This window comes from Micrasema longulum, unplaced genomic scaffold (assembly GCF_059751315.1).
Source record: "Micrasema longulum isolate JH-2025_06_02 unplaced genomic scaffold, ASM5975131v1 h1tg001892l, whole genome shotgun sequence".
NCBI lineage: Eukaryota > Metazoa > Arthropoda > Insecta > Trichoptera > Brachycentridae > Micrasema > Micrasema longulum.
This window is the reverse complement of record NW_028279066.1, coordinates 2,610-146,573: the sequence shown is the minus strand read 5'-3', so window position 1 is coordinate 146,573 and position 143,964 is coordinate 2,610. Positions and strand designations below refer to the sequence as shown.

Below are 143,964 nucleotides of genomic sequence, written 5' to 3'. Positions count from 1 at the left end.
TCATGCAAGGGATACAGAACAATCTCCTTGGTATCAGCACAGGTTTTGAGTGGATTCATGCCACTCGATCTGAGGATCAGGGAGCTTGCAGAAGCATATGAGGTGAAGAGGAGCCTCACCTTGCAAGACTTGCCGCAGGACAGATTTTACCAGGGAGTGGGAGACTATTTCTCACTTCCTCATCCGGCGGAGCGCTATCCTATAGATCACGGCTACGATGATCAGGTTCTCCTGGGACGGCGCGGAAAGAGCTGAGGATCTACACGGACGGCAGTCTCTTGGACGGCAAAGTGGGTGCAGCTTTTGTACCTTACGATGGCATCAGAGAGCTGCCGTCGAGAAAGTTGAAACTCGGCAATTTTTGCTCCGTGTTTCAGGCAGAACTCTTTGCGATCAAAGAAGCCTTGGTCTATGTTTTGAAGAAGCCACCAAACAGATGGAAGAAAATATCGATCCTGACAGATTGCAAATCTGGAGTCCATGCAATAACTGACCGAAATTCGGTCAACCCTATTGTAATGGACATAAGAACAGATATCCAGAATCTACGATGCAGACACCAGGACGTGTACATCGGCTGGATACGAGGACACTGCGGAATCCTTAGCAACGAAAAAGCTGACGAAAAGGCTCGGGAGGCTACGCTTAAGAAAACAGCCCCCGATTTTGCCGATTTTCCGCTCAGTTTTGCCAAAAGAAAAATAAGAAGCAGGACCCTTCAACTCTGGAACGATCGCTATTTGAGTGAGACAACCGGAAGTGTTACTAAAATGTTTTTCCCTACAATTTTTCATGCCTATGATTTCAGAAAATGCAAAATGCTGGCTACGAGCTCACCCAGATGCTTACGGGTCATGGTGGCTTCATGAGCTACCTGCATCGCTTCAAGCTCTCAGAGATCGACAGCTGCCATGCGACGATGAAACTCCTCAAGATGTCCCTTACCTGTTGATGCATTGCCCCTTTTTCAGCTTTCAAAGACAACAGCTGGAGGCGCGATGCATAGGCCTGGGTGAAGATCTATGCGACATCCCATCGGTGATAGGTAATAAAGAACTCACACGAGAGGTAGTATCATACATGATAAATATAGCGCAGGAAATTGGTAAAATAAACCAAAGTAGGGAACAAAATGCCGAACACTCCTCTAGTGGAACGGAAGGCCTGTTGACTACTGCCAACAGGCCGGCTTCTCCTGAAGAGTTTTAAGTGGTTTCCTCTCCACGTGAGCAAATGCTGAGAAGTTCCTTATTAGCCCACATTAATATATCCCTCCTGATCCCAATAGTTTAGACAAATTTTAAGATATTTAATAGCAGAAAAATCCACTTTTTGAAATATAAACCTTGTAAATTATAAGCAAGGTAAATAATAAAGCAACTCCCATATAAAAAAAAAAAAGTGGGGCTACAGCGCGTTGTGGGCCCTGGCCTCCTCTAGAATTTGTCTCCATTCGTCCCTGCACCCCGCGGCTCTTCTCCAGTTCGTCAGGCCAATCGCTCTAATATCACTTTCCACATTTTCCAGCCATCTTAATTTTGGAATGCCTCTGTTTCGTCTGCCTTCTAAAGTGGTGTAAATAATCTTTTTTGGAGCGCGGTTATCATTCATTCTGTGCACATGGCTCAACCATTGTAATCTTCTTATTTTGATGAATTGTGCAATGTTGGAATCGCCAAACAGTGCCGCTAATTCATGATTAAACCGTCTCTTCCAGACTCCGTTTTGTTTGACAGCACCAAATATGTTCCTTAATATTTTTCTTTCGAATACTAATACCATATTTTCATCTCTTTTGGTCATAACCCAGCATTCAGCACCATATGCAATGACCGGTCTGAGGAGAGTTTTGTAAATAATGGTCTTGGTTTTTCTAGGGAGCAATTTGGATCCCAGATGTTTGAACAAACCATAATAACATATGTTTGCTACTAATAGCCGTGCTCTAATTTCGGTACTATAATTGTTATCATTAGTCATTTCAGTACCTAAATATTTAAAGGAATTGACATTGTCTATGTAGAGTGACCCAACGTCGATTTCCAGTTGTACATAGTTTATTTGTGACATTCTTGTAAACATATATATCTAGTCTTAGATTTATTTATTTTAAAACCTATGTCATTTGCAGCCATTTCAAGCTTTAAGACAACATATTTTAGTTCCGGGACAGTTCTGGAGATTAAGTCTAGGTCATCTACATAGGCTAATATCTGAGTGGTCTTTCTAAAAATAGTTCCTTTTGTTTCTACTTCTGCATCTCTTATGGATTTTTAAAGAGTAATATTAAACAACAGGCATGCCAGTGCATTACCTTGCCTTAGACCATTATACGTCTGGAATGGATCTGACTTGCTGTTTTGAACCTTCACCAAGCATTTATTAACCACAACATTACAATAAATTCCTAATATTTCCTTCCTTTCGTCAATTTTCATACCTTGCATTGTCGTGATTATAAACAAGCAAATTTACATTACCAAATTTAAGCAACCTTGCCTCATGAAAAACCTTAACTTACTCGTATCAGAAGAAAAAGTTACGAATGAAATTTATTGAAAATAATGTCGTATACATCAAATCTCCAAAATATAAAAATCTTATTTTTCCTTGGTCTCCAAACTTTTAAATTGCGTGTTCTCAAAATGATGGTTTCTGGATTTGAGACTTTCGACTGAACGACTATTAAATTGACAATATTGCAGTAGGGGATGCAATGAATACATTGAAAGTCTTTTTTTATTTGAGCGATTTGATTGTAAATAAATAGTAAATTTACTCTCAATTGAGAGTGAATATGCTTAACTGAAGAAATACAGTAGTCTTTATGAACAGTTTCTGGAAAAGGATGAACGCTTTCATTGTCTATGTACTATAAGTTTTTCAAGATGCCCCATTCCATATATATTATTTTGTCCTATATTTAATAAAAGTCTATTCATTTATGCATATTGTATATACTCGTATCATTTTATATAAAAAAACAACTCTTTTGAAAAAAAAAAAATTATTTCACAATGATTCAAACAAAATTCCCAGACAAACTTCACTTTGCTACCATAACTTAGTCCCTGAAGAATAAAGTTTATAAGCTTGAAGGGATAAAATATAAAGTTAAAATAATTTTAAAATTTTTTTTAATTAATCTAAATAACTATAAAAGTATGCTAATAATAGTAAAAATATAGACAAAAGTTTCTTCGTCAACGCCTTTATCCGACGAAATTCCACGCAAGCGTTTTAGTTGGGAAATTCGAATTGAATGAAAATCATTCAGCGCATCACAAATCTAGAGAATCCGGAATGAGTAGCGGGAAACGATTAATTCAGAATAGGTTGTTTGAGCTGTGCGATCAAGAACGAAATACATTCCATGGACATTCGATATACCTATCGAAGTATACTGATGGTATTCAAGATATGCACAATACGTGTCTGCAACAGATGGACGTAATGGGAATACAACATATTTTTCATTTACTAAGACTTTTTTTTTGAGCAGTTAAGAGGAAGGTGTGAACGGAAAATATTGTTTATTTTATTTCATGATTAAAATAATTTTAAGATATCAGAAGACGAATTACGCGAATAGTTTTATTCGGATTGCGAGCGAAATAAAAAGTTGTTTTATAGAAAATTATCGTTGTACAACGATTTGCAAAATATTTATATTTCTGTGGATATCGGTCATCGGTTTCGTTCTCTGTATATTTTTTCACTTGTATTACTGTTAATATCCCCAACAAAAAAAAATACATACTAATATCGAATATAAACTTATCATGACCATCAGGACAAATTATATTAGATATTTGATTGAAATTTCAATAATAATTATAATTATTATTTAAATGACAATAATTTTTTTGTATGAAAAAAAAAAATCTTTTTCAGTAGTTTATTACGTTTTTTCTTGTATATTTTAAGCTCTTTGCCTTACTCCACATCCTACAATATCCTAACGCAAATATTAGATGGTATATTTTTACCCTTTTATTATATCTATATGCCTATAAGAACTTTCTTATCTTATCCTTATCTCTAAACAGTTTTATAATCGGTATGAACAAACGTTGATCATTGACAAGTCTGGTTTTGGTTAGGTGAAACATATTGCTAATTTCAATATGTCCGCTCCAAAATATTTTTAAAAACTCAAAAAATAAATATGGACAGTAAAGGTCGTATGACCACTCACAATGTTTTTTTGTCTATCGTTAAGAACAACTAATAAAATAATTTAAGTCATTTTTAGTATTTGGTCACCAGAAAATATTAGAAGTATATAGGGTTGACACGCAGAGTAATAATTCTCTAGATAAGCCCCTAGGCTCTGTTGCATAGAACAAAGCTTTTCAAATTTTTGGTTTGGTTTTAGTTTGGTTTTTAGTTTGACAACAAACGTGTGATGGACGGTTTCGGTTAGCGCTTGTAATTCTCAACGCAAGTACTTACGGCCTGTTACATTGCTATGATCTGTAGCTAACTTTGTGATCAATAATCATAGAATGGTTTATCTCCGTATGAGCGACTTAATTAGGTTATTACTCTAAGGGTTATAAGCTCTCCTATTTTATCTAGAAAAAACATTAAAATAATTAAAGCGCTTTACCTGTCTAGCGAATGCCGAATCAGAATAAACGATGTTTCGGATATTGGTTTTGAGTCACCACCGGAGTTCGACAAGGCCGTGTTTTTGCACCATTCTTATTCATAATCCTTTTGAATTTAATCTTAAGAAAGTCAACCCCACCACCAGATCGAGGAATATTCATATTCTACTCCTCCCAGAACCTCATCCTAGAGTATGCGGATGATGCGGTCATTATTGAGGACCCAGTAAGGCCTTCGAGTCATTGTTGATAGGCTGAACAAGTACTTCGCATGCAGGGGTTAGAAAATAAATGTTAAAAAAAACAATGATATGCGTAACATTTTGTGCGTAGATGCCCAAAATCACCTGACTTTTAGGCCAAGTCATCCAAAGAAATGTGAGTTTTAAATACCTGGAAGTGTATGTAACGGAAAATGGCGGCCTTCAAACAAATCTGATATTTCAGCTAGAATTAGCAGGCAATCCGAATGGCTGAGCCTTTATTACGGATGCCTCCCGAGAGCTATAAAAAGCATCAGGTTCACGCGGAACTGGACGTCCGCGGTGCATAATTCGTCGGCAGTTCACGTCTGCACTAAGAGACGCAAACCTTGAATAGAAGAACACGCAGAAGTAAGCCGTAGTCCATCATATAACATGAATAAAGTGAGTACTTTTACTTATGATTTGGTACCTACTTTAAACCTAGTAAGGTATTCATTTATTGAGTAAAAGCACTAGACAATAAATTATTTATTACTTTTTAGAATATTTTATAACATTTTTATCAGTATCTTTTTTTAAATGCTGTCTTTATTTTTACATCCAGATAGAGTTTCAAAACGGTATTCTTGTCAGGGTTTATAAATATAATCTCTTATAATAAAGGCCTGAAGTTTCGGTAGGCATGTCAAAATAATGGCAATAGTGAAAAAAACCTTCGTTTTAACAATTTCTGAAACTAAACAATTCTTATCTCCACTTTTAAAATGCGGAACAATGAATCTTTTTTTATTGGCTTGAAACAGTATTGAGGTAACAAATAGATAACCAAGAGGCAACTTAAACAAAAAATTGAAATAATATACATTTAGCATTCCTGAGAAGAACGTTTATAGTTTTAAAATAATTCAAAAATATGATTGTCGTCGATATCCCTACCAACTCTTTCAAATAAGAATTTGATTACTTAACTATTGGAGTGATTAATGTATATTTTAATAAAATAAACAAAACAAATTTGTTTTCAACCACTATTTTTATTTCCACCTGCCGGTTTTTTATATATATATATATATATATATAAATATTATGTTTCGGATCCTGGGGAGAAATTATTACTCCTGATGGTACAAACTTTTTAAAATTTTGTTTATAATATCATCATTATTGAAAAAGTGCACGCAGTGTATCTTGATCATGTGCTTCGGGAAATAAAGTGTCTAACGCTGCAGGTGCCAGTCCTGAGACTGTAATTTGTTTTTAATTCCAATTTAGTTATGATATATTTAAATTTTTAGTACGCACTAAATTTTAATGTAGATATATTTTATTATTATATATGTTAAGTTTTTTTGTTTAATAGTTCTTAATTTAAATTCTTACTGATTTTTGTGCGTGCCACACCAGAGTATTGTTACTCTGATGGGTACTAATAGCATAGTATATAAAGATAGCACAAGAGCTATAATCTCTCTCTATTTCGTTTTTTCTCGAAATCTTTGGTCGTCACGGAGCGCGCTGTACTTTAAAATAAATTGTATACAGTCCACCATTATAAAGATTTTTTATTTAGTAAAGATCACCGCCATATTTATTGAATTGGCTACAACCACCAGCAAACATTTTTCCAATATATTTGGTTGAAAAATTTTTTGGCGCATAGCTAGAGACCAACCCGGGGGGCGTCTAAATTTCCGTCAGTCACGGTTATTATCGTAAATTTCACTATCTTATTTTACCTTTTTGTATTTCTTCATATAAATTTATCTTCTGACAATAATACCATATAAACCAATTCAGTGCGATGCCGGAAGGCAATCACTGTTTTACAATTAACAAATTCCGACATTTGGAATTCTCAGAATTAAAATGACGCCATGTTGTCTCAAATTCTTATCTGCATATTGCATCGAAGGATTATTTGATTTTGTAAATAGATAGATCAGTACTTTCTTTAAAATGAACTAAAGTCGTCTTAAAAACAAGGGTTTAACTCAATATACTTAAGACTATTAATCGATGAAATATTAATTACAATATCCCATTTCGAGCACTGCCCCAAGAAGGGAAGTGTCGCTTTGTTATGCCGGGTGTATTAATACACTCGTGGCGAACCACGGCGGAATGCGACCCCAAAAATAGGTTGACATCGAATCACCTCATATATAATTCCAAAATATTCCTGAGAAATGTATTAACTTAGGCGCCGTTAGCTGGCGCCTGTAGAAATGCTTCTCCTTTTTCAACAAGACGGCGCCACGGCGGACAAGACGAACGGTGACGCTGCGTGCTCACAATAAGACTCAGGGTTCCCAACAATTTACGACATTGCGCAGAGCGATACATTTACTCGAGTTGATATCACACTTGGATTTAAATTAGTGATGCACGTGACCGATTAATAAAAATAATCGAACGACTCATAACCGATTTTTTATCAACAATATTTTGAGGATCAATTTATTATTGATTTGGTAAACACTTTACATACAAGTATATTTAATTATAATAATTAAAAATACTTTATAGTTTTATTCCACTTTTATTTATAATTGTTTTTATTTTTTTTTACCAGTGAACGGGTTTCGTCGTGACCGACATCGTCAGACTGGTGGGAGACTAAACAAATTTCTATGTTATATACAAGTGCAAGCAGGAGTTGTATATCATGATCTGATGATTTGATTTGTAAATCATGATTTGATGAAAACTATAAAGTATTTTTATTATTATAATTAAAATGCAGTTCCACCAAGAAATGTCAGTAGAAAAACTCAATATATTAAGTATATTTAAGCTTATCAATGAAACTTCTTGGTTTAGTTTGACTTATTATTATTTTGACCAATGAGCGCTTTCGCCTAAGTAGGCATCTTCAAGACTGGATCAAGATGCCTACTTAAGCGAAAGCGCTCGTTGGTCAAAATAATAAAAAGTAAAACTAAACCAAGAAGATTCTTGGATGAGTTTATTTATAATTAAAACTAATTATTAATGTCGTCATAAAATTTTCTTTTTCATACAACTTTTTCTCTGTTTTTGATAGGTATTATTATTATCCTATCTTTTTCTGAAATTAATGTATCAAATATTTTTGTGTACCAGATATTATATTATTATCTTTTATATACTTACTGTAAACTAATTTTTATTATTTGTTTTTAACAATAATTTGTCAATACCTTTTTTTTTATACGTACAAGTATATGTATATAAATATTTTTATTTGTTTAAATTCTTTACGAGTTATTTACAATTCGCTTTTTAATTCAATTACTTTTCTTATATGCATATATTTTTTTTTTTTACTATGTAAAGTTTCACTTTTTATTTTGCATGGCAGTATGCTTTTTATTGTTTCTACATGTATACAAAAAAGCGTTGTTTATTTTTGAAATTATTAATTACTATGTTTGTACTTACCTGTATATTTTTTGTAAATGCCCTTTGAGCGTATTGTAAAACTAAATAAAATAAAAATAATCATTAACTATGAAGTTTTATCAGGAAATATCAACAAAAAACATCAATATTACTTTACATACATGTACATTTTATCCTCTTCTTAGCTACCTAAACTGTTGAAAAATTAATACTAGGTGTATGGACATTTTCTTGGTATATTAATATAAATAGACTTTTGTTTACAAAAACAAAAATTGACTAAAGGTCTACACTATACTACGAAGAGAGGGAGGAGAATGGAAGAAAATAAGAAGGAGAAAGAAAAAACTCAAACATTCAGATAGTGACATTTTAATCTTGATTTAAATGTGAATAAATGGGCGTCTCTGAAATTAGTGGGTAGATTATTTCACAATCGAGCAGCTACTACGGAGAAAGAGGAGACTAAAAAAGTTTGCTCAAAAAGAGTATGTACGAACCTTTGTAGACAAGGTAGGATCTTACTCCTTGGGGAGTTATTAACTTTAAAATTTATTGCTACAGAGAGGAGGAAATATTCCTTGGTTTCTGTTTCTCTCTCCTTCCAAACTGATTATCTGACTCCACATTCCTAACCCTTTAATATGTATGACAAAATGTAAATAATATATGCAAGTCTTATCTCCCAATTAAAAAAAACAGCTGTTATTTTTAATTCTTGAGTATCAATGTATTACAATATTTTGAGTTTGTCCCAATGTTTGAAGACAAAAGACAAGATTACACCATTAAAATCAACAAATGGAAGAATTGAAGAAATATGGATGTTTAAACATAGGCAAAATGGTGAATGTTATACAGTGTTTAAAGTGGCCATTTAAACCAGACAACGACAGGTCATAAGGCCTGTAAATGCGTATACTTCCATATGCCCTTCTCATTAATGTTCTCCATCTCTGTTGTAATTTGTTTATCAGTGAATTATTAATTTGATATTATCATCAACATCATTATTTCCTTTCCGCACTTAATGGTACATAGGACACTGCATCGGTACACCGATCGCAGCGTATCTTGATCATTTTTGTTACATAAAGGCAAGATGATCAGTTTTACGCTTCAGGTACCAATTCAGGGACTATGAGATAATATTTTGTGAAAACACTCTTTTATTTCAATATTTCATATCAACCATGTCGGGAATTGAACCCGAAACTTCGTGCATGGTAGACTAACGCGTTGACCATTACACCACGGGGCTAACCTTTTATATTGAAGACGATTTAATTTTATTTTCTACATAAAATTGAAAATAAACGTTACCTTTCAATTGTAATACGGGCCCTGAAAATTGTATATTCGAAATAGTTTTTTGTCTTTATCTTGCATAAAGCCACTTACCTGATGTTAAAAATATATTGATATTATGATAAACTATGAATATATTATAAATTATGTGTTGATTTGGACATATATAGAGAATGAACAGTGAAAAAACGGCTCAGATGATTAATGATGGGATTGATTATATAATTAGTCAAATCAGTATAATCTGGACCATATAATTCGTGTAATCCAAAAATGTGGAATTCAATATGGACTTATATAATAGTTCCTCAAAAAATGTAATAAAAAATATCAAAACATATTTCACAAAGGTAGGCAAAAAACTCAAAGAGTTAAAACTTTTGATACTAAAGTTTTACCATTTTGTCAGATGGTTCACTTCACTTGGAATTTCCTCAGTTGTGGTAAAAATACACGGATATGTAAAAAACCAACTAGTACTTCAAGTGTGGTTGGCGGTCGCGTTAACCACTATGCTACGAGGCGGACTTATCTCCACTCGATTTCCTCCGGGATTTTTACCTGAGAGTGGCCATCGAGTCTTAAGCGCTCGTCCAGGGTTATGGTTTTATTTCAAAAACAAAATTGTATTATTCATCCCCCTGGACACGGTAAAATAAAATGAAGGACTTTTTCAGGATCCCTTTTGTCAAATTTAGTAATTTTTCAGGAGAGACAATTATCTTACGGATTATGGGTTTTAAGGGAATAACTAGCTAAGCTTCAGTTTTAGAAGCTCGTCAGCAGGTTGAAAGGAGAAAATATTGAAGCAAGTTATAAAAATCATTTAGACAAATGGAGAGAATAAAAAAAATTCACTGGATTTTTTCTCGGTAATCGTACCTGCGTCTTCAGCTTTACAAGCCGTTTAACCAACGGCACCCGTGTAAAGATCAGATCGTTTTTGGCTGTCTCGTCGTAAAAGTATAAATAAAATAAATATGAAAACCTCTTGAATCTGCTTAAAAATCGATTGTAAAAATAATTTTAAAAAAGCCCTCTAGGTACCCCAGCGTCAAGTTGTTCGAGGAATGCGATATAATATAAGGAAATTATTTAGATAAAAAATAATTATCTTTAAGAAATCAAATTATTCGACCAAATCCCAAAAGGAACACTTCCACACTACCAGAAGTCAAATTAAAGGATGGGTCATGGAGTCTACCACAAACTCTGAATTTGGGCAAAGAAATTGCAGGTTTCTGGGCCCCAAAATATTCAATATGTTACCCGAACATTGCAAAACCATGACTCGAATCCAATTAAATTTGTAATAAAATGGTAACTGGATTTTAGGTACAGAAAAATCAAAAAATTTACTAAAAAACATTCTAAAATAATGAATGGTAAATATATTGTATAACTTAATAATAAATTAGCTATTAGGTAGTCATGTTATTGTTTATCTTTGCATAAAAATGTCTGCCTTAAAACAGGTTGTATCTAGTTAGGCAGATTAGACATAATCCAGAGAAATCTATTACCTATGTATGTATGTAGTAGATAAAAAAATTGTAATTTTTGTTAATAAACTATTATTATTTTAATTATTATATGATCCAACAAGAGAGTGGACATGGAATGATGATGATATCCAACTTACACATTCATGGTGGATAATGGTAAGTGCTATCCATTAATGAATGGGAAAAGGTGGGTTCAACCAAAACGCATGGTTATAGACCCCTTTCAATGTTTCGGTCCATTTACACCTATCTGTGGGTTACGTCACACCGGCACTGTATACTTTTTTGTCCCTGTACTTGCACCTTAAGCGTATGACTGATCACCATACCTTAATGTGACAGATGATCAATATACGTGGCATTTGGTGTACCAATACACTATTTAATTCACCACAGGGTGTAGATGGGAACATGCTAATACTTAATAAATGCTCAAAAATATTAGCTGTTATATCTTAAACCATAATTTAATTCAATTACTAATTTGTAATGTTTTAATATCAGTATCTGAAAACTCCCATTTTTAATAAAATTACGCATGAAGTACCACTACCAAGTTGCACGCACTATCCAGCCCATTTGCAAACGACACGACCACCACCGAGACACAAATTAACAAAACAAACTGTAGGGAAATATCTGTAAATATAATGTTTTTTTAACTGTTTTAAAGCAATAAAGGTCTATGAAATACTTTCCAATTTGCTAATTATTAGTACGAGTAGCATAAAAAAAAACAATTTAATTTGTAACTTTGAATTCCCGTAAAAACGGTAATTCCATTGGCCACGCCTCTAATACGTCACTATTCATGTTTATTTGTTCCAGCCCAATCAAATTTGTTTAGAACATTATCACGAATCTTGACGTCACAACTACCAAGGCCAAACATGTTGCGTTTTTCTAGCAAGTATTTTTATTAAATTTATTTTTCATACATAAATTTCATTTAACTATGAAAACATTTCTCCAAAATATCCATATTGATTTTGGCTGCCAAATATAACTAATTATTCTAAATCAATCCATTTCATATATTTTTATCGTACTTCCTTTGTAAAACAGAAATTCCAAAGATGGCAACTAATACAAATTAGGAGTCCGCTGTATCCATGTTTAACCACAAAAAATCAATTTCACCCCCTAAGTAGTCATTCAGATTAACAAATTGCAACAGGGATGGAGAACATTTTAGAGAATGGAATATAGAAGTCTAGGTATGTATGGGCTAATAAACTGTCATTGGCTGGTCATAAGCCCTGGTAATACCAAGACTTCTGTATTCCCTTTTCTAAAATCTTCTCCATCCCTGTTGTAATTTGTTAAAAAAAAACAAATTTTAAGTTGTTCATTGGTTATCATACCTTCATGTAACAAAAATAATCAAGATACGATGCGGTGGTGTACCAATACTATGCCCTATGCACTATTAGGTTCGGAGAGTGAATACATGATAACGAATATTTTTTTGTTTTAATATTATAATTATTCACTAGAAAAAAAACGACGTTTTTTATACATAGCGGACCCGACAGCGTTTTCCTGACCGAGCGTTGGCTTGCCGCTATTAGCTTGTTGAACAAACTTTTTTCGTAAATAAAGACACACGTTGTTTGTTTTGAACTTTTTTGAGCTATTTATATATTCGTAATAAGGATTAATTTTATCTGCTTATGCAATTGGCTAAGAGGCTTCGTTGTGGTCAAATCAAAATTGTGTAATAATCACTGCTCTAGTGCCACAATCTAGGGAGAAAATATATTAATGGAGAAAAGTCAGACTGCGCTTTACCCTGAGCTCTCTAAAATAATGACATTCAATAATAGTCCAATGCTAATTTAGTCATTCTTTAACCGCCAGATAGGTTTTGACGTGACCTTGACATTGAATTCGAAACCAAAAGAAATTAATAAAAAAATGACTGTGTTGCAAAAGCATGCAGAAACTGTCCGTTTAAAAGGAAAAAGTCTTTTCATTAATGCGTTGGTACCTAGATACTTGTGTATGATTGAATTCCTAAACTGAAAATTATTAATATTCAAATATTGAATTTAAGTAGGTACCTAGGTAATAGTTTATCGTTGAATACCAAAACATAAAATAATTGATTTTTAAATATAGAATTCTTCTTTCAAATGTCAAACTCTGCTCTACTTACCGACAGTGGTGCATTTTGTGTGAGATTCGGTTTTTCTAAAATGTATCAAATATTTACAATAGTGCAATAATAAAATTGTTAATCTTAATGACTCCCAAAGGGGGTGAAATCCAGTTTTTAGTCCACAAACATTTGGACAAACTCAAATATTGTAATTGATATTATGTATTCTCACAAAAATATTTGTTTATTTATTTATGTTCCGTCCCAAATGAGTTTTTTTATAGCTCCTGAAAGTATAATATGTTGAACATTTATTATATGTACGATTAATTAGCATTATTGACAAAATCGAGAGAGGAGCTCTGCGTTGGTTTGGACATGTAGAGCGAATGGACAGCGAAAGAACGGCTAAAAATATTTACGATGGATGCAGAAATAAAGGAAGACCAAGAAAGACATGGCTTGACGAAATCCAACAAATACTTGAAGATGGACATGTTAAAAGACGGATTAATAGGCGCGCGTGCACCAAATATTTCAACTTTGGTGGTCATTTTCAACGAGTTGTAAATAACTCACAATTAAAAAATGGAAATCAAGTTGGGGTAGAGTGGGGTTCGAACCTCGGATTTCTGATCAACACTTACAACGGGACAACCATCCGACTCATTTTACACATTATCAATGTAGATAAATAATTTATCGTAAATGTTATTCGATTATTTTAGAATATCAATGAAATCAAAATACAAAATAGTTGTGTGAACTATAAATTCAAAACGGGCTTGATCCAAATAGTACGTGTAAAATATTAAAATAAATAGTAAAGGGAATAACTGTATCAATTAGTGGTTAAAAACAAATTTGTTTTATTTATTTTATTATATGGAATAACTGTATTTATCTACCTAATCAAGAAACCGTCTTTCTAGGGGCCGGAGGAATAGACATATCCCGTTTTATTACTTAAAAGCTTATATCAAGTATATAAAAAAACGAAAAATATAAAATGAAGAAGTTCAGCGGTTTTATTTTAAAAAATGCCTTTCAATAGATTACTTAGCCAAAAAAGTTATGTAATTTTAAAATTACTCTGCCTGTGACGACACAGGTCTAGTCGGAGAATTTTGATGGATGGTGAGTTGCTTTTCCGGAAAGTTTAAATCTATCACAACACTCTAAGACTGGTTGATTCTTAAGAACTTTGTGACGTAGTTTAAAGTAGTTAATTTTTATTCATTTTTTCGTACGTTTTCGAGAAAATTCGGCGTTCAATTAAATGCTCAAATTTTTATCGCGTGTAAGAAAATATTTTGTATCCATTTACCCATAGCACTAAACTTTTTTATTGCCGAGCAAGAATAAATTAATAAAACATCATACATCTAAACAGTAAAAATGGTTGAAACGTTCTTATTAAAAAAAATTAGAGCAATATCACAACTCTCTTAGAGATAGTTTGCCAAATCAGATCACCGAGAATAACTCCCCTGAATCACTTAAAAGGGACTAGAATGATAAGATAAAAGAAGCAGTTGGCAGAGCTGTAGAGTGTTGGAAATAGAGAGACAATCCAGGAACCCCTAATTTGATGATGAGTGTGAAAGATAGGTAGCTAGCTAAAATATACTCAGAAAATAGCACATGGAACGACCAACAATAATCAAAAGACAGGCTAATCAACAAGCAAGAAGAGAAAAAGATACACTTTTAGGATTTTATTTTCTTGAATAATTTTCTGCTAAAAATGGAACAAGACTTCGCTGATAATAACACCAAAGAAGCATATACAGGAGTAAATTTCTTTAAGAGGGGTTTCAAACCAAACACAGCAATATGCAAGGACTCTGATGGAACAATTGTATCTGATAAGAAACAGATTAATTTAGTGTAAAAAAAAACTACTTTCGTAGACTTCTTAACCCAATTGTGATCTGAGAAGCGAACCGCCCAACATCTCCACTGAATTAAATAATGAAAAACCAACAAACCCGCCAACGATGTCCGAATCAATGGTGGCACTAAAGAGTTACAAAAACCTGGTAAAGACAATTTACCAGCCGAGTTGTTCAAATGTGGAAATGGGCACCTAAGTAATTTACTACATAATTTGATCATAAAGATCTGGACTCTAGAGAAAATACCTGAAGAGATGCAAATAAATATAATAAAATGCGGTGATAAATTTAAATGCAAAAACCATAGAGGCATATCTCTTTTATGCACAGCATCCAAAATCTTCACCACAAAATTTAAAAAAAGAGTTAACTTGTAGGCAAAAAATATACTGGGCGTATATCAAGCAGATTTTCAAACTGGTATATCCACAACAAATCAACTATTTACCGATAGACAAATTTTGGCAAAATGCTGGAAGTTTGATAAAGACGTACATTATCTATTCATAAACTTCAACTTGCATATGACAGCATAGATTTAAAATTCATCTCTCTATTTCCAACACTCTACAGCTCTGCGAACTGCTTCTTTTATCTTGTACAGGTTTTCGTTATACCGAATGTGCCATTGATTATTTTCTCTTACTGGTCCGCATTTCAGCCATCTTCACTGTCAGTGTTAGCGCCTCACTTCAATATGTTTTTATGTGAACGTTACATGATTTTAACACTGGCAGCAAAAAAAAGTATGGTTTGTTTGCTGTTGTGCGTCTTCTTCTGATTTCTGCTGGATCTTTATTGTTTTCTGTTATACGGGAGCCCAGGTAGGTAAATTGCTCGACCACTTGGAAGGAGTAATTATCTTTATATTGGAGACAGACGTTTGCTTTGTGTAATACGTTTCTGCTCCGTGTCATCATTTTCGTATTCTCAATATTGATTTGCAGTCTCACATCTCGTGCAGCTGTTTCCAAGGGATCAAAGACCTATTTAATGGGTGTTATCGATCTCCCGACAATAATGATATCATCCGCATATCCGACAAGTTGGCTACTTTTATAACAAATATTGGAGCTAGCGTCTATCAGAGTTTTTCTTATGAAATGTTCGAGCACAATAAGAAAGATGGGGCCAGGCTATCTCCCTGTTTTAATCTCTGGGATACTGCAAATTCTTCCAATAGTTCTCCGTCTATTTTGACCTGACATATTGAGACTGACATGGTTGATTTAACAAGTCTAATCAGTTTTGGAGGGATTTGAATTTTTTGCGAGAAAACTTAAAATACAAACATAATTGGTTTAATTATATTACTTTTCATTCAAGATTTAGAAACGAAAATTAAGCCTTTTATAGGCTTAATAGATTTTGACTAGAAATTCACAACTTTAAAAAAAAGCGTCAATAACAAATTATATAATAATATATTTTAAAGGATTATTAATATAACTAAAAAATAGGAGGTTTAATTACCATTCATCATCTTGGAAAAAGCTCAATAGGTTTGTTCTGTAAGAACAATGACCTCCACAAAATATATCCGATACTATTGCCGAGTTTCTGGAGTCCCGGAGTATTTAAAACGGCATTACAAGTATACACTGTTCGTGAATTGTTGCTATAAAACGGTGACACCTGTCTGGTAATTCTTTCAGGCACCCTGAAGTTTATAGAGAGATAACAGTTCTGGGCAATCCTATGTTGAATTTACAATTTTGAATAAATTTAATGTCTATAATTTATCTTCTATCGTTAAGTTTAACAAATTTAAAGTTTTTAATAAAAAATCGTAATTTACAAATTGCTGATTTCATGTTTAAAATTTATGTAAGTACCTTTAGAATTCGTCATTCGAATTTTGGTGATAATTGTAGTAAGGAATCCAAATTGAAGAGTTGTATTTGAAATATTGATTAGGATATCCGCTGCAGCACGAAGGAGAATCAACAATATTAAAAACGAATAATTTGTTATTAAATTTACCATCGCCTGACAAAAACTGATATCTGATAACTGTCCAGTGATCGGTTATAACCCAAAAAGATTTTAAGCGCTGACAAGTTGGAGAAAAAAAAAGAAATGTAACCTCCCCTGAAGGGGAAGATTGCCAAGTATCAAGAAGAGCGTTTAAAGGCATTTTTGATTGAGAAATTCCTTCAGTTGGGAGTAAACCAGGGATGAACTAGCTGACAGGCGTCTTACGCTTAGATCAACTACGTCTTCGGCGAGAGCAAACAGCGCCCTAAATTCAATAAATGCATGGCATAGAATGCTCTCCCAGCAGAAATGCGAAGCTGTGAGAGTGAAGTGATGTTTCGGAAAAAAAATAAAAACCCACTTGTTCTCTAAGTCATTTGAATGTATCCGCAGCATGTGATAACAAAATAAATTGTTTTTCTTAAATTATAAATTTAAAAATTTCAATTAAATTTATTTATCCAGAGAATTATTTTGTAAAACGCCCAATTGTATTACGAAAATGGCGCCATATAAGTTCCATAATTCCACACAAGTCATGGTCAAAATATTTGTTTTTTCAAAGAAATAGATTTGTTTCAAACAAAATTGGAAATTCATTTATTTCTTTAAGCTAGTTAATATTTTGAAAAATTACGTATTCATTTACAATGAATTAAATTGCTGTGTACTTATTTACAACTAAAATATTATAACTATAAATACATACATTTTTTTAATCAATAAGTTTTCATTAGTTTTTCATCTTTCAGGCATTTCATTATAAAATTCTAATCCCATACAGATAAAGCTATTTTGTGTGTTTGTCTTTATCTTGCCTTATCTTGTTCATGTTTCTAGTTTTATAGTTATGTTTAATATATTTATTTTATTCTCTTCGGCATAAGATTATTAAATGCTTTATGCATAAATACATTCTATTTATAACGCTTGTACTTTTTTATATCTAAAGTACTATTCTTGTTGTGGCTAAAAGCTTTTTCTATAAAAAATCAGTATTATTTATCGTATTTTTAAACAAACGATGAACCCTAAGGGCATAATTACACTCGTACAACTAATTTTTCAATTTACTAATAAATTTAAAAAATAAAATAAAAAACAACAAATGTAATTCTATCTATTTTGTGTAATTCTAATTAATAATTAAAGATATATACGAGTATGTCTGTGAAATTATATCTACAAATTAGTACCTGCAAATTGTTTGTATCTTTGTTGAATTCCCTTAAATAATAATTTAAGTATAGTATATTTTCATTTCTCCAAATATTTATGAAGATTGTATTTGTAAGATTGAAGATTATTTTTTTACTATCTTATTCATTATTTATTCCTTTATTATTTAATGAACAAGCGTAATAAAATTTTATAAATATTTACTTATCTATAATATTAGTAGTCTTAAAATGATTGATTGTGTCTATCATGTATGGCCTGTTTCATACGTGTCGCGTTTATTCACTCGCTAAACGGTAAAATTAGGGTGAGTGGACACATATTTATTATTTTCCTTTTTGGTTTCATTAAATTATTTTCTGCTCGCGGGTGAAATTTTTGATAAAAGACATCGAGTGGAGATTAGTCAGCCTCGTAGCGTTTTTCTGCCTATTAATGAACGAAATTTTGAGAAAATGTCATCAATTCACTTATCAATTACAATTACACATGAGTCTTTAATCGTTTTGTAAAGCGCTCCGTCTTTCATCAGCAGACTGGTTGACATAACGCCGCCTCTCTCACTCGGACTGGTAGAATACACATGCATCCTAAATCGTTTTGTAAACGTCAAATATCATGTCAAATATTATTTATAAATAAATATTATATATTAAATAGTTATCCGTTAGTTATAACTGTGAACTGTGGTCATTTTACAAGGCATGTTTTAATTATTTGTTTCATATCTCGGTATCGTATTTGATGAAACACTTTCATTTAGTAATCATGTTGTATGCAAAAAAAATTTCATCGATATTATCAAACAAAATATTATTTTGTTCATTGGTTAGGAGGCAGTTAGATAATTCTTTTATTTTGTCACCTCTCTATGCTACTCATTGCAATAAAACTCCAGTTTAAATTTTTTCGGTTTATAAATTTTAAATTGCCTATATTATACCGCGAGAAAACTATAAACTTCTCTTTTATTCATTCAATTAACTTAAAATTAGTGATAGAATATAAAATCAATTTCAAAGTTAAAAACGTTTCACTATGAGTGATCTGCTGAACTTTCATATAATAAAATATAAACTATGATGAAAAATGACAATTTTAATTCATCAACTTTGAAATGACTCACGCACGGAAGGATCCGGGTTTGATTCTCGGTGAGAATACGAAAAATCTAAATGAGATTTTACTCAAGCCTGGGTATTCTGTGCTGTAATTCACCATTGATTTTGGGTCATCTGGCCTGTTGTGGTGTAATATTAGAAAATAAAATAATTGTAATAATAAAAATAAATTAGTTATTATTCATTATTCCATGTCCGCTTCCTAGTTGGAGCATACGGTGTCAACAAAGATCCTCCAAGCATTTAGGTCTGCTGCCAGCTCCTGTGCATCCACTCAAGTCAGGTTTGCATCCCGCAGCTCTGACACGAACTGCCAACAAACAGTCAGCAGTGGACGTCCAGGACGTCGAGAACCCGATGCCTTGTAAAGTAGGCAAGCGGCAAGCTCTCAAGAGGCATTTGCAGCACATGGCCAAGCCAACCGTATCGCCTCCGCTTGATGACAGTTTTCACTGGAGTTTGCTGCATCCGTTCTCTTATTACTTCATTTCTCACAAAGTCAAACCACCGCACACACGAGATTCTTCTCAAAACTCAGAATTTTGCTGCTTTGAGCCTTAGTGGGGTGCCACGATTCGCATCCGTTCTTCTTTTTACGGTTCCTCTCCTCGATGGAGGTTGAAAATCATCATTGCGATTCTTACTTTATTGGCAGCTGCCCTGAACAAGGACTGAGTGCTGCAATGGAACCAGTGGCGCAAGTTCTTAAGCCAAGAGATGCGCCTTCTACCTGCACTGCGTCTCCCTTCAATCCTTCCCTGTAAAAAATTATATTTTATACTTGTAAAATTTTATATTTTTCGCCTCTCATTACATGCCCAAAGTACTCAAGTTTTCTTTTCTTTATATTCTTTAGTACGTCTTTATCTATTTCCATCCGTCGGAGAACATCATCGTTTCGGACTCTATCCACCCAGGAGATTTTTAATATCCTCCTGTAGCACCACATTTCAAAGGCTTCGATCTTTTTTGAAGTGTTTTGGGTGAGTGTCCACGTTTAGACGCCGTAAAAAAGTACTGGGAAGACGTAACATCGAGTAATGCGCATTCGGAGGTCTAAATTAAAGTCTCTACTGCAAAGAAGGTCACGCATCCTGAAAAAGCAGTCTCGCGCCACCTCTATTCTGACTTTGATCTCTTGCGAGTGATCCCATTTATCATTCAGCCAGCATCCTAAATATTTATATTGATGAACTTGCTCAATAAACTGCGCTCCAAGTTTTAAAGTCATTGGAAAAGTTTGTGGCTTTTTTTCCGTACATTTATTCTTGGAAATATTCATCTCTAGCCCTTTATTCAAACTTGCCGTGTAAACTTTGTCCAATAATAGTTGCAGGCTTTCCATACTATCTGCTAGAAGGACAGTATCATCTGCGTATCGGATATTGTTTATAATTTGTCCATTTATGCTAATGCCGTTTGTTAGTTCATTTAGTGCATTTCTAAAAATTGCTTCCGAGTCCATATTAAAAGGGAGAGATGATAGAATCCGTAGATAAAAAAATAAATAGATGGCAGAAAAAGTAGCTTTTTAAGCAAACAGAAAAAATAAACAATTTGGTTTATTCGTTTCTAAGTGGATTGTCTATTTTGGGGACAAATAAATAGTTTTAGAAAATCTACGGAAAAAATGGAAATGTTTAATAATCGGTAAAATTTCGATGAAATTCAGTATTTTTTTTGCTTTACTTTGATTTGCAGCACAGAACACAGTACCGCGCGTGAGTCATGCGTCTTAACCACTACACCACGGAGGCCGCCAGGATATTGAATATATTATATCTGTTAATGTTATGTGGTTTTGGTAGCATTATTCTGAGTGACTGATAATTATTTTTGTTATTTTTCTTTTATAAAAAAATATGTTCTAATGATTAACACAAATACTTTAATTTTGGGGGCCATAAATAATTCACTATTTGAAAATGGGAACCAAGTTGTGGTAGAGCATAAAGTCAACCTTTATCCTGTGGAGATACAAGACATCAGATGCAGCATAATTTTTTGTTTGTCGGTTCATTTCATTTCCCAAATGGGTGAAATTTCACAGTGCCCGAGATCTTACAACTAAGGCCCGAAGAGCCGAATTTCCTAGCACGCAAGTCGGCGATAGCCGACTGTTGCCTGCTAGTTACAATATAGTTTTGATTAAAAGTTATTGTAATTTTATTTCGGCATGTTGGCCTCGCGGTATAGTAGTCAGCGCGTTTGCCTGCCATGCAAGCAGTCTAGAGTTTGATTCCCGACATAGTTGATCTGAAATATTTATTTAAAGGGAGTTTTCACTCTAGAATATTTTATACATTTAGTCGGCCTCATAGTGTAGTGGTCAGAGCGTTTGCCTACCACGCAAGAGGTCTAGGGTTCGTTTCCCGGCATGGTTGACATAAAATATTTATTTATAAATGAGTTTTTAAGCTTTTTAAGTTTTTAAGTAAGTAAGCTGCGATTTTTGAACCAATGTAGTGCCCTATGCACTTTTATGTGCAGAAAGAGAACGAAAGTGATTGTTTCTTGATAATTGACATAAGGGGCCATTTAATTCTAGGAAATTAGTATGGTCATAATGTTTAAAAATTATGAGGATATTATGAAAATGAACACAAAATATTACTTAAGTAAGTTGATATGGCAGATTGTTTTTAGTGTGATTATTTATTTTATTTTAGTTTATTTATTATGGTTCAAAAACAATTAATTTTTTTAAGGAATAATCCGCTAAGCCCCTATTTAAAGGCTTGTCAGCAGGTGTGATAGAAGGGTTATGGAAGATTATTTTTTTTAATCTTGGATATTTTTCATCCATTTGCACGGCAATCGAACCCGCGACGCCAGTTTCACAGTTGGCTATCTAACCAACCGCGCCACGGCGCCTGTCATACAACATTGGTGTAATAATCACAATATGTTATGTTTAGATATTGTTTATCAATTATATGTGAACACAACACGCACAAATAAGTAAAAAAAAGTTCATGTATTATTTTTATTAAATGTAGTAATTTTAGGAAAATGCACAGGAAAGAGCAATGTTCGACATTCATTTTCATGGAATCCAGATACCCCTCCCTTACGCCCCACACGCCCCTCCCCGCACTCGCCACTCGCCTCTCGCCACTCGCCACTCGCCACCAGCCACTCGCCACTAGCCCCGGTGCGCTCCGCTTCGCGGGTTCAGTAATTCAGTTCATACCGAGCAGCAGATAACGGTCGTCGCGAGTTCATTGAAAGGCACTGCCGCAAAAACGTGATTTCGATTAGAACTTTACGAAGAAACAAACCTGTGGTATAATAGCAATTTTGTAAAGTTTTTTCTGGTATTTCAATTGTGTAATGCTCTCGTGCGCTTCGTCCCAGTAAGAGTGCGGGATGCGCGCGCTCGTGCTGGCCGCGTGGCTGTGCTGCGTGGGCACGGCGCGCGGCGTCGTGCACTGCGCGCAGCGGCGCGAGGTCAGCCCGTGCAGCTGCCGCCTGCAGGAGGGCGGCCCGCCGCGCCAGCTCGTGCTGTCGTGCGAGCGCGTGGCGGGCTACGCGCGCGTGGCGGGCGCGCTCGCCGGCGTGTTCGCGCCCGGCACGCCCGTCACGCTGGCCGTGAAGCACTCGGACCTGGCGGACTTCTCCCAGCACCGCATCTCCGAGCTCGGCCTGACCGTCACCAATCTGCAGCTCAACAACGACAACATCAGGTACACCCGTTAACCTAACTTGCTCCTTCTCGAGAAGGATGATTCATGCTTCGGTGTTTATTTATTTACAGTGCTTTGTCGGCATAATACATACATATAAATTATTATAAAATAACATAAACCTAACACAGCACCAAATACGTACATAATATGATACATAATATAAATTTCTGAACAGGACAAGATGTAATGAGAAGAGTTATGAACACATAATTGTATTTGTGTTGTTAATATAATATTTTGCGTGTTTGGAATGTGGTGTGTTGAGTGTAAAATATAATATCCCACTTTCCTTCATTTATCCTCCACCACTCCTCATCAATTTCCTTCTTTTCCTTTTAACTATCTCTTTGTTTTGTCCACATTTCTTTTATTTTAATTCATCATCATCATCATTTCATGTCCGCTCCCTTGTTGGAGCATGTGATGTTCATGAAGATCCTCCAGTTAACTTTAACTTTTTTAATAACAGTTTATTCAATTTTTATATAGTTTAAACAACCGACGTCGCTTTTTAAAAAATAATGTGAATACATGTTACATGATAGCAAGTCCTATTATTTTTATTCATATATTTAATTATAGTTTCTATTTACATTCATTTGACCTGTAAATTAGAACCTATTCTTAATAATAATAAATACGGGGAGAGATCTTGAGAGGGTAGTACCCGTATTTTTATGATCTCTAACGTCATAATGTCTTACCAATATTAGGTATACTCGCCAACATGTACGCGCGTTCATTGTTTGAAATATAAGCATTATTATCGTATTGATGTATATTATTTACAAACTTCACAGAACACAAAATTCGGGGAACGAACATAAATAATGAATGCGTGTTTTATGAAGATTTTTACAATGGATTATTTTGTAAACTGCCGTTATCTACAAAGTAATGTAAAGTTGTAGTTCTTTAAATACCTTGAGGTACATTAATTGACTAATTAAAATGTTTTTTTTAGTACTATTTTGAACTTGAATAAAATTGGCTATATTGTTTAAACAAATCAAATACTAATTTTGAGTCCATTCATCGAGTATAAATATGAAAGTCATGATAATCTTTACACTCATTAAAAAAAACCCACGGTTAAAAGCAATTATTATGAAAAAAAAATACTCCTACGCATGTGATCACAATGAGTAACACAAATAAGTCTAATTAAGTAACTAGTGATTTTTTTAAAGTTCGCATATGAAAAATTTGGGAATTCTCGTTTTTTTCGATTCCATTGACATGTTTAAAATGTAACATAATGTACTTGTCTATTTTTATAAATAAAAAAACATTTTATACCCCATAACAATGCCAGACCGTACCTACCCTGCGAAAAGCTTACAGAGTGATATTTACAGTTACCAACACTACGCTGGTCATTTTTATAAATTAAAGAGAGACGTTGGTCTGCATTGCATAGCTAGCAAATATCATGCTTTTAATTATTTATTCATAAAGTTGTACAAAAAAAAATCAACTATTATTTAAAGCCATATATTTTTTTTAAATAGTTATTTATTCATATTTTCTGACGAGTCTGATGACACTCTATATAAATGTTTGTTTTTAACGAAAGCCATTGCCATCGATAGACTCAACATCCTTAATCTCTTTCGGCAACTCATTATCCCCGTACATCTTTAGGTCTTTATGTTTATGGTACAGATTGTTCTGAGTTTGTCAGGTTTACCGCTTTTATGACATTTTCAGAAACTGTATCTTATCATATATCGTAATCATGCTAAAATTGCTAGTACATTACAAATTAACAATTGAATGATAATAATAATACATTAGGTTTTTATTTATTTATTTTACAGTTGTAGTCTGTATGACTATGCGGGTTCTTTAACCCATTACGTCAAGCAAACTGTAAAAAAGGTAGAATATCTTTGCGAATGGCAAGTTAATGAGAAAAAAACAGATAGCTGTTAAACTGCAGTTAAGTACAAAAAATGGGTCAATATATTTTTTTTTTATTTGAAAATTTATTTATAAACCCTTACGGATTATTGAATTCATTTTACTTAAAATAATAAGTTGTTTAAAATAATATTTTTTACGTCTATTGAAAAGTTTGTTTGAGTCTTTTGTTTAGTTTTGTCTGGTAGTTTATTGTATAATTTCAGTCCCTGGTTCATTAGTCTTGATTGTCCTCGTCTTGTTTTAGAAAGTTGTATGTGGTATTTGTCTGATATTCTCGTATTATGTCCATGTTGACTACAATTTTTTACAAGTTCAGTTCTTCGTCTACAATTACATTAGTGGCTAATTTATGGATAAATTTTAATGATTCTAGTTGAAAGAGTTCAGTTATATTTAATTGCTTAGTTTGTTTAAAAAGTTCTCTAGTTGCAATTAAATAGGGAAGGTCATATACTAACTTTAATATTTAATTTTGTTGTCTTTGTAGTCTGTTTATGTCATTTTGATATCCTGCTCCCCATAGTAATTGCGTATAACATATTTTAGTTTATACATAGGCTTCATACATTGGAATTTTTTCCGTTTTTGTAACAAAATTTTTGATTTTTAAAAAAAGACTCGATAATGTCGCCACTTTGCTAATTAAATTGTTGATATAAATTGTCCATGTTAATTCTAAAGAAGTTCTAAAGAAGCCGTATTCGGCAAGTGAATTGCCCTTTTAATGGGTGAATTCTGACTTGCTTTCGAACGCCCTTCTGAGTGCGTAAAACAGTGCGTGAGATCTAGTATAGTTTTTGGGAACATACAAGCTGATCTCTTTCAGTATGTTTGGATTATATAAACTTCCAGAAATCAGTTTATTTAAATGTTTCCCAAGAAAAAAAAACGACAAGATTCGATGGTTTTGTAATCCAGTATTTCTACTAGAATCATACGTTTTCATGTAAAGGATCATTACCGACAAGCCATATACATTAGCTTAGTGAGTCCTGTGAAATATTTTTTTAAAAATATATATAATAAAAATGTAATATTATATGTAAATAATAAATAAATATAAATAATAATTTATAATATGGGGTGTTGAATACGCACTGACTTATCTGAAAAAAGAGTAATTGCTGTCTCGATACAGAGTTACCTAGTGAGGAAGGTAATTTAAAAAAAATATATTTTGAGAAAAAAAAATCGCGCTGAATGGTAAATGTACTCAGTGTGTAAAAAGCCAATGACAGGTCGTTAGCTCTGTAAATGCCTAGACTTCCATATTCTCTTTCGAAAACGTTTTTATGTATCCCTGTTATTCTTTAATATGGGTACCTTCATTATGAAATTCAGTGTTACTCAGAAAAAGTCATTGCAATTTTACGACTTTGAATGAATTGTTGTGGCTTTAAACAACCATCGTCAGTAATAGCAATGGTGGATTCCATTTCGTTTAAATTGCTTTTTACAACATAATGGCATACTAATGTGTAGTGTGTTCGTATATCCAGCATGTACATAATGTATGCATTATAAGTGCCCCGAATAACGAGGGTTTTACCTATCTGCACTCAATAAATGTGAACGAAAAGATGGTTATAAACTATGTTGGAATATTTTGATCTTTCGGAAACAATTGTTAATACCTAATCATTTCGGGGAACAGATTGTGTCCAATAAATTTAATCCCAGTAGGTGAAGAATTTGTTACGCTTTTTTCCTCAATCCAATTAAGTACATATTTGATATTGATTACAATAAATGGACAATGACCGTAAATAAATAAATATGTTCTTTCGGATTACCTATTGATAACTCATCCTAAGTCGAGGCCATCACAGTACCCACACAGATGTATTGCTTATATACAGAGTGTTACTTTTCTGTTCTAGTAATATTTTATTCTGAAATAAATACAAAACAACGTTGTTTTCAACCGCTCTTTTTTTCTACTTTTTTAAGAGCTTTAATTATAATGAATAACCAAAAGTTAACGCTTCAAATATAAAAGTTTTATATTTGATTCTAATTATTTTTATTAATATTAAAAAAAAACTTGTTATATGTCCAACTTTTGGTATAGTGGTTAGCGCGTTTGACTTTCGTGCATGTGGTTAATATTAAATATTTATTGAATGTGACTTGTCAGTGTTCTTGTTGGCAATGTTTCATCTTGTTATGGAAATATTTTTTACGTAATCTTAAGAACATTATATTTTCTGCATTTTTAATAATATTATAAAATCAAAAATAATTACTAAGGCTCGGACGGTTCCTAGCAATACGGTTTTTCCCAGTGCTGAGTCGTAGTAAATATATTAGACATTTATAATAATGTCTGTTTTCAATTAATTTTACTGCACTTAAAAGAAGAAAAAACAAAGAAATAAAGACTAATTGCAATTATAACTGTCTGCAACTTATTTTAATGAAAAGATTCATTTACCATAAAAAATTTCGTAGAATTCCGTCAGCACTTAAAGGAATAACCCTCAGATGAGAATTACCAAAGGGTTAATATGGAGGTAATATTCGAAGAAAATTTATGATTATTTAAAATAATTGTATGTTTACAAAATGTATTCATAAAATCATTGCTTACTTTATGGTTTTTATGTTTATAAATTGGTACTTGAAAGAATTTATTTAAATTTATTTTCTTTTTGTTATTTAAATCATTTATAGCATTAAAAAATGATTGGTGCATTAAATTTATAAATGGGAGTTTAATAATACTTTAAAAAATATTTTTACTATTGTAATTATATATTGAGTCTTAAACATGGTGAACGAAAGCATTTCAACTTTTCGACAAATTCGCGACGACTGCGAGACGCCCTATTTATAAATAAAAAGATAAATATATAAAAATCATAATGGCAATAAGATTTAGTTTTAATTACTAGTATGTAAAATCTTAAACTCTCTCTCTAAAAAGGCAATCCAAGTTTTATATTTTTTATATTATATTTTATATGCATACCTACATCAAAATACTTAATATTTTATTTACCATGACTCTGAATCGGGATTTACCTAGATTTACCCGAAACTGGAATTGAAACCGCAGCGTATCCGTTCCATATTAAAAAATAATAAAAAAATGTTTAATATTTCACTGTAACTCTCAAAAAATTAAACGAAGAAAAACTTGAAAAAAGTGTATTAAATAATTAGTTAAAATATCATCCTTTACTTGCGTGACGGACACTCTAACCCTGTCATAAATCATACCTGAAATATGGCCCATTTCACAAATCCAGTAGAAATAAATGGGTAGAAATTAAAAAGGAGTTTAAGAAAATAATCTAATCGAGATCTACAAAAAACAAATACTGTTTGTAAATATTCAAAAATAAACTTTTTCATACTAAACAAAACATATTTTCATTTTATTGTAAATGCATTCTCCTCAAATGCAACCCGGTAAATCGACGAATAAAACATTTATGCTACTTACTTCTTTTTTACCTTTAAGATTTCCACAAATACGCACAGTGCAAAGATCTATATTTCTCTGAAAACCGCACGTAAATCGGTTAAGCCGTTTAGGAGTTCGGTGACATCCCACGAAGAGAGGAATTATATATATAAAAATTACGAAGTTTTAAAAATATTTTTAATAGATTTTCGAGTGATCAGTAAATCCACATATTAGAATAACCAGCGACCGGCTTCAACGCTTTCGCAACCTTTTTTAAGACTACTAATGAATTAAGTAAAATAAAATTTTGTAATGATTTTTTTTAAATTTTTTTTATTAATGAATGGTATATTTTATTCATAAATGGTAGATGTTTTTTATTTACTCTATTCAAATCTACTTTTATACATCTAGTTAATGTTATCACTGTAACTCTCCAATAAAAGAAACTAACTCTTATTTATTTATTTATTATTTATTTATTTATTTACGGACAAAGTCCATTATAAACATTACAATTAAAAGAAATTTTTACAAAGGAATAAAAAAATATAAGGAACAGAAATAAGCAGCAAAGACAGATGATAGATTTTTTAGATTAAGTAAAAAGCATAGGCTAACTATACAGATTCTTTAGCTGATTTGTAAAGAAAGACATCCTTACACCATAATAATCAAGATCTTGATGATCGTTCACCCGCCTGATCATTCTGGGCAAAGGCGACTGTGCACCATAATTGGTCCTGTAGTGACCGAGGAAAAGCATTTCATTATTTCTTAGTCTACGGGTGGGAACGTTAAAAAGAATCTTTTGCAAAATTTCAGGGGCATCAATGAGACAGTTCATAATTTTATACATGCAGATTATATCTGCAATGCATCTGCGTTTTTCAAGACTTGATATGCTTAAAAACCTCTCCATATCAGAATATGAATAGTCTCCACTTTCCAATCCCATCTTCCATGCAATTTTTCTTATAAAACGATGTTGAACTGATTCAAGGCGCTTGATATGAACAGCATAATGAGGGGACCAGATTACAGATGCATATTCAAGAATAGGGCGAACTAAAGAGCAATAAAGTGTTTTAAGTGTAAGCATACTTTGGAAATCAGACGTAGTTCTATTAATAAAGCCTAAAATTTTTAAGGATCTGTTTACTATATTATCAAAGTGTTCCAGAAAAGTTAGTTTATTATCTAGGATCACTCCAAGATCTCTTATAGAGGTGACAATCGAAAGAACTTGGCCATTAAGTTTATAATAAAAAATAAAAGGATGTTTACATTTATGGTATGAAATAATTTTGCATTTATCGATGTTAAGTTCCATGTTATTAGTTTTGCACCAAGTATGAAATGCATTTATGTCTTCTTGGAGTCTGACACAGTCATCAATATTTTTAATTAGCTTAAGTATCTTGTTATCGTCAGCAAAAAGCCAGAATTTTGTAAAAGAAAAAACATTAGCAGCATCATTAACAAACAGATTAAATAGAAGAGGGGCCAAGTGGGCACCCTGTGGTACACCAGAAGTTACTCTTGCGCTTGGAGAGTGTCTTACACTGTTATTGTTATTTAATTATTAGAGTTTATATAATATTGAATATAAAAAAACATGTTTTTTTTTCTCACGTACTATATATAAAGAAAAACAGAAAATAATAATACAGTCATACTAATTAAAATCTTATGTAGTTTTTACACTTGTTAAACAAAATTCTTTATTTTTGCTTTGATTTTTTTTTATAGATATATTAGTTTTAATGGTGTTTAGTTGATTGGGGAGATTATTGTAACTTTTGAAGACAAAGCTATTTTGACCGTGACTTGAGTGGAATTTAGGGATTTTAATATTATTTTAGTATTTGAGTGACTTATTCAATTTAAATTCTTTTATTTTTTCTTGTTTATAAATTTGTAAAATGGAATTTGTTTATGTAATATTTTTATTTTATTTTTTAAATATCATAATAGAAATGGAGAATATACAAGAGAAGAGAATATGGAGGACTGGATTAAGTGGCTATTCGTAACGTTCACAACAATGTAACGATGTTATATTTAGAATAATTCAACATTTATTATTCTGTTTATGTTTGAATATTCATTATACTTAAATTTTTTCAGCTGTTGATTTTCCAAATTTAAAGAACTGAAACCTTTATCGACGCGACTGAGAATTTTTGACTAAAATTTCTTCTTTTTTAATACTTTTTTAGACCAGATTGTTTGATCAATGATATTTTGAGTTTGTACAAACTTTTGAAGACAAGGGATGAAATCGAGTTTTTCTCTACAAACAATTGGATAAATTAAAAATGTTTTCGTCTAAGGCGTATTTTTACGAAGTGTAAGTGGGTTTAACATATGCAATGTTATATTTATTAATTATAATATTATTGCTGTGGCTCTTCTTTTATCAGCTATGTAATTATTATCCTGCCGAACAATTTATTGTCAATTAGGAAGTCATATTTTTGCCTAATTGACAATCATGTTAAGTTTTGCAGGATAATCATTTTTGAACTGATAAAATAATTGTTAAAATAATATGTTATCACAATATTTCAGTTTGTCCAAATGTTCATAGACACTTAAACCAGCCAATGACAGTTCATAAGCCCTGTAAATGCCTTGACTTCCATATTCCCTTATTTAAGGTATTCTCCATCTCTGTTGTAATTTGTTAATATGTTATTCGTTATAATAGTTTTATATAAACTCATTAACCTATTTCGACATTGTAAAAGAGAAATTTAGACAAAAATAAAGAAATTCTATTAAAGATTTACGAAACCCAACAAAATATTTAAACAAGTCGTGAAACGAGCATTAACATTATTTATATTTGTATTTCAATTATTATTAGCATTGATTTTAATTGTTTTAGCATGAAAGTCTAATCATTAACATGGCTTACGACCTGTCATTGGTTGGTGAAGTGGCCACTTGGGAGAAAATCTTCCATGTCTACAAACATTTGGACATACTCAACACACTGTTGAATTAACTGGTTAAAGAAGAAGTATGCAAACTGGAAAAAAATGTTTTCAGGCGTTGCCTAGTAGGTGAAAGGAAAAGCGCGAAAAATATTTACATTTACAACTTTCAATATCGCTCTAACCCCCCCCCCCCCTAAAGCAGCAGATTTACCTAAAGACTACTGACCAATTTTTACTTAATGATGTATAAGGCACTGCGCTGGATTGTTGAGTGTATTACACATAATGCTTTTAAAGGTAGGAAAAAAGCAAAGTTATAAGACATGTACTCGTACTTCGCCAATCTTGAAGATGATGCAAAAGCGATGAAACCGGTCACTAGTTTTCCTAAATTTGTGTATTTAAGTATCACTCGTCTTTTATTTCTAAATAAATACAGTTAGAACAATTTTCATTCCTCCTCAGAACAGATTTCCCTTGTTGGGAGGACTCTTAAATGACTTTTGTATATTTAACATTTTTCAAACAGTATATAAAATAAACAAAAATATTTTTTTTTTTTAAACTGCCACCTAAATTCTTTTAAGCTATCAATTTGTTTATCTCAACTGTTTAACGTCTGAGTCCAGGCGAATAAAGAATACATTTCTTTGGGCAAAATAAAACAAGAACCTCCTCGTCGAGTTTTCGACTCAATTGCTACTCTCAGATAGAAATCCTGAAATCGAGTGGAGATTACTCCGCCTCATAAGTATGTGTATGTTTTCTCGCCATACCAATAGTATCGGGTTTGAATCCACGCAAGGTCGACTTAAAATATTTATTTTTTAAAAAATCCATCCACTATTTTATTTGTTTATTTAGTCTTAAAATTGTACATACATAATTATGAATGTTTTAATATTAACATAAATCTAATTATCTTTCAATTTAATAATATTTACAATCAATAAACAAAATACACTTTTTAATATGCTACAATACATTTATATTTGTTCAACTTATTTATTTTATTAACATAAACGACAAATCTGCCTTTTACAAAAATTCATATTACAAACATATTTGGCTCAATATATATATATATATATATATATATATTTTTTTAAATATAAATTTACTTTTACCCAAGATTTATAAAAAAAAAACCTAAAAATTAGACAAGATTTGTAAAAAAATAAACAAAAAAGAGTATAACATATTTAGTAGAAAGTTTAAACAATTTAAAAATAAATGTAAATTTTTTTAAAATTTATATACCTTAAGAATTTATTTTGGACTCTTAAGAGAATTTTGGTGATAATTGTTGTAAGGGGTTCATATTGTAGAGTTATATTAGTTAGTTATATTTTAATAATTGGACTTGCATAAGTTCTTGCTGTTTTTTCGTAGGTATATCCCATAAAATTATACCTAGTTCTGTGTTTTTGCTTGTATGCAAAATGGCAGCCTTATTTTATTTTTTTTCATGTTTCATATTCATTTTTTAGCCAATTTTATTCAACAAATTTTTTTTTTCGTTAACTTATGATTTTACAAATAAAAAGTATTTCATTCTTATAATTATATCAATAAACGTACATTTATAATTTTTATTTTTTTATCATAAATGTAATATTTGTGCATCTATTCTGTCCTAAAAAAAATTCGTAGCCATATTTTATAGAACAGTACGTTGTTTTTTCATCTTCAGTAGCCAAACTACTACTTCTGTAGCCCAACCAATATTATACTACTACTGTAATTTATATGGGGTACAACAATGGTAGTATAACATAAATTAACATTTGTGTTAACATAAATAATTGTGCCGTTCTTTTCCAAAGTAAAACAAAATAGTAAAACTGAAGAAATATCTTCTAAATACTTAATAGTGCCTGTCAATAAATAAATTTATAGAATATAAATTAAATAATGTAAAATAAGCATGTAAAATTTTAAAAAATGGCCCACTGAAAAGTCTTTGGACTTAGTGGGTACCAAATTGTTATACGTATTTTAAATTATTAAATAAACACTACTAAAAATATTTAATAAACAAGCAATACTGAAGTCTTTTAAAAGAAAACTTTCTGGTCTATAAGATATTGTATTTGCTTTTACGTTACATTGATTGCAATCCTTCAAAACGTTATTTCAAGTAGGCGAAAGTGATCATTTTTTGACACCTTATATTAGCGTTCAATCTTGGGAATACAGCTGCTAAAGCTGCTCGCAATATTTGCACAGTTTACGGTAAAGATTCTATGAATTATTGACTAATTTGTTGTATTTTTTTCCGTTGTTTTCTCCATTTGTACAATAAAGGACACAACGTATGCAAACACTCGATATATTTATGGTCCCTGAACTGGCCTAAGACGTATATCTTATTATCTTGCCTTCCTAAATATTACTAATGAAAGTTGACACCTTGATAGGACTGATAATGCAGTGTCCTACGCTCTGTTAGATACATTATATTTTTTTCACCATCGTTTAAAGCTCTCAAATAACAATTTGTGAATAAAAAATAAAATGTGCATATTTACCATTTTAGAACTATAATAAAGGTGGGTTTTAAGTTTTTTTCTAAAACACTACTTTATTACCACCGTTCCGCACTTCTTCTGGGAGAGCACTCCATGTCATGGGGCCTGCTACTGCAAATGCGGGTTTACCGAATTAAGTACGCTATTTCCTTACAGGTATAATTCAGGAGCTTGCGGTGAGGTTTTCGATTAGGAGGCAAGTCACTTTTTTTGATAAATATAAATATTTGCGTTCTTATGATTAACCTAAATATTTCACTTTGAGTGCCATTTACAACGAGTCGTAAAAAACTCATTATTTGAAAACGGAAATCAAGAAGGGTTAGAGTGTGATTCGCACCACGGATTTTCGAGCCGTGAGCTTCGGCACTAGGTACAGTCATCGATAAAATTGGTGCCTACTGCTAACACAGAAATTCAAATTAAATGATTTAAAATAAACTAAAACGCAATTTTAGGCCATAATTTCAGCATAAAAGAGTTAAATTTCATAGTTTAATATTAAAATGCTGTCGGGTCAACCGATTTAAGTGCTGAATTTGTTGTAAAGCAGTCACAATACATAGAAAATAAACCTTGGTGTGTTTGTTAAAATTGGTTCCACAGACACTAAAGATCTCTTTTTGCGTATCCGCGGACTTGTGAAATTAAGGCGCCGCCTTAAAGGCACTTAAACATTTACGCAATTCCATATTCCGGAATCAGACAGAGCCATGTATAGTCAATTTGTCTGTCACCCACAATCCAATTTTTCCGATTCTTACGGCAATAGCGTAGGTTAGTTCATTAGCTAGTCAGTAAACCGGAGGAAGCAAGTTCGATGGAGCAAACCACGGCCGTTTCCACCCCTAATTTTTAAAAACATTTTTGAGAAGGGAATATGGAAGTCTAGGCATTTACAGGACTTATGTGTAATGTGGCCACACGAACCACCCAATGACAGATCATAATCCCTGTATATGCTTAAACTTCCGTATTCAATTCTCAAACATGTTTCTTCTCTCTGTTGTAATAAATTTAGATAACTATTATTTTTAAATCTAAAATAAATCAATAAAATCTCTTATATATGTGTACAAATGTTGTAATAATATATATGTATATTAATTAATGTACAAACTACAAACGCTGATGGACGCCAAGTAGAAAAGAAACAGAGATAATATTAAAATAAATACATTTTTACACAGAGATACAGTAACGAATCGTGTGATACCATGTTCCCAAGAGTTTATAGTAATTAAATAATATATTAGTTGAAACATTCGATGTTATTCATTTACTTAACTTTAATAGCATTATTTACTAGATAACGGGTTCATAAATAATTGAAAAACAAATTACACGTATTTTAGTAAAAAAAATTTATTACTTGAGAGGAAACGTGGTCTTAGTACATACAAACATGTCCCGTATTTTCTCCATGGATTATGTTGCTAGAGCAATGTTTTTATTTTTTCTCACTAAAGATTACCTTTGGCGCGTCTCTATTGTTTTGCTTTTTTGATAAATTGTCACTTATGTGAGCTAGGACCATATAAAAACCCAACGCAGCCCCCAGTTTTATCTGCCGTCTTCGGACGTACGGAATAAAAATACGATAAATAATTTTGAAAAATGAAAAAAACGACAAAAAAAAATTCATTTTCATCATCATCATTATTCTCTTTCTGCGCCTAATGATGCAAAGGGCAATGCATTGGAACTCCAATTGCAGTGTATTTTGATCATTTTTGTTACATGAATGTAAGATGATCAGTCTTACGTTTCAGGTACCAGTCCAGGGACTATGAAATATTTTTTTGTAAAAACACCCTTTTGAATAAAGATTTCATGTCAATCACGTCGGGAATTGAACCCGAGACCTCTTGCATGGCAGGAAAACGAACTGACCACCACACCACGATACCAACTAAAGGAGGAAATTTCATTTGATACTCTTTCTAAAAAAAAACATCAAACCGGTTCAGTTTTGAGGTGCGGATGACGGGACAGCGCAGCGTCGATTTTGTCGATATCAGCTGGCCAAAATCAGTCCGTCGTACAGTCGCAATACATCGGGGACGCATCTGTGAGAAAATATACCGTAAGACAATGTTCAAATACCTATTTGTCAAAATTCGTACCTACCGATTTCTCCAACTCTTTCATTTGTTACAAAATTGGAAAATTGTTTTCAGGCGTTGCCTAGTAGGTGAATTGGGTCAGCCGGATGAATCTTGCCCGCGTGATAAAGGTTTAGTTAACCAGCCAATGACAGATCATAAGCCCTGTAAATGCCTAGACTCCCATATTCCCTTCTCAAAAATGTTTTCCCTCTCTGTTGCAACAAATTTAAATATAAATAACTTATTATTGAAAGCATAAGCCCTGTAAATGCATAGACTTTAATATTTCCAAATTATTCATTCGTCATTGTTCAGATATTTGTCTCCCATTTTAAAAATAATTTAATTATTTCCCTACCTTACAATGTCATCTTAAGGCACTGCAGGGTCTGCAAATCTTTTCTGAAGTATCCCATATCTCGAGGCCTCCATGCTTTCATTTGGAAATGTTTCGTTCCAACAGTGTCTGCTCTTGCTTCGAGTCCGTAAGTCATTATGAGTCTAAAGTATATTTAGACATAGAGGACATTGTGAGATGGAGTAAGCAGAAAAGGTGACTTTGGAGAATCCTAGTGAGGATTAACAAGGTCGGAATTAGGTCTTCCAGTCTTGACACAAAGTTACGTTTCGAGACGAAGATAAGACTCAGAGAACAAGTTTTGAGATTTCGAGACTGTTTGATACTAAATATTGGTATATTTTTCATTACCTCCTTCCATATACACTCTATCCCACCTGCTGACACGCCACAAAACTTTTTAAAAAATATATATAATAATTCTTATAAAAAAAAATGGTTCATGTAGTAAATGAATTACATCGTAGCATACTTTTAATGAAACTTTTTATTCAAATGAATACAAAACATACCTATTTATTGTGTATGCAGTTAATTGGTAGAATGAGGAAGGTCGGTGTCTTTTTTTATTTGCTAATAGAATATTAAACTAAGCCAAATGTTTTTTATTTTTATTTTTATATATCGTATTATAAGCGCTATGATTTTTTAAAGTTTTGTATTTCTGAATCCTTTTATTATGTAAAATTACTTTTTGCGGTACAGTTTTAAATTTAATATAATAATTATAATAATTAGATTGTAATATTAATTTTCTTAACAAAGATTTATTTTAAAAAATAGTTAAAACCCTAGATTTGTGTTTTATTGAATTATGAATAATGAAGTTATTTCACTCTTGTACATTAAAAAAAAAAAGTACAATTTAACCCTATTTATTTTGGATACCTTACCAAATTTTACAAAATAAACCAACCAATAATCTCTGCATCACCAAACATAATTCAAACTTGGAAAAAATAAAACAATCTAATATTATAAAATAAGTTTCTTCTTAAATCAACAACTAGAGCAGCCATTTTGCTCCAGATTCTAGCAGTGCCGCTTTAATCCAGCCTCAGCCCAATAAACAAATTGCAGTTTTGACCTGGTGAGTGTGGTTTTTGATTCAGATTCTTAGCGTTGCCTATTCTAGCACTAAAATTGGACAATTCTACATTCATTTTCATTATTCTATTATATTGTATGATATTGCATCCGTTACATTTTTTAATCAGTGTGTAAATTACGTGCTAGCAAGGCGTTCACTACCCTCTAAGGAGCGTTTAGAATCGTTCGAGAGTCTCGAATAGAAACCTTAATCGTAATGCACTAGACTTCGGAAGGTCGTCGACCACCAGGACGACCACCAGAGAGATGGAGAGAAAGTTGGACGTCACTGGATCAGGGGTGATATTCCAAACGCTATCGCGGCCGTAGAAAAAGATTTTATCTCGCGTATTTACATACGAAATATACGAATTAAAGGTGTTTTCTGCGGCCGAGAGAGCGGTTCAGAAAAGCTCCGCAGGGTTGATGTTCTGTCTTTTGTCAGATCAGATCACAAGATCTATAGAGAGAAGATGATCGGTCTTTGTTTTTTTATGTGTCTCCCAATAAAATCCTAAAAGTGTTAAATCCAGTACCTGTTGGCGAGGATTTAGGTACATAATTAAACGGTATAAAATTAAAATTAAAGAATTATATGTTTTAACAAGTACTTAATAAGATGTAGGTAATTGTCTAATATGCAACAATTAAAAATAACTAAGTGTCGATTGACATTGTAAAAATATAGAAATAGATATAAAAATTAAATACTGCATAAAAGTAGGTACATATGTACATAATTAAATGTGTTGGAAATATTTTAACAGGTTTAGGTATTAAATTTAAGTATTCAGTACGTATTAAATTAAATTTAAGTGTATTTAAGCAAAATTATTTAGCTAGTGATCTCAAAGATACTAATATTTTATGTTAAATCGTGTTAACTTTGCTAGAATTGGACTTGGTCGGTTCATATACAAATAAAATATCGATTAATTAATAATGCATCAAACAAAGTATTTGTTGTCGAAGACAGTATGCCTTTTCTATTAATTACTTCTGGGTACAATAATGCCATAAATATGAACAAAGGCAATGACCAATCGCCTCGAAGATAAGGTTTGACGATTAGTGTCTATTACTGTTTTTATTGACAACACAACACACAGTACCACTACAAATGCGACATCCTTATTCTTATCTCCAACGGACATTATCGGCCTAATGCCGGGAAACTAACATTTAAATAACAACATTTAATATTACAATGTATTGTCCTGGCAGACATGAGCCGCAAATATAATAAATAGTTACTAATAAATGCACAGGCAACCTTCGATAAGATGGCAACTAACATCGAGCGAGCGGAGACGATTCAGCCACCTAGGCCACGTACTGTAGTGAACTTTAACCACGCTTGTCTACTTTGCTTGACATCAGGGCCGCGATTAAAATGGGAAGTTAAGGACGACGTATCTTCACCATGACGGTATAGTTGAAGATAAATTCTCCCGAGCGATTACGAAGATACACTTCCGACCTCCCACCTTCAAGTTTTGGGTAGTTACATCGATATGAAACAAGGGGAAGCGTTCGCCACGGTACACATCTACGCACTAAAATGACATACCTTCATTAGAACGTCATAGTTTAAGATAAATTCTATCGAGTGAGTACAAAGATACACTACCGATCTCCCACGTTTTGAGTTAAGTACATCGGTATAAACCGACGGGTCTAGTACTGCACGGTACACAAATATATTCATTAAAAGTGACAAAAATTTTCTTTCGCCTAGCAGTTTCAGCTGTAACTATAATTTATTTAATCGTGCTGAGGTGGCCAGTTTTTTTCTTAAAATCCTATTTAAAATATGAGAGATAAATAAGTAAATTTTGAAGTCGAATTAATTCTGGCATAACTGTCAGTTTTGAAAAAGAATGACTAGATGCGCCGATAATGTGGCTAGCTTCTTCTATATTAATGTATACTCAAAAGTATCTATGCGCAATAATTTTGCCACTGTAAAAAATACATTTAGTTATTTTATTTTTTCCATTGGTTTTACTATCTTCCTTAGTGTACGTATCGATATGATAAAAGAGACAGCTTTGTAATCGCTCGGTAGATAAACACAGACGAAAGTTAAGCATACTGTATTGATAATTGTCAAAAGTCGTATAAAAATTATGTTCAAGCAAGCATTTTTTGCTTGAATTGTGATTTGTTAGTTTTTAATAATCGCCTTGAAGAGTCCACTTTTTATCACAGAGACCTAATTAAAATACAAATGGGAACTATTTTAAATTAAGAATGGAACGCGATTTTAGAGGTCATTCATTGGTTGGATTCGATCATATGACATCGAGATGACAAGTCGGTAGAATATACCGAAGTAGATAGAGATAGTACAGGAGTTAAGTATACCGTCTCAGTATGTACCGATGAATATAGTCTTTACAATCGCGGCCCAGGCTACGTATTCTTATAGGAAGTTTAAACGTATCTTCAATTTTATCTACAAAGTAAAATTAAATTTTTTGTACGAAAAATATAATATGTTAACAATATTTTTTTAAACGTGTTCAATTACTAATTTCCGACAAAGATACTCGTACTTTAAATGTTTATACAAATATAGCCACTTTTATACATAAATATCGATATTAGTTTATACATTCTCAGTATATACCGATAAAGATAGCCTTTCATAATCGCGTCCCAGGACCTCTATTTCTGGACATACATACAATCCTGACAGTTCATGGCTGAATGACAGGTCGCTTTCTCGGTGCGGAAGGACGAACATAAGTTGGACGCCGACTTGCCGAAACGCGATTATCTGCTACGTAAAGGTCAGGTGATCAGTCTTTTGCTTCAGGTACCAATCCGTGGACAATGAAATATTTCTGCATAATACCACCTTATAAACAAATATTTCTTGTTGACCCTTCCAGGAATTGAAACTTGAATCTCAAGCATAGTGAGTGAAGGCGTCAACCTTCAAACTACGACACTCGATTACCTTTACAGGATTTTTACCTGACAAAAAACACTATTCCAGGATTCGAATTGTATTTCACAATTCCGTATTCCAGTATTCACAATCCGCCCGAACAGAGACATGGAATAAAACACACAATGATTTTGCCAAAACTAATAAAATATTAATATTCTCTGATATTTATTAACTCAAATACTGCCTTGCGACATTTTACTGATTAAAAATAATAATAAAATTATTACAACTGATAACATAAAATGGTAATTCCATATAGATAAAGCGTTGTGTTGAAAAAAAATCACCGAACATACAAAGCTTATTTATGTCATTTGAAAGTGTAATCAGGTATCAATTATGTTAATATCGAAATGGTCCATTTATTGAAGTCAATTGCCTTAGCTGTCAATGAGAATATATATAACACTAAATCACCTTCTAGGAAACCTAGATACTTCCATATACTAATACTTAAAAGTAATTTTATTTTAACCTGCCCGCTCCTGTGATGTACTGGGCGATTAAACTGAGCTGGCGCGTTCGCAATACTTACACAGACGCATTAAAAATCTACAGGATGTTGGTATTAAATTTCAAACAAATGCACTATCTTTTTTTTTTCAAATCCGTGTTAGATTAGAAGGTTGTGTATATGAAAAAAAATACACTGGGATAATAAAATGTAATATTTTAATTTATTTTTAAACAAGCACATTTTTATTTATAATAATATTTTGTGTTCATAATTTTCGACGAACTTTATAGTAAAACGACTAGTTTTTTACCGCCATTTTTAAGAGATATTTTTTTGGGGAGCGACGCGTTATTAAATAAATGGATGATTTTTTTGACTGATTATTTTTTTCGCTCCAATCCAAAGGGGATTTAAAAAAAAAACACAGCACAATTGACTTTAATTTGAATATGATAGTTTTTTCAATAAATTTTCAGTACAATCAAAATATGTTTGTGTAAGTTTTGTGAGCGCGCCAGCACGAGATAATTGACCTATACATGATTAGATTAAACAAAAAAGTATATTGATAGGTCTAAGTTTTTAATCCATAGCTAAACATTGAATATATATTATTTTATTTTACTATTAAGAATCGCATCAAAATTTAAATGAACGCAGCAGCATCCTGTGTATATTTTATTACCATATCATTTGCAACTAACAAAGCAATAGTAGTCTACGTCACGCTCATAAGCGAGTCCGAGCGCGAGATGGACAGAGATTATTTTCACAGTGCGTATGTCGTGCGATGTTATACTATACGCTTATTCACAGATACGGCACAACGCGTCTTGCGAACGCGCCAGCTTTAAATAATCGACCAGTAATCCGGAGTTGTAAATTATACTGTGTTAATTGATTTATATCTTGGTAACTACTATGAATATGAGAAAGGACGTTTTTTTTGGAATTTTCAAGTAAACTTTATTTTATAAGAAAAAAATTACATCACATATTTAGGAATATTAGGTAATTTCAAATTAAATAGAATCAGAATCTCCGAAAACGACAACATTTCGAGTAACCTGAGACAAATATAATATAAAACATCTGTTTGAGAGAATGATATTTAATCTAATTGGATCCGTAAGCAAGACATATATAATTTCAATAAGATAAAAAGAGACAGTGATTATCAGGTGACTGTTTCCTAACCTCAGGTTTATTACACAGTGACTTTAGAGATTGTTTTCACACAGTATGTTAAAGGTTAAACGTTACGCTGTACACCTTAATACTTCATGGTACTTTTCTTAGATCCAACGTAATAACAAAATCGAATTGTCAGTCATGTAAATTGATATAATATTTCAACAAAGAAGGACAAATTTATGTCTGCTCGGATGAAGAATATAAATCTGTGTTTGAAATAGAAACAGTACAATAGACGAGGGTTTTTGACTCGATGGGTTCTCTAAGGTAAATATCCTGAAACCTAAAATTGGGTCAGAATATGTCCGTCTCACAGTGTTGTGGTTGGCTCGTTCGTCTACCCTGCATCAGGTCCTGGATTCGATCTTTCGTAGGGTGGATGTGAAATATTGGTTTCAAATATGTATCTACACTACAATAGTTTATTGTCCTTTAAATCGGCAGCTGAAGCGTTCGACTGATCATTTTACTTTCATGTTACAGGTGATCTTATTTCTCTGCATTTAAAATTCCAGTACAGTGTCCTATACTCCACTTAGTGCGAAAAGGAAAACGATGATAAAAATTTGTTGATTTTGATGAAGTAAGATGCGTTAGAATTCTCAAATTCTAAAACAAATTAAATAATGTTCTTTTAGCGTATTATTTTTCCAAAATTGAGCTTTACAAGTTATCCACAATAAAAAAAAATAACACAACCTGTACTGGGTGATAAGAATGGCGGAAAATACTCTATAATTCATATGTTAGAAAAATGTTTTTTGCGAGGAATTCAGTACTATGGCGAAAAGTAATTTCGCCTGAGTTCGATAGGGATCATGTTAGGATCTGTGTTAGAATTTTGCCGGTAGTGTCTTGATAATTTGATGTTCCTCTGTGATTTGTTATAGATACGTATTGTTTTTCTTTTTTTGATTGAGTGAATGTTGTATAGGGCAAATTAATCAAATGTTTCCTATATGTATTTGGGTTTCGTGTCGTTTGATTGATTTGTTTGTATTTCTACGTTCTTCTTCCTTTCCGATGCGGGATTTGGAGCGTGCGGACGCGGTCTCAATTTGGAACTTACACGGTATTCCTCCACTGTCATACTGGGAAGTTAGAAAAAGGTGATTGTGCTGACCATGTGTATTTGATTGATCACAAACTGACAATACTGCAGTGAGGGGTGCAGTGAAAGTTTTTAAAGTTTATTTGTTTTTTTATTTTAGCGGTTTGATTGTAAAGAAATATTAAATTTTCGCTTAAGTAGTTTTAAAAAGAAAATTATATTGATATGCGAAACTGAAGAAAGACTCAAGTTTTTATAAATCGTTTCGGGAAAGGGGTGCTTTCATTGTATAATTCATATGCTTCTTTAGAAGTAAAAACAAAATAACACAAGGACACATCAAAGACTAATTGATATACACAATCACAACTCGAGAAGATCACAACATTACCAAATACAAAGAACTAAAACAAAAACAGGTCAATCCTGACTTGTGAACAATGGACTAAAAATGAACACTGAATACTACAAAGAAATTAAAACAAGAACTAAAAAATCTGATAAAAACTAACAAACTTACCTGATGATTTACAGTTATAAACCGTAAGGTTTCCAATGAAATAATAAAGTTTTAAAAACAGTTGTTTATATCCAGTCTACATACATTTTTACAAGCATTAAATTATCATTAATTTAATGCATTATTCAAAACAAATCCTTGTTGCAGACAATGATAATAAGAAAGTAACATGCCCATCTCAGACGGATCGTATAGCCCTATACGGCACTGTAAAATTATCTAGATTAGATTGATTTAGATTGTATACAAATTTAACATTTTTATTTATTTAAAAGCAGGCAAATGAACTTACCAGTGTATTATAGTCGACTAATCTCCACATGATTTATTAAAAAATATCTTTTAAAAAAAGCCATAAGTACAATAAGCCAGACAGTTTCAATATAATAGTAACAGAATAGCGTTTTGTGCGTATCATTCAAATCCACGCGACATGGTAAAATTAGGGTAGATTAATATTCTTGTTTAAGTGATACTAAATTCTTATTTTTTTATATTTTTTAAGCTGTTACTATTAGCTGAAAATCCTGCTAACGGAAATCGAGTGGAGATTAGTCGACCTCGTGACGGAGGCGAATCGTTCAAGTAAGCGATTATGCATAGTTTACCATTATATTTTTCTTTTAATAATAATGTAGCAGTAGGTAACTATCATTACGGGAAAAAAAAGTTATTTATTATAAATCACTACCACCGTTTATATCTTCCTACAAAAAATATATCTATAAAGTGCGCCCAGCCCGTTTGAAGTGAAAATCGAACTAGCCGATCACCTCAGCTTATCATTTCATAAAAAAATGTACACTATATTTTACATCGTCGACCCAGTAGCGGTTTTTAAGTTCTAAAACGTTTGCAGTTTACAAATATTGTTTAAAGATTCTTTATTTGGAAACTAGTATTTCGAACATTATTTCCGAAGGACCATTTTTCTTTAATGGGATTCCATTTACATATTAATATCACATAAGACACGTGGCGTTCAAAATGTCCGTTTTTGGCATTGTTCATTTTAATAGGAATCGGCCAGTGCTTAGTGTTGACATTTGAATCATAATGGAAATATCACCTGATACCACTGTGGTAATTTTTAACAAACTTGTTTACAAGTGTCGTATTTAAATAATGTATATATTTCAAAAAGTTAATAATAATTGTTGTTTGAGTTGATTTTCATAGGACCTCATAAGAAATTACCTCTACCGTATTACTTATAATATAATTTACTTATATTTATCTATTTATTAATTTATTTATATACGGCATTTCTGCCATTTACATATATGTGGTATAAAGAGTGCTTAGAAATAAAAATATTAAAAAAAAAAAAATCGAGTGTGAAATATTAATATACTCGTACTGTACACATTATTAATTACCTGAAATACATACATATTTTAAAGAAATTATACAATAACAAAATACATTAATCAATCAAATTATAACTATTCCAACCCAATCTTCTGAAGATGATTTGCTCTTTTTGATAAAAATATGTTGGTCACTTTATTTTTTAAGTTAGGCAGAGATAAACTAAATATATCAAAATGTGATGCATATTCATTCCCGGTATTCTGTAATCTAACACTAGGTGAGTTATATTGAGCTACCGTTCGAGAATTTTGACAATAAAATATTGTAGATGTTCTGCTTAATCTAGGTGGTACATAGAATGAAATCAATTTCCGTAGATCAGGGGTATCAAACATTGGTTTTATTATTTTATATAAAGTCATAAGATCGGTCGATGTTCTTCGTTCTTGCAATTTAGTTAATTTAAGAGAGTCTAAAATTTTGTTATAATTTAATTGATTTGTAGAAAAACCCACCTTAAAATTAATATATCTAAGAAATTTATTCTGAATTCTCTCAATAGAATCTGAGAAAGTGATTTGATAAGGTGACCATATTGGAGAATTATAATCTAGTTGGCTTCTAACAAGAGATGTGTAAAGATATTTTAATGTGTTTATATTATTAAAATCTTTTCCGGTTCTAAGTACAAATCCTAATAATTTTACAGCTTTGTTAGATATTTTAATAATGTGCTCTTTAAATAATAATTTTGAATCGAACAAAACACCCCTGCAAAACACATATGTAGGTACAAATTGATTAAAAAAAATGCAGATTACCCATAAAAAAAAAAACGCTCACCACTGTCTCATGGTGTGATGGATAGTGCGTTTTCCTGCTATTAAATAAATATAATGTATAATAAAAACATGTAATGCAATAAAAATCCATACATCGCAAGGAATTCTTATTGTTTGAAATCGGCCATTGAATGAATGGCTGATACGAGAGTAAACGAATCAATGGACTGGACAAAATGGTTTTTCTTATTGTTAAAAATAGGAGAAACGAACAATGATCCAAGTAACATATAAATTATTTATCACTGTTATGTAAATTATTATAAATAACACTAATTTCTTTCTTGTTGTTCTTTTTTTATTTGTAAATAGCTGAACAATGTATTGCAATAAACAGTAATTATAAAATTATAATATTTCTCTTGCTATCTCAGTGCAGGTTAATATTTATTATACCTAATGAGATAGCTAGCAACCATACTAAAATATATTTATTTTATGAATGTATATGTGTTATATGTAAGTTGTTTATCTTTTCTACAAAATGAAGAGAACGAGAGGACTCAACAAAATACAGATTACAATACATTAGTCAATAATGTATTCTCCTTAATTATTTTTCAACAAATTAGTCAATAATTATTCATAACGTCTTCAATCTTCACCGTACACTGCGCAAATATCGCGAGCGGCTTTAGATGCTTTATTCCCTCGATTGAACGCGAACAGAAGGTGTCTTAAATGACCACTTTCGTCTACCTTAACCATTTTGTTTTACTTTTGGAGTTCATTTTTAAATTTGGAGTAATACGAACAAAACTTATGTTAACATCTAATACATATAGTGTAGTTATGTAAATATAATTATGAAAAAACGCTTCAGTAACTCACAGAAAACGTTACCAATTTTTCACTCTAAAAATATTTTGTACTTTTCATTTTGTATTTCAATCATAAACATTTATTCTTTAATAAAAAAATAAAATTCCTATTTTTCTACTAGTTTAAAAAATATTTTAACCAATTTTATTTGGTTGAGTTTTTTCTTTCTTTCTTCTTAATACCTACTGTTTTATTCTTTATTTTTTCAAAGCACCAAAAACAAAAAAATATTTGTTCATTATATTATATGAGTTCAGTATAATGTCTGTACAAGGTCTGTACCATTTTATTTGAATCTTAATGAAAACTAATGTCCAAGCACCCGATGACAATTTTTTAAAAATAGTTTATCGGGACAATATGTTTCAATATTTTATGTTTTTATACTATAACAATGTATTAATATTGTAATAACATGTGTTTTTTCATTGAATTAATTCATATCATTAACATATTATATACGAAAAAAATGTTGTTATTATTAATATTTTAAGCATTAACTTTGTGGTCAAACATTTTACTAAATTTTTTTTTTTTTTATTTTTTTTTATTTTTTTAATTTTATTTAGAAAACATACAGTCATACAAAATCAGTATTAAAAACAACATTTTTTTAACATAAAAAGACCAATTAAGTTTTCATAAATTAAAAAGATATAAACATTAAATGTGACAAAAAATAAAAAATAAATAAGAATTTTAAGTGAAAAAAAGATAATTGTTGACATTTGCGTTTTCCATGGAGGTAATAAATTAAAATAAATAAAAATACCGAATGTACACTCCGAGCCATCCACGCACACACATGAACGCACATATAAAACATATACAAACATATACATTACATGCGGCACATATGCATAGCATAAACCACTCAAGATGTACATTCAGCAACTATCCCAAATAATCGACCCCATGAAGAAATTTTCTGTACAAATGCAACGTGCAGTTAAAAATGTCTACATCAATACTGAGTTCGTTATAATTTCTACAGGTGCGTCTAATGAATGAATTCGAGGTATAATTGTTTTTACAAGTTGGTACATAAAAAAGGGAATTTAATCTAGTATAGCGAAGAGGACAACGGAAACCAATATTTTGTAAAAGATACGGCGAATCAACTATGTTATTGAGAATTTTGAAAAGAAAAATTAAATCATATCTAAGGCGCCTTTTTTGTAGTGATTCTATATTAAAATTGATCAAAGATGCGCTGTAATCATTTTCAATGTTACCAAAACGATATTCCAGGCTCCTTATAAATTTCTTTTGAATGTTTTCAATTTGATTAATATATACATTATATTGAGGGGACCATACTAATGAAGCGAATTCGAGATGAAATGTTATTAAATATTTATGTATAACCACTTACCGACTTATCTATGTCTACCGGTTTTGAGACGGACCCGTCTCTTCGTCAGGACACCAATCAACCAACATGCAAAACCCACTTAATGCATGGTACCTTGTTTTTATATTTTGTGCAACAAATATAGCGAAGGTGTAAGGCGGGTTTCGCATGTTGGTTTAATTGATATCCTGACGAAGAGACGGGCACGTCTTGAAACCGGTAGACGTATAAAAGTCCTTAAGTGGTAATATACTATCAATAACATTCAGCAACTTTGTTTTTACCCACTTTTTTTCTATCTACCGGTTTAAAAGCTACACAAGCTTATTTATTAAGGTACGAGTATAATTAACTAATGAATCTTATCCTACTTCATTGTATTCAATGAAATTTTACTGATTTTTTTCCGAGTAAGTCGTGTGCAGACCAAATCCAAAATACGAGTATAAGATGTACGCAAAGCAATGAACTGAACTCTCCCTGTGTGTTATTTCATTGACTACAAGAAAGCATTTGATAGTCCGCATTGACCATCTCTCTGGAAAATTTTCGACGCATTCAGAATTCCTTAAAAGATTATTGGTGCTATAAAAACGCTCCGCGTAGACAGCAATTGTCGTATGAGAACGGCAGCTCTTCGACTAATTGCTTCGGGGTCTCCACTGGAGTGAGGCAAGGCTGCGTTCTCACACCGTTCATATTAATCATGTTGATGGATTTTATGTGTTTTAAATGTTTGTGGCAAGAGGTAAAATTATCAGTTCACAACGGAGTCCTGGTCTTGACCTTGATGTGTGGGAGCGAAGTATGGACTTGGAAAAACAGGGATGAAAGTTGGCTAAATGCTGTCGAAATGCTGGTATGTTTGTTTGTTTTTTTTTTTTTAATTAATACCACCTGATCGAAGTGCAGAAAAGAAATTCCCACTGAATTTGTGTTACTTGGAGTACGCAGACGATGAGGTTCTTCCCTAAAAGCGCATTGGTGATCTATGATGAATGAATTATTTACAAAAAACAGGAAAACTCCTGCCTTCTGGGTCTCAATATTAATACAAAAATGCTCAGATTATGTGCAATAAATCCATTTCTTATTCAGCCTTTCTTTTATAACGGACAGAGGATTGAGAAAGAAGACAGCATTAAATACTTCTGAGTTCTCCTAACCGAGGATGGTGACATGGACAGAGCGCTCGCAATCCGCCTAGGAATTGCTGAAACGTGTTGTCTGGAACTCTAGTGCTTATATGGTCAAAACAAAATGCACATTATTATTCTCTTATATAATGCCAGCACTCCTAAATAAGTGCAAATTCTGGTACACAACACTACCGAGTTTTGAGAGTAAGTGCCTGAGGAAAATATTAGGCATAAGATGGTTTTATTTCATAACTAGCATTGAGGTCTAAGAACGGACGCAGCAGCTTCCTATAACGAGCGTTTTGAGGATGCGGCGATGTACCTGCCTCGCACACGTGCTGCGGATGCCTCAGGGGAGCTTTGACCCAAGCTGGCGCCCATTCTTTACGATTACGGGCTTCCGACGTCTTGGAAGACCATCGATAGCAATGAAAGCAGTGAAGTTAAATACAATGAAAATCTAGGTTTATGAAATTGAAATTAAAAAGGCGTTTTTTTTTTTTTTTTTGTAAATTTAGAGTACATATTTTTTTCCATAAAAATTTAATTTGAGGACAAGCATATAACAATTTTTATTTATGCACTTTATCAATCAAGTACAAAAGTAGAATAAAAATAATTATATTCGGTGTTGTTTTCTTTTTTTTTATTCAGATAACAAATTGAAATACAATACTGAATACAATTTTTTACATTAATTAAATACATATATTTACATTAACTTTTCCCATTGCAAAAAAGAAACAAACGATTTTCGTGTACATAATGGGGAGTGACGTCTTTCAATAGTTTATTTTATTTTAAGTATAGATATTTTTAGGATAACATCTTTAAATTACAAAAAAATATATAAGCAGTGTTTCAAAAGTTCTTTTTTGCATTTTTTAAATTTTTATTTATTAACATACCACATAATTTGAGACAATCAACGAAACGAAAAGAAAGGCTCTCCGTCTAAAATGGTTTTCGGGCTTTTACTAAAAATACAAGTCGAAGGAAAAATACACACATCAAAATAAAAACTTCCTCAAAAATATTTTGCGTGTGTTCAAATAATTGTAGACAAGGCTGGATTCTTACTTCTTCGGATGGAAATTGATTGCCTTCTGATAAATATTTTCTCTCGCCGTTGCAATAAATTTCAATTTTAAAAACATGGCCATCAAGCTGTCCAAACTACACCGCAAGTCGAACAACTTGCCACATTATAATAGCATATTGTTCCGGTTCACTAGCTACTGCATTGTTAATGAACACTATGGGTATACGTGATGAATCACATAATATTATTGTGATTTTCCAATAAAGAGAATTTCGCAATATAAAGTTTTCTCTCTGTTTATCGACAAAGGTTATTTGTCTTTATCGAGTAGAGCACGTAATCTCTCAACTCACCGAAATTATCTTAAGTAAGTTCAAAATATCAATGTAAACAAAATAATACGAACGTGTAAATTCCTAAATAACGTATCACTTCTTCATATTATTCTGAACCTACTTATTTTTATTATTTCTTGTTGTAAATTTTTATTATTTATGAACAAAATATTTTCTTAAAATTTTTCCTTCATTCACTTCCCTTACTGTTCTGAACGTGTTTATAAGATACATAATATACGCATGTTTTTTTCAGGCGAGAAAAAGACACGCAATTGTAATGTCTTCTTTTTTAAAAATATTATTATTTGATCATAGCATTGTTTTCTTTTTTTCACTTTTATATTTTCTCCACGTCCGGGGGGATGAAGAATTATAGTTCTGAGTGTAAAATAGAACCAAGGCCCTTGACAAGTGTTTTCGACTCGATGGATAAGTGCTCTCGGATAAAAATCCTTGAAAGGAAAATCGAGAAGATATGATTCCGTCGAGGTCCTGGGTTCGATTTCTACCATGGCTTACGTTGAATATTGACTTGAAAGGTGATTCTATCCTTTAATATTTTATTTGTTCCTGGACTGGCACCTGAAGCGTAAGACGATCGAGTGTAAGGCGAAAATGATCGAGATACGCTGCAATTGGACCACTGGCTGTAGATAGGTAAACGATGAATGATTATCTCTTTCGTATTTTTCCTTAGAAGAATTTTAATTTGATGAACGCGATCATCTAAAAATAAAAATCCACATATTTTTTTGGTAATCCAAGGGGTTTCTCAACTTCTGTAACACAAGCGTACACACATACATAATTATAATGGCATGCTCAAATAGTGTTTTCGCCATTTTGAAGTGACCTTTTACTCCAGTTATGGAGATTGTGGTTAAGTATCTATAGATAACTCAGCAAACATGCAAGTAAAAATAATGGTGTTCTGATTTCACGACCTAAAAACCTATTTACCTGATCACAAAAACTTTTGTACCTTTTCTTCTTTAGGGGTCATTCATTTTATTACGTCACTCTGTGCCATGCGCATATTTAAATAGATAATATTTTATGCACAAAAGAATTTGTACTTTTCAATGCAATTTATTTGTTACAATTTTTTTAATTAAAATAATTTCCTGACGCTAATATATTTTTTTTTCATTGAGTTATGACTTATTATGCCTATTTAATATTTCTATTATCAGTCATTTCGAAATTCCACAGTAGTTTATTTTATAACAAAAATAGCATTTACTTTGTTTTTTTATTTATTTATATAAATATATATTAAAGGCATAAAGATAATGATTGAAAACAATAAATTTTATAGGTAAATACAAAAAATCCACTAAACCCTTATGTGTGACATGTTGGTTAAGATTTACCTATATAAAATGAATCCTACTAAAAATTAAATACTTTAATAAAACATCATAACATTCAAAGTAAAAAAACAGTAGGAATTGATTTGATAAATTTAAAAAATAAATATTACATGAAAATATTATGCAGGATAGGTTATATGTTCCTGGCCCATTTTGTCTTGGTTATCTTTTGTCGGCTCATATTCAGCATCGTAGCTAGGGGCTGGCCAGGCGGGCGACTGTCAGAGGCACAACCCTCAAGAGGGCAGACTTTGCAGACCCACAGTCTTCTTTTTTCTTTCCCTTCCTAGGAAATAAGTCTCGGAAGGCGCAAAATACAATACTTACTTTTCTGCAAAAATGTAACCATAAAGATTCAACACATCGCCTTGACATCACTTTTGAGATTTTTCGAGATACAAAACACACAATTGTTCAAAAATTTCTATTCAAAGAAAATCAAACTTCTTTATTCTATAACCAGCAAAGGTCAAATATAGTTTGGAAAAAAAATTGATAAGACTTTTGTTTATGATATACCTAACATTTTTAAATGCCCCTCTCCTACATCAGCTTCTTTAACCCCTATAGGTACCTAGAGATTTCAAATTTTTATTTCTCCAGATTTATATTTTAATCAGAAATATAAATCTGGAGAAATCTCACTAAGAAATCTTTGCTATTCACCAGTACCAAAAATGTATTTTAATTCGCATTATATCAACACATTATGAAAATAAAAAAACTAGCAACCAATATAAAAATGCCTACAAACATGGTCCGTACTGTGTTATTTACTGTTGGTACCTACTTAAAATTTACGCATATTACATTTATCCTTAAAATCTGAGCTTCACTAGAAATGTGGTATTAAAGACGCCACTGCCTGGGTTCGATTCCTGGCAAAGTGGTCGAGAAATTTTGATTTCAAAATGTGTTTAAACTGCAGTATTTCATTGTTCCTGTACTGAATCAATTGACTGATCACCTTCCCTCATGTAACAGATGATTAAAATACACTTAATTTAATTTTATAATGCAGTGCCTTATGCACTCCAGGGTGCAGAATAGGAAATAATAATAATGACGATGTTTGTGTTTACTTTATAAGTACACCTGGGGTGGTATTTTGAACCTACCCTAGAGAGAGGTCAATTTGGATAAAAAAAAAATTGCATGCGGCTACACTTTTCTTTGTGTATGACAACAGTGATGATTGAACGTCAAGTTGTGTATTACACTGTTTAAAAACCGGATAAAAACTAGTACGATTGGTCGATTCAACCGAACATATTCGGGTTGCGGTCCCGTGGCTAGTGTCTCGGACGCACAGATCAAAGGTCCGTGGTTTGAATCCCACTCTACCCCAACTTAAACCTCATTTTCTTATAGTGAGTTATTGACAACTCGTTGAAAATGGCAAAAAAAACATAATATACGCAAATATTTTTTTTTTAATAAATATATGCATATAAGGTGTTTTGGGTAATGCTTTATGTCGCAATAATGTTCTACATGTAAATCATTATGTTTTGTTTCAAGCGTTTGTATTTATTTGACGTTTAATCATCAGTGTGACCATATATGAAGAAAAGGGTAGTCGCATGCATAAAATAAAATTGGATAAATTAACTACTCTCCAGGGGGTAGAGAAGATTACAAATAGCACCCCTGTAAATGGAAAGATCGTCCTCAAAGTGTAGTGGTCAGCGCGTTTGCCTGCTATGCAAGACGTCTCGGGTTCGATTCCCCACGTGGTCGACATAAAATATTTATTTAAAAGGTGTTTTTACACTAAAATATTTCATAGTCCCTGAACTGGTACCTGAAGCGTGAGACTAAACATCTTATGCACCATTAGGTACGGAGAGGGAATGATTTTGATAAAACGGAAAGATCTATACATTCTGAAACTAAATATCCAGTACGAAGTGTTCCAAAATAGATTTAAGTCATTTCTTATTTAAGAATCTACGATGCGAATGTTGATGGATGCAGAAAACGAGGAAGACCGAGAAAGACATGGCAAGATCAAGTCCATCAAATACTTGAAGATGGATTTGTCAAAAGTAGCAATAATCGGCGTGCGTGCATGAAAAAAATATGCATGTAGAGGAAGCGAGGTCTGTATGAAAAGATAGAGTGATATGGCGCTCTATCCTCTCTGCCTACCCATATGGGGAAACGGCGTGATGGTTTGTTTGTTTTGTTTTTTTTTATTATTTATAATTCCTTCCTGATAAAATCAAAGGTACTTATTAATTTTATATACCAATTAATAGCATAATCATTGTACAAATTACAAAGGAAGATAAAATTATTGTTTTGAAATTTAATTGAGATTAATACCATCATATTTCAGCTAAATCAGTCGTGAAATTTAAAAAGATAATTATTACATTTCAGCTTAAATGGCTGCTCGCATGTCAATACGGTTAATATGTCTTGAGTCTTGATATTCCAAATATAATACGCATATAATAATGTCCTCAAAAATTTTATTATTATTGTTATTTATTTATTTATTTAACTTTTTGTACATAATGTTATTTGTACATTGCCAAATGGCAATTTCTTCCAACCAACCAATAAAATAAAAGTTTTATTTTTATAATTCAAGTTACAGAACATATTCAAAAGAAAAAAAAAAGATTAAAAAGTTAAAAATATATAAAAATAGAAATTATCGTATTTGTTTATAAATTACCTTAAATCAAAACTATTACTCAATGGGAAAAAGGAAAAAAGAGGAAAGAGGAAAAAGGAAAGGAGGAGAGATTAAGGAAGAGAAAGGATATGTTTCTTCAGACGTGATTTAAACAGAGATAATGTAGTAACATCTTTGATGGTGGATGGGAGATGATTCCACAGTCGAGCCGCATGGACACTATATGAGTTAGAGAAGAGAGAGGAATTGTGTATGGGTATTAAGAGAGTGCCTTGAGAATGAGAACGAAGAGGTAAACCATGAACTGATAAGCGTTGAAATTTTTCACACAGGTATATAGGAGCGTTAGGACTATGAAGTACATTAAACAGAAGTGAGAGGCAGTGATAGTCTCTCCGCTGTCTAATTTTGAGCCATTTCAGTTGCCTACGATAATCAGAAATGTGGTCATATTTCCTAAAATCAAAAATGTACCTTATGCATGTATTCTAAAGTCGTTCAAGTTTATCGAGTTGCTCACAGCTTAAATCAGTCATGGAAACATCAGCGTAATCTAGAATGGGTAGTAGTAATGCTTGTACAAGAGTGCATTTAGTACTAATGAGTAAGAATTTTTGCAACCTTCTAAGTGAGTGTAGACTGAGTAATATTTTGCGGCTTAATTCATTAGTATGAGCTCGCCAGCAGAGATGTTCATCCATTAGTACTCCTAGATTTTTTACGGATTTCCTGTATTGAATATTGGTACCATTGACAATAAGAGGATTAAGTGAAGGTATGTCTAGCTTACTAAGCAATCTTTGACTACCTGCAAACATAATTTGTGTTTTAGACGGGTTTATTAGTAAACCATACTCTTTTGTCCATGTTGACACGCAATTTAGTGTATAAGACATCGATTCTATTGCTTCGCTGGTGTTTTCAGGTCTGCAATGTTATCAAATGGTCCTGGGTATTAAAAAATAATAGGCTACCTTCGCGCGTAAATAAATATGGACCAGATACATAACAAATAATTAATGTTAATATTGAATTTATTTGTTTATGATAATTGCTATCAATTTCTCAGTTAAACTTTATATATGATGTGTCATTAAATTGTTTGAAGTTTGAATGTACATTGTCGGTGAAAATTAGAATTGCTGTAAGAGATAAAGTATTCTTAAGAGAGAAAAAAAAAGTATTTTTATGTGTACAGCGAAAGTATTTTTATTATATTTTATTTATTTATATTCTTATATATTTTTATCTATCTGCCCATTAAAAATGTGAAATTTTTACCAATTTTTCACCAGTCTGTTTTTTGCTGTAATAATAAAACATGGTGTTTATGTTTGTCGGCATCGGGTGTAATGGTCAGCGCGTTTGCTTACCATGCACGTAGTCTCGGGTATGATTCCCGACACGATTGATATGAAATATTTATTTGAAAAGGTGTTTTTAAACTAGAATATTTTATAGTGCCTCGACTGGCACCTGAATATAATGTAAGTATATAAGTTACAAAATTTGATATTTACATGTATTTTTTTTTTTTAATTTACATGATTTTCTTTTTTGTGGAGGTAGCTAAAACTATAGGTTATTTTAACATATTACAACAGAGGTGAAGAGCATTTAAGAAAAGGTAATATAGAAGTCTAGGCATCTACAGGGCTTATGACCTGTCAATGGCTGGTTTAAGTGGCCACTTTACACACTGTGTAACATTCACCAGATAAATGACTTATTGTTGCTATAGGTTATTTATCATAACGCATATTTTTATACAAAAAAGTGTTTGGTTTTATCTTTATCGTATATTCTGACATCATTAGACGATACAATTACATAGTGTAGATTCATTTTAATTTATTGTATTATAATTATTATTTTCTTCTTCTTCTCGTCCCGCTCCTATCGGAGGTTGGCGACCATCACTAACGATTCCTCTCGATCGTGGCCATTCTGATGAGCATTACTGCATCTGGATTCCAAACTACATGTTATTTTACGCCCCATACCCCATCTCCCATATCTTTCCTTCCACTATGAGCTGTTGAAGAGCATATTTTTCCCCATGGAACATGTGACCAAAGTATGCGGCCTTTAGCCTTGTTAACAATTCTCGGTCTTTCGTCAAATTCAATACTCTTTTGTTGGACACAGCCTATGAGACACGAAAAATCAATTGTACAAACACATGTCAAATGCCTTAATTTTATTTATCATGGAGATTTTGAGTCCATCCTTCTACTCCATACAACAGCATCGAGTTATCCGTATGTTTTTGCAGCTTTCCATCTCGTGCTCATCCTCAGGATTCGGTTGCATAAGAGTTTTTTCATTTTGTAGAAGGTTGACCTCACCATCACAATTCTTGGTTTAATTTTAGAGTGTGGGTTTCACTTATCATTTAGCCAGTGTCCAAGTATTTAAAACGGGAGACCTGTTCTATTACACCCCAATCAAAAAGAAGGTTCATGCCTCTCCGTTTGCTGACTACCACGGTTTTGGTGATTTTCATTTATTAAATGGCAGGCAAACGCTTTAACTAATACACCATTAGGCCACTAACCTCCATTCAACATTGTGCAGTCACTAAATGAGTAAAAATAATATAATAAACATCAATACTCCCGATTGCCCAGGCAAATAAGACCGAGAAAAGGTGATCGAGGGAAAAAAGCCCGGACTTTTAAAAACTTTGCATGATTATTTATTAGTATCTACGGTATAACATACTTAAAGGGTGGGGTCCACTAAGGGTGGGGGGGGGGTTTAAAGTTTAAACTTCTGACGGCGTTCTACAAATATCTACGAAACTACCAGTAACAGCAAAATATATTATTATAACAAACTAAGGATAGCAAAATTATGTACAAAAATATTTTTTTTGTAGGATTTACATGTTTAAAGATACGGGGCAGACAAAATATTTTTTTTTTAATCCATATTATTTGATATTTTTCGTCTGAGTATACAACAAACGGCTTGGTGAACAACACTTTTAACTAAATAATTAAATAATTCTTCTCTCTCTTCAACACGTGCGTGCATCTTTGCTCTCTTTTATTCTTTACATTTACTTCCGCACTTCTTTATTTTAAAAAGTTTTGTAATCGTTTCGGCCAATTGATCATGTCTAATCAATTTAATTCTAGTCAGTAAAAAATTTACTTCCCTCTTTTCTCAATTCAATGAAGTGCATATTATGTACTTCGAGATTACATTCTTTCACCACAAACATGTTAAAGCCACCAGATTACAAAGAGCTTCTTCGGGCAGCTTGTCTCCTTCACCATTGCCATTCGCAGTTTGCTCTTTTCGCTCCATCTTGCCATGGTCCCTGAGTCACCTTTAAGCGTTACCTCCGTCCGTTTGTGCATCGGGAGATTTTGCTAGGGGTGTATAAGTCACACTATAGCAGGTAGTTGTCTCAAAGAGGTATTGTATATGAATTTTTCTGCTTACTCTGTTGACGTGCATTTAGCAGAGATGTACAAGGACACTAGCTTTTTCACACTCTTTTAGCCCAAAATCTTCGTAACAGTTTCGAAGTATTGAATGAACTCGGGGCTGAATTCAAAGAAATGTTGAGTACCATTAAATACAAGAAGTTGCCCCGAAATATGCTCAAAGAGAGTGGCCAATTAGATTTACTCCAAGAAAAAGTGAAAAATACTTTCAAATGGTTTATATAATGAACTATTTTATTGCAGAATATCACTTAGGTGATTGGGATTCCCACCTTTGCTGTGTTCATCAAATTGCTCATTTTCATGACAGTTTGCCAAATACGTGAATTTATATCTACAAAATATTAGGGCTCTTTAAAGTACTCTGGATCTTCATAGTAGCTAAACAAATGCGAAGAAAAAGTACTTAAACATCAGTTAACATTAAGTTTGACGAAACCAATTGACAATGGGTGACAATTCAACAAAAACATTTTTTTACAAACGATAATAAAATATAAAATTAAACCGTACGCTGTGTCAGAAAATAGTAATTCCGTCACTGCCACCTACTAAAGGCTCTGTCCAGCAGCACGTTTTTATTAAGAGATTTTCGCAAGTGCAGCAGCGGTTAAAAAACCAACTGGCCCCTGAAAAGTGTGGGTGGATACAAGGTTACGATGGAACACTGGAGTCCCTTTCAACAAAGTACTGTGAGGCACCCGATTCTACCTTAAACACAATTTTTTATGTGTTTGTTGTTTTTATGTATTTTTTATGTATTACTAGTTGTGCAAGACGATTTGGATGTCGAAAGGCCGGGATAAAATGCACTTTAGTCTCCGGCAACTGTCAAAAAACTTGTACAAACGAAATTGCACCAGAGGAAAGGAAATCGATGAAAATTTTTTGCCATCAGGCGATAAATTTTGAAATTAAGATTACGATCATTCAAGATGGTAGGATTATTAAAATAATATTCATATAAATTTACTATTTAAGATAAAAAATATTTTTTTGCCGCATACTAGGACGAAAAATCTCCAATATTATATTTTATTTGTCTGCCTTAAAATCTCCGAAAATATTGATCCTAAAATAAAATAAATAATATATTTTTTAGGGATAATTTTGATTACTTTATTTTTACTATATATTTACAATATTTTTAGTTAAACTGGTAGTTTCGGAGATATTTGTGAATAACCGTGAAAAACAACCTTCAAACCCCCCCATCCTTAGCGGACCCACCACCCTCGGGGACTTTTAGTAAGATATGCAGTAGATACCAACAAACAATCATGCCAAGTTTCAAAACTCAGGGGTTTTTATTAATTTTACCCTGTCGGTATTGCGTGGATTCTAAGGATACATATAAAATGAGCCATGGATTCCCGAGGGGATGTTGCACACGTTATTCAATTTAAAAAAAAAAAAATCACCTCTTGAGGGTTGTAAGGAATATCTTTTTATGTTGATTATTGTTCTCAGAGACCCGTTTTATTTTTAACGAATTAACACAGATACACCTTGTGCCGAATACAGACTGAGGAAACACCCGGTATAATACAGTATATATAACAATAAAAATATAGTAAAGACATCAATGCTTGGATGATAAAGAAACCTTCTGTTTTTCTATTGAACTAAAGCTCCGTATTGGGGTGGCGATTTATAATTTGCGTGGGGTTATTTGATAAAATTGTTGTATCTGTGTTAATTTTGTGGAGTAAGAAAAATGCGGGGAGCGGAGATAAAAAACGCGAATAAAAACAAGTCAGGGGCCAAACAAACTGCAGCAAACAAAAGTCCTACCTTTGGGAAGTTAGAAAATGGGATCAGAGACAGGAATCCGAATGCTGAAATCTCCTAGTCCATTTTTTTCGGGGAACACATAACTCTTTTACTACATTAATGCGAGGATGAATATATGTATGTGAATGCGGCGGCGGTCAGTAAATGAAAAGGTGTGCGGGTGCGCGTAGACGATTAAAAAGGCGAGCGGATGCGGCCAGAAGAATAATGAAGAGACTTGGGGATGCAGGCACACAAATTATAAAGGCGAGTGGATGCGGGAAGAAAAATTAAAGAGGCACGCGAATGCGGGCAGAGGAGCTAAAAAGGCAAAAAAACGAGACTGTTATTGTTGGTTACCATAGATATGAATAATTGACCGCTTAGCAACCGTAGCTACCCATGACCGTAGGGACGAGGAGAATAAATAAATATTTGGGGATTAGAAGTTGGGAAATCACAGGGTGGGTGTGGGATAGGCGGACCCTTATCAACTGACGGTCCATCTAGCAACAAACTACTCAATCCTACTAATCAACCCACGCGCAACCACGTGTAATGTTTAGGGATATGTAGAAGACAGTGATTAAAAAACATAATAATTACACCTGGTCCAAGAAGAAGTATAAAAATTGAAAAATATTTTCAGGCAGTGCCTGGTATGTGGGTAAGACAATTAAATCAGGTGAATCTCACCCGCAACAATATAGGTTTCAGCTCTTTAACTTCACAAACGTCAACAAATGGAACAGTCGAAAGAATATGGATGTTCAAATATAGGGTAGTACAATTTTACACTTTAAACTGCAATATTTTACTGTCCGTGGACTGGCCCCTGAAGCGTGAGCTGATTACTTTACGTTATAATTGACAATATTAAGATACTCTTTGTTTGGCGTACTAACACAGTGCCCAATTCAGCATCATGATAGTGATGGGGTTATAAGAAAAAGATTTAAATCGAAATCTCATTCTAAAATACTCGCGAAATGACTGAAAATGCGAAACTTGGTTACCAGATGATTGGTAAAATGCAACATTGTATTGTTTAAGTCAACATGTTCAAAATTATATCTTAATTTAGGAAGTGAGTTAAGCTTTCAGCGCTTTGAAACTTAGTCTGCTTAAGGGGGAGTGGCCAGAAAATTGCTAAAATGTGATATTTTGATGGGATATTTAAAGTACTTCTAGTAATCTTAGCCAAATTTTAAAAATTCCTAGTCAAAACATAAACTCTTTTCTAGAGCTCAATACCTTTCGTTTTTTATCTTGTAAATTAGTGATAAAAAATCTCAAAGTTCATGAAATCACTTAAAACAACCATCGTTCGAATAGGTACTTAACGTATTTGTAAATATGGTACGACCCTATTTTTTACTTAATCGTAATGATTAAATCTTTTTCTATGTCTCAATATCTCGTTTTTTTCTAAAAATAAGTTTTGTTGGATCACATATACCTTCACCACAGGGGTTGCACGATCAAGTGTATTTATGTTGATATCAATCCCACTGGCGATTTCAAAAGACGAACAATTAAACTATTGACGAAAATATAGTAAGGCAGTAGCCACTGCCCAACTCTTAAAATAGTGAGGTAAATAATCCCTTTCCACGCGGTGATGGAACATCGTGTTATCACAAGCAAAAGACGAAATATTCTAAAGCTCAGACATTTGAAAATAAAAAAAAACATTCAGATATTCAGTTCAATTTTTTTCTCCATAATTTATTTTTAAAAAAACATATAACTTAACCTTGTTGTAGCAAAAAAAAAACATAAATTCGCCCCTCATAATTCATGCGTGCGTTTCCCATCACTGTCAACCGACAACCCACTGAATTCGTTTCACACACCGGCTACGGCAGCTACAGAACCGCGTTTATGTCTTCCTTGTTATGTGTTATATATTTGTGCTTTCTCTAATACAAATGTATGGCTCTATTTGCGGACATCATTCTTCGGGTAGCAAGGTTAAATATTTTTTATAAATCCAGTACAGTTATAAAAATTTTACTTTCCAAATCCGGTGTAAAAATGTCCATTTGAAGAATATAAAAAAATACAACTTCAACATAAAATAAGAGAAATATATCAAGTCTTTTATCTTATGTCAACCAGTGTGACGTCACTGCCACACAAGAGTTAAATGCCTGAATTGAGTGTACGGCAGAAACGAACCGTGTAGAGAAGCGATTATGCGCAGCTTACCATTATATTTGACTATCCATAATAATGTTTAACAGTAACTTTATTTACAGAAAAACAAACAAATAATTACTATTTCTTATAAATCGTGTACTTTTCTCCAAATATAAATAAAAGTATGAATAAAGCGCGTTAAGCCCCAGCAATGAGCCAATGAACTAGCCGATCACTAGAGCTTATTTCTTCATACAAATAAGTGTACTATATTTTGAACATGTTAAACCCAGTGGCAGGATTTTTCTCTTAAAGTAAGCATTCAGATTACACGAATCCATTGAAGATTCTCAATTTGGAAAACAGTATTTCAAACTTAATTTCTTAAGGACTATTTTTCTTTGAGATGATACTTTTGACATTTGACTCGCAACAAGCATGGCGTTGGTGGCGGCCGTTTTTGGCAGCATTCATTTCTAGAACAAATCGGCCAGTTGACATTTCAATCGTAATGAGAATATCCAATACTGACTGAATTTATTGTGCTATTTTTTATAAACTTATCTAAATTATGTGTGAATAATATAGCAACACAATATTCACGAAGTTACGTCGTTTGAGTTGATCTCAAAGATGAGAGGTGTTGTATCTCACAGAACCACAGAAAAAATAGAAATTTGTAGTAGGTATATATAATTTACATTATATTATGTACGTACTATGTAGGTAAAAATAAATTGTATTATTTTTAGAGCTTACCAGTAAATAAACTCACCGTTCGCCACTGGTGTGCGGCACCCTCGTGAACTCTAAACATTTCCTTTTTTTAAATTAATTAATATAGTAACGTAAATGATACAACCTTTTTTTTCTGCTATAATATATTTGTGTATATTTAGTTACTGTTATAACTCTACCTTTCCAAAAAAGAAACTACTTTTTGAGCTTGGAGAGTGACACCGTTATTATTCATTTAGTTATTTTAAGTTTTATAATTTCGAATAAACTCGTACATGAGAAAAAATATATATACGAATTCAAAAGAAAAACAGAAAATAATTACACAGTTAAACTAATTAAAATAGAATGCTGTTTTTACTCGGGTTCTTCGGGTAAGCTTACGTTTACGTCAACATTTAGATCGTCGTTTCTTTTTTTGACCGAATGGTGCATAGGGTATTGCACTGGTACACGCAGAGTATCTTATCCATTTTTGTTAAATCAAGGTAAGATAATCACTCTTAAACTTCAGGTGGCTAGTCCAAAATGGCAATTTCTTCCAACCAATAAGATAAAAGTTTTATTTATATAATTTAAGTCATAAAACATATTCAATGGAAAATAAAATTTAAAAAGCTAAAAATATACAACAATATAAATAATTGTATTTGTATTTTAATTACTTCAAATCAATAATATTACTCAATGGGTAAAACGAATAGAGGAAAGGAGGAGAGATCAGATGAGATCAGATCTGAAAGAGAATGTAAAACCTGAACCTCTTGCATGGCAAAAAAACGCTGACTATTAGACCACGAGGCGGACATTTACATGTTTAATTACCTCAGAGTAATAATAAGCCACCCGCTTTTAGAGAAGCTCATACGGACAAAAACCGTTCTATGATTGTCAATCAAGAATTTAACTGCATATTAAACCAAAACCGTCCATTACACGTCTGTTGTTAAACCTAAAATTTGGAACGCTATTGTTCCATGCGATAGAGCGAAATAGCATATATATAAGCGAGAGCGAATTATTACTGCAACATCCACAGGTGCATACCTTTAAAATATGTTAAATCTCATTTTCCAAATTACTGTCTTAGAGATTCCGAGACATAAAATATCTACATGTGTATACTATAGTTTACATAATATTTTATAATTATAGTTTGACAATATTAAAACTCATAAAAATATAATTATATCAACTCATTAATTACCTTGAAATACTTTATTCAAAGGTTTTTCACACAAAAATAGCAGGCGCGTTCCGCCCATAGGTACTGTGGATGCGGCGCATCCCTTGACTATTTGAAAATAATAATACCTAGTTTATTATTAAAAACTAAAAAGATCACAAGAAAATATTCATAAAATTATCGCATTCGGTTTTTCCTATATCGACGTACTGAATATCAAGGTACCTTGGCCTTGACAGTATTCGTTAGATACGCTGGAATCCGGATACTACTCTTCATTTTGAGTCCATTCCTATTACAAGTGATCGAATTTCCGCGCACACGCATAAAGGTTCATAGAACTGTCATACTGCTCTACAAGACTCATAGAGAAGAGCATCCAACTCGGGTAATTCAAAGAAAAAACTACTCTTATGAGATATAGCATAAAGATTTAAATGCCGTATTTTTTAAATTTGGCCAAAATTTAAAAACATCTCTAGTTTTAGTTAGATACTTAAAGAAAACTTATAGGTATAGCAGAATTTTCGTAATATATTACCTCAAGCGCACTTTATAAATGTGATTCTATGCTTTATTGATTTTTTATTTTTATTAGATATTTACTTATACCTATGTACTATCATGCCTAATAAAAGTAGAGACATGATTATTTTTTGTCAGAATCCCTACTGATAATATTCACCGCACGCACCTGAAAAAAAGCTCAATTAAAATTACTATTTAATTTTTTTTAATTCTCTTAACTTTCTTCTGAACTTTGTAAAAATACATTGAATTTTATAATAAATGTACCACTCTCTAAGATGTCGCGAAACCGATGAAACCGGTCACTGGTTTTTCAAAGTTTGTGGATTAAAGTCTTAAAGTATTTCTAAAATAATTTGTCTTTTATTTCTATAATAAATTACAATTAACTTCCATCAAGAATTTTCGCTTACAAACTTGAATGCTTTAATGATAGAGTTAGATTATTTTTGTTGCAATATTTTTTATACCGCCTAGGGGGTGAAATCCAATACCCGTCTGCATACATTTGGACATACTTTACATTCTACAGGGTCGTCGTTTGATTAAATTAATTCATTTAATATTCGAAGAAGAGTAAACTATAAAGACTTAGGTAGAATAAAGGCAAATATTATGAAGGAGTTCACTAACCTATTTCCAAGACCTTTTATAATAACCAGATATTTCAAAAATACTTATTTAAATGCTGACATGATATTTTCAGGATATTTTCAGGATATTTTCCGGCTTTGAGGTGAAATTGGGGATTTGCTTTATTTTTTATTCATAGTTGTAATAGAAAAATATATACATTATGAATGCATATTATTTATTATCAATATTCATTTCAGGTGCAAGTAAAAACGATTATTCCTTTGCGGGAAAAAAAATCCAAAATAAAAAGTGTTTAAATACAAGTATTTAATGCCAAACTAAAGAATCATGAGAAACTCATTCCATCCTAGCTTCCATAATCTATTTACCGATTATTTTAATAAAATATGTATTTTTATACGTTTTTAAAATTATGAAAAATACAAATAAAAATTAGTTAAACGAACTCGCTCATGAACACGAAAATTTTGTTTCATGAGCATTAGATAGGTAAAAAGTAGAAACGTATATAAAGTAAAAATGTTATGTTAAATCACTCTACCGAGTTATATACAATTAAAATTACTATGAAAATAAAACTTTGTTATTGGTGTGACAATTTTTTTATTATTTTACAAGAACACTACTACAGTTTCGGGAGGTGATATAAAACTAATATAGTAAACACAAAATATTGTTCACAATGTCATGAATAAAAATTGTGTAATACTAATAACAAAGTTTTATTTTCATAATAATTTATAATAAAGTGTTACGGAAAAAATGAAGAGTAGTATAAACGGAATAAACACGGAAACTATATATATACCATTTTATATAAACTACGGAAAAGGGAGCATCAGCAGTTTTAAAACATGTTCAGGAGAGCTATAATAAAACTCAATTTTAAGATTTAAAATATTTTTGTGCAATTTTTAATATATATATATATATTTATTTATATATATTTTTAAAAATATATATTTCATTTTGAGGGCCATTTTCATCAAGTTGTAAATAACTCACTATTAGAAAACGGGAATCTAGTTGGGATAGAGTGGGATTCGAACCACGGATCTTTGAGCCGTCACTCTGAGACACTAGTCACGGGACCACAACCCGATTCAATAATACCATTGTAAGTTTAGAAGTAAGGTTAGATCTTCAAAGGTCGTAGCAACATCAGGAGCTTGCATGGCGCTGACCCCCACTTCTAAGAATAAGATGCTGTTTTTTATATATTTTTCTATGTGTTTCTGAAATATTCATTAAAACTTTTAGAAACTAAAAAAAAGTGAAAAAATTGCAGGTGGTCTTTTCTGCCATCTGACTACCGATTTAAAGCCCCGTTTATTTTTTGCAAATGGGAAAACGGTCTCATTTTACTTCAGATTGATTAAGGACGAAGACAACTCTGCGCCGGTGTTAAAGTACCCAATGGATAATTATTTATTAATAAAACAGTTGATATGGGTAACACAACAGATGTGTTTCAAATTTATTGCATTTATTTACGAGTTCAAGGTCATCGAATGTAAAAACATTTCTATAAATTTCAAAGTTTATAAAAGATGGAATTCGCACCGCGTGGGTACGAAATTTATTACGAACTTTATATAACTTTATTTGCGACAATGATTCTGCATTCCTAAGAAATATCTACCGAATTAGACTAAAGTGTTGAGAAGTTAGCTGTGATCTTACTACGCTGTACGAAACTCATAACAACGCCAATAAATAATAATTATGCGCTGGCGTCGCGCCGCGGCTCTGGACTCATGACTTTCCATACGCTTACCGAGTAAACAAAATACGCACGACAAGAGTTTTAAAATTGTGTCTCTTCTTCCATTTTTTCGAGGGGATAAGTGCAAAAAGCACCATTTGCTTACTTTAGAAGATCGCCGTCTACTATTAGACGTGGGGGTGCTTCATGACATACTTAGTGGACGCCTTGATAGTCCGGCTCTTTTGTCGGAGTTATCTTTAAATGTCCCCGGCTACCGCACCCCTTACACGTCGAGCTCTCTATTTCATGTGCCAGCAGTTCGTACGAACTATGCCCTGAACTCTCCACTTATACGGTTTGCTCGTGAATATAATTTGAACTTTCCCCTTATTGATCAATTTAATAGTAAAAATATAACACTTAATATGCGCGTCTTAAAACATACTTTTTTGTCTTATACTTAGTTTCAATAATAAAGTCTTATTTTATTTTATCTCTAATTCTTAATATTATATAAATATTTATATTTTCGACACTTGATACTTGCGCAATATTTACACACATGTCCACCCTCAATCCAATATAACGCCCACTCACCCACCCTCTCACTCACTTACACTCACACAAACACACTAGTATGTATTGTACGTGTATATAATGTATTTCTGTGGATATCTGTCATTGGTGTTATTCTCTGTATATTTTATTTGTTATATTTTTGTTACACGTATTACTGTTGATATCCCCAATAAATAAAAAAAATTAAAAAAAGGATTATTTGTGGCGTTATGGCAAAAGCTTATTTGAGTTGAAGCTTAGGTTATAAGACGTTATCTTTGTCACGTTGTTAAATATAAGACTGAAGAAGTAGTTCAAACAATATATCGCACCCACAAAGTATACTGCCCTTAGTTTATATTTGGCTGTTTGAGTTATGGATGTAGTTCAACAACTTGTTTCCCTTTTTTAGAACACTCACATGTCCTAACGATTGTTTTTAAGAGATATTACACATACTACAGAATTCTTTGAAATCAGTTAAGTAAAATATTGAGAAGAACAATGCAAATATTGGGGATCGTTTTTTCAGAACACGATATTGGCCCCACATGGGGATTTGGGTTTATCTGAAAAAAAAATTAAGAAAGTATCGAGACGCATCGATTATAAAAAAAAGCTTACCAAAGCACGCTAAAAACCGGCCTTACAAAATATCAAAGTCTTATCGTTTCTCAACAATGTTTTGAGTTTGTCCAAATTTTTGTAGACAAGGTCTAGATTTAACCCCCTAGGGAGCTGTTACTTTGAGCAGTCATAAACCCTGTGGATTCCTAGACATCTATATTCCTTTCTCTAAAAAGTTCTTCATCTCTGTTGTAATATGTTAATCTTTTCTTTTTTTAAATAAGATATTTACCCTAATTTTAATAATTTATCTTAGTCATTGATGAAATATAAAAGAAAATTTTACGTTTATTATAAATAAGATTAAATACAGACTTAGTTGTAAGGTGTATTTTTTTCAAACAAATTGTTCAGGCGATTAAATGCAAATCACAAAAACCTTCCCCTGAAACGATGGTTACGTTCCAAACGAAAGTAAAGTTCGAAGCCTTTTAGTTTTTTTGCATAAAACAAAAGAAGTCCATTTTTTTAAATTTAGTTTAACAACAAACGTGTAATGGACGGTTTTGGTTTCCGCTTGCAATTCTCGACCCGAGTACACACCGCCCGTTGTATTGCTGCAAACCGTAGCTAGCGTCGTGGTTGATAATCATGTAATGTGTTTTGTTTATTTGGGCGACTCTATTAGCCAGATGCGTATTCTGATGTCATTCTCACATTTTGACAGTCAAATGAGTAAATACTAGAAAAAATAATGGGTATAACAATATCAATACACACTTAGTTATTAGCGTTGTTAAAAATATTTTTTGTTCTCCTACAAAATGATCGATTTTGAGATACCACGGTGTACTTCTGGGGGTGCGATGTTTGCTACAAATTGCAGGGGCGAATCGTCCAAATAAGCAATAATGCACAGCTTACCATTATATTTGACTTCCGAAAATAATGTTTTATTGTAACTATGGTTATGGGAAAATAAGAAAAATATATTTTTTTAAATTTAAATCACAACCACCGTTTATATCTTCCTACAAAAAAAATCTTCGCCCAGCGCCTAGCCCGTTCTCAATGTACGATGAAACTAGCCGATTACCTAAGCTTTTTCCTCCATTCAAAAAGTAAACTATATTATTTTACATCTTTAACCTAGTCATGGTTTTGAGTCCTAAAATAAGCTTGAAGATAACAAATATTATTTGAAGAATCTCTATTTAGAAACTAGTATTTCGAACAATGTTTCCGAAGGACTGCTTTTCTTTAATAGGATACCGTTGACATATTATGTATCACATAGGACATGGGCGTTCGAAGTGGCCATTTTCGGCATTATTAATTCAAAAAGAAATCGGCCGGTGGTCAGTGTTGACATTTAAATTATAATGGAAATACCTGATGAATGTCATTGTGGTATTTTTTAATAATTTTTTGTAAAAGTAATATATTAAAATTGTGTAGAATAAAGCTACGTTTATCGAGTGGTAAATTATAATTGTTGTTTTAGTTAATTTTCATAGAAACACAGGTAGAATGGTCATTTATAGTTATATTACCCATGTATTATGTACTTATATGGGACAAATTAATTATCATTTTTTGTAAATTACCTATAAAATAAATAACGACTCACCATTGGTAGATTGGGACTGACATAGTAAGTTTTTATCGTTGTTTTTAATTATTTCATTTATTTAGTATTACTTATTATAGTATTCCCACACCAAGCACAAAGGGTTGTCTTTTTTTATGGTGTGGTTTTTCGTTTCGTTTTTTACATTTCTACTTTTCGTCTTGTGTGTAATATTTATATTTTTTAAATGTATGCACGTATTTATAAAATATTTTTAATAAATAAAAAAATAAAAAATCTAATATATCCGTATCCGGGTGGATTAAGAATAATTTCTAAATGTAAAAAGAACCAGAAACTTCGACGAGCGGTATTGACTCGACAGCTACTCTCAGGTAAAAATCTTGAAAAAAGATCACCTCGTTGCGTATTAATTGGCGCGTTTGCCTATAATTCTTGAGGTGCCGGGTTCGATTTAACCGGGTGGATGCGAATTGAAGGTGATTCTCACCGCAATATTTAAATTTTTTCAAGGGCTGACATCTCAAGCATAAGACTGATCACTTTACCTTCCATGTAAGAAGAATGATCTAGATATTAGGATACTAGGCATAAGGACACTGCATTGACAATTGGAGTGTCAATGCAGAGTCCTTATGCCCCAATACGCTTTGAAATTGTAATATTGATCACTTATTGTACTAATTTACAATATTCTCACCTTTGTTTCTTGTTAGCCAGCAAAATTATTTTCTCGTTGCTGCCGCGGTCTGACTATCAGAGGTCTGAGATTAAAATCCCACACAACCACATCTTGGTGCCCATTTTCTAATAGCAAGTTATTAACGATTCGTTGAAAACGGGAAGAAAGCTAATATTTGTTTTTACAAAAAAAAAGCAATAAATTAATTAGAAAAATAATTGACAAAAACGAAAATAATATCAGCTTGAGCTGTTTACGCAACTGATTGAAAATTTTGAATACATATTGTGTGCATATTAATGTAGACCGCTTTAAAATAACATTATTTTCTATCAGTTTATTTTTTTTTACTGTTTCAACGCTTAAAATTTTGGGTGTATTCAAACGTTTGTAGGCGTCTGTACTTGATTCGCCTCCTACCGTACATTCACGGAGACTGGACCGCTGTGCACGTGCAAACCAGGAGCCCACTGCGTAATATCGCATGATTGGCCCATTTTGCACCACGACAAAAATCTACACGGCATGATAAAATACAATTCGGTAGATCGGTATTTAATGTTTTACAATTATTTACTTATTTATGTCTGGAAAACGAAATAACCAGTACACCATTAGCCCGACTAATATCCAGTCGATTTCCTTTTGCAGGATTTTTACCTGAGAGTACTTGCTAAATTTAAATAATGCTTTTGATAAAATTATCATTAAAGTCTCTTTTGTCAAGAACAGGAAAAACTGCCCGAAGGAGTTTTCTGTAATCTGATAACCTTAGCATCTTTGTGCTGAAAGAAAGTAATCCAGAAGTACATAATATGCTATTCCTTGAATTGTGAAAAGCGGGAAGTGAATTCTACACTTACTGGGGTTAAACTGATTGAACATGATCAGTTCGCCGAAATGATTACAAAATATTTTAAAAACCTTCAAATTATTTTTGGAAGCCACCAGATCTGTATGTCCGACAAGACCTATAACAGGGCCACGGATAGTGGCGATAAGCTCCATTCGGTAATCATAGAGAAGAGGTAATGGACAAGTGACAAGACAATGCGGCCTCCGTGGTGTATTGGTCAAGACGCTTGACTCACGCACGGAAGGTTCCGGGTTCGATTCCCGGTGAGAACACAAAAATTAAAATGTTATTTTTCTCAAACCTGGGTGCTCTGTGATGTAATTCACCACTGTAATTAGGCCTCCTGGCCGGTTGTGGTGCAAAAAAAATATAAAAAAATGTAAATGTAAGTCCACGGGGTGTGTTCAGAAGACTGATTATGATATCCGCAACAGCATGAAGGGGAATCAACAATATTTATTTATCATGCAAAACAAGAAAACAATTTTAAAAAATAATACCAATAACAGATTTCACATTAATTTATTGTAAATACAGAAGGAAAGAGAAAAAAAATACCCAAAAAATATATTATAAAAATTAAATAAAAAGTACATAAAAGGGAGAAGACATGGTATAGTTCCAATTTTATCTTCCTCTCCTCTCTTTCTGCTTCTATGAACATTTTTATTTATTACTAAAAAATTCACAACCAACAATAATTCATTAGATACAGGTTGTAGATGTACTCGTATATAAAAGTAAAAGTTAACAGTTAAGCAGTAGATAAATTAAAAATATCTTCAACAGATCTCATAAAACTATAGTATTTACAGAGTAAAATGTCGATGTTACTAAAACTGTCATTATAGGTAGTCTGCATTCTTCGAAGAGTGCTATTATTCAAATAATTTGTCTGTGAGCTCGGAATGTCGAAAAGTACAGAATGACAAGTTCTACGGACAGGGAGTCCATATGAAATACTTCTAACAATTTCTGGGCTATTGATTAGGTTATTAAAAATTTTATAGAGAAAGCTCATATCGAACGTGATACGCCAAGCTTAGAGATTTTGGATTTTATGAAAATAAGCAATTATAAAAAACATTGAAAACAAATAATTTGTCATTAAATTTGCCATGACCTGATAAAAACTTCATAGTCCAGTGATCGGAGATAACCCAAGAAGATTTACAGTACGGGTTTACAGGACTTTCACCAGTCAATGATAGGTAAAAGTCCTGTAAATTTGTTAATTTGTTTTAGTGCTACAAAATAAGTTCAAGGGAAAGCTATACATATTTGGGTATATACATAGATTATAGACTAAAGTGGGAAAAACATATAGCTAAACGAACGGATAAACTCAGATATTTATCTTATGTTTTGCAAAGACTGAAAAATATCTTAAACAAAGAAAAATTTAAAATTGTACATTACGCTTTAATTCAATCTTCAATAACATATGGTATGATAGGGTGGGGAGGAGCTCAGTAGAAATTGCACAAAAAATATAATTTATTTATTTATTTATTTTATTTTTTAATTTTACAATACGCCCAAGGGGCATTTACAAAAAATATACAGTTAAGTACAAACATAGTGCGTAAAAATTTAAAAGATAAACAATGCTTTTTTGTATACATTTAGAAACAATAAGAAGCATACTGCCATGCAAAATAAAAAGTGAAACTTTACATAGTAAAAAAGTAAAAATAATTTTATATGGATATAATAAAAGTAATTGAATTAAAAAGCAAATTGTAAATAACTTCTAAAGAATTCAAACAAAAAAAATATATACATTTTCATATACTTATAAGTATAAAAAAAAAATTAAAATAGTTTGCATAAAACATAGACTATTTCCTAGTTATAAATTATAAGTAGAGAGTGGACTCCATAGTTTTAGAAAGTTATATTTATTTCAGTGCCTGAAATATGTTTACTTAAATAGGGAATTGTTTAGTAATAATTTAAATCGTAGCAGTAATAGATCCGATAGTGTACTGTCAGTTCCAGGATGCAAAACTAAGTTCGCACAGAGACACTCCTTAAATGTTAGTCCAAGGTACTTTAATCTTCTAACTAAGGAACTACAAAACATTAAATCACTGGTACTGTTTAAAGTAGGTTTGAGGTCTTGGATAAGCATAGAAGGAAGAGATAGACACATTCTTAAAAAAAATAAAAAAACAAAAATAAATGCATTTGCTAATAAATCATGTTTTCGTAATATCAGCACATGTTCATTTGGTTTTTTTCTTCTTTTTTTTCATGGTCATGTCATACCATATTTATATGCTATAAACTTTTTAATAATTTAAAAAGGAATGGCCCACGCTCAGACGCTGAAGTCTTTGTGGGCATTTTTTCCAATTTATGTTATGGCTTAATTTTAAGGTGTATTTTTTCTAAAGTGTATTTTTGTAGTTATATTTTTATGTAAATAATATATGTATGGAAAAATAAACAAATATAAAAAAAGATACTCCGGAGCAGCGATGTCAAAGTCAATAGAGTTTGTACTCGTATTCCACACGCTATGGAAAGCGAAGACAGTCACACATCGATATTCAGCACATTATAATATGTACTCGTATGATAAACATCGCATCTCTACAGCATTCAATCTGTTTTTATCGTTACTCTGGCAGCCAGTTTACTTTATACCTTAAATAAGAATAGTCCAATAAATATTTTTCTTAAAGTGCGCATTACATTATATGATTGCGATTTTTTTTTTTATAGACCCGTTCTAAATTCTAATGTGACAATTATTAGTTTGGCCCAAGGGTCAAATAAGTCAAACGGCATCAATTGTTATAATATTTATGTACTTTATTATACATCTCATACTCGACCAACTACGATGCCGGGCGGATGAATACCAATCTGATTCATTAAGGTATCAATATTATTAAATTATCATGTATCAATAATATTTTGAGTTCAAATCATTGCAGAAGAGTACTGGATTTTACGATAAGATATCTTAACACTGAGATTTTTCTAAGGGAATTAGAAAGTCTAGGTATTGTGTATACTGTTTTATGTTTGTTACTTCATAGGTATGATTTATTTCATATATTATTATTCTAAAAATGATTATGTGTCTGTCATGTACGGGCCCATTTCACGCGTATCGCGCCAATTCACTCCATCCGGTAAAATTAGAATGGGTGGACACATAAATATTTATTATTTTCCTTTTTGGTTTCATTTATTTAGTTTCTACTTGCGGGTGAAAATATCAAGTTGAGATTAGACGACCTCATGGTGTACTGTTTCGTGTTTTTACCTGCCTTTTGATAAATGAAATAATTATTAATGAATCCACCCTATGTTATTTCGTGGTGCCAACCATGCACTAAATTGGCGGATAGGAATTCGACCTCTTTTTATATATTAAATAGACTCGAAAAATGTTGTCGTTTAAAGCTCATTCCGTATTTCATCGTTAAAACGCTGTGTATGAGAGAGAAAACGGTTTAAATTTCTCACTCATAACTCCTAACTAATGGAATTCATTTCGATACGTAAAAACCTATTAAAACCACAAAATATAAAATACGTTATTTTGCTTCACATACGCTTTTTAAATGTAAAATTTGAACCTTTCAATTCAGTAACATTAAATAATGTAATAAATGTTTCTAAATATTTGTATATAACCACATACCGACTTTATATGTCTATGTCTATGTCTACCGGTTTCGAGACGTACCCGTCTCTTCGTCAGGACATCAATTAAACTAGCATGCAAACCAACATGCAAAACCCACTATACAACTTCACCATAGTTGTTGCACAAAAATAAAAAACCAACACGACATACATTTTAATAAGCACATGCGCTGATTAGGACAAACATGCACTGGTTAAATTATGAAAATATTATTTTGTTTGAGAATTAATGAAAAATGTAGAGGGGATGGAGGAAGGAGGTAAGCTTGATAGGTTTAGTGGGGTGACCATTACAGTGGAACATCGTATAAAGGACTATATTTGAAGTTTGTTTGATTATTGATTAAAGGAACATTATTTTTTAAAGCTTTCAATAAATAATGTTTCTCGATTTGATGAAATAGGCTATATACAAAAAGTAATGTTTGTCATGGTTAAAGATACGGCTCTGAAATCTGCGTTGGCGAATGTGTAGCCATATTAATAATTTTAGGGGTGAGTTGGTATTTTTTCCAATTTGTTTTTTCTTCATTCGTAATTTCTCTTCGAATTCTCTTAAACGTATTTTTATTTTGAAAAGATAACTTACACTTTCCATTGATTATTTATTTGTATAATTACATTGTTCCGTTTTTTTTTATATTGCGAAAAGAAGGAAATATCCAAAATAATTTTACTGGCCTTACTTATTAGATTTCCTTATAGCAACCTTATACTAAGGAATAATTATACCCAGTACAACTTATTTACATCCGAAATAAAAAAAACATTACTTATAAAAACATTTACTACCTAGAAAAACGATACCTACTGAGCTTATTCCATCTTTTTTTTAGCCGTTCATCATTTTAGCGTACATCTATGAATAAACTGCGTGTTTATGTGCAGTTTTTTTTTTTTTCTAGCAACTGGCGGGAATCGAACCCACGACGCCAGTTTCACAGTTGGCCGTCTAACCAACTACGCCGCGGTGCCCGTCAAAATGCAAATACCAACATGGCATTCGAATAAATTAGTAACATAACAAAAGTAACTATACAGTCATAAAAACAATAAATTAGATACCTAAATATGGCATTAATAAAAATGTTTAGATGATTAAAAGAATGTAAATTTAAATGTCTAATACAATAAATCTTTTATCTAAAAATACGGCAAAACATAATAAGGATCACTGTTAAAATATCTATTAAATAAAATTTATCCGAATGAAATGAAAATTTTATGATCATTTTTACACTCATAAACGATATTTTACTTTTTTTCGGTCAAAGCCAACGAGTCCGACGGTTGCTAAAATGTGATTCTCAAATATTACTTGCGGCTCGAGTTGTACTGTGTAAGAGAATTAACATTTATCTTTCCGAGTACTGAATAAGCTGGTGGTAATCAGAGGTACTTTGATGCAGGAAATCCTGTTGCAAATATATTATTACAAAAGTTTTAACACTTTTATTATTCAAAAGTCAACAGATGTGGGAATAGACAGGTAGAATGATGACACAGTGTGGTGATCAGTTCAATCAACCAACGGCAAATCAAAAGCTCCAGATTCATTCCTAATGCTCTACATCTATATTTCGTAATTTTGAATTCCCGCAAAAACAGTGATTCCATTGGCCATGCCCCTAATACGTCACGATTCATGTTTATTTGTTTCTGCCATTGAATTTGTGAAGAACAATTTCATGAATCTTGACGTCACAACAACCAAGGCCAAACACGTCGCGTTTTTCTACTAATATATTTTTATTGAATTTCTTTTTTACATTTATGTATGAAAACATTTCTCTTCAATATCCATATTGATTTTGAAAATGCAATGAATTATTCTAAATCCATTTTATATATTTTTATCGGTAAACGTAGTATGTGATATTTCCCTATTATAAAGTAGGCTAATTTTTGAAAAAACTTGTTTTTACGTGAAAATGAAATGTGATTGGCTAACAGACAAATAATAGGGAAATTCATATCAAATGTTTAGCCCAGATTAACATTATGTATTCAATGCAAACGTAGGTATTTTTATGCTCCTTGAAACATCATTGTTGCGTATTATAATTTATTAAACATATTCATGGATCTGCACCTAATAGTTGTTTTATTAAAATTAGCATTTTTATAAATATGTAAATTTCATTCGTACTTCGCATGTGTTCACCCCAGAAGTGCTATTCTGAACCACTCTCGAGGCACAGTTTTTCTCGTGTATTTTGTATGTAAATACACGAGATAATACGGCCGCGAGAGCGTTTGGAATACCAGCCCAGGTGAAGCAGCAAAAAAGTTAACGGCATATAGCGAGTGCGTTTTATGGTGCAACAACAGCTAGTTGACGTGCTCATTAGAAATTTAAACGGCTTACCAAGTTTGCTATCTGTTTTTTTAAATCGACGCCGACGCCCACACCCGCGGTGAGCTTTGGGGTAGGTGTCTCGAGACACTACTACCCTTCGATTGCTGGAGCGAGATGGCTCTAGCCTCGTTGCTGTACGACCATAGCCCACTACCCGGACACTGGTCGACAGTGACAAATTTCCGACCACCTTAATGTACGCTTGCGCTCTCGTTTATTTTTATGTTTTAAATTTTGTCTTTATAAAATATACATACGTTGTATTATTTTATCAAAAACGATCAATAAATGTATTTTTGAGTTCTCTTAAATATTCTTTTATTTTCACATTCTTTTGTACTTTTGCATATATATCTTATTTTATTACTTCGCTTTATTATAAAAATTGTTTATTATTATTACTGTAATAAGTATGATACTACTGTTTTATTATAGAAGATAATTAAAGTGACACAAGTTGCATAACTATTTTCATATTTAATATATCTGTGATTTTAATCAACCTCTCGGTAGTACAAATCATCAAAATAAATATTTAACCATTAAAATTACGGAATTCGCTAATACATAAATATATATTGATTGTAGGGAAGTCTTCGTTGTGTTTATTCCAATGGACTATTTTATATAATCTATAAAATATAAATAAGTCATATTATTTAATAAATGTTTACTATAAATGCATAACATATTAAGTTCTCCAAAACGAAAGCAATTTTTATAGAGTTTACAAGTTTGGATTTGGTCTAAGGGAAGATGCCATGGCAGGAGACTGATGCTAGATTCAATATTTTTTATGTTTATTTTTACTTTTATTTAATAATGTACATGCTTCCACTCTTTACTATCTTGTATCCCTACTCAACACAGGGCTCTTGGCCTCATAGATTTTGAGATAGGTTTTTTTTTCTAATATATATGTAGTTGTATGAATAAATAAATAAAAAATAAATCAAAATAATTAAAATAGATAATATTTAGGATGATGAGTCAAAATGAGTTTTTTTCATGATGTTAATACCCGTTGGGTGTAATAAACCAAATAAATCAAAAAAACAATAGAAGGAGTTAACGTTTAATCGTGTATTATTATTATTATTTATTTTTTTAAGAAATATATTATCGGACTTTTCATTTACCCAAATATTTCAATTTTGGTAGTCATTTTCAACGAGTTGTGTATTACTATTTTGTTATTGTTATCATCAAGATAACTTATGTTGATATTTAATATTTTCGTAATATAATACTTCAAGGGCGCTTTCCATTGTGATCCTATAAATAAATTTATTTGATTTTTACTTATTTTTTTTTTTGTAATTTAGGTAAAACAATTCAATTTGAGAGTGAAGTAATGTTTTTTTCCGAAAAATCGCTTCACTCTCAATGTTTCGCACTTATGCTGGGGGAGTTATTAGTTATGTTCTTACAAAAAACGAATGTGATATATTTTCCCCTATCTCAAACAATTGACGTTCATTTCAGCACTTAAATTTCCGTCAAGGATGCAATATACAAGCGTTTTTAATATATATTTATTCTGCTTGTGTAAGAAAAAGTTTAAGGCGTATATATTGTTGTTGTATAGTTAGTTATAAAGGTGCTAAACTTGCTTTGTTTCTTTGTTGTTCTCAATGTGTGTTATTTTCTAAATGTTAATATTTTTTATGTCCCGAATTCAGTTGTTGTAACTCCTGGAAATATAATTCAACGTATTATAGTTGTAAAATACTTTGTCTTATATGATTTATAAATAAAAAATATAAAAAAATATATAATCTAATAAAATCAGTCTTCGAAATTTTAATTGATATTTTTACTATCGCCTTACTTTTTCTGTCATTTTTATAAATTCCAGTGCATCAGTATTGATTGTAACAAAAGCCAATCAACCAATAAGGAAGTTCAGTGCTACGGGAAATTGGATGTATAAATGTTTCCTTACAAGGGATAAAAATTTATGATCATTTAATTGTGCTGTGAAGTTTTTCTAAAATGTATGATATTTTATTTTTTCAAATAGTCAATTAACAAATGAAAATAATAAAAAAAAACACAGAACTTCGTCATCCAATCAACCTGTTTTACAAAGTCTTCAAACTGTAAAATGAGTTGCCAGAAAGTCTCAATGAAACTAAAAACGGCCTTGCATTTAGAAAATAATGAGTATATTCGATGAAAATAGATAAGAATATTTATATGAAAATCGAAAATTATAATTTTTTTAAGTACTTTATAAAATGAAAAATGATTTTTTCAACTAAATAGAGATACAACAGAACAGTAACTTACAATGTTTTCACAAGCCAAAAATATTATGCATCTTTTCGTGCAGTCATTAGTAAAGTGATATTGAGTACGAGCATATTATTAGGTGTGAAATAATTGTACAAAAAAGACGATAGAAATAAGAGTACAGAGAGAGAGCTTAGACATATATCAACGTATTTCACGAATACTGTCACTACTTCCTATTCTCATATTTATTTAAGAGGTTAGACAAATCAATAAATGATAAAATAGGAAATTAATAATTTATATAATATACATTCATTTTCACACCAAAAATACAATTTTACTACAAGCTCAGTCACTACTGCTGAAATAACACGAACATAAGAAAAATATCAATCAATAATATGAAAATAAAATAATAGTTTTACCAAAAAAAATAGTGATAAGTTTTAAGTAAACAGAATTTAAGGAGGCGCAGGCGCTTCGATCAACAAATTTTATTGCATCAATTAAGATAATTATTTGCGCTGTTTTTTAAAACATTTACAAAAATGTTATTTCGTTTTTGCACGTTGATATTGAATGAATTAGGTAAAGTTTATCGCTTTGCGGATGTATTTGAGTTTAACTTCAACATTTAGGCAAATTGTTAACGAATCGAAGATATAAATGTTCTTACATGACAGTCAAAGATCAAAGATCATATGAATTGACTCGAGAATTCAATTTGCAAGCACTGCGTAGTGTTGAGAGTTATGGTTTAATCTAAATCAAAATATTATAAAATAATTTGCTTCAATTACAATAAAAAGTGTAATTATTTGTAAACGGATCGGATGTTAAAGATATGTGTATATAACCTACCTAATCAGAGTTAAGAATGTATCCTTAGTTTTATCGCAAGTTTATCTTGAATACCTAAATGATCTGCATGGAAGTAAGACGCTTCAGGCTCTTAAGTTTATTTATGCCTTAAGTGAAATTTCAAAATATATATTTTGTTTTATTTTCATATTCCAAATATCACATCTATATTACTATTTCAATTTACCAATTATCTGCCCTCATGATTCGGATTGCAAACATTAATAAACAAGTAACTTTCATGCACGACTGGTTGGTATTAAAAGTAAAATTTTATGGACACAAAGAAAAATAACTAGTCCTGCATTTGTCACAATTCACAGCGATAGCATGTCTAGACTGTTCGCGCTCCAATCTGTTTATTTTACTAATGCCATCATAAGCAACATTCAAAAACTTCACTATGCTCTCGGTACACGAGACATAGAGCTCATTTTGGGGAAATCAGAAATGAGAGAGCAGATGAGCTAGCTAAGGCCGCTACGATCAAAAAGGTGAGGCCGAACTACGATGAACTCCCAATAAGCCATGTAAGGTGGTCCTTTTTTAAACGATAAATCCAATGAGTGGAGGAAATATGAATAAGAAACTGCCAACAAGTGGATCAAGCAACTTTTGAGAAGCACAGATGAGGCCAAAACATTTTGGAAGCATGAAATGCCTACATATGAACTAACTCAGGCTCTCTCGGGGCATGGACGCATGAGAGAATATCTGCATCACTTTGGGTTGCGAGACGATAGTTGCTGCCCATGTGATGGCATCACTGAGCAGACTGTAGAACATCTTCTAATATATTGCCCAGTGTTCGATAGACCGAGATGGAAGCTGTAATGTAAACTAAACACTCGGATTGCTGCAACAAATAACCTAGCTGAGCTTCTGAACTGAAATGATTCACGAAGAGAAACTGTTTGATTCACAACAGAAACCATCAAGCAGGCTAAGTTATTTAATGGTGGTATTAAGCTCCTTTTGTTTTTTTGTGTACAACCTTTATAACTGTTTTTTTACTATTTATATTTCTAGTGTTATTTTGTTTATTATGATTCTGCTTTTATTTTTACGATTGTTATCTACGGTGAAAAATGTTAAAGTCAACTGAATATAACTTCAAGATAAATATATCCGATAAAATCTTGCATATAACAAAAGCAAGGTACAACTAATTTGCAACTAGGTTTATAAAAAAAAACAAGTAATAATGTTGATATGTTTTAAGGTGCCTACAGACAGACATACTTAACATTTTTGACGATCGTTTTACATTTGATTGACGGCCTCCACGGTGTGATGGCTAAGACGCTTGACTACCGCGAAAGGTTACGGCGCGTCGTTTCGTTTCCCAGTGATAACACAATTTTTTTTTTATTAAGTCCCAGTGTTCTGTTCTGTTCATCCACCACTGTAAGTGGGTATGCTGACATGGTGCGGTTTCAAATATAGAGAATAAAAGAAATTACATTTGACGATCGTCACATGTCGGCGACAAATATCGAGTAATAAGTCAAACGTCAAATTATTCTAATAATATTATTTAGTCATGGGTGTATTTTTATGGTTGTTTACGTTATTTTGTAATGCAGGCGAAATAACGATAGCAACGTTTATTTATCGTGAGTGCCAAACTACTGTCGGCCTCGAGGTGTAGTGGTCAGCGCATTTGTCTACCACGCAAGAGGTCTCGGGTTTGATTCCCGGCATGGTTGACATGAAATATTTATTTAAAATGTTGTTTTTACACTATAATATTTTATAGTACCTAGACTGTCTCCTGGAGCGTAAAACTGATCATCTCTCCTTTATGTAACAAAAAAATAACAAGAAAAGTTGCGATTGGTGTACCAATACAGTGCCCGGTGCACCAATAAATGCAGAAAGGGGAATAATGATGATGGAAAACTAAATTTTGGGCAAATATCTCATTTTTTATATATAAATGTAAAACAATTACATAAATGCTAAACAATCACATTTGTTTTGTTTACTTGCTTGAAAGTGTAAAAGGAAAGTAATTTGAAACTGTGAAGCATTGACGTATAAAAAAATATAAAAACACAGTTTTTGAGGCAAAGTGCTACCACCATATCTCTAAACTACACTATTTGCACATACTACGGTTTTACACTCGAGGTGCGGGTTATACTCAAAACTAAATGATAAATAATACTTGTTTTTAATTAAAACAAGGGTTGTTTTACTGCAGCCCCATCAAATAATAACCGTTTTATCAAATTGGACATTACAAAAATACCATAAAATAAGTTTATAATTGCACCTTTATTAAATATACCTACCAGGCGCGTTCCGTCCATACATACTGTGGACGCGACGCATCCCTTGAAAATTGTAAAATAATATTTATTTTATTTTCAATATACTTAAATAATTCCACAAATTATCATTCCTTAAATTATTTCAATATACTTAAATAATTCCACAAATTATTATTCGTTAATTTTTTAAAATATACCTAAATAATTCCACAAATTAGCATTCCTTAAATTATTTAAATAAACAGCGTATTTTTCAGATTTCGCCGAGTTTAAAAGACATATTACTCAAATTTGGTTTTAGATATTGTAGGATATTTTAAAGCTGCGCTCCCTCAATTTATGCACAATCAACTATTAATATTTTGTCATACATAAAATTAGATAATTTATATAGTTGCAATTTTAAAGCGCACTTTTAACCTGATTCTATGCGATATCGCAGTTAATTAGATTAACTTGTAAATAAAACTTTTCGGTAAAACAATTTATTTTATCGTCACACACAGGGATTTATTCGTATTACCGTATCAGATAAGAGTTCGGATAGAAATAATTTGAAATATTTATTTTGCCTCGGTAATAAAAAGGTGTTACATATATTATTAAAAATGTCTCGTTTGCAATGTTAAAAACAGATATTACAAAGCTAATATACAAATACATAAACGATTATAATTGTTATTTTTTTATTAATATACGTATATATGTATATAATATATATATATCCTGGCCCATTATACACTGCCGGTTCGGTGCTGTGTCCAAAACGGGTCATCTATGGTCTGAGTGACATTTCTGACGCGATTTTCATGCCTACTGATATATTTTCTGCTTTTTGCTATTGCTCCTATTTTATCCATTCAGTAATTGAATCGATCCATCTTAAAAGGGCACAAGTCACACTTTTGGTGATTTCGACATTTTTATGTAAGATTTATTTTAAAAATACAAATCTTTTTGTCCTCAATCAATATCTAACAAAAAGGTTCTAATCTAAAAAAAAACTTGTAGAAAATTAGCAATACTTTATGAGTGCCCTTGCAATACCGACAGCTGTCAGTTTAGTAGTTTTACATTTAAAATGCTGCTGAAATGGGTAAAACTGTCAATGGGCATCGCTAACGACAACAACTAATAAATTTGAATCATATATTGTTTGAAAAACAGCCTGAATGGGACACTAGGCACTAACGAGTGATATTGCAGCACGACAACGCTCGGTGCAATAGCAATTCCATCATCCAGGACACCATCAAAACACTGAAATGGGATCTGCTACTGCAACCCCTAAATTCGCCAGATCTGGCCCCTTTTAATTATGGCTTAGCTGGACTACACTTGGCCAATTTTAAAGATGTGCAAAATTAGTTGGATAAATGGTTTCGGACCAAAGACGCATCATTTTATCGTCGTGGTATTCAAGTATAGCCATATAGATAACACAAATGTTTGCAGCTAGTGAGAGGCGATAATTCGAATACACAATTTTTTTGTATTTCTCTTAAAATTTACAGTAAAAAACCCGGTTACTTAAATGCGTACCTAATACAAATAATGTTAACACTGTTGTGGGACAGTGTTAACATTATTTGTCATAACCATTTGTTAATATGTTATAACCTCACCTTGATACTAAATTCTCACTAAATATTGATTTTAAAAAAAATAATTAAAATCCTAATTAAGTTTTAGAATCTTAAACATTTATGTGATTGTTACAATGTATAAATAGTCAGTTAAACGATCAAATCATTGAAATGTGTTCATGGGCCAATTAAAAAAATACAGTTGCTTTACACATTGTTTTTCAATCATATGAATTTGCACAAAATCTACATGAAAAATCATTCTTAAGGTGGTTCTAAACGAAAATATGAAACTAATTATTCATAGATGGCGCTTTTATCATTTTTTTAATTAAAAATGCCTTTTTTACGTTTATTTTCAATGTAAATTTTACAAAATTTTGCTTTTGGAAACTTTACACTATATTGATTGTAACGTGTATTATCTATTCAATGATTGTAACAAATATCACCACAATTTTTTTTTTGTTTTATACTCCATTTTGTGAAAAGGACCTTAATTATATTGTTATGGTATTTGTTACAATAAATATGGTGTAAAGTTTCCGAAAAACAAGTTTTGTAAAATTTCCATTGAAAATAAACTTAAAAATGGCATTATTCAATAAACAATTATAAAAGCGCCATCTATGAATAATTAGTTTCCTTTATCAATCACCTTAATTTTATTGATATTTTATTTATAAACTTCACCAACAAGTCGACAGATTTTGCCAGAGAGGAAATATCAAATAATGTGAAAGCATACTTGGTTTGACTACAAAATTGGAAAGAAAAAACATTAGGCAGAATAGAAAACGTTACAGTGTGTAAATTGATCATTTGAAGTAACCAATTACAGGTCATAAGCCTTGTAAATGCGTAGATTCTTCGATAATTCTTTCTCACGGTTGAGATATCGGTCTATCTTAAATATATTTTGTGGGAAAAACAATATTTAAAAATAAACTTTCATATTGAGTAATTTGAAAATATCGTTTCACAAAGTACCTTCACTTTGAAGTAATACAATAATGACGTTATGAATAGGTACTTATCTTGCAATCATTAAGGTTAATTGTTTAAAAAGAGGTCGTTTTAGGGTCAGTCACCTTAGTGTCCCAAATATTACATAATTAATTGAGTATTTCAGGTAGATAAAACCGCGACCCTCGTACATAATGTATTATTTTCATATTTGATAACCTCACTATCGCATTGTCAAAACAATAAGTAAATGTATAATTTGTGAAAATATTCATATATCGGTTTTATACGTAAACATCTGTACTTGGATAAAATAAATATTCTGTTTAAAACGGTTACTAAGACAACATTTTTGTTTTGAAAAAAAAAACGTGTTTGGCGTTATTAAAAAAAGCGTATATATTGGGTTTTTTTACAAAAATAACGCTTGAGTTGCTAAGGTTATCATCATCACCGTGAAACTACCATCCGAAAAAGTTTATCTGATTTTCTTTTTTATGAATACGCAAGCCTTGGTTTTACAGTTTCATAATTTATTATATCTACAATACTGCATAAATTATCCAACATCATAAAATATCGTCTTTTTTCTATACCCTTTCGCCCATTTTACATGTGTCGTCAAAATCTAAACGAGAGAGTAAAATTAGGTTGAAATTATTTTTTTTTGTTTTTTTGTGGCTACTTTCAGATCAAAATCCTGCAAAAGAAAACTGAGTGAAGATTATTCGGCCTTATGGTGTAAATAAAAATAATTATTATTATTTACTAAAAATCAATCCAATGTGTTATTTTTTCGTTCCGTGTGAATTTCAACCCTAGAATAAATGGGCCTTGAAAGAGATAATAACTTATATAGACATAGGCAACTACGTAACTTTTACGTTTACAGAGAAAGGACCTGAATAAAGGAACAATATTTAACTATTGCATTCGTCATGACTCCCTACATATAGTCCATTGATCTTTGACATGAATAAAACAATTGTGAAGTTATATTTACTCTTGCTTTTTTTAGTTGCATGGGTTTACCCAGCGAGGATTTTTTTATTTCACTGTTTAATAATGTACCTACAGAGGTTCATTGCTTCGATCCCGACTAGCTGGGAAATTTCCGTGTTTAAGCAGAAGGTTTTTTTTTCATTAAGTGGTGCTTAAAAAATTCTAATCAATAGTAATGATATTAAAAAATAAAAACTAAATGTTAATTCGAAAACATACCAACATAATAAAAATTGAAGCTTAAATCTAAATTTCAAAATAAACATTTAAAAATAAAAAATGAAACATAAGTATTAATTCTCATAATAATAAAAATTTAATGTAAATAACAAAATATTAAAAAAATTATGAGATATTGGATAGTTAAAACTGACACAATTTTTAATCACAGAAACAATTTACAGGATAAAAAAAGTCCACTTTCCATCCACCTGCTCACTATCTTCTTTAATAGATCAAATAATAGTAAAAAAAAAATTGGTTTAGATTGTTAATTATATTACGTGATGTATTCTGGTGAAGATTAAAAAAATAAGTAAAGATTTTCGGATTGGTACTAGAAGTATTATTCAATAATTATTAAAATAAGTGTCATTTTTTTACATTGTGTTATAGCGTCTAACAACAGAAGTGGTTTTTAAAAACTGAAATATAAGTCCAAAATACTATTTTTACTACTTATCTGACTGATAAAAATAATGGTTATTTGTTATTGACTTAACAAAAATCAACTTATGTCTTGCTATTAGAAAACGTTCAACAAAAATCATGGTCAAGGAAGGAGATCTCCTGTCAGCTCGTCTTTCAAACATAGAATTAGTTTCACCTCATGAAAAAGGTTTTTAATAAAATAAATAAAACAACTTTGTTTTTAACCACTAATTGACTGGTTTAAAAGTTAAACAACCTTCTTTCTCAGAGTATATTTAACCAATACATTATTTCCTATTTATTTTATCAGTATGCTGCCAATGAAATTAATAAATCAAGTATTTTTTTCTTGAAAGGATGGTGGTTTATTATTATAAAATAATAATAAAGTGAGTGTTTCTGTAATAAAATTTATATTAAAAAAGCTTTTCATTTATACAAAAGTCGTTCTTGCCACCATTTAGCTAAAGACTTGGTACTTAGCTTTTATGAAATAAATGACTTAGACCACCCGCTTATAATGATAGACACGTTATTCCTTTACTAGCTCTATCTAAGATATAGACAATATTGCGTTGCCATCAACAATTTGAAAAAAAAGATACGGCAAATCACGATACACACGATGTACGTATTTTCTAGGTTCTTATTTATTTATATTTATTTCTTACTTTAAACACGACAGTAGTTTACAGCTGTTAAAACTTTGATTTGAAATGTGATTAAAAATATGATTAATTATTTACTTTCCATAAATTTAATCGTATTTTTGAATGAAACAATGTATCTGCTTTGTTTTTCACAGTTTGTGGTGCTGGTGAAGCATTTTTTTATCACACACGGTGGCATATTTCTGCGTGGCATTACGCCTGATCATGATAAAAATTCGTTAGAGAATGAAGACACAGAAAGCAGCTACCCACAAATTGAAAGACCATTTTCTTCGCTTTAGTAACGTGTTTAATTATACGCTGCTGACCGAGACACGTTGCAACGAGAAACGTCAGCCCTACAGGAAATTGGATTTAAAAAAAATTCTTACGCGAAGTAAAAATTAGAGCATTAAATTCTACGGTGACGTGTCTTGAAAATGTAGGGAATAAATATTAAAAAATATTTCAATAAAAACGAACTACTTTGAACGACGTCATATAAATCAAGCACTGATAAGAGAGTTGTGGAAGATTTCCGGTTTACTTATCGTTAACAGACCAATCGGCAGAACGGACCGAGAAGTTGCGGAAGAGAAATTGAGACGACACACGCGGAGTAATTTCAGAAACACAAAGCTGTAAAAAATCATGTCGCTCATAATACGAAACATAATTTTTATCTTTTTAATTTGGCCATCTTTATTACTTTATTAGTATTTTAACATATATTTATATATTTTTTAAACACTGAATTTCCTCATTGGTAATTGGTATACCTACCAACGCACTAATTAACGCGGTTAAAGAGATGAAAAAAACCCTAAATCTAATCTAATCTATAATATGTAAATCCGGTTGTTATCAGAAGTTGCTGGGTCTGCTTAATCTCTGTTTCTTATTAACAACCAGAAAAATTCCCCGCGCTTAGAAGAGATTTGTCAAACAAAACAAATCCACCACACATCGTGAAATTCGTGAATATCTCGTTTCTAGAATTCTCTTTTCGTTCTCCCAAAATGGCGCCAGTAGTCTATGAACTCTAATTTGGTAAAAATTATTCAATTACCACTTACTTAAAATGCCCCATTCTGAGGCAACGATGAATACGGCAAATGGCGGAAGCGTTCATTGTTACAATTGTATTATTTATTTTATCTTAACATTGTGCCTCAAATGCAGGACAGAAAATCGACCGTTCAATCAAAACCAACTGAAATTACGTTTTTATTAAAATTTATATATTTTTGTTGTAATTATTTTAACCTACATATGTTATTACACAAATCTATACTTTACAGTATTTTATAGTACTCGTATACAACTAAAACGTTATTTTCAATAATAAATTTTCAAAACAAAATGTCAAGATCCATGCATTATGTGAGGCTGAGATTTGCATTATCAACAAAATCAAGAAAGACAGTATTTGTAAGTTTGAAATGTAGAGCAAAAGACTGGGTAAAAATATTGACAATGCTAATGTTGATGGATGCGAAAATCAAGAAATATTGAGAAAGACATGGCATGACTAAATCCAAAAAATACTTCAAGAAAACATTTCAAAAGTCAGAATAATCGGCACGCGTGTATGAGAAGATATATGAATGAAGAGGAAGCGAGGTCTGAAAGCAAAACACTGAGTGATATGGCGTTCTATTCCATATGTCTAGTCCTACGGAGAAACGGCGTGGTGGTTTGTTTTTTGTTTTAAATTTTAATATTTGTATGATATGCTTATTGCAACAAAATAATTTAATCGGGCCGTGGTCGCGTGGCTAGTATTGCGGACTCACGAATCAGAGATCCGAGATTCGATCCCCACAACCCCAACTTGATTCCCACGTTCTAAAAGTGAATTATTTACAACTCGTTGAAAATGGCCACCAAAATTGAAATATTTGAGTAAATAATAAGAGCGCTAATATTTGTTTTCCTTTGAAAAAATGTATGTAAAGAACGTTCTGTTTATGTAAATAAATCAAATTTACAATAATAATTACTGCGGAATACGTTTCGACTTCTGAAATATTTATCTTTGAGTAGGGTAGACCGAGGCTATTCGGATAAAGCTAAGAAAATTGGCTGTATCTCGGCTATTTTTACAAAATAACAAGGAAAAAAAATAATCGTAGAACTGCCATTTATTGAATGCTGTAAAAGAAAAATTACCGGTATTACAGTTTTCGTAGTTTGACAGCTAAAAACCGATATTTGTTAAGATCGAACAAATTAGGTATCAAATAAAAAGCTGGTGAAATATTATTATCTACGTTCTTAGTGTTTTTCTGCGAAGACAGGCAATGTCGTTATATTGAAATATGATGTATATTTATTTAAGTGCACAGTAAACAGAATAAAAGTGAAATAAAAATGAATTTGTGTGGTTCTAATGTATTTTTTTGGAAAATATAATTTTCTATCGCAAAGCAGATAAAAAATAATCTCTTCAAAAATTACACAAAATCACAATTCAGAGGAAAAACTACTTCGGGAAAGTAAAAAAATATTCACTAACTGCTTCTTCTTTGGCTGGGGCTTTAAGAGAATAGTTTTGCATTTAATGCAATGAAATTTTTGTACATCCTCCAAAGAAGGATTGGATTCAGCTTGTAAAAAATGGTGCCACGAAAAGTGTCATGACAAAAAAAGAGTTAATAATGTTTTTATTTATGCGATATGCAACCCAGAAAGAGTGTAAATTTGTGTCAAAATATGTTCATTAGCTATGGATTCTAATACCATTAATATTATTTTACATTTTTCTTGATATATATGTATTTTTTTGGGTTTGATTCTAGTAGACCCCATTGCTGCTGCATACATGTGTAGTGATTCGGATCAGTGAAACAGAATTATTTTTATTGTTTTTTTGTGCACTTTGCGTGATTATCAATAAATATATATAGTGTAAAAATGTCAATCGCTTAACATTTTGTTAAACATAATTTTTATTATGCATTAGTTTTTAATTTTTTTAAAGGAAACATTGAGAGTTATCCAAATATCCTCGGTCTACCCTACAACTATTGCAAAAGGAGATGCTGCAATATTTTGACTCTTGACTACAAATTATATAAAGATAAGAATATCAAACTTACACGTGTTGTTTCAGTTATGTAACCTTATAAAATGTGTACTAATTCGTATCATAGACAATTTCCATATTTTAAAAAAAACAAACATTTCACGGATAATTTATTTATTTTTGTTTTGAGTATTTTTTCTTGATTTTTACAATAAATGTCACAAATAAAAAATACACTATCACATTTTTTTTAAATTCTACAAAGGCATGACATGTGTTAGTTTACATAAAAAAAATCATTAAAGGCTATATAAATCCTATCTTACAGAAGAATACCAAAAATATTTATAAAATCGAAAAGTGCTCATATTAAAACATAAATTATTGATAGTAAAAAAGCTAAAGGTACATTTAAAAAAAACAATTAAAACACATTTACTCATTTACTTTTTTATTATTATGGAAACCTTTATTTATTATCATAACATACGTAAAATTAAAAAATAGAAACAATTCAGGTTCAACTTGCCAAAAAAGAGTCAGGCTCTTATGTTTCGCAAGTGTACAATATAATATGATATTTAGTAAAATAATTTTATGCTGTTTTTTTTCTTTTTGTTTTTGTTTTGAAACAATAATGCAAAGCAAATGAAAAATAATAAATAAATTAATAACAGGTCAAAGGCCCTTTTAATGCCTAGACTTCCGTATTCTCTTCTCAGAAATGTTTTCCCTCTCTGTTGCAACAAAATTAGAGATAAAAAACTCCCTAAGGATGAAGTCCAGCCTGTCTGCAAACACTTGGACATACTAAAAACATTGTTCATTCAATGTTAACTATGGAAGGCAGTTTTTCTTTAACTCATTCCTAAATGGTGAAAAAATTCACCAATCAGCCTATATTAGAACATTTAGCTGTTTTGCTTCACATAAGTCGGCAAATGTAAGAGTTGACGAAATGCGGGTGTTCAAACATGGGCAAGGTATGTTACACAGTGTGTAAACTGACCAATGAGAGGTCATAAGCCCCCTCCTTCTTTAAAATATTTTCCCTCTCTGTTACAATAACTTTCAATATAATTAATCACTCACAAATATTGCTTGATTAGTTAAAATATACCGAATTCCAATTACAATTAGCAGAATTATCTTTAACTGTCTAAAATGATTAGTCAAATTTTCTGTACAAAACGATGTTTTTTCAAAACGTGATCAAATAAGACTACCAACAAACATCCTTTTTTTAATATACACACTTATTTCATTCAATAAAACACGTCCTATTTTTGTGCCAATATCTGCGCGCGCATCCCACTGCTATATTGTTAACTGTCATCTGTCAACTTCAATTTTCAATGTGCATTAAATTATTTGTTGTTGCTTGTGTCATGTTATTTATCCAGTACACAAATTGAGTAAAAACTAACAAAGAACAAATCAACGATTTATTTATTGAAAGAACTAAATAAATGAGTCGAGAGATATAGGTACATGAACATTTTTTGTATGTTTTCTAGAATTTTGATTCTTTATTGAGAAATAAAACAAAGCTGATGAGAGAATAATTATTTAGTATTATTTAAAAAACTTTCATTTTAAACAAGAGTTTCTTTTAAAATTTTAAAAGCGTAATTTAAAAACGCTGTGCTAAATAATGTTATTCATCATCATTCTATGTCCGCCCCCTTGTTGGATCATATAATAATAATAATGTATGGATAATTTATACAGCGCCATTTTTGTGAAAATCACCTCAATCGCGCTGTACAGTAAATAAATATCCCAACACGTCTTGCAGCTACAGAGCGCATTTGAGATGAAGTTTAGAGTTTAAGTGATATTTTAAAAACGAAATAAAAATCAAATTTATAAAGTTGGAAGTTAGATAACAACAAGTCTTGCAGCTACTGAGCGCATGGTTGGTTGAAATTCTAGACCCCATTTACTAAATTTAGATATTTGATAGTTGATAAAATTTACATAATATGATAAAAATAATGTGATAGTTAACATTACAAAAAGTGTTGCAGCTTCAAAACGCATCGACAAATGGAATATCAACAACATAAGAATGATTTTAAAAAGTTAATACTAAAAAATAATTTTTAAAAACGCAACAATAATACATTGAGCAAAGAACTAGTAAGTATGGCAATTAAGTGAACATGTAACAGCACAAAAAGTAAAATATAAAATACTTAACCAAGATAGCATTCCTTAACTTATTATTAAGGTTAACAACAGGTTTGGTGTGCAGTTTCCACAAAGACCCTCTATGCATCTCTGTCTGCTGCCAGTTCCTGTGCATCCTCCCAAATAAGGTTCACGTCCCGTAGTTCTGTTTTGAGCTGCCGTACTAAATTAATTTAGATGAAAAACCATTTATTATTATACAAGTAAAAGTTCACGACATTTTTCTTTGAATGCGTTTTATTTAAAAAGAAGTTTAAGAGGTCAGAAACAAAAAGTAATGCTTTGTTATAATTTTTTTATTCGTAAAAAATAAAATGTAAATTACTGGCAAAAGTATTAAATTTAATATACTAAGCCGTTCTATAAAATAAATAAAAAATTAGACATTTATTACAAAAGCAAAGAGAAACAATGAGGAGATAATTTCATCGTAGAATTCAATATCTACAAATTGAATGTTTTTTCAGTATCTATGTAAAATAAAATAAATCTGTGGTCAAATTCCGAAAAAAAAGAAGGCGTCCTATTTTTCAACCAGTATTTAAACCAAGATCTGCACGTGCAGCCTACAATAAAAATATTACGGCTGTAGTCTGACGAAAAGCAAGGAAATTATACGACTTTGCTATTTTAAAACGCCGATTTTTTTAAATTTCGCAATATGAAAAAAACGTAAATAAAAATAAGATAACTAGGTGTTTTCCAAATATATTTCCGATAAAAAAATCAGTTAGAAGTTTTATATAACTAAAATATAATTTATTTTTGACTGGCAGATTACTCCTCTTGAAATTTAGATTAAAAACTACATTGGTACTCATATAATAAAGACAAAACATTTAAATGAAATATGTTCCAATGATTTGAAGATAATTAATTGAAGAGGAAAGTTATAAGAATAAAAATCACTTTTTAAATTATTACATGTTAAATTATGCCTTCAATAAATAATCGTTAGGAAAACAGTTTAAATAGTTAAGAAAAAAACTTTTTTTTGGCATTGATTTGTGTGACATTTTTTATAACATTTTGGGTAGATTGCAGACTGCAGATACTGCAAAAGCTGCTAGGAGCAAATGTTTACAATTCATGTTGATTTAGAAGCCTGATGTTGGTTGTTGATCGCAAAAATAATAATGTATGGTTAGTTGTCAGTAACGGCGTCGTCACAGTTCGGTTTGCGAACTGTCAAATGTCAAACAGCCCGTAGTATGTAATGGCATCGAACACTACGTACTGCGCATTCTTATGCGCAAGAAATTTCCCAATGTAAAACGGCTGATAAAATGGCCCAAGATTTGGCACAATAATTAATGTTAAAAAAACTGAGCAAAAGCTTGCACAAGATATTGTACCATTTTATGCCCGATGTAAAACGATCTTAACTCTGTTAACTTTCCATTGTGATCGGGACCCAGACTTAACTGACTTTTATTTGTTCAATTCGATGCTAAAGATGATGACTTACTAAATTATTGTTTAATAACAAAATAATGAGTAAAATACATAAAAACAAATTTTACTATCAGAAACGGCAGATAACATTATCTGGAGACCGCTAGTTTCAACCCGTTGAATATACTAATAAAATCATATATTTAAAAAAAATCTTTGACAGATATAATGATGTTATGTCTGTAAACCATTTTATTTTAAGTACGAGTAATTTTAAATACAAATACGGTATTTAAAATTGAACAAAGCTTTTTTTATATCTAGTAATAAAGGAATTAAAATTCCACCAGATTATCGAATGTAAAACCAAATTTATTATCTTAAATTTATTAACTGTTTTAAAAGTATAATTTGGGTGTAAGCAGATCACATACTCGCTTACGTAAAATTATTTGATTTTTGGTTTAACAACATCCGTGTAACATACGGTTTCGTCCCTGTGATTGCAATTCTTGACCTGAGTACCTACGGCCCATCGTTTTGCTGTAAACTATAGCTAACTTCGTGATTGATAATACTAGATTGATATTTGACCCTAAGGGCTGTTCTATAGCGGTAGCTCGTTATTACTCTGAGGTAATAGTAATTATATGAATTTAAGTATTGTTTGAATGTATGTAATTAATTTAGAACAGATGCGAAATATTATTAAATTTATGAAAATACTTTAATGGGCATGGGTTATTGTGATACAAGTTAATACAGTTTTTATTAACATTTGTGTTTGCAATTGGTCATGACGGTGAATGACAAAATCCGACAAAGGCCCTTATGACATATGTCAATTCACAGTAAAGGTAGTAGAATTAATACGAAATTGAAAATTTAAAAAAAGTTACTCGATTATTGACACAAACACATTGCTTTTTTGTATGAGTTAGACCGATAGACCACGGTCTTTACAGTTTCGGGTGTGTGGAGGAAAATAATTTCACAGGTGTAATAAACACATAGTTTTATGAACTTTTATGATAAAAACGTATTTACATTTTATAATAACTATAACTGGGACTGCTGCGGCTGAGCGCTGGTTGATATTTTCTTCCTATATTATAGGTTGATATTTTCTTCCTATATTATAGGTTGATATTTTCTTCCTATATTATAGGTTGATATTTTCTTCCTTTATTATAGATCGATATTTTCTTCCTATATCATAGGTTGATATTTTCTTTTTATATTAGAGGTTGATATTTTCTTCCTATATTATAGGTTGATATTTTCTTCATATATTATAGGTTGATATTTTCTTCCTATATTATAGGTTGATATTTTCTTCCTTTATTATAGATTGATATTTTCTTCCTATTTCATAGGTTAATATTTTCTTTCTATATTAGAGGTTTATATTTTCTTTCTTTAGTATACTCTGTTTCCAAAAATTGATATAAAAACGCAAAAACAAGCCTATTATAGTGTGTTTAAGACAATTATTTACTAAAAAATAACACATAATTACTTTTTTTCATGAACAACAACAAATTAATTGTTTTTTTAATCGATCGCTTTACATTGATCAATTTGTCCCATATCTAATATTTTTGCAAAATGACGTAACCTTGTAAGAACGTCGTCAATAATTAGGTTTTTTTTTATTTTTTTTAGTTTCAAAGCTGATTTTATATAATCATGTAGATTTATATGTCAAGCCTTGTATTAAAAAAATAAATTAACTTGCCAGATACGAATGATTTTTAGTGTGTCAATATAAATCACTCCTTAGACGTCACTACAAAGTTATGTCGTCACTTTTGCTGAAGACTGTCAGTCTAATCAAGCTATATTTTAAGGACTATAGTATTTGAAATAATTCAGTCAGATAAATCTCTTCACAACAATAAAGGTTTCAGCTCTTTAACTTACTCAAATCAACAAATTGAAGAATTAAAGAAATATGAATGAATGTAAAATGGTGAATGTTACACAGTGTGTAAAGTGGCCACTTAAACCAGCTAATTACAGGTCATAAGCCCTGTAAATGCCTAGACTTCCCTTATTTAATGTATTCTCCATCCCTGTTGTAATTTGTTAATTTTAATGACTCCCGAGGGGGTGAAATTCAGTCTTTAGTCTACAAACATTTGGACAAACTCAATGATTATAGCAAAAATATGTTTTATGACTCTTAAAAATTTTCTACCTACTGTTAGTATACCTATGCGTTCTAAAAATCTCAAATTCTGGATTCAAAATACCTTACCAAAAGTCGGCTGGTTCGCCCATTAAATATAATTAATAAAGCACATAATTAAATTGGAACCTCGTTTTATACGGTTTTAAATAATGCGGTCTAAAAATTAAATTAAATTATTATTAAAACATTAATTTTACAATGCGTAATAGAAATATTATTGTGCTACTCGTTATTTGACTTATTTGGCGTATAACATATATGGACGACAGTAGACATGGTGAATAATCTTTGTTTTGATTAAAGTATTTTGATGTCATGTTATATTCAAGAAAAAAACTAAGGAAACCAGGTTAGATAGATAATCTTGCAGTCAACAATGTTTTGAGTATGTCCAAATGTTTGCAGACATGCTGGGTTTCCTCCTTAAGGAGTTATTTGGATCTAAATTTGTTGCAACAGAGAGGGAAAACCTTTTTGAGAAGAGAATATGAAAGTCTAGGCATTTACAGCGCTTGTGACCTGTCACTGGCTGGTTAAATAGACTAATTTACCCCCTGTGTAACATTCATGGTATAAAAAGAAATACAAAAATTAGAAAACCGTTTTTTGGCGTTACCACGTGGGTGAATTGGTTCAGCCGGATGAGTTTCAGCTCTTCTACTTCACAAAAGTCGACAGATGGAAAAGTTCAAGAAATGTGGATGTTTAAACATAGGCAAAATAGTGAATGTTACAGTGTGTAAAGTGGCCACTGAAACCAGCCAATGAGAGGTCATATGCCCTGTAAATGCCTACACATTTATATTCCCTTTCCAAAAATGTTTGTAGCAACCTCTGTTGCACCAAACATTTTAAATATATATATATATATATTCATAGGAGATTATATTGATAATGTAAAATATTAAAAAATACATTAAACTGTTATAAATTTGAATAAAATAAATGGTAATAAATTAGGTAAAGGGTTTATTCAAATTTAAGTTTTTTATTTTAAAATTAAGGAAACATGTTTTTTTTCTCAATGTATTTTTAACAGTACTTGAAGTTCTTTTGTTAAGTAACTTGAAAACCTTATTTTATAATTTTCTTCACCATGTTATAGTATGTATGTGGGTGAATGTGAATGTGCGTGTGCGTGTATATGTGTGGATATTTATACATGCGTGCGCACGCATGCGTATTTGCATGCATATGTATATGCAATTATTTATAAAAAATGTTTTAAATACCTTTATTGATTTTTTAAAAATATATGTGAATTTTGTACTTAAATTATGAATATTGTAATCCCACAGCAAGCACAAGAAGTTGCTTCTTTTTTGGTGTGGTATTTCGTTTCGTCTTTTGTTTCTGTACTTTTGCTTTATTATGTTTTTTTTTTTGTTAAAATGTTTTAACTTTTTTATTTTATTAAATAAAAAAATAAAAAATATAATTTCTAAATTCAGACGTTTTTTTTTTCTCTTGTCCCGATTATTTTTTGTTTTGCTTATGCATACACAACTTTATTTCCTTGTATGTATATAGTTATTTTCCAAGGGTCTGGGTCCATTCCTTCATTAGTTTTGTCATTTTTATAACTTAGGACTTTAGAAAGTCAATGTGTTTTTCCGCAGTGGCTTTATTTTTTATTACTTCCTCTGGGCTTTTAAAAATTTTGCCGTATTGTGCGCAGACTAAAAATTAAGACACGTGTGTTAAACTGTTTACAAATAAGATTTATGTTCATACGATTTTATTAGTATCGCACGTATAAGAATATGCTTATGCGTGCCCTGTTTTATTATACTAAATGGTTTGAATTAAAACAGAATTCTAAAATGAAATTTCAAACGTAATTTTGCTTGTTTTCAGTTTTATAGAAGATTCGACCTTTGAAGGTCTCACTGGGGTTGTGTACTTCAGCCTTGCAGACAATGATCTACCAGCAGTTCCAAGGAGGATATTACGGCATATGCCTAACATCAAGACATTAGACTTAGGACGAAGTCGGATCAAGATATTAAATGCCATTGATTTCAAGGTAAACTACGGTATATGTGTCAAATTCATCAAATAACCGTAATTACACGATGACATAAAAATTACATTTTCTACACCACTGAAATAATTAACCAACTCATCTTTCTTCTATCAAAATATTAAATGCCATAGATTTCAAGGTCTATGTATATGGTATTTGTTTCAAATTTATCAAATAACCGTAATTACACGATGACAAAAAAACATTTTCTACACCACTGAAATATTTAACTAAATCATCTTTCTTCTTTCAAAATATTAAATGCCATTGATTTTAAGGTAAACTATATGTTTCAAATTTATCAAATAACTGTTTTTACACGATGATATTAAAATAACATTTTCTACACCACTGAAATATTTAACCAACACATATTTTTTCTTTCAAAATATTAAATGCCATTGATTTCAAGTCTATGGTATAGGTTTTAAATTTATCAAATAACCGTAACTACACGATGACATTAAAATTTCATTTTCTACACCACTGAAATATTTAACCAACTCATCTTTTTTCATTCAAAATATTAAATGCCATTGATTTCAAGGTAAACTATAAGTTTCAAATTCATCAAATAACCGTAACTACACGATGACATTAAAATTACATTTTCTACACCTCTGAAATATTTAACTAAATCATCTTCCATCTTTGGAACAAATAATAACGCACTCAACATTATTATGTGAAAATAGTTATTATGATTTTAAGCCCGACAAAGAAAGCTGGATATAATAAAAACGAAAACATTTCATTAACAAATGAATCATTCGAATCATATCTATCTGTGTCAAGGCAAATAATAAATACATTTCTGTGGGTGAAATAGAACCAGAATCGTGGACAAGTGTTTTCGACTCGATGGATATTCTCAAGTAAAAATCCTGAAAACGGAAATCGAGAGGTGATATTTCTGCCTTATAATGTAGTGATTAGGGCGTTCGCCTACTATGCTTCTGGTCCCAGATTCGATTCCTAGTATGGCCAAAGTGAAATATTTGTCATAAAGGGGCTTACACTGTAATATATTTTACTGTCCCCAGACTGGTAGCTGAAGCGTGTAACTGATTATCTTACTTTCATCTAACAGATAATCAAGTTGTCACAGTTACAGGAAGCTTGATACTTGAAATAATGATAGAATAAGGCTGCCATTAAAAAAAAAATTACCTCAAAATTGTATTATGTATAAAGGTTCGAAAATGTATGAAGAGATGCCTGAATGTATGAAGAATAAAAAATGTTTGAATGAATTAAAAATAAATGTTATGTGTACTGTAAAATGTTGTAAATAGAAGTGTAAGTAAAATAAGTGTTAATATTAGTTTATATAATATGTATTTTTATATAAGCTAACTTAAGAAATAAACAAAAAAAAATGTTACAGTTATTGTTCACCGTGCAAATTAAAATTTAAATGTATCAAAATAAAGACAAGAAGATTTTTGCAGAAAATGGTGTTTAAAAGATATCTCTTATCTTAATAATAATTACTTTCTTTTACTTGTTTTAATGATAATTAATTGGTACGTTTAAAAAAATGCGTTAATAATAAATCTGAATTTGTATGCATATTTTGAACACAGTCGTAAAAGCAAATATTTAAATGGGAAATACCTACATAATTTTTTTTTAAACTCATTCGAATACAAGTAAAAATCATTTCATATATAATTACGTGTTTTTTCTATTGTTTTAAAATTTTGAAATTATATTTAAAAATTCGGCGTTAAAATATTCGAGACGAAATTACTACTTGTATGTCAATAGGCATGCAACGATCGATTGGACTTAGCAAAACTTAAAAGCATATAAGACCAGACATGCATGTGGGTTGTGCACAATATGATGATATTTAAATACAAAAAGATTTGCTGTTATCAACTCGAGAGTACCTACTTATGTTGTATTTCTTCAATGAACCTTATTAATTCTTCAACTGAGTACTTGCTAAGCAATTTTATGTTATCACTAAGATCAATTGACTAACTTTGAATTAAATAACTGTATGATTCGTTATATTTGTTATTTTTTATTTCTTTTTACGTATTTTCTTTTAGGATGTACCGTTCATGCACTATTTAGTTCTTGCTGGCAATGGGCTAACTGTTATCGAGAAAAATTCTCTTCCACAATCATTGAGGCACCTACATCTTGGAGTCAATCATCTTACGACCCTAAACGGGACGCTCAGAAACCTGGACCGTTTAGAATGGCTCTTCATAAACTCAAATAAATTGACAAATATTGATAATGAAATACCAAAGGTGAGCAGAATATTTACACGTTTAATCATACCTGTTTTTTTTTTGTAGATGTGTTATCAAAATACTTCTAATTTAAAATGAATGTATTGTCGGCCTCGTGGTGAATTGGTAAGCGCATTTGCCTACCATGCAAGAGGTCTCGGGTTCGATCCCCGACATGGTTGAAATGAAATATTATTTAAATGGGTGATTTTACACTAGGATATTTCATAATCCCTGTACTGGTACCTGAAGCGTAAGACCGATCACCTTACCTGCATGTAACAAAAAAGATAAAGATAAGCTGCGATTAGTGTATCAATGCAGTGCCCTATGCACCATTAGGTGTGGAAAGGGAATGATGATGATGACGATTATCGACAAACATTGAATCAGTTACAAATATTCGAACATCTCAAATAATAATGTGTCTATTTTGGATTGTTTGAATGTAACCCTTTTCTTGTGATAACATAGTGATCTATAGTTTTATCAAAAGCATTTTGATTTTCCAGTTTAATTGTTAGATTATATTAATCGACGTATATTCGGGTAATTTTTTAATGTGTGGCTATTACACAGCCGAGATTTATATTAATAAATTGACATGTCCAAGGGCTAAAAAACAGCTGAAATTCGAAAATAAATATGCGTGTTCTTTTCTTTTTTCAATTTACAAATTTTGAGCATTCTGTATTCTGGTTGGCTGGAAGTTGTTAGCAATAAGCGCGCTAAAGGCATATATTTTATACTTGGTAGTGCTAAAGTAATTGGCCATGCTATAATAATTGGACACTCTAAATTCAATTGTCAAAAATAAGTCAACGTAATGCGTTCATTTAAAGAAAGAACACGCTAAAAAAGAGTATATTTATGGCGGAGATAAATTCTAACAATCAATTATTTTCGACAAAACATTTAAAGTGTCCAATTATTAAAGCACGTTTAATTATTGTAGCACCCACCCTACATATTTTCAAGTATGCACAATTATTAAATATGTTTTTTGGTTTAATGAAATTATTTACAATTCTTGTAATTAAATATTTAAGACTACACATTTAGAGTAAATTATTTTATATTGATCTGTAAATATTAAAATCGTTCGGGTATTAAAATAAATTACAAAAAAGTTTTTTTTAAGTTTACACATTTAAACTTGTAACTTTCTTGGCGGGGGATGAGACATACCCATTATATTATTGTTCAAAAACTTAAGTTTTGTTCTCATGAAAATAAAAGGAATATTTGCAAGCATTTTTTTCCGTTGTTGTGATAAAACGCTGTCAATTTATTGTGTTACAAAGACGAACATTGTTTTTTTTTTCTTCAATTCGATTTATATTGTATTGATTATCAGTTTTATTTTAATTCATAGCTCCTTCAAAAAAAATTGTTATTCCTCTAATTAATAATTAGTTCAAATATGGTTTTAGAATATTTCAAATAATACTCTGTAAAACCATAGCATATGTTTTTGAAACTAATTAACGTGGGCTTAATGAGGCGTATATAAAAAAGCATAATAATTTGTAAAAATGAAGAATTTAAGCACTTAGTAGAAAACTCAATCACGGTTTTCAAATATTGAATTCAAACCTTAGATATTTTATGTCGTTTAAGATTTTTTACAAATAAATGTATTACTGTTTTTTTTTAATAAATTGAAATATAAAACTGTTGCTTTCCACAGAACGCGAACAAATTGTCTTTACTGCACGCAGCTAATAATCAGCTAGAAAAACTTCCCTCAGAACTTCGACATCTCCCAAGAATAGACTCATTATATTTTTACCATAATCGAATTCAATCTTTGAACGGAGCTCTGCAAAAATCGAGGAGATTGTTAAGCCTCAATTTGTCCTTCAACAGCATTACTCACGTAAGTATTTTTTTAATAGTTTCATTTGGAAAAAATCAACGCGTGTAAGAATTAAAGAAAGGTATAAGGTGTAATGCAGAATAGTGAATGTCACACAGTGTATTCAGTGGTGCAGTGATTATGCAAAATTATACAAAAATCCAACAAAGATTTTTTCCTGAATTGATCTGGGTGTTGTCGAGTATTATTCATAAATTTCTTTCATATCCCCTATTTCCCCCCTGCTGGCAAGCCTTCACATAGTAGCTTAGCGGGTTGTTCCTTTTTTAAAAAAATGTATTGCAGATCGTTCTATACAGGATGTTCTTTAAACCCTGTCACATCCGAAACCACGATGATCAGTATGAGCAAGAAGACATATTGGCACATAAAAATAAGTTTTTGGAACTAGTAAAATATACAAAAATAAAATATTAAAAAACAAATGGTTGCCAACTTATGCAGGGGAGAAACGAGGAGGAGGGAGGGGGGAGTCTGATACACCGTCAACCGCGCAACCGCGCTCCCCTTGCTTCTTCCCTGCAGAAGTAAGCAACCATTTGATTTTTAAATATTTTATTTTTTTAAATTTTCTTCCTTCTAAAAATTTTTTAAACACGCTAATATACTATCATCGTGGTTTCAGATGTGACAGGGTTTAAAGAACACCTGTATAACCTTTTCAAAAGTGATCTCCGTCGCAGTTGATACATCTGCCAATATTGTTTACTTTCTTGTAAAGCTTACTTCATGATTCCAGCTCGCTCAAGATGACTTCGCAGAGGCAGATAATCTCCAGTATATGGATCTCGGCTATAACAAAATCCAAGTTCTGAATGGCTCGCTGACCCCCCTTCGCGCTCTTAAATACCTGAATTTGACTCATAATGAGCTAAGTGAATTCTCCCTTCAAGAAATCAAAGGGTTACAAAAGCTATGGGTAATCGATTTATCCTATAACTTGATCACGCATTTGAGTGGCAATACTGAGGTAAATATATTAATAATCTATAATTTATTTTATTTATTTATTCATTCAAAATTACAAAATTTAATTTTTTAAAACTTATAAAGGGTATTTAGGCTATGCCCGTGTCAAGCCACAATAAATAACAATTAAAATACTTAGTAAAATTAAATAGATCAAATTAATATAACATAAAATAACAATCTAGAAAAAAAGGTGAATGTAATAAATAATCAAATTCCAAAGAATACAATCCAAAAAAAGATAATCAGAAATATTTTTTAAAATATAAATTATAAAAATTAAGAATCACACTTAATCAAATATACAAAATAGTGGTATCATTAAAATTAACCAAATAATAGTAAAATATAGTAGTATTAAAAATAAAAAAAAACAAAATAAGAATATCATTTAAATCAACAGAAAAAGAATATATATAAAAGCATAATTGAAATGATAATTGAGATATGTATTCTAAATATAAATATATAATATAAATATGTGAAGCCCTAACTTTATTCATTGAAACGGCATTCACTTCGTAACACTTCATTATAAAAAAAATAAAACACTGTTATGTGTTACACAATTTTATTAATTTACAAGAACACTTTAACAGTTTCTAGAAAGCACTCCTCGCATCGACGGGTGATATAAAACTGCACCCAATAGTTTTATATCACCCGTCGATGGAAGGATTGCTCTTCCAAAATTGTAGTAGTATTCTTGTAAAATAATTAACTTATGTAACAGTAATAACAAAGTTTTATTTTTTTAATTATCCCTAACTTTGCGGTTATTCGTTATAATAAAAATGAAGTGATTAGGTTTTAACCGCTTATTTTGAATAATTAATTGTTTTTTTTTGTTATTAGATTATAACTTCAAAAAGAAACTTGTGTGGTTTTGAAACCGGCTAGTAAAAAATAAAAAATAAATGTTAAAAAACAAAGCTGTTTTATTTTAATAATCACTCATTTCTTTCAAAGGTAAAAAAAAAACATTACTAGTTTCTACAAAATTCCTTAAAAATATGATAAAAAAATTATAAATATGTATTATAAATGAGCGTATTAGAAGCAAACTTAAACATTTTCATTGAAGGGAGTTACTGAGATATTTGCGATAAACTTTGAAGAATAAATTGTGAGATTTCTAATAAATTATGCTCCACAAACTCAACGGAGAATGCTAAATTTGCGGTGTCAACTAGTATAATTTAAATCTGTTTTTGCAAGATTTAGAGGTGGTTTTAAATTACGCTTTTATTTAGGTAGGTAGGTTTTTATGTATAGTTTATTTTGGCATCAAAAACTCATTTTCCGTTTTTGGTGGAGATTCCTTAGTTTGCTTCTAATAATAGTACGATACGATATTTCAACATTTTCGGTATAGGATAATATAATGTTATATTGTAATTACTTTTGAATGAACTGCATTGAAACATATTTTGGGGACGAATGTCGCAGATTGCTGTAATATATCAAATTTATTTATTATAAGATAGACCCCAATTTACCAAAAAATTAAAAGAAATCACGCTTAAAAGGTGTTTTATGTTCTTATGATTTACCTCAAAATTCAAACGATTTTAGTCGTGAATATCCCAACCAAAAAAGGAAATTAATTTTTATTACCTTGGTTTACAGTTTTAAATATACTTGTTGTTATATTTCCTAAATACAATAATAGAAAATATTTATTACGTATTTTCAATTATTTTACATTTTTTGAGAATGAAATTGTTAAAATTATTTGTTTGAAAATAAAGCGCTTGTTTCGTGTATCTAATTTTAACTAAGATATGAGTTAAGGACTGGATTTTCCTTAGTGGGAGGGATTTGAGTGGGAACACCTTGATGATTTTCCGAATGTTTAAATTTACTGTTTACAATATTGATGTGCCATATATTTGTTTCTGATCCTATATAATATTTGTGATGATTTTGAATTATTCTTTATGTTTCTGATCCTATATTTGTGGTGATATACTCATCTGTATGTGTCAACTAATTGCTCGTCCCAACTCAACACATGACTTTTAGCCCCGTGAAGTTGGGACATATGTCTCAAATAATGTTCAATACACAACCTATTGGGAAATAAATAAATAAGAATTCAGTAATACCTTTTCAATTGTGACATTATTTATTCAATTCAACATTATAAGGCATTTCTGAATGAGTATGTAATTAACAACAGAAAAATGTACCTATCCAACAGAAGGAAAGATATAATTAATAGGTATAGGTAGAAAAATGTTCCTCAGCTTTTATTGAAAATGTTTATAATTTTACGATTTTCGTCTGTGGCAAAATTTAAAAGCCTCAATAATGTTGTATACGATTTTAGGTAACAAAAGAGAGCGTGTGTTAGGGGTGCATATTAAATAATATTTCAGATGATCAGTGAGAGACAGTGAAACTTATTCCGATCAAATTGCGTCAATTACAATTATTAAAATAAATAATGGACAAACGACGCTTCTTGGATTCGCAAATAAACGCAGCCAAAAAACATCTCGCAGAAACGTCCTGTAATTTATTTTTTTAAATCCCACACTGATACGCCAAATATGCGACAATTCAACGCCGTTTCCGGGTCCTGTTCGCAGTCCTAGTGAGGCAGTTAAGTCTGATAAGGATCGATTGTGTAACATCTGGAAGAATTATTTCTGCAGGATTTAATCCTCGACCATTTTCTGACTATTAAGGAAATCGTTTGGGCGATGATATGTTTGAAGAATAAAGAAGCGCCTCGGAGATGGAATTCACCCCGAGCTGTTTGAAAAAAGTTTGAATGCAATTGTTTAGCCTCTCCAAATTTTATTGTCATAAGTCTGGGATGTAGGATGTTGTACGATAATTCTGAAAGAGATAATCTTTGAAGTGATTATCGCGGAACTCTGCTGAGCGTTCCAGGGAAGATACGGTCACACATAATCTTGGGCAAAATAAGATCTCCCGCAAACTCCGAGAGTCAACCAAACTGGTTTTATTCCGGGTAGATCGTCTGCGGACTGGAACCATAACATCATATGTATTATTTAACAGAACGATGAAATGAATTTAGCCCTTACGTGTTTCTTCATTGAATATGAAAAAGTGTTTGATAATCCTCAATGACTCATGATGCGTACGGAATTACTCCCAAGATCACTGCTGCAATCGCTATAAAAGAATCAGCAGCTCTTTGACTGATTGGTTCGGAGTATTCACTGGAGTGAGGCAAGGTTGCATCCTCGCACCGTTCTTATGCATTATGTTGATGAACTTAATATTACGTAAATCATTACCGCCCGACCGAGGTATAGAAATGAACTATTACTTAAAGTTGTGTCTCTCGGAGTACGCAAACGATGCGGTTCTTTTTGAAAAATGTATTGGTGATCTTCAATAAATTTTTCACAAACTGCAGAAAAATCTTCCCTTCTGGGTATATCAAAATATTAATAGCAAAAATACTCAGATTGTGTGCAACGAATCCTGTCCTGATCTTGATCTCCATCTGGCAAAGGATCAAGAAAGTTGACCGCTTTAAATATTTGAGAGTTCACATAAACTAGGATGGTGGCATGTAAAAAGAGCTTGCAACTCGTCTAGGAATTGCTGAAGCAACTTTTAACACGATGCGTGCTATTAGGAGCTTGAGCCTTGAGCTTGAGCCTTTACTCGGTTAAATAAATGAAGTTTATTCAACTCTTATAAAAATAATTATAATGAATATTCCTATATATCCTCGCATCTTACCAAACTTCTAAGGTTTGAGAGTAAGTGCTTGAGAAAAATATAAGATGGTTCGATTTCATCACCAACAACGAAGTTTGAGAACGGAAGCAGCAGCCTCATATAACTTGCATCTTGATAATACGGAGAACCTGGTTTGAACAAGTGATGCGGATGCCCAAGTTGCCTGTTCTTCACATCTGCGGTAAGAGACGAGAGTGCTAGCTGGCAATAGTGTGTCTCCTGGAGGTGTCTGGTGATACCTACATTCAGCGCTTAGAAGCGAATGTGGAACAAAGGATTTTAATTAATATAAATAATTGTTAAAAATAGACATTGAAATGAATGGAAAATTTTAAAGATAAATCTTTAATAGCTAAGCTATTAAAGTTAAATTGATTGCTAAAGATTCAGGAGGGATGAATGAATCTCAGGCCTCTGATTCGGAGACCGCAATAATACTACCACTGAACTACAACCTGACTTATTTATATCATGGTATCAAATATTTTTTGCTCGCTTAAAGATTCGAACCCGCAAATTACTATAGAAAAATAAAACTTTCATGATTCCGAGTTCGGATTCCAGAACAGAGATTTTTTCCGTTTTAATTTAACAAAATATATTTAATCATTATTATATAAGTTAATATAAATATATCATGATAAAAACTGGTATAATTTTGCCACTTTTTTATATTTATCAGTGGATTTTGTACTTCGTCTTAACCTATATCGTCAGACTGGTCTGACGATATACCAGAACTGATCAACTTTAAAAACAGACGTCTTATTTACCTATTTGTTTAAGATTCAATTCCACCAAGAAATTCTAATAGATAACCCCAATCAAACAAAATTTAATGTTATCAAATACTTATAAGGAGAATGCCTGTTTTGTGTTGAATTTTTGAATAAATAATAATCAATGTTGAGATAAAATCAGATTTTCTTTCGAAAAAATCTTGGGAATTTGGTTTGTTGAATTTGGTGGTCAACTAGATGGAACATTATATTTTATTTACTCATTTATGTTTTATTTCGGATAAATATCCATTATATTTCTGGTCCAGACCAGCTAAGAATTTTAAATGTTAAGCCTTGAGTTTTTTTGTTACATTTGAGCATATACATTTATTAATATATAGAATATAAGTATCAATACTAAAAAGAAGTTTGCTTGACATGAAATTTATTTGATCATGATAAAATTATATTTTTTACATGCAATTGACTATGTTTTACAGAATTTAGTTGATTTGGAGACAAGGCTTCAAGAATTGAGACTTGACCACAATCGGATAACTAATTTAGGAGGAGCACTAATGGGTTTGCATGGTTTGCTGAGACTCAACGTTAGTCACAACTTCTTGAATATCATATCTCCGGACAACTTAATAGGCTTGGACGAACTTAAGGTGTTGGACGTATCGCATAACCAAATTACATCGTTGGAAGAGCTATCCAAGGTATTTTATTTTTAATTTATTATTTAATTGCTGAATGATAATGATCCAATATTTTGTTTACCCATGAATGACAATTGTGTTGATGATTTTTAATATCTTCAGTTTCGGGTCAATAAAACAAGAACCCCTACATAAAACTACAAAAAAAATATAATCAAAAACACGATCGACATTTGCTTCATAAGATTTCGAGCTAACAATATTGAGCAATTGAAAATAATCGTAATAAAACACCTATGTGTGTTTTATGGGAAAAAAATTAAAAAGGAGAAAAAAATGTTTAATAAAAATATCTAAATAGTTAAAAATATTATTTTTTTATAAACAAATTTCATAAAAGGTACATGTTTTTTAAAATTATATCCATATTTACTTTTACACATCTAGTAAATGTTATCACTGTAACTCTCCAAAAAAAGAGACTTACTCTTGTGCTTGGAGAGTGACTTACACTGTTCTAGTTGTTTATTTATAAGTGGTTATATAATTTTAAAGGTACATGAGAAAAAAAAATAAAGACATAGGATTTATAAAGAAAAACATAAAACAATAATACTTATTAAAATTTAATGTAGTTTTTATACGTGTTCAAAAAATTTCTTTAGATTTACTTTAAATTTATTTATTGATATATTATTTTTAATTGTTTTTAGTTCATTGTGGAGATTAGTAATTTTTTTTACATCTTTGAAGACAAAGCTATTTTGACCATGACTTGTGACGAATTTAGGAATTTTAATATTATTTTGGTATCTGAGTGACTTATTCATCTCAAATTCTTTTATTTTTTATAAATTTGTATGATGGAATTTATTAAATAATGAGTGTTTTCTGTATGAATCTTAAATATGTTATACGGACTTTCCGTATTGAATGTTGAGGGTTTCTTTAAAATTACAAAATAACAACAAAACAAAACAAAATTTCATTTCCTTCTTTATTTTCAGTATTTAACTGACATCCACCCCTCTATCCCCTGTTTGCGTTTTTTTTTCTTGTTCAATTATCTTGGAAAGTAGATCCTTAATATAAAATTTTATTGAATTAAGACTCAAATTAACTTTTATTTAAGCTCACCACCAGCAAGACACAGTAAAGACCTTAAGCCAAACTTTGTAGATTCGGGTACGTTTTCCCTCTCTGCTGCAATAAATTTCAATAAACCAACAAGTTTAATTATTTTTTCAGACATATCTCTCGTCGCTCGAGGAGTTGCTAGCGTCTCATAACAACCTGACGATGCTGGACAAAGACTTCCACGGTCTGCTGAGACTCTGCTACGCTGACCTGTCTCAGAACCACATAGACAGCGTCAACTATGACTTGGTAACGAAAACGAATTGCTCCATTCACGGTGTATTAGGAACGTTGAAGATTAACCTACATGGTAAGCTGCCGTACAAAACTGAATCAAGATTTATATATATTTTTAATTGGAGGTGTTTTGAGAAAGGATTTCGAGATTTGACAAATATTTTAACAGAGACCATTTTCGTGTTAACAATATGGTCACGAGAAAGCATAACACTATTCGACATAAGCCCTCCATATATTTCACCAAACACACGAGGAAAGGGGCAATTAGAGCAGTAGAGTTAAATTTAATTACAATCGCGGTTTATGAAACTAGTTATTTAAAAAGATTAATTCGTTTATTGTCAGTGCTTTAAAGATAGTTAGTTTAGATAAAAATCAAGGCATTTACTAGTTATATGATCTGTCTAACATCAACTATTTTGCCCATGTTTAAACATCACTACTAATTTTTTTCTCTGATATTTTTTTAATGCAAAAGAGCCATAAAATCTTACTACAATTAAGGTTTCGATTATTTTCCTTCGCATAAATCATCAGATTAAAACAATTAAGATGTAGATATATAAACATAGGCAAAAGGTATAAAATTATTATTTACACCAGCCAGTGATAGGTCGTGAGCTCTGTAAATGCCTAGATTCCTCTCAAAATATGTCTGCTGAAAAATCTTGATACACTCCCTAGATAGTTCAATACAGTTCTTTCTTATCTAAAAAGATTTGAACATACAAAAAAATATTGCCGTAAATGTAATAATTCTGAGAGTAGCCTAATGTTATTGAATTAGGTAGATGTAAAGTATGTGTACGACTAGATTTATTTTATCATTGGAAATTAATATATTTATTCATTTATAATCATACTACATTTAGACGTGATAAGAAGGGATGAATATTTCAAAAGCGCACTTCCTTTTTCCGACGTGATTATTATAGACAATTTTTTTAAAACCTGCTTAATGTGCGAAAATCGAATTTCAAATATAGAAATAATAGTTTTTTTTAAATAAAGCTTACCAGTTTATTTTTTATTTCGAATTTGAAAACACTTTTGAAAGATGAATTAATGGCTACTAAAACTATCGTATGTTGAAAACATCAACTTTTCGGGAAAGCTGATTAAAGTCATGTTAATTTATCTTGATAACATATTTATTAATAATCATGTTTTTTTACATGAAATTTATTCAAAAAATTGTTTTTTCACTATGAAGAATATTGCATAGTCCCAGGAATGGCACCTGAATGGTAAGATTTTACTTTCGTGTAACAAAACTGATCATGATGCGTTGCATTTGGAGTAATTTTAAAAAAAGTAATGCCTGTGTACCATTAGATGCGGAGTGGGAATGATGACATTAGAAAGTTTTGTCAATAATAAATCTTTTAATCGACTTTAGTTAGCTGTCCCCTTATGTTTTCAAAGTACACACATATGTATTAGTATCTACGATAGTTTAAAAGCTGCTATTAAAATGTTTAGAATAATAAAGCAGTTAATAACTCTGAAATTTCCTAATAAAACGTGGGTTTCATGTTCCAGGCCGATGTTTTTTTAATAACTTTTTAAGAAAACACAATTTCAAAAAAATAATTTTATTGGTTGATTTAACGATTTTCAACAATGTGTTTGAAATATGATGTACGTAGGTCATCTTTTTAAACTTTGAATTTTGACAAAAAATTTTTTACCTTCAGTTTCAGTGCTGCAGAGCAGCGTTTATTTTATAATTTTAAAAAAATACATACAAGAATTTGTTACCCACTAAGTCTAAAGACTTTTCGGTGGGACACATTTTTTTTTATGACAGGTTTATATTACATTTATTTTATTTATATTTTACAAATTTATTTATAAACAGGCACTATAAAGTATCTAGAAGATATTTTTTCAGTTCTTTTTTTTTTCATTTGAAGATCTTTCATGTTAATGATGGTTTGTGGGAGATCATTGAACAATCTTGGAAATACGCAATTTAATGTTCGCTCTCCGAAGTAATTTGTAATTCGGGGAACAAACAGGGAGCCCTTAGTTTTTAATCTAGTGTTGTGAGTGTGGGAAACTCTTTTTTTTATATTCCGGATCAACAAAGTGATCTACAATCAATTTGTATTAACAAAGTTGTTTTACCGGCAGGATATTACTGAATTTAAAACCTTACAACCTTATTACGTACACGTTTGGGGTTGTAAAATAGAAATAAGAATAGGAACTGCTTCGCTTATGAGACGAAAATGAATACCTTCATCGCGGAATTCAATTTGTGAATTTACGTCATGGCGCCTATTTTTAAATAATGACCAGAAAAATGCGTTGCGCCACGGTTTGACCACCACTGATTTAAAGCATTTTTTTAAATTACATTTTTGCAAACTTGTGATATCATTTCGGTAATTTCTTTTCGGATGTTGTCCTTAAGCATCAGAATTGTCACAATATTTAAGTTTGTCCAAATGTTTGTAGACAAGAGACTGGATTTCACCCCCTCGGGAGTCGATAAGAATTATTGTAATGAAACCAACTGGTCCAAGAAGAAGTTTAAAAATTGGAAAATTGTTTTCAGGCGTATGTGAAATAATTCAGTCAGATGAATCTCTTCACAACAATAAAGGTTTCAGCTCTTTAACCTCACTAAAATCAACAAATGGAAGAATTGAAGAAAAATGGGTGTTCAAACATAGGAAAAATGGTGAATGTTACACAGTGTGTAAAGTGGCCACTTAAACCAGCCAATGACGGGCCATAAGCCCTGTAAATGCCTCGACTTCCATATTCCCTTATTTAAGGTATTCTCCATCCCTGTTGTAAATTGTTAATCAGAATTGTCATTTGTTTGCTGGTGTACACCTTTCCCATTAAGATCTCATAGAAAAAAAATCGTAGGGTAGAGGATCATGGGAGCCAGTCGATATCATCACATTTTAATATTATTTAGGGGGAAGAGTATCTCCGAAAATTTGCATCGTTTCATGAGCTGTATGTGACGTGGTACAATCCTGTTGGAACCATAAATGCCGTAGACTCAATTGATGCAATTCAGAAACAAAAAATATATTCAACACCAAATCATAGTTTTTTAACATCCAAATTCCTGTGCTTGGCATTGGTGACAGGTGCCCGGACGTTCACAAACACCGTTTCTCACCGCATAAATATTTTCTGACATATGATGGGTACGTTATTGTCCAGACTTTTTTTTATTTCCCAAGGTATATAAAAATTCAAAATCATTCATAACACACTGAATATTTGACTAACTTAGCACCGAAAAAATCACGCATTTTTATTCAAGTATTTACAATGAGGAAGTTCGGTGGTTTTAAAAAAAAAGTTTTATTTGTTAATAGACTCTTTATTTTATTTTTGTGTATCGTATTAAAAGAACTATGATTTTTAAAGTTTTGTGGTTATTTTTTATTTTTGTTTCTGAAATTACTCCGCGTGTGGCGTTTAAAGTTCTCTTCCGCTTTTTCTCGGTCATTTTTGCCGATTGGTCTGTTAAATTACCGTAAACCAGAAATCTTTCACAACTCTCTTATCATTGGTTAATTCATGCGAACTATTGACGTCGTTCAAAGAACTTTGTTTTTAGTAAAAGATTTTTTTTAATGCGTTTTCTAGAAACTTTTCCGTACAATTTAATAATCTAATTATTACCGCGCGTAAGAAAACATTTTTTATTCCCAATCTCCCACAGGGCTGAAGTTCCTCATCGAACAATTATTTCAATATACATATATGTATTTTATTATTTCACTAACTGTCAAATAATATGAACACACAAATGACAACCAAACCAAAATAGTGGTCAGACAACATCGGTCTGGAACATAAATTGCACCATGCATATGGTATTTTACCTACGTATATTATATTATTATCTCAATTCAAACATCTGCAGCTGATTTCCTTATCTAGGTTTAAAGTTTTGAAACAACAGAATATTAAAATAGAAATATTTTCACAGTATTTATATAAGTTGCAGTTGAATACGATAGTTGAAAATTGAAAGCGCTTAAGTTAATTTACTAGCATGGGTTAAAAGTTTAAATCATATCATAGACTTTTCAATTTAATGTTTATAGAAAGAACACAAGTGATAGTATATTTCGTAAAAGTACATAAAATACTCACATACTCGTAAATCGGTAAAAGGTCCAATAATGTTTTACTCGATGACAATTTCCTTCTAATTGAAAAACCGAATGCGTCCAAATAGTTTCGATTTTTATTATACAATCAATTTTAATTTCTTCACTGAGATGTGTGTATATGGTTGAGCTTTTGTCTTGTATAGCTGCGATATTGCATTAAAAACTAATAAATTATTTTGCGGAATGAAGCGATACTCTCATATTGATTGATAATTTTTTTAATTTACATATTTAAAATCAGCTGGGTGTATGTGTAGTATTTTCGAATACATGCTTTATGCGAATAAGCTTAAAATTTTATTTATTTATTTGCTTTCACAATCTTAGCTTTAACTTTTCATTTTATGACTGTGTTTTTGACTAGTTTGTGTGTAAGTTAACTGGTTAGCCAGTAATATTAGGAAAATTTATATACAAACATGTAAAATGACGAAAGTATGACGACAATTCAAAGATTTATTATTCCAGCTCAAACGGGTTACTTCATATAATTTTTTTTACTCGGAGCTGAATACAATTGTACATTTCAATCGTTGATATGCATTATATTATTATTACGTTTGTATCTAAGTGTGGAAGACATTTATAGAGATGATAGATATAGAACAATAACTTCAGTTGACTATTGTTGACAAAAATCAAGTTTCTGGACGTTATCAGACACGAGGGTCAAAAGGTTATTGTGATCGTCTGAATAAATAAATCATTTTACAGTAAATAATGAACACTCGCATAGTATACAGTACTAAAATGACGTTATTTTTTAAGACTTTGACGACGTTCTGGCTTCAGAACGTACAGAACGGATGCAATAAAATATTAGAAAGTGCATATAAATAATAATATAGTCATTATGACAGAGAGGGAAAACCATTTTTGAGAAAGGAGTATGTAAGTCTTATTACTTGGCAGTCTTGGCATTGGCTGGTGTATGTGGCAACTTTACCCGCTATGTAAATATAACCACTATGCCCATGTTTAAACGTTTTTATAAAATAAAAGAGAAGTTGCAGCGTTTATTGATTTAATAAAATTATTTCATCCACTAAGAACCACTAGCCTTTAGAGGAAACGCAGTTTGACTTTTCTTCATACAAACCCATTCCCGTATTTTCTTCCTGGATTATGGCACTGAAGTCAGTTCATTATTACAAGAATTTCCAAATAAACAAACCAGTCGTGTGATACCAGACGGAGAATAGCCTATTTCACACATATCGTCTTAATCTAAACAACATCTTATATGCTATAAACTTTTAAATCATTAAATAAGAAATGGCCCACGCTCAGACGCTTAAGTCTGTGTGGGTATTTTTTCCAAAGTATGTTATAGCTTAATTTTAAGATGTATTTTTGTAATTATAAATTCTTTATTCTATGTATGGAAAAATGAACAAATAAACAACAAAAAAACACGGTAAAATTATAGTGGATTGACATTCATTAGATTCGTTTGTACCTATTTAAATTTGAAAATATTTATGTTCTCCATTTTTTTAATATAAAACTCCATAGTTAATGACTTTAATAAAAATATCAGTAAAAACGCCTAGGTCAATATATTATTTAAAAAAATATTTATATTAGAGTTCATATTTACCGAAATATTTAAATTTTGGTGACCATTTTCAACGAGTTGTAAATAACTCACTATTTGATTTATTTATCACTATATTTTTTTATGGGAGCTAGGACTATACAAAAACTCATAAAAGCACCCAGCCCGAACGCGCGGTTTACAAACATAGTAAACAATTTTGAAGAAATAAAATATACTTAATAAAAATAAAAATAAATCGGTTCAATGTTGAAGTGCGGAAAGCGGGACCATGAAACGTCGATTATTTTGATTTTGACCATTTTAGTTCAGCATAATCAGTCCGACGTGCAGTTGTCTTTTTCGTACAGTATTGGGGAGGCATTTGCGAGAGAGTGGCAGAAAAACAATGTTCAAATACCTATTGTCTGGCACTGCATATCCTCTTAACGTCTAGTCCAGGCTGCCATGGTTTCTTCTCGAAAAATGTTTTCTCTCTGTGTTGCAATTTATATCAATGTTCAACCTTGTCTACAAATATTTAGATATACTCAAAATATTATTTAGTAACATTGTATTCGGATATCATCATTATATGGTGTATGGCAGCGTATCTTGGTCATTTGTGTCATGAAAATAACTCCAAGTATCAGTATGGAGATGGTAAAATATTGTATCTGAGAACCCTTTTAAATAAATATTTCATATTGACTTTGCTGAAAATCGAACTTGGGTCTTAGGCATGGTAGCCAAACGTGCTAACCACTATAAATAGGTATTTAAGTGTTATTTACCACAAACACACTTAAAAATAAAATAAAGTGACTTTCTTTAAAATTCTTATAGCGTGCAATTTTATTAGCAAAAAAATTACCACAATATGAAGAAGGCATTATTTCATATTTTATGAGAAATTCGATATTGGAATTATTATATACAAAAACTTCTGGTAGAAACTTGTAAAAAATAAATTGGATTTGTTCTTAATTATTTATTTTTATTAATTATTTATTGGACAAAATTTTGCTAAAAAAAATTTTTTTCTGCGATTTGATTGTATAACTACTCATGTATTATGTATGCATTAGATATATTTATATAAGCGAAAAAAATAAAATAATACATAATATAATATGTAGTTGGCAACTCTGGCAACTTTGTACATTCCGACTTAGTTTACCTTATGTTAAAAAAATATATAAATCCAAAACCGATATGAATAAATATTCTGATAAAGTGCATTTTTATCAATTTGATTCAACATATCATGGAAGTACAATATAACCCTTCCTATTTTACTAAATGTGCAAAGTAACTTTGTAGTTGGAGCCTCATATTATGCGAAATTATTGATTTTGAATTGCTTGTTTTTAATTTAAAATTTATTTTTATGGCGTTTGTAATTATTTAATTTTCAACAAATAATACTTACACGAAAAAAACACTCAATTAAATATATTTGGTCTCAAATCCGACCGAAAATTTAATAAGTTTATACAATTAGATCACTATCGTATAAACTTATTTAATTTATATAAGTTTATTCAGAATTTAAGAAAAAATGTTTATACTCGATGCTAATTAAATTATACTAGCTATATACCAGCCATCGGCTATCGCTAACTTAGTATCATAACTGCTAGAAAATTCGTCACGACTTAATACGGGAAAAAACTGGAAGAAATCATTAAAAAAATAGAACTTTTGCATAATTCGTGTGAAACAGAAACGCCGGGTGGTCCGAATAGGCATCTGATTGATAGAATAATTATAAGACATAAAACTAATATCCAGTATCTACCCGGTATCCGGCTTAGTTTTACCATCCGGCAAGTTACCGGATAGTAGCTCAATATCTGGCGGATACCTAATATTCATTGATGTGCAAAAATTATGATTTATTGATTTCAACCGTGTTTATGAAAGGGGAGATAACCTTCATTATTTGAAAAATTTTCTTTTTTTGCTTAAAAACGTTCGTCAATGTTTAGTATGCACTCTAGAAAAGAATTTCGCCCGCAAATAAAAAAGGGTATTAAAAACATATTTTTAATTCAAAATACATTTGCGAGAAAAAAATAAAGCGCAGGGGGTGAAACAACCCAATAGCATTACAATAATTGCATTAATACTATGTAATAATCATTAACATTATAAGTGATCATTAAAAATTGTTCAAACCTTTTTTATTCATGTCGATTAAAAGTTTTGTTTTTAACTATGAGAGAAATTCAGTATCTACCAGGTGTAAATCCAGCTTAGAGGCTGGCTGAATATCCAGTATCCGGCCAAACCACTATCCGTTTCACCACTAATAATATTAATGATAATTGAAAATAAAAGTAATTAATTTTTATCATCATTTCTCCATCAACACCAAGTGGTGAATTGCGCACTGCATTGCCACTCCGATTAAAGCGTGTCTAACATAGACAATTTTTGTCACATTAAAGGTAACATGATTGGTTTTACGCTTCAGGGGCCAGTCCTGGAACATTTAAATATTGCAATTTTGCACCCACCCCTCGAGAAATCGAACCCAAAACCTTAAAAAATGGAAGGCAAAACGCGCCAACCACTACACAACGAGGTGGAGTAATCTCCACTTGATTTCCTTTTCAGAATTTTTACCTGAAACTAATCATCGAGTTAAAACACTAATTTAGGGCTCTGGTGCTGGTGCCCGGACACAGAAAAGAGAGTTTTTCGGAATTCCTTAACAATTAAATTAATTTGGAAAATTTCACTTTCACGGGCGTTAATTTTTGTTTCGTGGTTATCTTTCATATACATTTTTAAATGTCAGCTATTAGGATTTTTTCAAATCATCAAATAAAAGAGGAAAATAAAAGACCATCAATAAAAGTGTCGGACATTATTGCTTTTAAGTTTACAGCAGCTATTTTGGTGGCGGGCCTTATGAACATGTCAATTATTTTTGGGGGGGCAGTCGACCGTCGACGTCACTCGTGCACGTGCAAGCCAAACACAACTGATTTAAATCCCATGTGCCAAATACTCATATATAGTCAAATTAAAGAATTGCTGTGATGAAATAATGCAATTTGCAACGGCTTTTTAATACCAAACATGCCGACTACGGCACTCGTTACTTTAAGCATTCTGATTTACGAAAAAATAAAGTTAAATTAATCGACGGCCGGGCCAGAAGGGAGCACTCGCTGGCCAAATCTGGCCGCCAATTATTGCCGATCGCTAATATAGATCATAAATGTTTTATCTTTGTAGTAGCAACCATATTAATTATTTATTCCTATATCTTTAAGTTAACGAAAAGTAGTATCTTTATATTTAAATACTTTTAACGGATTTTTTCTAACATGACTAGTGTATGCGATAAGATATTAATTACATGTGATACAAAAATGACATTAATTGCAATCAAATGGTTAACACCAATAAGCAAAATTGTTGTATTAGTCAAGTGACGATTTATCTTTTATAACAATAGCAGTTTCGAGATAAACGATTTATTAGGCAGGATGGCCGTAAACACAATTGAGCGATAATATGTTTTGCGTTTCAAATTCTAGAGTTAACATTTTATTTATCATAATGGAATTACAGTTTTAAAATAATGACATTATTATAAATCATTTCCATGTCAATCTGTTTTTAAATTAATATACAAAAAAAAATTTACAGATTTGAAAAATGCATGTATACGTTTTATTTTTAAACATCATATTGCGTATGTAACAACGTTTTTTATAATAGTCTATAGAATAGTTCTATGCGTAAATATTTGTTTAATGTATGCAAATGTTTCCTTTGTTTGTGTTTGAATAGTCCTGTAGGTAGTTTATAAATAGCCTTGTATAACAAATATAGTCGTTGATTAATTTGTCTTCAGAAAATCCAGTGTTGTGCGGAGAGCGTTTTCAAACTTTGGCCAGCGCAATAGAGAAGAGACAAGCACGCATTTTAGGTACATGCCCAGTTCGTGTATCAATGCTGAATCCTGCCTTACTGAATGATGTCATGCCTGATAGACGCAGTCATATGCTACCTGCTCTTTTAGCTACATTAGCTCCACCGGGACTTATCAAGAGTACTGAGGACCCACCGGTTAAAAAAGAAGAGTTTCACACGCCTATTAGCAAACATGACCTCGAAGTTTCAAAAAAACAGGAACCAGATTCAAAAACTCTTTATCAAAAAATCGAAACAATATTACAGGTAAATAAAGAAAAGCACGTCACTCCGGTCACCTATCGCGAGTCTGATACAAAAATAAGCTACCGTGAACTTGATCCCCAAATTCGAAAGCATCTTCCAGACTTACTGATTAGCAAGCACAAGGCTAACTCACCTGTGAGCTATCACGAGCCAGATCAGCCGGTTATCTATCACGGTCCAGATAAAGTGAGCTACCATGAACCGACATCGCCTGTTATCTATCAAGAGCCTAACCCAACGGTGATTTATCACGAACCAAATCCACCGGTCATATATCATGAACCGAATCCTCCGGTGATCTATCACGACCCAAATCCGCCGGTGGTCTATCACGAATCAAATCCACCGGTGGTCTATCACGAATCTAATCCACCGGTTGTTTATCACGAGCCTAATCTACCGGTGGTCTATCATGAGCCTAATCCGCCAGTGATGTATCATGAGCCCAATCCACCGGTGATCTATCACGAGCCGGTGCCTGTAGAGAGCTTCCAGAAACCTGAGACAGCTGTCATTAAGCATAAGTCAGACTTAGTTTCCAGCACTACCGAGTTTAGTGCTCCGCTCGTGCACTATAAGGAGCCAAGTATCTTGGAACCCGCGCCTGACACAATTTTGCATCCGTATGTCAAAGGTAAGAAAGAAAAAACTTAATTCTTTTAACAGGTGTAATCTTATTGTTTTTTTGTTAAAACTGTTCAATTATACAATACCAATAATAAAATAACATGTTAAACTGTAACTTCATTGATCGAATCGGCATTAACTTTTTAACATTTCATGATAAAATATAAGACTAATAACATTTTTTAACACGGAAATTACCTTCATAGGATGAATTGAAGAAATTTAGTGGTTTTAAAAAAATACGTTGGTTAAGGAAGTATCAAACTACGACAATTAAAAAAGTATATGTTTTTATGCATTGTATTATCAGTGTTATGATTTTTTAAGTTTTGCGATTTTAAAATTACTCCGCCTGCGAAGTCACAATTTCTCTACGGTGAGTTCGGCTGATTGGTGAATTTGCATCGTTAACCGAGAATCTATCCGGGTTAATTCACAAGAACTCGTGACGTCATTCAAAGTAGCTTTTATTAAAATCTTTTTTTTTACACATTTTTGAGAACCTTCGTCTTACAATTAAATGCTCTAATTTTTACCCTGTGTAAGAAAATATTATTTGTATCCAATATCCCGTAGCACTGAACTTCCCCATTCATACTTTAATACACTGACGTAACTTGAACACCTTTATTCCTTCAACTTTTGAACATCTGTACAATATGTTTATTGGTAATATGGAAATATTCATGTTTAATTTTTTTTTTTCATTGTTTCAGAATAAAATCAAGGCGGAAATTAAGCTAGCCAGAAGATGATAAGAAGACCACAAAAATAATCATGATTTTTTTAGCTATCTCTTAATGTACATATTAAAACAAAAATAAGAATCCAAAAATACAAGAATTTTACAAATAATATTCTGGACGATTTTTTCTTAAATTCTTTCTATTCACAATCATTACAATTAATTTAAGAAAATATATATACGCATTAATTAACCAAGTTATATTATACTATATTTTCGTAAGTAAAAATATATATACGAATATCAAAACAAGTAATTTACCCTTAAATTAGATTAGACTGTATTATAATATATCTACGATACATAAATGTTTTTTTATAAACAAACTAGATTTATTTTAGTGTCCGGTTACAAAAAATCTGAACACAGATTAATGTTTTACTATATTTTAAGGTGCACTCATTTATTTCATAAGTATACATGTATTTAGGAAACTAAAAAATTAGTTGTACGAAATTAAAAAATATTTGAAGAAACAAATGTACCTACATTAAAAAAATAGAGTACCTATATTATCATTATAACATATTATATTATTATGTCATTTTGAAAAAATATTCTTATAACATTTTTTATTTAGTTTAATATTATTAATAGCATGGGATATCTTTGTCAAAAGAGTTTAATAAATGAAGGTGTCGGTAAAAGGGTTCGTCCTTTGAAATTTAATTTTTAACTTTTCCCTTTTTATAACCAAGGGCTGCTCAATATCGAATTGATTGATAACCGATCAATTTTAACTTTACATTATTTTAGAATCAGTTTGTGTTGTTTTATATATTTTACGTTTAAATAAGAAGTTATTTTCATTCATACCATGAAACATATTTAATATTGGTGCATATTATGTTTAATTTCAAGTAGGTGTGTTTTTTTCATAAACAAAATATTTGAATAAATAAATAAAAGTTTCTTACATATTTTTTATTTACTTAAATAGTCCTATGATTTTCTTATTTTTAAAAGAAAATGACATTCAAAATAAATTGCAATAATATTAAAATGTTATTTTTATGAAAAATAAGAAACAGACTATTATAATATAATAAATGTGTTATTTTAGAAATAAAAGGTGAGTGATCCTCAAAAGTAAATTACAATGAACTTCACTAAAAATTTTCAACAGGCTTAAATATTTTAATACGTTAAACATCTATATAAAAAGAAGATTTCAGAGAAGATAAGTAGTTTCAAAAATCGTATCCTTTAAAATAAAAAATAAAAAACAAAACCTTATTTAGATGAGCCAGTAAAAAAAAATCAAACACTGACTTGAATGTTTTTTAGTACATAGAGATGAAACGGATATCTGGTATTCTATATATACTATCCGGTATTCGGCCTATACGGCTAATTTATATTTTTCGGTTGGATATCGGACTGTAGCTCAATATCTGATGGATATCTCATATTCATTAAACTTCAATAATTTCATGAAATCAACGTCACTAAATTGATTTATTAATACCGACCGTGTTCGGGAAAAGATTCTTAAAAAAAATAAAACGTTGGTCAGTGTTCAGTTTTCACACCAGAAAAAGAATTAAACTCTCAAATGAAAGATGTTTATCGTTTTTTTTAATTTTACCAAAAATAAATTTGCATTAAAAAAATAAATAGCAGGGGGCGAAACTACCCAAAACCGTTAAACTGATCTAATTTATAAACGTATAAATCATATTCATATGCAACTCTTTGATCGATAAGAAAAAACAAATATTATGAAAATATTTAAACCCCTGTTTATTTTGTGCCCAATAAAAGTTTAGTTTTTAACCGCGAGAGAAATTTAATATCCGGCATAGGGACTTGCCGAATATCCGGTATACGGCCAAACTACTATCTGTTTCATCGCTATTTTTTTGTCATCTTACTCGTATGTTTTGAATGCTTATTTCCACTTTCCCACGAAGTACAATAAGTAATGTTGTGCAGTTGTGATGTGGTATATTTGCACTTATAGGACCGCATTGCCTGTCTGTTTTTTTGTGGTCTTCTACCGAGATATTTTTTTAATCTCACGAATCGGTTGTGGTCCTGTGGCTAGTGTCTCGGACTCACGGGTCAAAAGTCCATGATTCAAACCTCACTCTACCCCAACTTAATTCCCTTTTTGCTGATAGTGAGTTATTTACAACTCGTTAAAAATGGCCTTTAAATTAAATATTTGGGTAAATAATAAAAACGCATAAATTTGTTAATCTATAAAATAATTTTAAAAATATCTAAAAGCTCCTCAAACGCAACATTAAGATAACATGTGTAAAAAACTATTCTTCTTATTTTAATAAATATTAAGCATTTGGTTTCTGATGTAACATTTTAGTAAATAAATCGTGTATCCCTTGATTAAAATATAACAATAGTTTATAATTTGTATTTTTTTACTCGATATTTTAAGATACCACCCCTTTTATATTTGGCACCTTCTATATTAATTAATTTCTTTATTTAGGTAGAGATTATACTGATAATATTGTATTGTATATGTATATAATGAATATTATTAATACAAACATAATATTTTTAATCTTATGTAGAGATACCTAGTTATTAAAAATCAAAATAAACAGCCTTTGTATACAAAACACAAAATCAATCAATAATAAACGATAAATTTTAGAACGTAATATGCATTTATATATAAATAAATTATTTATTTTTTACACAGAAATAAATCATTTAAAAACTCACAGTGAATCATTTCTAGAAACTTATAAATTTACACTGGATTTTATGAGAATGGTGAAGTTCAGTGCTATGGGAAATTGGATATAAAAATGTTTTCTTACGCGCGGTAAAAAATAGAGAATTAAAGAGAACTTGCGACATCGCCTTCGAGTGATTTGAAAATTACGAAATTTAAAAAAATCATAGCGCATGGGATACATATTTTTTTATTGTATTAATTGGTTTAGTTTGATAGTCTGTTAACAAATAAAAAAAATACAAAAAAATCACTGAATTTTCTCAGTGTACAAACACATTAATAATAGTAAAAATATGTAAACGTGTTTTAAGGTACTAGTGCCGTTAAAATAAATAATCGAAAGATTATGTTGGGTAAGCGGAGGGTTGGATTTTTCTATTCAATATTCAAAAGTTGTAAAAATATTTAATCGAACAGGTTTATTTTAATGTGAAAATAGATACATATTAACTTTTCATGATTAAGGAAATTATTAATAATTCTTAAAACCCCCATTCGACTTTGTGGAGAACCGTGACCGGATGTGGAGACGTTCCTTAGCAAAGCCACAGCCGACTCTCCCTCAAAGTAAATAAAAGCCTTGTACAAATTGTACATAATTAGCAAGGGTAAAAATAATGAGCAACTCTTATTTAATTTATTTCGGCTTCGGATCATGGACTGTGTACGAGAGTAGGCAGAAAATTGCAGCTTTGGTAATAACACACCAGAGTACAGCTGGATGTTTTAATTTAATTATTTAAACAAGCTTTACACATATACAGTCTACATACTGTACATATAAAGGCGACATATTGCCTGAAGGTGCAAAGATTGCTGTCGGCCTCGTGGTGGAATGGTCAGCGCGTTTGCCTACCATGCAAGAGGTCTCGGGTTCGATTCCCGACATGGTTGATATGTAATATATATTTAAAAGAGCGTTTTAACACAAGAATATTTCATAGTCCCTGGACTGGTATGGAAAAGATGGGTCGACGACATTGCTTTTATTTCCAGTAAAACGTGGATGATGAAAGCAGGTGATAGGGAGGAATGGAGACGTTTGGAATATGCCTTTATCCAGCAGTGGAGAGAACAAGGCTGAAGAAGAAGAAGGACTGGTATCTGAAGCGTAAGACTGATCATTTTGCGTTTATGTAACAAAAATAATCAAGATATGCTGCGATTGATGTACCAATGCAGTGCCCTATGCACTATTAATTTTTTTAACATTTAATAAAAATAAGTCAGTAGTTTATACAGAAGAACCTCCATTACCCAGATAATTAGGGATGAGGGTAGTCTGGATAACTGAAAATCCGAATAATAAAATAAATATATATATATATTTACTCATTATCAAGAGTTACATAATATATTTATTTACTTAAAGTCAGCTTTTTACACATTATTTGAGACATAAGTCCCAACTTCATGGGACTAAAAGTCTTGTGTTGAGTTTGGACGAGCAATTAGTTGACACAGACACATGAGTATATCGTCACAATTATTGTGAATATTTTTATTGAAATATGAACACGTACATTTATGAAGGTATGAAACATTTATTTTAAATTATTGACTTTAGATTGAGATTTTTTTTCAATACGGAGGTCTATGTACATTTTTTGTAAATATATGAAAACGGAGCAAGATGGACAAAATGAAATTTGGAAATGGATGACACGTTTACAAAATAATATTTCATTTATAGTCCTGTTGAACTGCAAGCGTACAATTCGTCAGCAGGTTCTTAAATTTTCTTTCAATGTTACATAATTTATCTACATTCATATTATTATTTGGAAACATTACTATACCATGGTACATATTCTGATGGGAAGTTAAAATTTATCTTCAATTTTATCTACGAAGTAAAATGAAGTTTTCAGTATGAAAAATAGAACATGTGTACAATTTTTTTTCTAAACGTGTTCAATTACCGGTTACCAACGAAGATACTTTGAATTTTTATACAAATATACACATTTTCGTACATAAATATCGATATTAGTTTTACCATCTCAGTATGTACCGATGAAGTTAGCCGTTCATAATCGCGGCCCATTTATCATTAAAAATTAAGATTATCATTAATATTAAAAACGTTTTTCCACAAGCCATAATTTGAGCACCCGAGCGTGAGGCAAATGTCTCGACTGTAACACCATGGAGACTGCATCTAATAAAATTCAAGTATGTAACGCGTTGTGGCACCTTTACGCATGTAGATGCACATACGTTCATCTACATGGTATGGATGGCCACTGAACAAAAATCAACCATATAAATTTTCATTTACTATTTAAATTAGTAAATGTAGAGTATCAAGTTCGTCCTAGACAATCCAAGAGTTGTCTAACCAAAGGACTATAGAATAAACAAATATGTAAATAGATAAAAAAATAATTATAATGGTGAGACCTGGACGAAGCTCGAATTGTCCTAAAGCAGATTATACCCAAAAGGTTTCCATTCAATAAATGCCAGAAGAAAAGGGAGATCATTGAAATAGAGAGATAAATTAAATAAATACCTATTTTGAAGTGAAAAACAATGAATAAATCAATCAAATACTAGATGGCTGACTTTTATTCCGCATTCACCGGTTTCGCTCTGTCAATAGTGTGAGTTCCCAATTAAAGGAATAAATAAATAATTAAGTTAAAAATGCAGAAAAGAATTACTTGAATACTAAAAGTCAAGAATTTCTAGAAAGATATAATATAATAATAAAGTTTAAAAATTGGAAAATTGTTTTCAGGCGTTGCCTCTCTTCACAACAATAAAGGTTTCAGCTCTTTAACTTCACTAAAATCAACAAATGGAAGAATTTAAGAAATTTGGAGGTTGTGAAATGGTGAATGTCACACAGTGTGTAAAGTGGCCACTTAAACCAGCCATTGACAGGTCATAAGCCCTGTAAATGCTTAGACTTCAATATACCTTTCTTTAAGTTATTCTCCATCCCTATTGTAATTTGTTAACAATATAATATAAAGATATAATTCAAATCATAGGTTTTATTTTTAACTAAAACTATCGCCATCTAACGAACCTAAGCAAACTAAAATACTTGACAAATACTTTGCAATACATATTTCATTCAAAACAATTTAGGGTGAGTCACAATTAACAATGGTTTCCAATAAAAAGATAAAGACTGCAACCAAAACACCTTAGGTACACTTTCTGTAATATTTAAGATCCAAAATTATCATAATAAAGTCTAGACAAGATAAAATAATTCATGTTCAAATAGTCTGCCAAACATTACATACATACCTACTTCCATGACAAATCTCCATACCATTGAGTACGATGATACAAAAATGTGCGGCTACAGATGGATTGTGAATAAATAATAGTCCAGTGAGATTTAAATTCGCACTTGTCTTTCAATCACCTCTTCAGATTGACCGTTGAGGTAGAAGCCAGGGTTCAGATGAAATATCCATCCGTCAACTTGAAATCGAGGTTAAATCTGGTCAGAACATGTGGTTCAAAGTAGAATTTAAAGATCTACATGTGACCCGCAGCTATAATTGTTATAAATGAAAATATATATTCATCGCTTCAATCGTGGTATAAAAATTAATGATGGAAAAGGGTAGGTTGTATTCTGAAGCCTATTTAAAGAATAAAAATAAAATAACATTAATGAATCGACCGGGGACATTCTCAACATTTGCGATTTTTGCGCTTCCACGTAAGAGAATGAATTTAATGGTAACTGCAGAGTTCTAAAAATATATTTTGGTAAAACAATCTAAAAAAGTCTAAATGTATATTATGTAAGATTTAACGTTTTTTAACTTAACACACTGGATAACATTCTCACTATGTTTGAACATCCATATTCTTTTAACTCTTCCATTGTTGATTCTCTTGAAGCTCAAAATTATTAAATCTACTCGGCCAATGACATGTCATAAATCCTGTAAATTAAATGTCTAGACTTCCATATACAAAGTAGATTCTCCATCCCTGTCAAATTAAACCAATGTATGGTGTGACACTAAGACGAATAGCTAACTTCAGATGAGAAAACGGGACTGAATTATTTTTTCTAAGCTTATAGTTTTCAATGTTGCAGGCAAAATTAAAAAAATAGAATCATTTTTCCGATAAAAAAAATTAGTTGAGTATAGAGAAGGAAGAGAAGAAAATAGCAATTAATAAAAAACAAGAATGTTATTTTTTATATTTATTTATACACACAGTTTTAATAGCTGTCACAACAGATAGGTAAGTTTACAACAAATATAGTTGTCTGATTGACGCATTTAATACATTTATTTAAATTTAGGGATAATATTTTTTTTATTGAAAAGCAGCACTGATATTGTGGTCGTATATTTATTATACACAGTTAGATACCTGTTTCGACAAATGTGTAAATAATCAGTAACTCTTTTCAAGCTAGATTTGTAGAACACATCAATGTTAATTTGATTCAATTAGTAACCAAATACTGAATATTTATGTAATGTATATAATATGTACATAATTTGAAATATATACCAATATAGTTCGATAGACAAAAAGGATGGAACAATGTATGTTTCTTTTAACAATTACACTACAAATTTATTATTTATGCACTGGTATCTACGTATGTAACATATATGATTTGTTTACACTGAACATATGAGTGAAACTGATTTTTTGACACATTTACTATATTTGATGTAATGATAATTATTTGATTAAAATTGTAATTAAATATTCATAGGTATATATTTATTTATTATGCATTTTGAAAATCTGCACACAATTCATTATTTTTTTATGAAATGTGGTTTTGCGCAGTAAAACTCTTAAAATCTTATTTTAATGATTTATTAATATGAAGAAAAAATTTTATGCAACACTGATTATAAATGATTAATTACTATTTACAGATATGATAGCTGCTACAATAAATTGGAAAACAATCATACCCCATACTGGCAGCTATGTGGTATTACTCATTTTTGTTTTTGAATAAAAACTGAGAGGATTGAAAATGTTGTGGCCCAGTAGCTGTCAGTGCGGGATAGTTTAAAGGGTTTCTAGTTTAAACTAAACATATATGAACATGCAACATTGGAATATTTGAATTTATTACATTAAATCTGAACTTCCAATACAAAGTTTAAACATACAGAAGTTTTTAATTAAATTATTGACATGATTTATATCTATTCGAACATGGTTATGAATCAATTTATAGATACTATTTTCAATAAAGAAACAAATACACCGATCAAATTGTATGTGTATACATATTTTAATACTAACAGTTGACATGTACGGTACACTGTATTCTTTGTTTTATACTTCATTGTCACCACTTAACTCGTTCATCTGCAGTACAGTATTATATGAATACTAGTGTATAAATCATTTCAAATTAAAAGTTTATTTACTATGCTACAAATTCACACAGTAATATATAATTTCATATTATTTTCATGATATATTGGGTGTTTCTTTAAAAATGCTTTATATTGAAACGGGAAATAACTGATTTTAGATATATATATATTCCTTACAATTCTAATCTCTTTGTAGGAGAAAAATTGCCATACCTTGGCGACATCTGCTCAGCTATTGATGAGGTCATTAATAAAATTAAATCATGATTAATTGTATATATATATTTTTGTTTATGGTCTCTTAAACTGCCCTTTTAAATGTAACACATTTAAACTGAAACACCCTGTGCCTATATATGGGGAAATTTGGAGGGGGTTTTGAGAATTTTAATAAATTTTATTAAAAATTCTATTGTACTAATAAGATGTGTTAATTTTAAAAACAAACATAATGCATGCGTATTTTACAGCCCTGATAATAATAATATTTACAAAGAAATAATTGATTTAATAATGGCTTTGATAATTCATTTCTTAAAATCTGATTAAAATGGATGCAGTGATAAAAAATACCAAATATAACATTTGTTTATAAATCTGGCAAGTATATGTAGGAATTACAATATATTATGTACAAAAATAGAAAATATATTTTCGGAATAGGTTAGGAGATAAAATAGTATCATGACAAAACCGAAATTAGGATAATTATTTTAATTCTTATGTTTCCTATTGATTCATTTATTAAAAGATACATTGATTTATTTACATGTTATGCAACCAGTAATGCTTTTTTGTAATTCTTCCGCCACCCTTATTCAAATCCATTTGAACATTACAAATCCTTTTTTGGTTACCATACAAATATTTTTTAATAAAAAATTGCAAAACTTAAAAAAAAATAGCTTTTGAGTAAAAATAAATACATAATAATTCATGTTTACAGTTTATTAAAACAATCTTAAGGGTGTATAATGTCTATTGTTTTATAAAATGATTAAATATATTGTATTGTATTCAATAAAAATAAATATTTTTAATATATATGTAAGACTACCTTTTGAATTGCAATCTCTTTCATTTTGGACACCAGTATTTTTTTTACAGCAGTTTAATTTAACGTTGATACAACATATGTATGTTTCAATGTTGGATGTTACTAGTGAAAACAGTGGGTAACGATTTGAAGTTAGGGGAAGACAGTTAATGTGATTTTTTGGCAAAATAACTCTTAACAATGTTCTGAGGTTAATGTCATTATAGAGATGAAGAAATATTTTTTTAATTTTATTTTGATGTACTGGTATATCCGTAAAACTATTTCTAAGACATGAATGCCTTAAAAGAAAATTAAATTACTGGTCGCCATAATCTGTGCAGACCACTGCTTAATGCAGTGAAGATTAAGAAAACTGATCAATTTACCGAAAACTTTAAGAGGTGGTAAAATTCATCATGATGTAAATACTTGATAAATAATAATTGCATTTTTTGCACACTTTAATACATATGCTTGAACTGAATTTGAAATGGGTCAATCAAATACTTAAGTAAAATAAAGCGCAAATTAATTTATCTTGCGTAATAAATAATGCTATGTATTGTATTACACTTGATTGAAACGCTTTTGTTAATTATAAATTCTAACACCGGGAAACTTGTTCAGGTGAATTGATTTTTTTTCAACCCAATAATTAACAAGTATAAAATTTTTAAACAAAACGAGCCAAAACTAGTGTATAATATACAAATAAACAATAAACATTCATAGCAATTGTCAAAACATCTTTAGATAAATATATGTTATGTATCAAAGCCATTCACTTGAGCGCCCTGAAGAACAACTCCTCATGTCAAAACAAAACTACATAGATCCTGTGCCTTTTAGAAACACAATTGTGGAAACAATTATATAATGATTATTTTAACTTTCCAGACAATGTAATATCAGAAAACAACACAGGATCTAAGACATGACGAAGCACAATGATTGCAGTAATAATGAAACTTCTGTTTAAGAAATCACTATTTAAAGTCAGAATATCCAGTTTTTTATATGCACCCCCTGTAATATTATATGCACACGAAACATCGAGAGTTGATGGCATCTATTTCTTTGGGGGAGTAGTCTTCTTGCGGTATGGGTCATAGGATAACCCAAACTCGATTCGGCGTTAGTAGTAGCAGTTATGCCAAACCAATTTCGCCAGAGTCTTGATTTCCTGGTTGGGCTCTGGGTGATCCATAACTTTCTTCAGCAGATCGCAGCCATTTTCAGACTTCACCAGAGAGCAATACTTCTGAGCTGTAACATTCATTTCAATCATCGGGTTAAAGTACATAATACAATGTGTTCTTTATACGTAAGTTAACTGTGAAGTAACACCAAGGTTACAGATTTCCCAAGAAAAGATTGTAAATAACTCAACAATTTATGTCCAAATGTTTGTAGACAGGCTGGATTTCCTGCCAAGGGAGTTATTTTGGTCTAAATTTGTTGCAACAGAGAGGGAAAACATTTCGAGAGGGGAATATGAAACAAAACATAACATGGAATAATGTGACAGGTCATAAGCCCTGTTAATGCCTAGCCTTCCATATTCCCTTCTCGAAATGTTTTCCCTCTCAGTTGCAACAAATTTTGATATAATTAACTCATCAGTCATTTTAGTTATTTTTACAGGACGATGAAAAAACTGTTTATTTTATTAAAAAGCTCAACTAAATTACAACTTAAAATGAATTCAAATGAAATGCTTATTCATAAACTGTCACCTATTTAAAGTCTAATTCCTGTTCAATTCAATAATGTTACGAGTTTTCATTGGATAGCGATTGCGGTAATCTAACATTTGTTGAATGTCAATTGACATGGGCAAAGGTTAAAAGGTAAAAACTAATTATAAATACTGAAAATATCCAGTCACTACCAAGATTTAAATTTACATCAATTTGTTAAAATGTCATCTTTATTCAAAACATTTGAGTTTGTTTCATTGTCATTTGTTAAAGAAATAAAAGAAATGTGATACTTAAGTCCAATAAATTTGGAATAACCATTGGCTGGTTTCATCGCTTTCACAACATTTTCAAAGCTAGTACCTTTATGATAAAATTCAGTGTATATATAAAAAAAACAATAAGGATAGAAAATTCAAAATTACATAACAGGAATAAAATGTATTGATATATTTATTCCCCATTACAGTATCCATTGTAATAACATAACTGATTATTCTTTAATACTTTTTAGACATCCTATGATAGTCATTAACCTCACCGGGGTAGGATAATAAAGAACTTAAGCCAGAACAATATATTTATGTATTTAAACTCCTTGAAATAAAATTATATAAACTCTTTTATTTACCCGGCAACACTTTGTAAAATGGCACTTCAGACAAAAATAATTCAATTCAATTACTATTGTATAATTTTGAATTCTCTAACCTTATTGTTTTTCAATAAATACACTGAAGTTTACAAAGATACCAATCTCGAAGATGTCACGAAAGTGATGAAACTTGAATCGGGTTGTGGTCTCGTGGCCAGAGGCCCGAAGTTCAAACCTCACTCTACCCTAGCTTGATTTCCATTTTCTAATAGTGAGTTATTTACAACAACTCCTTGAAAATGGCCACCAAAATTGAAATATTTGGGTAAATTATAGGAACGCTAATATTTCTTTTTATTAAAAAAAAAAACTGGTCAGTCACTGGTTAATTCAATGGATTTATATAACACTCGTATTTTATTTCATTCATAAATCATCTTTATACCTTTGATATAAAGATGATTTATGTAAAAAAAACTCTTATCTGTTTTTAAACGCTAGTAGTATTATGTTCTGCAAAAAATAAAAAAAACATTAAATTTAAAGATACAAAAAATTGCAGTGTTGACAAAATTAAGAAAATATTTATTAAAAAAATAGATATTATGTATGTTTGACTGTTGATTTATGTACATATATGTTTTATCTGTATTTTTTAAAACGTTTTGTCAAAGAATAAATAAATTTTAAAAATTATAAAAGATCTATTACGGTAAACGGTGGTGAGATTGGCCAGGGCCCAGAGTGCCCAATACTGGCACTGCGGTGTGTGATACACCTCCACAAGGCTGAGGATTGGCTGGAAGCTGCGGTAGTTAATGTTCCTCTTGGTGGTCAGATTCCAGCGACGGACGGCCTCATCCATGCTCTCCAGCACGTGCTCGCGGGAAGGGTTAGATACCGTCCAAGCCTCAGGCCCATCGGAGGCTACGTGAGCCAGCAAACCTGCCGCATTGTAGCTGACCTGTACGCTCAAATACAACATTACAATCACTGAGAAAATCTGTTTAAAACACTAAAACACCGAATACGATATGTAGCTTGTAAACATTGTATCTAATAGCTTTAATATTCATAAATATAATAAATACTCGGTTAAAGTTTTCTGTATTCCTCGGTTACGAACCAGTTAAAAAAAATATATATTGAATAATAAATACTTATTGGAGACAGTAAAAGCATTTTATCAGAAATTGGAAATAAATCGCCAATACAGCCGCAATGTGTTGTAAGTCGCGGTGTATGAAGTAAAAGAGTATCAAACATATAATTGTCTCACACTCCTTACGTCTCAGTCTCGATACTTCACGCATCATGCAGGCCAATAATCAGGTAGCCAGTACTGTTGGCAGTGGCTCTTGTGGGGTGGTCCTCTTGCTCATGCCAATGCCAATTTTTTCATGTTTGTAGCGATTTTATTTAAAATATTATCACTTTTGACTTCAACTATAAATGATTGAAGAAATTGCCTATAAATATTCATTTTTTTCGGATTCTATATCTTTTAATTTTGCAGGTGTATTGACTAAACAGCACCAGAATGTGAGGATGTTTTTGGATCAGTAAGGAAAGGGTTAAACTACTTTTTCATTTTAATATCGTGGGGTAATTACTTCAACTAAGTAACTTCAAAATCAGCCTTTTTGAGTTTACCACTAAAACACATATTTATAACATGAATGCTACAAATAGATGAGTCGTGTCATATTATAATGATTTGAATGCATGTGGTATGCACACAAAGATGTGTTTTTAGTAGTTAACTCAAAAATGTAGTAATTACCTCACTTCAATATTGACTATTTCCTGGAGCTGATGTTTATGTATGGGAGTGAGGTAAGGCTTTAGAATAACAAGGATGAAAGTAGACTGAATTTATTTATACATATGTAATATTACAAGAAAAAAAAACATATCACTAACTCTACGAGGCCAAGAGCCCTGTGTTGAGTTGGGAATGTTGTCAAAATACGATCTCTCACGAGGCAAATGAATGTGTGGTGAAACTACGTATGATAATTGCACAAATGTCGAGATCTGTAGATTATGTAAGGCTGAGATAAGCATTATTTTTTATATTAAAGAGTGCTGCTTTGGTTTGGACATATAGAGCAAATGGACAACAAAAAATCGGCAAAAAAGATTTACTATGCGAATTTTGATGGGTGCGGAAAACGAAGAAGACCGAGAAAGTCATGGAATGACCTGATTTAACGAATATTTAAATACGGACATGTTAAAAGTTAGAATAATCAGCACACGCGCATGAGAAGATATATGATTGTAGAGGAAGCGAGGTCTGTATGCAGACAGAGTAATAATATATGCCATTCTATCCCCTCTGCCTGTCCCCACAGGGAAACGGCGTGATGGTTTGTTAATATTGTTATATGTTAATGGTATTGCTTGTTCCTTGGTTTCTTTTATTCTAATTAACTATACTTTGAGAAGTCCAAATCTTTGCAGACAAGCACTGGATTTAACCCTACAATCAACGTACATTTTTTATGGACAAATTCCACTCTCCGAGAGAATTGCTGTAAGGTCTCATCATGAAAACGTATTTTGTTTTATCAATGTTTAATCCTAGACTGACTTATAAAAATATTTTATTTATACGGGAGTTGCATTTATTATTTACCTTGCTTATTATGTACAAGGTTTATAATTCATAAAAGTGGATTTTTCTGCTTTTAATAAGCTTCTATTTTACTTTTAAGTGTTGGGATTAGGAGGGATATTGTATCCGAGACTGTAGTTTTTTTTGCGAATGGAATAAACATCTTCTGTACTTCTGCCTAATTGGGGTAATTAATGTAATGTGCATATTGCTTTGGTAAAGGATTATTTCTACACTGTTTAGAAGCTTACTTTATAATGCAAGTTAAAAATAAAGCAGTTGATAAACAGTCATTTAGCCCCAGTTCAGCTTCATTATTAACTTGACAAATGTTATTTGATTTATTTTGAATCTTTACTTCTTATGCGCATGGCCAAGTTATATTATCCATAGGTAGACTGTTACGTTTTCTCTTCAAAAGCCTCACTGATAGATGCTCAGTTACTAAACTGTAATCACATACATTATTACAATAAACGCCAATATTAAGCACAGTAAAAAAACACTTACCTCTATACCATCACACCTGGAATCTAGCAAGTTGCAGAAAACTGTCAGGTAATCTGAGGTCATGAATACGGAACGTAGTTCTGCCACTTCAGCTACATTTCCTAGAAGTCCCATCATGTTCCTCAATAACTCTTCCTTGTCGGGAAACTTCTGCAAAATCCAAGAGAATCGTTAAAAATTAATCATCTTAAAAAATAGACATATTGTGTTCATTATTAGTTTAAGTATTTAATAATTCAATAATCAAATCTAGTAGTAATTATTATATACACTCGCCTGTTTAATATCCAAATTTAAAGAAAGACTTTTATCAATGATAGAATAATTTATTGGATCATTTAGCCATTTTGTGTTTGAGTCCCTATTGTTTTTATGGTTTAATTTATTTATTTTCATTGAATTAGTGTTCTTGTATCCGTTTATTTTATACTCGCTATCACTATGTAGTTTATAGTTTATAATTACCATATCTGTGTATTTTTATTATGTAAAAGCCCGCTAGGGCGTTTAAATTAAATAAAATAAATATAATTATTTATTTGTTTGACCATTTATTGATTTGCTTATAAACAGTTTATTACACATTTTTTGATACATAAATCCCAGCTCTATGGGACTAACAGTCCTGTGTTGAGTTGGGACGAGTATTTAGTTAACACAGACATACGAGTATATCACCACAAATAGTATATACAATCAGAAACATAGTAATATATTTTTTTTAATATATATATGGCACAAGTTTCCTGTTTATTAATATTTCATCAATAGCAGATCTGTAGATGTGTGGAATGGTCTAACTCATGAGGTAGTCACAGCACCATCTGTCATCAAAAATAAATTGAACCTATATAATACCACATAAATAAGGTGGGGTTTTTTCGTGTTTATAAAATTTAGAAAATTTTATAATTTAAACATTTTTCGCTTTGAATAAGGAAAATATTAAACACTAAGAGACAGTTTTATAAACATCCATAAGTAAGCTTGATACCCTTTACGTTACTAGTCGGTTAAATAATGGTTAAATGGTAACTGGCCAACTTCGGCTGTTAAATGCAATACAATCTGTTACCTTCGCGCCTCTGCCATATTCGTCACTTACATATGTTTTGAAACATTTTTATTTGATCACTTATTGTGTTCTCAAAATGCATATTTTTTTACAATTAAGTGTGTATTAGCACCTCCTGCAGGGGTGACCTTTGCAGATTTGCAACTATCAACCTATCAAAAGACATTTGATGCAGTGAAGAACTAATGTGAATCAACTTGCCTCAAGGCAGCCAAGGAAGTACACCATTCCTTTATCATCCAAGAAACGTTTGCAGTTGTCCGGAGTCTCATCCGTGACATTCCACATGGTGCTCCAAGCCACTTCCAACACGTCATCACACACGTGTCTCTCCAGGCGGTCAGCAATTAGAGTGAGCATTTTCTAGAAACCAAACCACATCACAACATACCAATATAAATAACAGCATGAGATAAAACAGATGTATATGATACTAATTAATGTGCCTCAGTTATTCTAAGATGAGCTTTTTACAAATATACTTTATATTATGATGATTTTTTCCCAAAAAAATGTTTCATTACAACATTGCCTTTTTTACGCGAATAAATTTATTTGATGTTAAGGGGAGTTTAAGGCAGTTCATGTCATTATCGGTTTGCTATCATGTTCTGTACTAAGTATACTTTTTTTTCTTAACTAGACATGAGTCCTCTCCTATCCATGGCAATGTACCAAAACACACTATTGTATATTATACTTTCTGGATCCGCTGCATTTTTTTACATAATTACGGTTAGTAATTCTTGACATTTTTGAGGGTTAACTCCATTTGTGATATTAAAAGAACACCAATAAAATAAATGTTTTTTTACATTATTAAAACAAATTAATGACAATATTTGAGCAATGCAATTAGAACATTCGCAATGAATTATGTTCATTTTTAACAAATGACATAAATTTGCATATTTTAAACACCCCTCAAAAAATAAGTACCAATACAACACATGAGGAGTAAAGCCTACCTAAGCATATAGTAAAAAAAAATATTATTTAATACAGATTGAAACAATCACTATCTACTAGCCAGGTAATGAATTGTTTAATGCCAGCCAGTACATTATCAAAAATCAATCTACTCGAACAAAAACGGAGTCATATAACCAATGAAAAAAAATAATATTTTTATATTATTTTTTTATATTGAAAAAATCTGTGAAAGATTTTTTTCTCAATTGATCTGGGTGTTGTGGTGTATTTTTCATTACATCCTTCCATATCCCCCCTTTCCCACCTGCTGACAAGCCTCTAAAATAGAGGCTTAGCAGGTTATTCCTTTAATAAAAAAATTAATTAATTAAAAATGTGGAGTACGACATTAATATTTTTTTACAATTCAATTATCATATTTATTTTCCATGCACCGTGATTCTTTTGTGTGCCTAATTTAGAGTTGATCTTAAAATAAATTAACCTGCTAGTGTGTTGTCGTAGGATGAAAATATTTAAATATATATTTTTTTTTAATATTTGTAATTCATTACAAAAAATCGATTCCAAAAAAAATCTCCATTGTAGAATAGGCTGAACCATGTTAGATAGAAACGGCCTAACCAGAGAACACTACAGATTCTTATTTAAATGCTCTTGTATTGTATACAATATATTGTGTCGTATCCCTTGATAATAAATAAATATATATGCAATAAATTAATAACTAAAATAGTAATAATATATGTTTTTTTTTAGATTTTTTTATCTATACACTTGATATTAATACATTCGCATACGTAAATAAAAAGATTAACAAGTACTCATAAGCTAAGATTACTACAAAGTTGAACATTGAGTATCTGCAGGTGGATGTGTAATGTCATGTCAGTTCACTTATTTTCATTTAGATACACACGTTCGGCTAAAGTGGATGAGTAAGGAGAATAATTCAGATCTATTTTATTTTATTTTTGTTACAAATCAAAATATTCTGTTAAACATTTTTTATGATATGTAATATCATTTATATTATTTTTACTAAGAGTGTGTCTTGAAAAGACTTTTTTTTTATTTTTTTATTTATTTCTTTAAAAATAATTCTCATTGTTTCTAAAACATAAAACATTTTTTTAACAGTTAAATTATGTGTATAAGTTTTATCTAATTTTATCGAATATGTCATTTAAATATTTTTTTAATGTTTGCATTTATATATTTTATTTGAACCTGGAATACTGGAAAAAATAAGTTTAAAAAAAATAAATCTTTTCTTTAAATGCAATAAAAGTCTCTGGTTTTTACGCTAAATTAATCCATTCCATATAAAGTCGCCAGTGCTGATAGGTTAAAATCATGATTTTAAATAGAAATACATAAATTCATGTACATAATATAACTACATTTTCATTTTCATTGAAGATTAGGAAATTATTTTACAAAACTCAAATAATAATATTATAATGATAAATAAACTAAATATAGGTAAAAACAACACAAACAAATAAAAAATCAACAAATGGAAGAAATGTGGATGTTCAAACATAGTCAAAATGGTGAATGTTACACAGTGTGTAAAGTAGCCACTTAAACCAGCCAATGACAGGTCATAAGCCCTGTAAATGCCTAGACTTCCATATTCCCTTTCTAAGGTACGCTCCATTCCTGTTGTAATTTGTTAATTAACAAAGTACATATTGGTTAATAATATTCTTAAACTAGTGAATATATTCAATATTTATTTATTTATGCTTTATTAAGTTAGTTCATAATATCTTAAGAACTAATGTAAGCTTTTTATAACATTACAATTTTTTTATCTAAATTTTTCAATATCATATTTTTTCAAATGAAATTTAATGTTGAATCTTTTAAATTTTTTATGATAACATGGACTGAATCTCCGGAAAATTAATTATAATCACCTTTAGACAAACCTGCATGGAATCACAAAAAATGCATACCTACCTTTAATTGTTTTCACTGTATTTAGAGTTTGCTAAACCTCTGTCTAGTCGTTTTCTTCATTCCAGTTCATTTTTATTACACTTTCTACAACTCTCCGACTACTATAATTTTACAAAACTTTTTGCATCTCTGAAGATATTTTCATCATTTTTCGATATATACATAAATATCACGCACAATTAATGGATATCATTGGGAGGGGAGTTGGGCAACGGGATTTCTTACTAAATCAGTCGCTCACTCAAGACAAAATCAACAAAATAAAAATATAATAAAAAAATAAAATTAACTGATTGCTATAAAATCCTGAACATAAGACACATCGCATAAAATTCACAATATATATTAATCCTAATGATGTACCATCAATGCAATATTACGCGACGCACATAAAAGTTTTATGTAAATTATAGTAGGCAATGAGGAAGTTCAGTGCTACAGGAAATTGAAAGTAAAAAATGTGTTCTTACACGTGGTAAAAATTAGAGCATTTAGTTGTACAGTGAAGTTTCTTAAATATGTATGAAAAAACTAATAAAAATGAACTAATTTGAATGACGTCATGAGTTATTGTAAGTCAACCGATGATAGTTTTCTGATAGATTTCCGGTTTACCAATCAGCAGAACTCACCGTAGAAAACTTATGAGGTCACAGGCGGAGTAATTTTAAAACTACAAACTTTAAAAAATCATAACACAAATAATACGATACATAAAATTTATTTTTTTTGGCTTAGTTCGAGAATCTATTGACAAATATAAAAAAACGCAAAAAAAAAACACTGAACTTCCTCATTACAACATACCTGTTTTAAAACAAAATGCATTCTCCTATAAAATAACACTAGTTAGTTATAAACTAATTAAAAAAACAAATAAATAATGGTTAGAAAATGTTCTTGAACTGCATGTGAATTTTAATGAACAAAGAGCCCAGCAAAACAGATATACAGGCTAAATATTGTGAAACCTCTGGTGCAAAAATGAACTCAGCCCAAAGGAAATATATTGTTATCGTACTGAGGGGGTACAATCAGCTAGACAGTTCTCTGAAAGCCACAGTTTCAATATGTTTATGGTCAATTGCAAGCAAATGGATTGCTGTACAAAACTACAAAAAGGTTATGCAGATAATTTTTCCTCTTTGTTTACCATTTGCTTCATTCTCAGAGTATTAATTCTCTAGAGGAGCCCTTTAGCTCTATTGTATAGAACAAAAGCGTTCCAAATTTTTGGTTTGGTTTATAGTTGGACAACAAACGGTTTTGTTTGCGGACGCAATTTTCGACCCGAGTACCTAAGGCCCGTTGTATCGCTGTAATCTATAGCTAACTTCGCGGCGAATAACTATAGAATGGGAGTTTCTCCGTATGGGTGACTCTATTAGCCATAGGTGTGTTATTTATCTAAGGTTCCATTACTTTTGTAATCGGTAAGTCCACAAGTTGTTAGCTTTAGAACAGGCACTGGCGTAGTTAGGTGGCAAATTGTGAATTGCAAATGTAAAAAAATATCTACACAATGTATATTGTATTCTTTTTTTATTTTGATTCTTTTAAATATGTAAATTGTATATATAAATAATATTTTTAGAAAAAACTAAAGAATTATTCGCAACTAAACAAAAAATGTTAACTGTAAAAATTTATTTATCTAAGAGTAAAAGTTTTATTATTTGTGATTTGCTCCGATGACATATATTATATATACATAGGAGCAAGTAATTATTTAAAACATTTTTATGTAGGATGTCCAGTGGCAAAATTAAATAGCTTTTGAATATAAGTAGCAATAGGGGTGGGGCGTTGAAGTCACAGGTACTTAAGGGGAATTACTTAACAAGCAATTTTTTACTAACTGAGACTAGGCGTAAGTTTTACAATTGTTACAATATTCACTGAATAAGTGAACCGTCTTCAAATAAAGTTAATTGAAAATTGGGTAGCCAGATTTCGAGCTTCAGGAACAGCTGTCAAAGGACATTGCCATGGTCCAGTTCCATCTGTTTTAACTGATGAAAACATACAGCGTGTGAGCAGCGCTGGATCTAATGGGATCTAGTGCCCCGTCACTTATTTACATCACTGAATGTGAGTGATTTAGTGTTGAAAAATCCACAGATGTCACTAAAAAAGGCGCTCGTTGGTTTTAGAAATCGCTTAACCAACATTGCATGAAATAATGAAGTAAAAATTCAAGTTTCATCCATATAAAATCAAAATAAAAAAAAATTGAACAATAATTACAATCAAACAAGATTAAAACCGAACTGAAAGAAAATGAACGGACCGGTAGCGAAGATTTTGGGCAGCTCTGACAACGCTTTTTTAAAAATATGCATGAAGATTGGAAAAATGCTTGCATCTTAAATGTTGGAGTTTAGAAAATGCTGTCGTTGAAAAATTTAATCCACATTCATGTACTTAAAATAAAATTAAACAATATTTTAACAACTTGTCGTTAATTCTAGAGTTTAAATCTACCACCGGACACGCAGTAATACTAATTGCTAATATAATATTGGGTGCTATGGAACTACTTAAGCAAAATTTACAGTAATAAAAACCACTTGACCTTGGGGAATGGGAAAGAAATACAAGAAATACAAAAATTGGAGTAAAAGTTAGAATATTAAAAGTTGAAGTATTTTTCTACTGGTAGTGATTTCTGGTTGTTATTCTGTAGGTCAATAGCATTCTTGACAGTATTTCAGGCTGCATTACAGCTTCTACAGTGTTTGTGTTACATGATTTAACTTGTTATTTGCACCATACTGCAATCAGGTTTTAAGATTATCATTTTTTTTTAATTGTGTAAATTGACAACAGAACTAGTAAATAACAGATACAATGATAGTGATACCTGAAAAAAAAGGCATCAGTTTTGAACGCAAATAACAATAATGTTACCGAGGTATATTGACACAAAGGGTCTGCATACCTTCCATAAATACAAAAATAATGAATTGTAAGTGCTAACATATAAGCAAAGAATACTTTACAATACGATGATATTTGTGTATAATATTACTAATTTTTTAAAACATAGAATTTTGGAAAAAAATTCACACAAAAAAAGATGATCACAATACCAGAGAAAAGGTAAAAATCAGACTGCCGTTTAGAAAAAAGGCGGTCACAAAATTTTATTTTATATAAGGCAGTAAAAAAATATTATGAAACAGGAAAAAACATTTACGAGGAAAAAAAATCAAAATTCAAATAAAAGGTTAAGAAATATGTGTTAAACAACTTTTAAATTAAATATATGCATATTGTTAATATTAGATTGCACATTAGAATATGTATATGTGCGCCCTTTCAAGATTCAAGATAAATAAAAATTTAAAAGTCAGATAAAATTGTAAACAATAAAAAAATTATTATAAGTATCCTAACGATATGAATGATGGAATACTCTTTGAAAAATCCTGGTAGATGATCATGACATATTTTAAGGAAAAGAAAACACTTAAGGTGCAAATCACAAGTAAAATGATGTAACACAAATACTATGGATACTGAATGGGTAATAAAACAATGGTGGTAAGATGGCATAATAAACCAGAAACCAACAAAATGTCAAGAAATTTAGTAAAAACCTTTTTTTTTCAAAAACAGCAAAATATCATAAGAACTCATTTTTCAAAAAATTAATACACATATCCTAGGAACATTATTTGATGTCTATTTGCTGTTTTACGGGTTTATTTAAATTTGCTAATTCTTTAAAATGACAAAATGTTTATACCGAAATGGCGCCTCTGTCGCCTAGGTACTGCTTCTGTCCTCCATCCACTTGACACGCTAGTGTATTGAGAAGATAGATAGCAATACGTTGGACAAATCCTTCTTGATTGCCATCAGATACTCCATGCAATAGTACAGTGACGACGCGTTTATACTCAAACACCTGTAATAGTCACAAAATTTCATAAAGCAGAAGCATTGGATTTAATATTACCCTGTGAAATGTTATTCATGTCTGTTGACACTTTCACTGATAGAGAAATAACATATTATATTCGAGTGTAATCTGACTGTAGATGTCTTCAAGATCAAGAGACGAAGACAATTAAGAATAGATATAAAAAAAATGTACCATATAAGAACATAGTGTAGTGGTCAAGACGCTTGACTCATGCACGGAAGATTCTGGGTTCGATTCCCGGTGAGAACACAAAAATTTAAATTAGACTTTTCTCAAGCCTGAGTGTTCTGTGATGTAATTCACCACTGTAATTGGGCCTCCTGACCTGTTGTGGTGCAAAAATAAATAAAATAAAATAATATAATTTATATATGTTTCATTTTGAACAAATGCATAGTGATAATAATAAACAATACATACTGATTAATTAGCCTCATTATAAGCCATTATCATTATCTTGAAGAAACTAATGTATTAAATATAATACAGCATTAAGAATGCTTTTGTAATTTATAATTATTTATAACAAAGTAAACTGATATTGACAGAAAAGGTTAGAACCTTATGTGCATAAAGGGCGTTATTCCATATTAAGTTATTGCAAATAAATATTTTAAGTGCGGTAGTTATTATTATTATTAAGAACTGGAGAGTTTTTTTTTACTTACGACATCAGTGGGAATTTTAAATTTACATAAGGTTAAGCAACCATTTCTCATCATTGTGTCATCTTCCATGTGAATCTCCATACCATTTAGGAGACAGGATATTATCCTCTGCTTTGAGCGGATATTCAGAGGGGATTTGTCCTTTTCTTTCA

General features: G+C 31.1%; 2 protein-coding genes across 2 annotated transcripts in view; one reads left to right on the top strand and one right to left on the bottom strand.

Annotated features, from left to right (window-relative positions):
• Positions 1-22,412: 22,412 nt before the first annotated feature.
• ltl (leucine-rich repeat-containing larval translucida) lies at positions 22,413-120,800 on the top strand. Its single transcript, XM_088238409.1, has 9 exons — positions 22,413-22,975; positions 97,706-97,874; positions 99,935-100,141; positions 101,814-102,002; positions 102,742-102,972; positions 107,923-108,144; positions 109,333-109,531; positions 119,027-119,986; positions 120,696-120,800. Exons 1-9 carry the CDS (start codon positions 22,659-22,661, stop codon positions 120,698-120,700), a joined length of 2,499 nt encoding a protein of 832 aa, XP_088094535.1. The 5' UTR covers positions 22,413-22,658; the 3' UTR covers positions 120,701-120,800.
• Positions 120,801-129,868: 9,068 nt separating this feature from the next.
• LOC148273634 (protein zer-1 homolog) overlaps positions 129,869-143,964 on the bottom strand; it is a 15,741-nt gene continuing 1,645 nt past the window's right edge. The window contains exons 2-7 of the mRNA XM_088238411.1: positions 143,813-143,964; positions 142,965-143,126; positions 136,514-136,675; positions 135,238-135,387; positions 132,819-133,071; positions 129,869-131,078 (exon numbers count right to left, since the gene is read on the bottom strand). The exon at positions 143,813-143,964 is cut by the window's right edge and continues 20 nt beyond it. Coding sequence (XP_088094537.1) covers positions 130,948-131,078; positions 132,819-133,071; positions 135,238-135,387; positions 136,514-136,675; positions 142,965-143,126; positions 143,813-143,964 — 1,010 coding nt within the window. The 3' untranslated portion in view covers positions 129,869-130,947. The remainder of the gene's footprint in view (positions 131,079-132,818; positions 133,072-135,237; positions 135,388-136,513; positions 136,676-142,964; positions 143,127-143,812) is intronic.

What these genes read in the sequence shown, in the direction of transcription:
- ltl (XM_088238409.1), top strand. Translation starts at nt 22,659, where the DNA reads ATGCGCGCGCTCGTGCTGGCCGCGTGGCTGTGCTGCGTGGGCACGGCG. An exon ending in CGTTGGAAGAGCTATCCAAG is followed by an intron (nt 108,145 to 109,332) that starts GTATTTTATTTT and finishes TTATTTTTTCAG; the next exon opens with ACATATCTCTCGTCGCTCGA. An exon ending in GTTGAAGATTAACCTACATG is followed by an intron (nt 109,532 to 119,026) that starts GTAAGCTGCCGT and finishes ATTTGTCTTCAG; the next exon opens with AAAATCCAGTGTTGTGCGGA.